A 142743-nucleotide genomic window follows, 5' to 3' on the forward strand; every position below is an offset into this window, starting at 1 on the left:
AATGTATCAGTACATCCAACGCCACCAAGTACCACCGCAGACTGTCCGGGAGCTCACTGATGCCCTGGTCCAGGTCTGGGAGGAGTTCCCCCAGGACACCATCTAGGAGTGCATACAGACACGCAGGTGCCACACACACTACTGAGTCACATTATGAGTTGCTGTGATAAAATTCACGCAAATTGGATCAGCCTGTGATTTCAATTTTTAACTTTTATTTTTGGTGCGATTTTGAATCCATTCCTCAGGGGATGGTTTTGGTTTCCACTGACTGTTCATTTTCTTTTAAACAATTTATACAGTGTACATCAGTAAAGATCCTCAACTTGAATAATTCGTTCATCAAGAACTGATGTGTGATGTAAGTGTTCCCTTAATTTTTTGAGTAGTGTATTGAAAACTGTACTTAAGTAGAGTACTTGAGGACTGGGCATTCATCACTATCTGACAGTTTAGACACCAAATGACTGAGCGATAATGACAATAATTATTAATGTGTTTAGCAATTGATCGCAGTCCATCAATCCTCAGCGCATATTTGGTTACACTGACACCTGTTTTTAGAGCTGCTGAAGTACCCACTAATGATAATGAGATTGTTGCAGTCTGATCAAATAAGAATGTTGTCAGTGTTTTAGCATTTATTGTTCTGAGAATAGTGGGCAAGAGGTCCTTTCCATTTGCATGTGACTTTAAGTGCTGATTCATGTGTTAAGATGAGTGTAGAGGTGAGTTTACAGACAAAAAATAAATCCCATATAATGACCATTTAGGGGTATCTAGTGATATGTCCCGTGTTAGTCATACACTAAAATCTACGTACACTTTTATAGCTCCAGCCCACTGTGGAGACCACAGACTGAGATAATGCATTTCAGTGCATTTGCAATGAATTAATTACCTTTACAACATTCAAGAACTATAAACCGTGCAGGGACAAGTGGTGCGTCCCATGATTCACTGCGAACTGAAGGACATTCCAGTCGGCGTTGGAGTTTCCGAGCCTTGGCATCACTTAAGTGGTTTGTTGTTTTTAGAGTCTGCCAGCTCCCTTTTGTCTGCAGCAGAGATGAGCAGCCGTGGTTTACCTCTCAGAGAGGTGTTGTGTTTTGTCTTTTAAGGTCGGCTGCAGACAGAGACCCTCGCTGCTGCTCCTCACTGTAAACATAAGTCACGCTGTAATGAATGTGCGATGGCTGGAGAGTCGGAGCAGGCTAAGTGCACTGACGTCCCATGTGTGTTCTCGATGTCCATCAGCCCTCTGTTGTTCCTCACAACCATTTACAGTCATTTCTGTTTGGGACAAAGCTGGAACACTTTTTTCCAACCGTATATTTATGTGCTTAATTAAATATTCTGGATCATTTCCACTGACACCAAACCTTTGGTCAGCTAAAAAAAGATTTCCCAGTTGTTGTAGCTAAATATTGTTTGTCAGATAGTTTCTAGTTCCCACTGTTAAAGACATGACCAAAAACCAACATCTGGAAACTCAAATGTCATCGGTAAAAAATGCACAAAAAAGTTCCTAGAAAGAGACCAACATTATGAGGACTGATGCAGATATGACTAAAACTCATTTGTTTTGCATTTATATGTGTTGATGTCTATTCATTACAGTGTGAGGGGTGTGAGTGCTCACATTGTTGCCACATTCCCTATTCCCCACATCTCACACACAGAATTAATTAGGAAATGCTACATAGGAAATCTGCCCCTGACTTTTCTGGTAAATTGCTCTGCCTCAGATGACGTGTTCTCCACAATCAAGGGCTGAGGTTTCAAACAGAGACAGAAAAAGCAGCACAAGAAAAGGAAACCCTCCAGAGAGTTCAAGACTTCAGTTCTTGATTTGATTTACTTCATCAGTTCATAAGCACATAGCTCAGTTTGATGGATGTGTTTGTTACAGTGGGCAGTTAGCTTGTCTCAGGTCTACTTTTGACAGCCTTGTTAAGTCTGTGATTTTGTTTGGATACAGTCAAGAGCTTGAAACAAATCAGTGATTTACTGGAAAGTTTGCAGCATTATTGGGTTTTGTGTATCACTGCTAATAATAATAGGTCACAAACTTTGTGAGTAACAGATGGAGTGCCCTCTAGCTCCTCTGGTAGATTGTGCACCCCATATAAGCTGTGTCCTGATTCGATACTGACCTGCGGACCCCTGCTCTCCTGTCTATCTTAGTTGTCTTGGTAATAAAGTCAAAAATTGTCCCAAAATGATCTTCAGTAAATAAAATTTGACTAACAACAGCAGAAACGCTGCAGAAGGAGGTAAAGATTAGTAAATATATTGTGAGTACATGACTACTTTAAGGCCTTTGAAAGCAGCAGTTCACACACTGAAGTGTGTTTGGGCAAAAAACAAGAACTCACTCCACCCTGTGTTCAAAATTTAAAAATGTGATGAAAAGACACACACAGAAAAATTCTAATGCATTTGTAATCATGACTTTAAAAACGTGGGTTTGATTTAAAATCTGGACTGGATCTGAAGCCTATTTACTGATTTTATGTAAATGTTTTATTCAACATTTTATTCACTCACATTTCAAAGGAAAATATTGCACATTTGTAGACCATTTGCAAAACCAGTTTCAGTGATAACCAACAGCATGTCACTGTTGATTGACTTGCAACAATGTAATGCAACATTTCAAACACAAAGTCTACCATGTGTTTAAACAGTACATGGATAAATTGCTAACATGTTTACGCAAATAATTGGTGGTTAACAAAAAATGTAGAACTTAAGCTGATCTAGAAAGCAATATCTTGTCCAGTGTGGCACATAAGTTCTCCTGCAGTTGAGATATGAAGATGATAATGATGAAAAATGACTGTTTGTTTATTTTACAAACAGAAATGTGTGTGTGAATACAAATCAGATTATAATTTCCTGTTTGAGATACACAGAAGACAGAAAAACAAGACCAGCAACATCTTAACAGCATGCTGGAAGAAGGCGATTAAAGGCTGAGTTCCCAAAAATATATTTTCTTTCACTGGTATTTAACCATGTAACTTTGTTTCTCTGCTCATCTTATTTTCAGCATTGAAAACAAATCATTAAACGAAAAGCATCTGTAAATAAAGCGTCTCCTCACTCTGAATAATGCACAGAATCCACTGTAACCAGTATCATTTCATAGGTATAAATTTGTTTTGATGACAACTGCTCAAAGCAGCTTTTGTGGATTCAAAGTAAGGGGGAAACTTTCTGGAGGGAGGTTGTTTTGAAAGTAATTTTTCAAAGCTCTAATGCAACTTGCATCATTCAGCACCACTTACAGCACTTTGAGATGATACCTGAGCAAATAAAACTTTGTGGCTAGAATTATAAATGTTTTTATTTCTCCATTTTTAATTTTGGTGAACCGGAGAATGAGCTGTTCAGACATAACAGGAGAAAAAACAGTTAAAAACTCCAAACTTTTTATCATTAGCATAATTTTGTGTCTATTTCACTTTATTATTTGTGATTTGATTGTTTCCCATCATTTCAAGAGTCACCGCCAAAGCTTCAAGTTCAGACTGTTGCACAGTTTCTGCATCCAAATATGACTCATGTCCATACTGGCTGAGAAAAGTCTTCTGGCTCTATACATCATCGCTTCTCTTTACTCACAGGTCAGTCAAGTTGCCCTCCTGTCGGGCTGCCACAGCCATTACGAAGGGCTGTGATGACGCAAACATCAGCAAATGAGACATGGAGTGGAGAAAGAAAAAAAAAACATGGGTCTTCATCTCTCAGGGCATGAGCCCATCCATCCATCCTGTCAGGCTGCTGGGTGTTCTACTGTTTTAGAGTCAGCCCGCCTCTCACTTCACAGCTGTGCGCATCATTTGGTTGACCGCATCTGGATTACTGATTACTGGAAAGCAGAGGGGATGGTACTACCAGAGAAAATACCCCTGCTGACTCCTCACTTTCTGCTGCAGGGGGTTAAAAGGGACACACTATCCCAAATCCCCAACAGACCAAAGGAAATATCAATAACAAACAGCAGCCTGTGGATGTATTTGGCGATGGAGAGCCCAAACTTTACGCACGTTGCTTCCATAAACGAGACGCTGGTTCAGCAGTCGAAAGTACCCAGGGTCGAGACAGCGATGGCTTTACCGATATTTATGTTTGCTGGAGGCGCCATTGGGAATTTAATTGCAATAATCGTCCTCTCAGTATCGAGACAGGAGAGGAAATCTTCAGCCTTCTACACGCTGGTGTGCGGTCTGGCGGTGACGGACCTGCTGGGCACCTGCCTGGCCAGTCCGCTCACCATAGCCAACTACCTGGACCAGAATGTGCTGAAGGACCATCACGTGTGCGAGTTTCACGCCTTTTTGTTGCTGTTTTTCGGGTTAACAGGACTGAGCATCATATGCGCAATGGCAGCGGAGCGGTACCTGGCTATATGCTGCCCGTACACCTACCAGCGCTGGGGGGTGGACCGACGCTTTGCGCAGAAGTTCCTTCTCTTCATTTACATCAGTCACATCTTCTTCTGCTGCCTCCCGATGATGGGCATGGCCAGGAGCGAGCTGCAGTCGTCCGGCACCTGGTGCTTCATCGACTGGAGGACACACGAGCCCGTGGCCAACGCGTACTCCGTCCTGTACGGCACCATCAGCCTGCTGCTCATCCTGGGCACCATCATGCTGAATCTGGCGGTGTGCGGCGCGCTGCTGCTGATGCGGCAGAGGACCGTGCAGCGGCCCGTCACCAGAGCCAGCGTCCGGGAGAGGTGGAGGGCTCTGTCCTCGGCTGCAGAGACGCAGATGATCGCGGTGCTGGTGATGACCTCCGCGGTGGTTCTGGCTTGTTCAGCCCCGTTGGTGGTGAGTCAGTGTGGGATTGGTGATTGATGTTGCACACAGTCGTCTTTGCATATGGAGCAGCAAAACCTGAAGAGAAGCTTTAGTTTTTCCTTCAAGAAATTAAACAACATGTAGATTATGTTATATACTGAGGTTTCTTAACATCATGATAAATTATTTAGTGATGGAGGAAGTATTCAGATCATTTTATCAGTAAAAGTAGCAGCACCTTCCTGTACAAATACTCAAATACAAGTAAAGCTCATGCATTCAAACACGTGGAAGAACAGCAAAATGTACTTTAAAATATAAAAGTATGACTGTAGGATTATTATTACTGATGCATTAAGCGGCATTTTAATGTTGTTGCTGGTCAAGATGGAGCTAATTTCATTTTTGTATCCAGGGTGCATCATATTATGTATAATGATTAAATGTTTTGCAAGCAAAATCATAATCTGCAGCATAACAGTATCTGTCAGATAAATGAGGTGGAACAGTAGTATGAACTGGCATTAAATGGAAAAACTCAAGTGCAGTAGAAGTAACTCAAAATTGTGACAAGCCTACAGTAAGTAAATGTGTATCCACTACTCATCTAATATGCTCTCACTGCTGTTATGATAAAGGCATTTGCTAAGACATTTATGTAGTCTGCTGGTTACAAAATTATTAACTGGATGGCAGATAATTAAAACATATTTTCCCCCACAAAACACTTTTTTATTTTATTTTTTCTCCAATAACTTATTTTTTTCACAGTAATATTTGATAGTTTTGTCCTTTCAGACATCAAAAAAGAAGAAAGAATGTAAATCTTTCAAGGGGAGCACCACCTTCATTTTCATTCTGTTTTCAGTTTTGAAACAAAAAGTGTACCCATATACCCAGAACATTTCCTGGGTTGCTCTCTCTAACATCTTTCCAAATTCATTGTCAGTGGAGCAGCTTCAGACTTTATACTAAGACATCACAAATTTGAGTTTTAGCACTCTAGTTTTTTGGATTTGAGAGATTTATGTTTGCCAGTATTTTTGGACCATATTACACCACAAGAATAACATGTATGAATTTTGAAATTGCCGTAGTTCCCCCTTTAAACCTCCAACAAGGGATCACCTATAGAAACTAGTTAGTCTTAAAGGGCACATTAGCCAAACAGGTTGGGAACCAGTGATGTGGACTACATTCTGTCCGTGTTAATAAAGTTCTTGTTCACTTTTCATATGAATTAAGGAATGATATTCTTAATTTGAGTTGGGAAACTGGAGAAAATAATGAAACATGTTCCGGTATATATCTGCAGACACTATTAACTCTTATTTACAGTATGAAGATCTGAGCCATGTCTTATTTTTCTCTTTAAGGTCCGTGTGTTTGCAAACAGGTTCATGCTGAATAATGACCGCAAAGCTGACCTGGCTGCTATCCGGATAGCATCTGTCAACCCCATCCTCGACCCCTGGATCTACATCCTCCTCAGGAGGTCTCTGTTTCGGCGGTTACTGAGTTTATCCAGGCGAGGCGGCAGCACTCGCAGTAACAGTAGTTCACCTCCTACACCACAAATGAATCTGTTTTATCCTGAACTCATGAGGGACAATCACGTGCTCACCCAGCTCATGTGCAACACAAACATCATGACTCAACTGCCTGCCACCATCAAATTTACTGCGTATGACACAGAGAGTGTCCTCCAGACTTAAAACAGACTGAAGACGAGTTTGGCGTCTATGAATGTTTGCTGCTCTCTGAAGCACCAAGCAGCTCAACGAAGGGAGATTGTCTCAGAGCTGTTGTCGGCAGGACTGTGAAGATTGTGCGGGCCCACAGCCGGACAATCACAGGAGGACCCTCTGAGCTCCTGCAGTATTATTTATTAAATAAAAGTGGACGGCTGCTCTGCATCTAGTATGTAGGAGTCTCCGGCAGAGAGACAGGACAGATGAGAAAAAAGAACTTGGGTGTTGTTGCCGAAATGCAACAATAAGAGACGGCAGAGCCTTTATTTTGTGTCTTTCACTGCTTCTTTACCATCACGCCCATATAAAGTTCCTCATCCTCTCCCTTCTCACATCACGTCACCCGCAGCTCCTCCCTCCACCAGTCAGTCCTCCAGTTCATGTGAAATAAGCTACAGCAATAGTACACAGCTCCTTCAGATAGCTCATTTCATCTTGGAAGATCCAGGGTCACAAGTAATTATTTCCTTTAACAGAAATAAAAGTGCCTGAACATCAGAAGAGTCGCTGGGCGAGGACGCATCACAACTATTTGTCTGAGATGTTTATTCGTGGTGTATACTGGTGGGTTTCAGGGCCCCCATCCTCCCTCTGTTACAGCCATGCCCATGGGAAACCTCTCAGAAGCACTGACTACTGATTCATGTTTGTATTAAAGATCCTAGTTTGAGTCTTGTTGTCCTTTGTGTTTTCTGTTTGGCTCTTTAAGTCTTGAATAAAACTTGAATACTGCTGGCGTCTCAGTTGGTGAAATGTTGACTTTGACCCCAGTCACGGCTTTAGAGATGTATTTCACGTTTAAGATCCAGGGTGTGAAAAGATTAATCTCTGAACCTTTTCCCTGGAGCACATGGAGTCAGCAACATTTAGTTGTTCAGGTCTGTTTCTGTTGACGAACATAAAAAAGCAGCGTGTAAGCAGTCAGTCACACACTCTCATTTAGTGTCCAATCATTAGACTTGATCCATGTCTTTTCTGAACTTACCTGTTCACATTATAAACAGGGAAGAGTCCGGCTCACAGAGTTTCAGCCATGCAGGGAGGAGACATGCAGGCATCATGAGCAGTGGAGAGGAGGCGACTGAACTCCATCTGGAGGACATTTTTTCCAGGATGTCCTCCCAGGACCTTCTGCAGATTACTTTATTACCCTGAACAGTGGAGCTTTATCACAGCAGACATTTTGACTTGTCATGGTAGGAAAAACACAGGTGAAACTGACATTAACAGTGGCTCGGTTTCATTAAGTGTCCCAGTGGGCTATTCCAGTGAGCCAGCATGCAGATATCAGGGCTCCCCTGAGTGGAATGCAACCATCATTAATATTATTAAATACACCTGTGCTTCTCTTCTATGACATGTCTGCCATGAAAAATGTCTGTTCAAGGCTGATGCAAAGCACCGACAGCTTGTTTATAAAGACTACAGTATAAAGGTGATACATGATTTCTTCAGGATTATGTGTAAAACAAACATAAACAAATATATATGAAATCTTTTATGACCCTCAAAAAAGCCACACTATCAAAGGAAGCTGAAATTGATGCTGCGTGAAATGATTTTTGGCCACCAGGGGGCTCTAAATACAAACAAAAAAGCAGTCTGGTTACCAAGAACAACATGAATATACCTTAAGGTTATAATTAACATGGCTTTTTAAATCTGGCTTTAAGATGCTTGACTACAAATGTTAATTAATTGAACTTATACTCCTGGTGAAGACATTTGCCTCCATGTCCTTTCGCGATTCAAGGGTTAATTAAAAGCATGAATACGTACACATTAATAAAGACATACAATTATGTTCAGTATCCCATAATGCATTTATTCTCCCACCCCCAAAATCCCCAACATTTAAAAATAGCATTTACTAAACATATAAGCAGACAAGACTGTGCACTGCAGCACATTTTTGTACCTTGACACCATAAATAAAAATCTATAAACATCATTTAAGTAAAAAGTCTGCCTCGAGATGCAAACGCACAAAAATAATGAGTTTTACAAATTAAGTCCCCCCTTTCTGTGTTCATTAACATTTACGTCCCAGTTAAAAGCGTCCAAATTAACAGTTTTGTCTCAGTTTGCTCACTGTGCAGAAACAAACAGCCAGCATGACACAGGAAAACAAAATCATGAGGGAAATTCCTAAACTACAACATGTTGTAGTTTAGGAATTTTTACATCTTGTCGTGTATCAGCATTAAAAAGATTACACTTATTGCAAACTGCTTTTGGCAACATGAGAAATCAAAGAGTCTAAAAATGTAGCTGTGGCAGTGGACAGTGAGACAGGAGGTTCAGATGTGACGTGATCTGTTATTTCTCTGCAGGCTGCATGTGAGTATTACATTCTTAAACTATCAAAAGGATTGTGTCGTTTCTTATCAAGTACTTTTGTTTTGTCGTCACTGCTGTTTAACATGTAAACACATTTCTCAGCTGTTGCTAAGTTTTGATTTCTAGAATATACTCACCCCTCACATGGACCGCGGATTTCCTGTTCTTTACATATCTAATCATGCAGGGGTGCAGGATATGTCACAATTCACCTGATTTATGGCACCAACCTGATATGCAGGTGAAGTGTCCATTTTATTTTAGCCATAAAATGTTATCTGTATTAAAATGTCAACAACAAGCCAATTTCGATTGTTTCTAAAAGCATTTGCGATGATTTAAGAGAGCAGGTTTTCACTTTGATATTTACATGAGACAACTATCAGCTTTCTAAGTTATCAAGGATCCACCTGCTGGAGACAAAAGTTCAAGAACAAAGCTGTTCTGTGCATATAAATGAATTACAGAGTCAAGTCATGATTGCTTAGTGTTTAGTAATCTATCGAGACAGGTGCTCATAAAGCAGTATATTTTGACATCTGCTCCTTCACATAGCAGTAGTAGAAACTAAAATCTTAAAGTGAAATAAACATCTTAATGTTTCTGGCCGCCTGACGAATAGTACCCACTCTTCTTTAAGCTCAATTTTGGTCTCCACCAACTTCTTTTAAATATCTGGTGTTTTAACTGTTAAATGCTTCACTTTGTTCTGCAGCCACTCTGTAAATTTGTCTGCCGATTGATGTTGGGAAGGTAACACGTGTGGTTTATCTCAGGCGCTTTAAACGGCTGCTTGCGGAGAGCTGATGAGAACATTAATATTTAACTATACAGGATCTGTGTGGTTGTAAACCCAGACAATCATAGAGCTGCAGAGATGGGTGTTAACTCTCTGCTGCTACGGCATCATGACTCTTTAATATTACAATGTAACTCAATTTTAATATAGGAAAAGTCGGTGAAGTTTTGAGGTTGACTGAAAACAAAACATAAAAGCTAACTTTATGAAATGTATAATTTTAATCAATGCTGACATTTAGAGGGTTTTGATTCCTTTATCCTTTTGAGGCGGCAGTTTGTGGCATCATTGTGCCCTTTGTTACATTTTAACAAGTTTCTGATATTTATGCTTATATTTCTTAATCTAACGCAGTCCGACACCACAAATTACAGCCTCAAAGTGTACAGCAGTAAACACACATACAACTACAGCAGCAGTAAAAAAAATAAAATAAAATAAAATAAAAAAAAAAAAAAAATCATCTTTATAAGGTAGTAATAATTCCCAGGCTGTTGAAATCCACTTCATGATATCAGGTGTTTTCTAGTCAATTACTGTAAAACAGGCGGAGGTGATTTCTCTCCCCGTTGGAGAAAAACAGAGCAGCTGCATGTTCCCAAGATCCTACAAACTATGTTGGCTACAATCTATCTCAGCGCGAAGAGCTAGTTCTCTCTATAAATAAAAATAGGACAATTATTGATATCAGTTTGTCTGGGAAGCCCGGAGCACACCAACCCCACAGAGCTCTTTGGGGGTTTTCCTCCAGACTAAATACTGTGACAGTGTTTTAAATTTGTCAAAGACGACAAACACGGCACACTAAAAAAAGCCATATTATAAGAATATAACCACATTATCCCCTTATCCACATCTACCGGGGACTACAGCTGAAAAAACAAGCTCACAGGCTACAACTGGCACTTTTACAAAAATTCAATGAACGTGCGTTGTTCCAACAAAATATATGAGCAGAAAGACAACGTTGATTTCAGATGCGGAGACATTTGCGTCGCTAAAAAACAAAAAGAACATAAAAACTTTATATTGCTGCAGTGAGAAAAGCAAGTGACTGATCTTTACTAAATCAAATCGTTCTTCAAGCAGTAGAAAAAGGCTTTTCATTAATAAATGATTAGTTGCAGACAGTGTAATCAATAATGCCAATCAAACCTCTCCCCCGCTAAAGTTACAGTTGAATCTTTAAATGCACAAACCAAACCTGTGATTTCATGCATGTCTCATTTTGAATCTGTCCAGTGACCGTCTGACAGCAATGCTGCAGAAACGCTTTACATTAAAACACCGGGACTTTAAAGTCACCTGACAGACAGTCACAATCTGCATGACACATATAGCTGTTTCATGATGTGCAAACTCGAACCGCGCCTCTGTTTGAAAAACAGAGACATGACAGAGCAGCTTTGGATCAGGCTGAAAAAAAACGCCTGACAGGAGAGAAGATCTCTCTCTGCTTGAGAAGCTTTGCAGATCAATAAATACAAACATCATCAATTGAGAAAAAACTAGGGATCGTTTTAAATCGATTCTTTAACTTCAAACTATGACAGCAAAATAATTTTAGCATCTCTATTACATTTAGCATGGTTAGACTCCCTAAGAACAATGAAACATGGGCATCCTTACAGTACGTATACTGACAGGATGCCTTGTTTTGGTAAATCTAATTTTTACTTTTTACGTTTACGCTCCATGATAAACAAACTTATTTGTTATCTTAGGGGAAAGGACAGATCTGACGGAGGTCACTGACTGTTCTGTGTGACAGAACTAGTCTCACTCTGAAAGTTTACCTTAGTTCAAAGACAAACAGGCTGTGTGTGTGTGTGTTTGTGTTGAAACGGCCTATGATAGTGGCAGTTCAAACACTTGCTGACAACAAGTGTGACTGAATTTTACTGACCTGTGTGTCCAACAAGTTTACAAGCATCACTTTGTTGCAGACACAATGAACTGACTTTTTTTAAAACTTTATTTTGAAATGAGGGCATTTTCTTCATCAGGCACTTGTAATTCTGAGTCACATTGTTCGTGAGTGCAGTCAGAACACTGTTACCATGCTAACATGCTGACGATCACCACTGTGTTGGTATAGCTAGTATGCTAACACTATAGCACTAAAAAAAGCACCAAACACAAGTAAAGCTAAGGCTGATGGGAATTAGATCTGCAGGAATTTAGTTATCAACCAAGATAGTGGACAAATGGAAATTCTGACCTAAGGATGGCGCTGGATATAACGTCAGATAACGTCAAATCTGATTATAGTTTATCCTCAAGGGGAAATGAATGATCCAAATTTCATGACAATCAATATAAAAGGTAAAATGAAAAGCCGTGAGACCACCAAACTTCCCAAAGTCTCATCCGCCTTCAGCTTTTGTAAAGTGGAATGCGTTTTAATTCACTGAAGAAAACAATTCAGATTGTTTCTCCTCACATCATTACAGGTGCCTCATGAAGAAAAATGTCATTCCTAAATATGATCTGCCTAAAACCAAAATGTTAAAGGTATACTGTGCAGGAAATGTCTGTTAATGTTTGGAAACACTGCCAGGGAAGTGGAAGCCAGCCCCAGATTCACTCTTATTTGGGAGCAAGCTTTGTCCGCTTGATGTTTCGTCTCGATCTATTTGTTTTTTTTTTTTAGGCGCTGTGTCCAGGATTTTCGCAGCTTCCTTTTTATTAAAGTCCAAACAAATACATGCAGAGGTCGGAGTCTCTCTACTGGGTCATAAGTGAGGACTGAGAGGGATTACTTCTGTACGAGTCTTGTTTTGTAGGATAATCCTGCATAGTATACCTTTAAGGCCTTCCACTGAGATGCGTTTGTTACAAAATGTAAGATGACTGCTGTTTCAGCGCAAGTTAGCGTTCATATTAAATAATTACAGCTGACATTCTTTCTGATGAAAGTGAACAAATATAATCCAAAACAAATTATGGCTGGTTGTGTAAAAAAAAAAAAAAAAAACCCAGACATTTCCAGATAGTAAGGTGCAATCATTCATGAACTACCTTTTACATATCCACCTGCTGTGCACATTTCTGTGTCTGGACAACATGGCTGAATCCGTCACCAAAATTTCTGACAACAGCTGATTTACGTTTCCTCTCAGACCATCCCATACAGTCGGTACCAAACAAATAAATAAATGAGATACAGCGAAGCCGTCAGAAAGTGAAGTTCAGACAGGGGGGAGCGTGGGAGAGGTCACGTCACTGGCCATCTCATTCTTCCTATCCAGAACAAACAGCACTTGCCTTCAGTCTCGTGTTTGGAGCAGGGCTGTGTCCTGCTGCTGGGGGGGGGTGGGGGTGGTGGCTACACACAGTTAATGTCTATGACAGCCACCCAGAGTGGAGACAGACTCCTCCTTTACACCACGTACTGGTGGTTGCTGTTGTAGTTCGTCGTGTAGGCCTGCCGGCTGTACTGGAAGTGGTCGGTCAGCACGTTGTTCCAGTTGTGCTGCTGCTCTGAGCCGTGGGAGAAAGGCACTGACCCATTGGCCTGGATCTTCTCCAGCGCCGGGTTGTCAAAGGACATCAGGTCCTGCTTGGTGCTTGGCAGCAGCTTCTTCTCCTTGTTAGCGTCATACTTGGCCTGTTGGCAGAGGAGAAGGGCAAATGGATTTTAAATGACTGGGTGTCTTTGGAGTTGGTTCCCTGGCACTGCACTGTGGCTGCCCACTGATCCTAAATAGTTTGGGTGGGTCAAATGTTTCCAAATGAGGATAAGTAAAGTGTAAAGTTTATTATTTACATTACATTACATATAGCCACAAGTTGGACGGAGAGAGGCAGAAATGGAAAGCTGCTTTTAGGCAGAGTACCAAGCAGTTTACTGTTTAGGAAAGAAAAACTAAATGGAGCAAAGTGCTGGTTCTGCATATATTGAGTACATTTATATAAAGGCACATACAAATGGAAAGAAAGCCGCATTAAAAAATGTAAACTGCAGGATGACTTAGTGTTTGGAAACATAAATTGGACCGATATTATCTGCTGACATTAGCTTCTCACATGAAATAATTCATCTTCTCCTCTCTCCTCTCCTCCGTCCACACAAGAGGTCAGGGTGACTTACCTTGTTGTAGAGGAAGACGCCAACTATGGCCGTCATCATACCCAGGACATTTGTAAGGGTGACTGGGTTGCGCAGCATTAGCAACGAGATGCTAATGACCATGATCCTCTTGGTGGCATTGGCAACGGCATAGCTGAGCGGGCTGACGAGGTTCAGCACGCTGAAGGCAATGACGTTCTGTGCGAAGTTGCAGAAGCCGCTGATGAGCAAGAGGATGAGGGTGCTCGTCCATCCTGAGATGTCCGACTGTGAAGAGAACAGTGTGGTTAGGCTGCGTTTGCTGATCATAAAACAAGACAGATGCTGCTTGACACTATCAACAATTAATTAGCTGTTAGTGCTACTCACCAGATCTCCATTGACAAGAAAAACAGACAGATCAACCAGAACCCAGGTGGGCAGCATGAAGATAACAGCATTAAAGCCCAGGATGTTGAGGAGCCTCAGGTGGTGGACCCTTGTGTCGCGCAATACCTTACAAAGGAAAGAAAAATCAGTTACAAAAAAGAAGAAGCCAAGGAGATAGTGATGTAAAATCTTTGGTCTTGTTACAATACTTTCTGTTGTCCACTGCACACTTACTGAACACAACCATATCAAATCAAAGAGAGAGCAATTTTGAAAGGACATCACATAATCTGATTCTACTTTGGCTGGTAAAGACATCTTTAAAACAACAAACCTTCCCTTTGAATCTTAAAAAAAAAAGCCTGTTAAGTGCAAGTAGAGTCCTTTTAAATGTTGGCATTATTTTCCTAATTTGTTGTCAACCCTGACGATTGTGTTCAAAACCTGATCACTGACTGTTGTAGAGTTGCCAGAAGCTGGGCTCATGCAAAATGACAAGGAACAAAGAAGAGAAACTCTCGGTGAAATTGTGGGTATGATTTGCACGAAACAGTGACAGTCAGAGATGGAAATATTTCAAGTTTTTTTCCCCCAAGTTTCGCTGTTTGATTGCAGGTTTCCAAAAGTGACAAATTTGAGCATACTTGAGATGTTATGCCTTTTTTTTTTTTTTTTTTTTAAAAAGTGAAATTTAGGGCTGGGCGATATGGCCTAAAAAAAATTTTTTCACAAAAAATCCAATTCACGATTTAAATCTATTTTTTCCCCTCCTAGTTAAAAAAATATATATATTTGCGGCCTGGTAGCACATACCTGGGGTCCAAAGCTTTCAGTATGTGAACAGCTTTTCCCCGGTAGCCTATATATGGGCACCATATCTCTTGCAATATACATGGCGACTGCATCTGTGATCACTTTCCACCGGACCCCTTTCTTATCATACGGCAGTGTTTCCCCTACCATTATATTGGATCACAACAGAAGTCATTTAAGGTTACCTTTCTTATAGAACAGGTCTATACCTTTTATTAAACAAACTAAATAGCCTTATGTTACAGGCTGAGCCTGATGTGTGTGGCTTGTGAGTGTGAGTGTGTCTGTGTGTGTGTGGAGCTGCGTATGTGTGTAGTTGTTGTAGGAGGTATGAGACGTTAGTGCGCCGGGTGTGGTGTGTGACGTCAGACGGATGAGTCCCAGGAAGAAAGTGAGGCATGTGCTCTGTTGTTTACATCGAGCAGCCACAGTGAAGAAGCCTCCGCAGTTCTGCATGCTGTTTTTGAGTTATTTCCCTCTATGTAAAAGTCAGACACTGATGAGAGAGGCTGTGCATCATCCCTGCAGTGCTGAAAATAAAGTGCCATTCTTCAACGCAGATGAAGTCCCGTTGTTTATGTGTTGTTGCCACAACGAGCTAACACAAGCTAAAGGAGCTAATGGTCTTCGGGGGGGGGGGGGGCTTTGGTGCGTATGATGGAAAGATTGAAAAATAAATGAATAAATAAATAAATGAATAAATAATAAAACATAACATGACGTAAATAACCTTATATAATTGATCGTAATGTTGACAGAGTACAATTCAGTATGATATATAAAGTAATATAGTATGATATTATATAATATGATATAAGAGCACAATACAATAACATATACACTTATAACATAACAATGCAACCATGTGGGGGGGTGGGGGTGGGGGGGTGGGGGGGGTGGGGGGGGCAGGCGCAGGATGAGGCCAGAAGGGCAGGGACCCCCACCACCGGTAGTAATGAGGAGAGCAGAGAGTGAATATACCTTTAATGTAGGAGGAATCAGCTTTGGAGGTACTGTATGAACGGCAATCAGGTGTTCTCATAGGATGTTTTATTTTTCAAAGCAGCGGTAAGTTTTTCTAGGTTTGAATGATCTGTAAGTAAGTTAAGCCAATGTGATATGGATAATTTGGATCTATCTTTCCAGTTCAGTAATATTGTTTTTTTGGCGATGGTTAATGCTATTAGAAGGAATAGAAGAAAACTATTCAATCATTATGAGTATAAATATGAAATGTAACTGCATCAACCTGTAAATACTGTAAATATTCTTTCTAAATCAATGAACAATGTAAATTATCGTTTCGAGAAACTATTGTCATTGAATCACTGAGTTTTAACAGAGTCATAAGTAACCTTCTTGTGGCTGGAGATGGTGTAGCAGTGAGCACCTAAAATCAGCATTTAGAGGTTCGATAATGCTTTCAGTCCTCCTTTCTCTCCCTTGTGTGTTCAACGACTTCTCCAATTATTCATAAAAGTAGCTTGTTATACTGTAAACAGCAGTAAAACTTTAGAGAACATTAAAGGAATCTAAACTACACTAATAAACCTTATTAAACATCCAAGTCTGTGTTCTAATAACCCACTACGTAATACTTGCATTCATGGTGATATTAGACATGCCATCGTGACGACCATGCTGCTTGTAGTATGTGTCTTGTGGTGTGATCCCCAGCTCCGCCTGTCCACATGTTGATGTATTCTTGAGCAATATACCGAACCTGAAGTTGCTCCTGCCACCAAGTGTGTATAAATAACATAACAACCACCTTTGTTTGTTAAGGTAGAGAGGCATTATATAAATGCAGTCCTTTTACCATGCAAGGAATTTACCACATTACTGCCAATTGAAATCTCCTGTCCGTCATATATATCTGAACTTTAAACTTGGATTTGTTCCTCAAATGAATATATTAGTGGCACCAATAAGACAAGTGGGATTTCTCGTTGCTCTACAACAGTGTCAACACAAGCTAAAAACATTAAGTGAAGCTAAAAACTCAATTTAAGCCAAAACAAACATGATAACAAAAACCCCACATACAACTACATCTGTATTTACATACAAGATAATGAATCATGATGGCAACAATCTGGCACACAAGGTCAAAGTTGAAAGGAAAAACACACTTCAGTGATTACAGTTAGTTGGGGCGATTTGTGAAATCCAGTTGCTCTTCCTGATTTTTTCAACACAGAACCACTTCTCTTTTCTGACCACATTTTTACAAACCCCCCCTCTCCCATCCTGCTCATCGTGTGGCTGCATGAGAATGAGTTACCTTTTTGGAGAAGATGTTCTGCAGAGAGAAGCAGAGCGTCGCAGCCAGAGCGCTGATTAGTCCTGAAACATCAAAGGACAGCTCAGTCACCGTGGCCAGCAGCACTCCTCCAATGATGGGGATGAGCGATATGTACACCTACAACGAGGACCACACAGAAGGCAGAGTCAGCAGGAACCATAACAAACAACGCTTTAGTGGTTTATATCCAGGACGGTACAGCTGCTGCTTCAGGGAGTGTTTCCCAGGTAATTTAAATCTCAGGGCTTTGGACTGGTGTCAAACAGAACAAGTGATATGAAGATGCCACTGCGGGCTTTAGGGAATTGTGGTGGGCCTTTTCCCTATTTATAGACCAAGCAATAAAGGAAATTATCACAGATTAATCGTTAGTTGCATCCCTGAGACGTAGGAATATGAATCATATCAATGATATCAAAACCAATGATAATCAGGTAATGCCTTGCTGTAACATCAACAAATCATTATTACATTAACTTTGACAGGCTACTAAAAGTGTAGAAAATGTTAAGTGATATTTCCAACATTCTTCAAAGCCTTAAATCCAGCGCACCCACAATTTAACCGCCTAACAAAACCCAAATAGCTTTACAAAACTTCCGCAGTTAACTTTGCAATACTGCACGAAGCACTAAAAATAACGAGGAAAAAATGTCACACCTTCAGAGGCTGCAGCTGGACATACTAACCCTTCTATCTGAGACCACACACTTGGGGACAACACCTCATGGGCTGAAACTATCCATTTATTTGCATGTTGAAAATGCTGGACCGTGAAAAATGATACAGACACACAGTTGTTATGAAACCCACTTGTGCACCCACTCAGTCACCCACTCTCCTCCCCTCAAACCAAACACACAGAGTGAAACTGAGAAAACACTGCACTGAGCATTTACTGTCCGATTCCAGTTCACCTGCCTTCGGTTTTATTGTACGTAAATAAGTAAGTAACACTGGCAACAAGAGTGAGTAACTCAAAGAAGAGTAGTCAGAGGAAGAGGCTGGCAAAGAAAAGCAACAAAAAAGGCAGGCTGGCAACTTTCAGCCAGAATTTGCTGCCAAAGCAGGTAGACAGTGTGAATATGACTGGCTCTGCACCCAAACTGTACACTGTGCCAATAAGCTGCCTGCATTAATGTGTTTGTGATGATTAAACATTTTCAACAGGATGCACCACGAGCGAGCAGAGCAGCTCCAGGCAACGACTTGTTCAACACAATCAGGATGAAAAGTTAACAAAATTATCTTCTGCTAACACACTGAACATGCTGATGCATCCAGTTAAGGGCTTTTAACACAAGTGCTCAATTGTAAAGTGGCTGGTATTCTTTTTTGTGTAACCCTGAATATTAAGCGAGGCCTCGTCTATTTTGGCAGAGCCCTAGATTTGTGTCCCATTTCAGGTTTCAGGATTTAATCTGGAAATTCATCCTGAAGGCTGTCTGCACTCAAAGGGAAAACTTCGAGACGATATGAGACTATACTGCTCGGTTATACGTACTTACTTCCTTACAAATCTACAGTGTCCACTTTATTAGGTACACTTGTGTAATCCAGTGCAATCCAATACAACTGTTCCACCATAAAGTGTTAATTAAGTGGCCACTGAGTATATTTTGTACAGTCCATTGTGTTTGAAATTCTGGACTTATTGTAATTTTTGAACAAAGCTGAGTCAAGTATAAATACTGAATTTGATCATTTTGACAAAGCACTTCTTCAGTACAGTTCAGTGTATCCTGCTGCTCCTCAAACAGGATCTCTACACACACACACACACTAACACGTCATCAACACCTACATTCCCCGTGGACCCAGCCTGTCTGACTACTGAACTGCCGACTGTAAAGGTAAACATGACGGGCTAATGTTAGACTCAGAGGTCTCCTTATTCATGTTCAGCAAACCGTGACCGTAAAATATCCCACAATCAGGATGGATTATGACGACATATTATTCCACAGAGATCATATGCTGTAAACTTCGCCCCAACCAAGCATTTTGGCCTTTAATCCTGATTCTTTGACACAGAGCAGAGGCAGATATTGAGGTTCTTTTTCTTTTTCTCTTCATTAAGATTTGGTTTGTCTTACAACACACAGCTGCACAGTGCAGACTACTAAGGTAGAACGACATTATAGCTTGTAAAGCCAATAAGATTTAACAGTTTGACAGCTGAGCACAGGAGCTGTGCGTGCAGAAAATACATCATATTTTCTGTTCAGTGGTTCCAGTATTTCATACAGTGCTTTATGGTGTTTTGTACAACACCTATGGAGGGAAGAGAGTCAAGCCTAACTTAAACTTTGTCACTGTCAATCGGCGTTTGGCCAAGATGAGCCGGGGTGTTTGTAGTCGGGTAGTAATTATAGAGCTTAAACAATTCATCTGTTAATTAGGGCTGTCTCCCTCTGGTTGGTTGGTCAATATGCTGTTTTCCAACTAAATTCTCATTGGTCAGACGATCGTAGGTGTTTCTTAAATAAGGCCGTGTGTCCACCAAAGCGTTTCTTTTCCCAGCTGACAACAACAGTTCTTGTTCAACACTTGTATATGTTGTTGATGGTTGGTCTTTGTGGTATTTGTCCGGCCCCTTCTCCGCTGTGATTAGACGGCTGGTAACAGTGATGAGTGCTAAGTTTCAACCAAAGTTAAACATTTTTCAATTCTTCTTTTTAATTGAAAATGGATAAATAATCACAGAAGACATTCGGTGTCAGAGTAATCATTAGGGATTTATTTTTACCAAGTATCAAAAAGGACACGCAGTTTAAGGCTGAATTAATATAAAGCTTCTGAGAGGGATATGATCACTATACTACGGAGACCTTGTTGGAATGGTAGGATGGCTTATATTAGCTTCTGGGCTAAAAAATAGCAAGTGGCGTTACAGAGAAATTTAACGTTAGTTACGTTATGTTGTATATGACATTGTCAACTAGTTAACTTCTATAGTGCCCAGTGTGTCTGATATTTCTCATCAGTCCTGTCCAACGTTTAGTGGTACGATGGCCATGCGCACGCAGCTCAGGTGGAAAAGCGTTACAGTGCACACTTTATTTTCTGATAATATTACACCGGAGATCGCCTTTATTTTTCACCTGAGGCATTCCACTTGCCTGACTGCAGAGTTAACTTGCCCTGGGCAAGTGTTAATGTCGAACTTTGTGACAGAAAAAAATGGTTTGGGTAGACAAACAGCGCTACTAAGTAAAGAGCATGATAATAACATGCAGATATTTTTCCCCATCGACCAAACGACTGCTTGAAAAGTAGGAAGAATTTCACTCAACCAAGATTTTATTTGGTTAGTGTTAATCAATTTGTTAATCGACTGAAAAGAAAATTAATTGGATGGATATTTTGATAATTTATTATTCATTTGAGTCAGTTTAAGCAAAAAAAAAGTCTCTTTTTTAAACCAACTGAATATTTTATTTTTTGGAACGACCTTGTAAATTAGACATTTGAAGATGTTACCTTGCATCCTGGGAAACTGTGATGGCCATTTTTCACTACTTTCTTATATTTCATGGACCAAACAATTGCTTAATAGTGGAAATAATTAACTTTAAGCGACGCTGTTTATAGCGATATGATCATGTTACCCTTTCACTAACTTCTGTGCTCCAAATTGTGATTAGCAACTAATTGAATGGCTTGTTTAGGGTTTTGTTGTATGTGTGAAAAAAAAATGAATAATATAATGCTGACAAACACTTGAAGTTAGATACGCTCCAGGATAAATGCAAATACATCAACTCAAGTTGATCTAACAGTCCGCTGAGTGTAAATAAATCCCTTAAGTGTTTTCCTATGCTAATGGACTGTAACAAACAAACAGGGTGTGCACTCAACAGGTGTTTTGTCCTCGAAGAACATTACGCCACTGAGCCAGAAAATTGGAGATCAGGCTTCTTTTAGTGCTAATATAACTCTACCCCCTGCTCTGGAAATATTCAACCACCTGAAGCCTTTCCACACCTGCACACCAAAATACTCTGCATGAATTCTAACAACCTTTGAAAGTCATGCATGAACACAAACCCAGCTGGGTCCTCGAATATGGAAAGTCGTGAGTGAATTTGGTGATTAACAGGTGAGTGTGGGTGGCTGGTGGAAATAAAAAGTTAGTTTTCCCTCCGTGACCTCCACCCCACCTCCCAAAGAACATCTGATTAACTTCAGGGACAAAAGCCCCTGCAGATGGCCGTAATATGAGATGCAGTACGGGCGCAGTACTGTGCCACATCACCACTGCTGAGTCTCAAACAGAGCGGGCCTTGTGCCATGTTTGCTGTGTCAAAACTTACTCACCTTTGTGGTTTGCTTCTCCCTCATGATAATTCTTGATAACAGCACAACCCATATTGGCATTGTAGCTTTGACTGTGAAAGAAAGAAACGATAAAGGGAACAATGTCAGCTTGTGGAGTGTAACAATCATTTCCTTGCTGTTTAACAGCAACAGGGAGAGAGCATAAGAGTTTGGACTATAAGGTGCTACTACGTCAGGAGCCAGAACACAGCCTCAGCCAAACACACCTCTATTGCAGTGCGTCACTGGCTGGTGTACCATTAGGTTTTTCCTGGTGTGTGTTACCAACAATAAGAGATAGTTTTACTCAAGAGCTGTGGCACCCTGACAATTTAAAACAGGTGCATTACTTATCAACAGGTATTTTCAGACTGTAAAATCATCAGCGCTAGATTCAGCACTGTTACAAAACTACTATCCACAAAAACAGAAGCTAAATGTGAAAGTAAAGCAACTTACAAGGACAGAGATTTTATTGACATGACAGCTGTTACACTAAAAGTGTGTCTAAGGACCCCCAAGGTTCTTTGAAATAGTTCATTTCATTTGACATTTAAGTTAGGACAAACAATTACAAGTTAAGAGGACTATTTAATTCATAGGTTTGACAATACACTCAGTTGCCTGTGTGTTCGGTACATCTAGCTCAAACTAATGCAGTAAACACGAGAGGTGTTGATTCACCTTTATGGTCATTGTAGAGGCTGCTGATAGCTCCTGGTGCTTTATTGCATTACACCGGGAGGCATCTCATATTTTCTCCACCCAATTTATATCAACGAGGGCACACTTCAAATGAGAAACATCCCTCACAAATACACTAATAACACAATACAGCTCAACGGCTCCACAAATTGCAGCTTCCAAGAGGATCATAAAGTTGAATCAGCTCCTCTCTAAAATAGTTTCTACTAAAACTGAACCTTCATGTAAGCAGGATGTATTGTAGGACTGTTGAATTAGACTGCCAACTGAGAGTACATTTTTGCAGTCAAAGCAACCTAGCTGTAAGTGGCTACACGAATGCTAGTGGAAACTGGGGGACGTTACCAACAGATTTTAGCTGCTAAAACCAGTTAAAAATGTTAATGGAAACTGTCATAGACAATGACAGAAGGATTTACATCTTATTACGATGGAAGCAATGGTTCCCAAATTAGGTGCAAAGTCCACAGGGGGTCTTGAAAATGGTGTAGAGGAGGTGCCATTTTAAGTTTACTCACCTGATTTTCACAGGTGTCACTTCACATTAAATTGCCAGTTTATTTCATCTAGAACAACCCTGTATTAAACCCTGCCCTGTGCAAACACCACAAGAAAACTAAATGGTTTAAAGGAAGTTGTAACCTGCAAAAAATCTTATATTTCAAATTTACTTCCTTATGTTTCAAGGTAAAAAGAGATTACTAGATGTCAGGAGGTCACATGTTTCAGTCAGATGTCACTTTAAAGGAGTTTAACAACAGCTATGCAAAAATATGTTCTGTCATGAATGCTGTTCAATTTTTCATAGTAATGTTAGGGTAATTTTGGATGCTACAAATCAAACAAACAAACCCCTTAAAATTATGACTTATGGATACACTAATTTTGTTTCTTGGGTGAAACGTAATTTTTTAAAGATTCAAATATATAATACAAATATGATTTATAAAGTATTTCGATCTGCTTTCATTTTTTAACTTCTCAACTTGCCCTGTGCCAGAAAATACCCTTGTCCCTGACAAGAATTCATAACTTTAAACAATTTTAAAAAAGTGTTAAAAATCTTCAAAATCTAAAACAAACAGTACGTACTGATAACATCAATTAAAAAAGGTACTACTATAATCATCTTTGTTTTATAAAATATTTTTGTGAAAATGTTGGCCCTTTAAAGATGTGTCCCAGATTTCTGTCACCTCTAACAGACTTCAACAAAAACATTATTAAATTGGTCATGAAAGGTGTCAGCTTTATCACAAGGACTCCTATCTCACTTCCTGGTTTCCAAAAAGGCAGGAATGCTACTCAAGTACTGGTATGCTTTCTATTCTTTGACGAATTCATGAAAAAATATTGCTATCGAATGTGTCTCAACGGTAACATGTCAACTCCAAAGCCTGTCTAAATCACAACTACATAAGATTTATGGTATAAACTGAGTATTTTAATCAGCATTAAGAGAAGTCTTAGCAACACTGAAAAAGACAATGGCTACTCAATATACAACTTTTTGTCATCTCTGTAAGAGGTCAACTCTGTCAGCTCTTACCTCTGATATACATTATGTATGCTAATCAAGAAAAAATTAAAACAATGGAAACAAATGTAAGGTTAGCCCCAATTTTAAAAGAATGAGTGCACTGATAGCTGTTTATTTTAACAAGTCTACCTTTACTGACGATGCCTAATGTGTAATGTAGTGTTGACAAAAGTTTAGAGACATCGAAAAACTCTCTTAACAGTTTCACACAAAATTGAAAGAATTAAAAGACTGTTTTAGCCATGGGCTGCACGGTTTTATCTAGGTGTACCTAATAAAGTGGCAACTGAGTGTAACTTATATAACACACATTCCACAGCTGGTAACCGTCTAATGTTCAAAACAGGGTTTCTTATGAGAAAACTCAATTACACGAGGGGCTGTGATGTGATTTTAACAGGCAGTGTGAGATCAAAGTTAGAGAAGCACACTGCAACACAGAGCAGGTTCAGTAATGGACCCTCCCCCCTGACGTAGGCTATCAGGGTTAATTAAGTTGGCTACCTAGCTAACAGCCGCCGGTTGGTTAGCGTTAAATGGAGTCTGAAGCTGACCAATTTGTAGTCAGCGGACTCTCTGTAACTTAAATAATTCATTAAACCCCGTGTGGTCACGACCTTCACAACGCCACACAAACCCGGGGCCCACAAGCCAGTTAAATGTCCGTGTCGCCGAGTTGTCCAGCGTTAGCCGCGGAGCTAACATCAGCTGACGGTACAGACACATCATCAAGTTACCCAGGTGGCCTCATGTTAGTACCCACATCAGCCCAAACCCGCTGTACTCACCGGTGTGCGCATATGAAACAGGTACTTTCCATATGCTGAAGTGCGCCGACACAGATGCAAAGTATTTTCCGAAAGCTAAAGGCAGAATGTACCACCGGTAGTACCTGCTCGGCAGTTCTGTTTTGGGGACTCCCCATGCCCGCAGCAACGGCGGGAGGAAGACGACGATAGAGATGATATGAAACAGAGAGACTGTGACCGGGTACGGGAATCCATTGAGGATGATTTTGTTGACGATGTTTCCCCCCGAGCTGACCGTGTACCAGCCCACACACAGAAAAACTATCCGGATCCCTTCCCTAACAGGGGGCCGGTCCGCCGCAGCCATCTTCCAGCGCGGAGTGACGAGTCACCGGCGGTGTGTGTGTCTGGCTCATCGGGGGGAGGGCAGCGCTACTCCACCGTCAGACTGCCGACAATGGAGGAAGTGCGCAGCTTCCGGTCACAGCTTTCAAAATAAAAGCTTTTATTATTAGAAAAAGCGTTTATAAAATGGAAGTGCTGTGAACTACATTTAAAATGGTTGATTTTAGAATTTGAGTATTAAACTCCACCATTATTAACACTAATTAAAGCAAATAAATACATTTCAAACGTAGAAAGAGTTTCCTTTCGTTAAAACAAACACTTAATTTTTTTTACACTGCACTGCAGCCTTTATTATTCAAATATTTTACATTGATTGTAACTGCACTGTAAGTCTTACACCTGTATTTTATACCTGTCTTAGTACATTTTAATTTTTTATTTTATATTCTCTAGTTCTTAAGTTAATTGCTTATACTGTTGTTTCTAACGTATTTCTTTGCACTTATATAGAGCACTTTGAATTGCTTTGTTGCTGAAATGTGGCGTATAAATAAACTGTCCTTGTCTTGCCTAGAAACACACCACAAACCACAGCAAGAGGTGCATGAAGAGCTGTGTCCCACATACAGACACCAAAGTGTTCAGAAATAAACAAATAGAATTACACTGTGAAATTACTAATATGAGAAATCAGACAAAATATATAACATCAAATTGTTGCATTTTCATTTAAGTTCCAGCATTTTTTATTTTATAATCTCCTTTTTCCTTAGTTTCATAATGATGAGGATTCAGAATGATTGACGTCTTTTAACCTCTTCAAATGTACCTTTTTTTTTTTATTAAAGAAAACCTTTTAATTAATTTTAAGATAGTTTTTTGTTATTGTTTTTATCTTACATTGTCACTGGGTACATTGTTCTTTTGATTTTGTATTATTTTAATTGTTTGACATCATTTGCCTCAGTTCATTCTTCGGGGCATTCAATTGCCGACAAAGGCTTATCTGTTCATGGTTGGCAGCCTATTTATCTTTCTTGTTGGGGTTCTCTTTTGTTTTTTCTTTTTCCATTGTTCTTTGCCTGATTTCATTTGCCCTTTCTTAAATTGCCTGATTTCATTTGCCTAAGTCCTGAAATGTTTTGAATTTTTGTTCAACCATGTAAAACACTTGGTAACTTAGTTTTTAAAAGTGCTTTATACATATGGTTTATTATTACTCTAGGCTACTTGTAGACAGTTATAGCCTCATGAGACCCAAACCTTTGTTTGGTTTGCATTCTCAATTTTTTTTTGGCTATTTGGGATTAGTAGGACCTGATAAGAATAAAATAACTAAACATTGTCAGTGATAATAAAGTCCCAATATCCTCAAATGAGACAACAACAAAGTTATTATGTCCTTCAAAGAGCTAATGAAAAATTCCCAATGTCTGCAAACGAGTACTTTCTAATTAACAGCATCTTAGCATGTTATTGTTGCTAAATATGGTCAAATATGTTGTCATATCAAACTACAAGCGTTATTAATCATAAACAAGTTTCAACCATAAAATGTGATCAGGTTTGTACCTTGTTCACTTACGTGTCAGGATCAGCTGCAGACTGACTTGGCAGAGATGGCTGCCATCTTGTTTCAAAAAATGGGGACTAGAGTCTAAGTTTAGCACAATGACATACAAGGTCCAGTAAACCCAAAATATAATGTCCTCATATGAGGACACAGGGTCTCTGGAGGATAAAAATTATTGTGCCCTTCCTATTTAACTCTGCACACATTTTGTTGCCAAGCCTCCAGTTGTTTTAACCAGTGAATGGTGATTTCTTATACTCTATTGAACTGTTGTTCAGAGGTGTCTTTGTCTCTTTCTGCCCTTTCAGTCAGTCTGGTTGAACCACTGTACAGCAGTTTGTTCTCCATGTAAAAAGAAAACTCTTCATACAAGAGGATGTTCTGCAACCTCAAAGTGTGAAATTAACACAAGAATATAGTGGTCCTCTCCCAGTTTAGCTTTTATGACAGGCAGTTCTAAACATTTAAACTTCCTCCTCTCATTCTTACATAAGTAACTACAAACATTAAAAGGAAATCCATTTAACAGCATGTATTTTAAATACCTAAACCCCCACAGTGAAGTGGATTAACATTGCAAATAAACATGAATTAGAAGAACTTTGGGAGCTGCATGCACCTTAAGTGACTGTCTTACTGTTTTATATGAGCTGTGTTTTTACATGATGCTTGACAGAAGACATCTCCTCTCATCACCCACAGTGCTGTATCATATGAATATGCCCTGAAGTTAAATGTTTGGCCAATAAAATGTCAGCAAATAGTATAAAAATTATGCCCAAAACAATTTAATTACAATGTAAAATTGCTCTATTTGTCTGATAAATGCTCCAAAATCCTGCAGACATTCAGTTTCTTGTCAAGTAAGTCTATTGATTGTATAAAGAAAAGCAGCAAATATTCATCACTGAGATGTGGGGACTGTGGAATGCTTGGCAAGCAGTATTTTTACTTGAAAAATAATCTCTCAAGACAGATTCTGCAATCTACATTGTAGATTAAAGGAAGAATTTTTTACTGATGGATTTCCAGATTGCTTGAAAAATAACCAGTCGAAATCAAAAGTTGCCATTAATTTTCTTTTAAACTACTTGATAAATGGAATCTATCTAACTGAATTTGGAAAGGAAACATTGCTTCAGAAACAGTTAAAATTTCTCACAAACAGGAAGTTCAGAGTATCCAGAAAATTAATCAAAATTCATCTGAAAGTGAAGAGCATGCAAAGCCAACGCAGATCCCGCACTGTGGGAATCAATTTGTCAGTTAATGTGAGTGATGGCAAGAACCTGTGATAAACACTTAATGAGAAGACAGTCACAGTTCCTTCATTTTTTTATTAACACATATCAACATGTCCACTTAAAGGACAAAGTAGCAAATATGTTCTCTTCTGCATTCGACTGAACACAAAAGGCTAATTTCTGTACATTCACTAAGGCTCCGTCTTTAGGGAAAACACAGGTTTCCATAAGGCAAACAATATCTAAAGGAATGATATTAAGTACTTTATCCAGCATGTCAATTTATATCTCAGGTCTTCCTGACAGTACAAAGATGCAAGCTAGAAGCATAATCTGCTCTGCCATTTTAATTCATATTTTACAGCCTAAATACACAGTAAAGGGAAAAGGCAAGTATAAAATAAAATTAGTTCACATTATCAAAATGTGTCATTTTGGAGGGTTTTCCTATAAAAGGTAGGCTGGTGTATCAGCAGGAGAAAGGTTGGACTGTTGCATCGCTGAACCAATTCTGAATAAAGAAATATAACAAATGATTTAGTGTGGTCTGAGCATGTATATAAGTCTTTAAACAAATATGTAAATGTAAATAAATATCATACATGACAGCCACATTTCTTTATAAGCGTGCATTGTTCAATCCCCACACGAGCCTTTTCTTCTCTCACCCCAAACTGCTCAGTCACATCTGGCAGTTTCATGTCACTTTATTAACAGCAGTCAAACCTCACAACACAAGAAAAATATTCAAATGTTTTAAAGCTGATTTGTCAGTTGTTATCTCTGCGAAAAGTACCTGCGTGAGACAGTTGAGAAATGAGGGGACAGCGGTTCTAAAGGTGCAATGACAAATCTTTTTTCACAACAGTTTAAAGTTGTTAATACAAACGGTAATGATGATAGTTATTTGAAAATGGCGTTAATTTAACAGCTTAACAGCCTTGTTCAAGATGATTCAAAAACTTTAGTGACAGATGCATCTGTTGGATATCTGCTCCATTTATGTAGCTCACTTCTGTCTACTGAAAGCTGACTGAATCACATTTTTAAAAACTAAACTTCAAATGAAAAAATACTGCACTGTGGACTAGATGTGAGTGGATGCATAAAAGTCACATTCCACAAGGCATGTGGATAACATAAGACGAATAAAACGTAGCCTTGCTGTGCAGTTTAATGTGGTGTTCTTTCCCACACAAAGAATGGCAGGTATTGAGAACTCATCTGTACAATTAATGAACACCAACAATTTCAGTTAATGCATAGCCTCTTTCCTTCGCGCTGTGTTCAAAAATTCATAAAAACACTGATTACACACCCTGTGTGCTCCACACACACACACCCAAGCAGGCAGCACATTGACTCCACTTTCATCAACGGTGCAAAACAGCAGCTTACACTTAAATAAAGTGCCTTCATATGCGCAGAGTTGCTCTGCTTTACAGTGAAGGCAGCTTTTAACTTCCAATTCAGAAGCCCAAAGTCAGTTTCAGTCCAGACAGACGTACGGCAGTATGTTTAACCTACTCTCGTCTCCATGCGGGTCTAAAGAGATGCAGTCAGTCCAGTCATACCAAGTACCCTTTGTGTCATAGCAGCCGTTAACCCCAGACCAGTGCTGTGTGTGTAATCTGTTCAGGTCTGCATCGATGACCTCTCTGCTAATCCCTGGTAAATCACTGGATGGGGGTTCTGGTGCCAACACGTGAGTTGTCTTGACATCTGTACCTCGGTGTTCCTCTTTTTTCAAGAACTCTGTCATGAAGAAGTGTGCACCAGGAGTGTGAGCGCCTGACGACGTCAGCACGTTGCTTTGCTGGCTAAGGTACGACTGGATGATTTCACTCCTAGACAGCTCTTTCCAGTCTGTCTGCTGGAAGGGACTGGGAGGAACTGGTGGGTTCTGCTTCGGCTGTTCAGACCGCTGAGATTCAGGTCTGTGGCTCAATCTGACCTCCGTCTCCTGGCATGGCTCCTTTTGAAAGGAGGATTTGATCTGTCCTGTTACGGGGTCAAATGTCAGTCTTCTGTCTTTTAACCTGACTGGTTTTGTGCCGTCTTCTACAGTCTGTCCATCTAAATTTATCACATGGTCCTTAGGCCTGTATTTCTGTCGTTTCCTTTTCTCTGTATTGCTTACAGCACCATCTTCCAAACTGACCACATCACTGCGGGAGGAGGCATATGAGTTGTAAAGAGATGTACTTGGAGGCCTGCTATGAGAATCCAAATCTGAAGTGTCTGTGTGCAAACCCTGAACACAACCATTGAAAGGCTGAGTGGAAGGCCCCAGGCCAGAGGTGTCCACAGGCCCAGGCCTCATCGAGGGGCTAGAAAGACCCTGTGCTTGTGATGTAGTTTGTTTGACACCAGCTTCCTGCTTTGGAGTTTGAGGACTGTGCAAGGAACAGCGTGGGCTTCTGGGTCGATTCTGCCCCCCACAGACAGCTTGCTCCTGTCTAGCTTGCTGCTGCAGAACTGACGCTTTTAGCAAAGACGAAGTGCTAAGAGGCTTGCTGTATCCTGGGGCACTTGGATGAGGTTTTACAGCATTGACTGGGATTTTATTCAGCCTGTCATTGTCCAAAGGCTCAGGAATCTCCTTGTCTAAAGGCTGATGTGCATGATTATCTGCAAAAATTTCAGAGCTACCACCAATTCCATTGGTTGGCAGCTGTTTGGAATTTTGTATTTTCTCATTAAGAGTCGTTTTGGATATCTTGGCTGTTAAGAGCTGTCCTTCCTTCTGGTCACCCTTACGTTTCCTGTTGCTCGGTTTCTCCACCTTCGGGGAGAAGCAGTTGTTGAAGTCATTTCTGTTCTTCAGCTCTGGACCTGTTTTACCTGATGGTGTGGTGGCAGCTGGAGCGGAGATACAAGGGTGAGCACCACCATTGGAAGACCATGATGCACCAGTGTGTCCTTTAGACAACACCTCACCCTTCCCTGGCTCAATTAGCTTCTGCCAGTTCCGCAGGAGCTTCTTGGCCCTTTTTGCAAGGTCCTCATTCTTAGTTTTCTTCCGGATATCATTGATGAGCTTGCCAAGGCGGGTTTCCTTTAAGGAGATAAGATATATGTTAAACAGCAGCTATGATTTTACTGGTTACAATTGCGTTTTATTGTAAATGCACATAATGTAGGTCTGAATGTCACCCACCTCCAGTGCCTCTTTGGTGATAGGATATTTCTCCAAAAAGGAGATCACCTCCATAACTACCACCATGTTGCATATCTGCTGAAAGACACACACGTTTATTACTCACAATCCTGACACATCATGATGTTGTCAGCATTGCAACAGAATCAAAGTACAGTTGCTGTATGTAGATGTTGCAATTTGTAATTCAGAACCTCACAGGCCTAATGTACACCAGTCCCTAGAGAGAAAGAATGGCTGTTATAAGGTCAGGACATAATTTGAATAGACTTTCAAATGTGCACCTGTGTGTCAAGACATGATGCACTCCAACTGGTTTCAGGCTCCATATGTCAAACTGAGAATGCATGCAAATGTACTATTCTATCCTACCCTACAAAAACTCAGATCTGCAAATGAGATAGAGTACTATCCATAGCGGCCTGTTCACTTTAATATGGACCTGCACCACCCTTGCTAAGGTTGGGTGATGTAGTGGTATTTATACCATGACAACATGATGTAGATTTGTCCACCAACAGCGATTCGCCTGTGGTAGCAACCACGTTAATACGTCTGGTGGGGAAGGACCAATGCATGCAATGTTGCTAATCAATGGGGACTGCTTTATGACAATACTGGACTTTTTTATTAGGGTTTCTGCATCAATGCCATGGAGTGCCTAGATTTGACAGGTGTTTAATTTGCTGGGTTAGTCGTTGAACACAGCAGTCCAGTATACATTATACTACAATTATACTTACATTTCTCCAAGTTAGTAAACAGCAGCTTAAGCTTGCTAAGGTTGGGTGATGTAGTGGTATTTATACCATGACAACATGATGTAGATTTGTCCACCAAGAGAGATTCGACTGTGTTAGTAACCCCTTTAATATCTATGGTGGGGAAGGACCAATGCAGGCAATGTTGCAAATCAATGGGGACTGCTTTATATACTGGACTACTGGACTTTCTTTATTAGGGTTTCTGTATCAGTGCAATGGAGTACCTTGATTTGACAGGTGTTACATTTGCTGGATTAGTCTCAAAAAGGGACATTTATATGAGGTTCTTGATAACTATCATAATAAAGGATTTCATACAAGACAACTATAACACTAGCTGAGAGTGCATGTATGACTTAAATTATACAAAGACTATCTAGAAGGAAACACATCAGCTCAGTAAGTTATGTGCTTAAATCTTTGAACACAGTGGTCCAGTAACACAAAAGGTCATACTTACATTTCTCCAAGTCAGTAATCAAAAGCTTTAGCTTGCTAAGGTTGGGTGATGTAGTGGTATTTATACCATGACAACATGATGTAGATTTGTCCTCCATTAGAGATTCGACTGTGGTAGCAACCACTTTAATACGTCTGGTGAGGAAGGACCAATGCACGCAATGTTGCAAATCAATGGGGACTGCTTTATGACAATACTGGACTTTGTTATTAGGATTTTTTCATCAATGCATGAAGTACCTAGTTTAGACAGGTGTTTAATTTGCTGGATTAGCCCCAAAAGCGACATTTGTATGGTGTATCAAATATCTGAGTGTCTGATTTAAATTAAACAAAGGATATCTAGAAGGAAACACATCAGCTCATTAAGTTATGTGCTTAAATCTTTGAACACAGTGGTCCAGTACACATTATACTGCAAAAGTTATACTTACATTTCTCCAAGTTAGCAAATAACAGCTGCAGCTAAGCTTATGAAATTTTAATGGTGTTTTTAAGTGCTTTTTAGTGACTGGCAATACCTGCATTCTGCCAAAATTTGTTAAACTTTTATCAGATGCAGTCCAGACTGTCTGTACCATGGATCTTGCCAGAAAAGCACTGTAATCTCATCAGCTTTATAAAGGTAAGCACAGAGGTGATAATTAAATCTATGTGAAGCCTTGATCTTACTGAAACCCTCATTAATCACCATCTCTGCCACTAAAGGACACTTACCTCCAGATTTACACTTCCTACCTGATAGCTCAGTTTAGCAAGTCTCCAGTCCAGAGACATTTTAGTGTTCACAAATAAGCTAACGTGGCTACATGAACATTAGCCAGCTGAAGTCAGTTAGCTAGGCGCAGGAATGCCTGGCATTAGTTACTTTAGCTAAGTAGAGATGTTAGCCAGCTAATTAGCAAGTAAATAATAACTCGCCATACATTGACTGCCCCCACTTTGTCAACCCGGAATCGGTTTGGCCTTGTTGTCTGCCTTTCTGCCTCCAGCTCGTCCTCTGGAAACTAGCGGTGATACTCACATTGCTCTGACCGTCGATGGCCTGTAGCAGCCGGTCTCTCATCACCTGCGGAGTGGCTGTAGCCGCTGTCATCGCCTGGCAGTGTCGCGGGTCAGGACGGACTCAGACAGCAGAATCCCCCGAAGAGGCGGCGGTTGGGAACCGGCCGACACTCACAGGCCCGACGGAAGCTCTTCTCTCGGACTGAGCACCATGTTTTATGATGCTTTTATTTTTGTTTTCATCCGCCGCCGCCACGACTCAATAATTCGGACGACGAGAGCAGAAAATCCTCTCCGGGAATCGGCTACCCCCCTCGGCTGGTAGCCTTCTCCTCCTCGGTCTTGTCATCGGGCTTTTTGTGAAGCGCTCGCGCAAGGCATGATGGGAAAATTTTACGTAACCAATTGTTCATATCCGCGATATTGTTCTCTGGAAGAAGTGGCCTTAAATCAGACAGTGATGTCTGCTCAGCACAGGCTCTTCATATTTTATTTTAGATGGATCCGTATATTTCACACCTTTATTCTGGACGTGCAGAGAGGCTTTGAAAATACTTAATTAATAAAGAAAATATTGTGCAGTTAAAAAAAAAAAGCAAAACCTTTGCTTTAAAGATATTTGGTTGCTATTCATATATCTATAAACATACTTCCCCCTTTTATGCAACTCCTATTATCGCAAAATTCCTCATCTACAAATGCAAAAATACAAACTGAAATAAAAGTGTCAATTATGGATGCAGCTTAGCACTATATTGCCACTGTCTCCCCCTCATTAAACAATAAAATCTGTCAAAACATTATTTGTAATATTTATTTATTTTACCCAGGATTACCCTGCTTCACACGTTTTTAAATACATTATTAAATCTATTTTTCTTTGTTCTATTTCTTGTCATGTAGGTAATCCGTCCTCTGTCAAGCATTTTCCTATCTATTGCTCTTTTCTTACATTGTCACTTGATGGCACTGTTGCCTTGTTGCAATGAAGCTGGAAGCAATAAGGTAGACTGTACAGTGTTTGTATCATACACAGCAATAAAAGACACGACTGTTAAAGAGCGAAAGGAGAAATAAATCTCCTCTGACTTCAAGCAGAGAAGCTTAATTTTCCACCTGGCAGTGGATTCAAACCCAGGACCCTTTCCTATCAAGAGACAATCAGTGGCATTCTTAGGTAGGAGTTTGATTGAAAACTGTTTTAATTTTAAAAATTAAAAATATATAAAGTGTGTTAATTGCTCATGTAATAACTGCAAAAAATTGTTATAGTGGAATGAGTGTACAGTGTCAATCTACAATGAGTATACAGTACGGATATAGTACAGCTGTAGGAAGTATTATTACAGGGAAGTATAAAGCCATTATCTCATGACTGAAAACAAAACAAAACAAAACAAAAAACTGTATTAAATGTGTATCAGTCATCTCATGGCGAATATGCATTTCACTGAATGAGTTCAGTATTGGATTGTGCATCCCTCGTGCCAACAGGCAGTCACAGCCATTCAGTTAAAAGACACTGCATAAGAAAACGGTGTATATTTATTGTTAAGACTAAGGACACATTTATATTATAGGACATACAGAGATTTTCTTATAGCACATGTACCCCAGAATAAAGGAAAATGGCATTTTTCTTTTTAAATCTGCATTAAAATATTCTGAAGTGACATACAATTTTGCGATGTTTGTACAGCGGGGACGTACAGTTCACTAAGTGACAGTTATCATTTTGACTTGTCTGTTGAATCCAGCTGGGCTATGATGACTGTGCAAGTAAAAGGGATAAAAGGACATCTCAGCAAGATGATCTTGGTTGGGGAAAAGGTCATTCACCAGCTTTGATCACTGCAGGAACCATAAATGATGAATCACAGGTAACATGTCCCAGAAAAACATTTCTATCCTATTGGTGAAGGCTGTCCATTTACAAAACAGTGTTTCTTTAATAAGAAAACTGACATGCTGAAGAAAAAAAAAATCATGTTCTATAATGAAGCACAGGGGTACAAGACAACACATATCCTGCACAGGCAAAGGTGCTGATGCATTTACAGCTTAAACAAAAAGGGGGAAAAATGTAACAACCTCTGTAAGACAAAATAAATACAGCGATTCATAAATTCCTGTACAGCCAGAAGCACATTTTGGAGTTGTAAAGAAAATGGAGCATAATTACAGTTAAAAGGGCCAAAGGAACAGCAAGCTCCCATAGAAGTTTGTAGCATCTACCCTGGGAAATCAGCATCCTGGTGGAAGTCCAGTCGCCACAAATAATGATCATGACCCAAACAATCTGTGAGGATTGAAGAAATTCAGCCAGTTAGAAAAGCAACAACTTCACAGCCCATTTCTAAGACTCTTTTTAACTTAGTTGTTGTTTATTGTAGGTCCCTTTTTGTTTGCATTTGGATTGTGGATACTCTAACCAAGGATAATTTAATGTGCTGCTGTGGTCTGAAATTGTGTCAAATGAAACTGTTAACACAATGTTCATTTCTGTACCATGGAAAATGTTTTCACTCAACTGTGACATAAAGTCAACACAAAGATTATTCCTTGAAGGATGAGGCTGATGTTTGGATTTTGATTTATACTGTCAACAAACCCCATAAGAATCAACACAGCATTGGTCCGTCTCTGAGTATTTTCTAATTCCCTACCCTGTCTGTGGCTCCTCAAGCCCACTGGTTCTCACTGAAGGCGCCAATATCCAGAGACAGGTCACAAATACATAGAGTCCTCTGTAAAACGGCTCAATAATTTCCTAAAACACCTAGGCACCGTTACTCAAACAGGACTAAACTGTGTATATGTTGGGGACTATTTTCAGATGTGGATTAATAAACATTTGGTGCTGCAGTAGTAAGTATTCAAAACAGCAAGACAGGGTAGAGGGAATAACACAAAATAAAACACAGTGTTCTTCGTAATGAATAAACATGTCAGCTAGTCAAAGCGACAGTGTGGCTTCTGACATGGATGTGTTCAGTTGTGTCATGTGCAACAATGGAGCTCTATGGCAAAAAGATTTATCTTTCTTTAGTAGTACATGTTTGGATGAATACTTGTTGATTTTGGTCTTTTAATGGGATTTGTTGAGAGTTAAGGGGATAAAAACACTGTCAGATTTATCCTTAGTTTAAAGTACCCTATTTTTACAATTTAAAGGTCCAGTGTGTAGGAATGAATGGTATTGAGTGGTGAGGTTACAAAACTAAAACTTCTCCCATGTGTCAGGCTTGTAGGAGAGCTACAGCAGGTGACTGGAAAACACAGAAACAGGAATGGCCCTGTGTAGAGCCAGTGATTGGTGTGTCCCTTCTGGGCTACTGTATAACAACATGGCAGACTCTGTGGAAGAGGACCTGCTCCATGTGTAGATTTAAACCGCTCGTTTTAAGGTAACGAAAGCACATCTACTCAATTAATTATAAACTAATATAAAAAAATATGCATACCGTATACCATTTTAGCTAAAGGATGCTCATAAATCCTACATACTGGACCTTCAAGTATTTCCTCACAGACTGTTCGCAATCAGGTCCAACATGTCTACAGCTACATGACCAGCGTCCATTTAAGTTGATTACTCACAGGATCATGCAGAACATCATGAAGATGTTCCACAGAGCGATGAAGATCCGAAAGTATCGCAGGCTGAGCAGAAACTCTCTGATGTTGTCGCCTGAAAGACAGATTATTTTAGCAGAGCTTTGACAACTGCACTGGCATGTCACACACACTTTTCCATGTTTTTTCCCCCCCAGCCTCTCTTTAACACACATACACACCTGTTGTGGGTGATCTGGACTCATCTCCAAACCCTTGGGACTCCTTTCTTTTGCTGCAAAACATCCACAGTTAATCTCCAACTGACTGATTTGCTCATTTTGTTAACAAACTTCATGGTTATTTTGTTTTGTAGCTCTGGTGTGAGGTGTTAAACAACTTAATACTCACAGCTTGAAGTTCAGCACAGCCCCTGCATTCACCAGTAAGGTCCTACAGAGCACAGAGAGACAAACTGTTTGTTGACAGTGACAGTGATATCTACCTGCCCAGCTGACGTTAGCTGGTGAGCTGGCATTAGCGCCGAGCTAGCTTGTTAGTTAGCTTCATAAACCACCATCTAACCAGCAACACAGTGCACAACAACACACATAAAGAACATTTGGATTAAATAAATTCGTATCCGTCTGTGAAATATGGCAGAAACCGGACAAATTACCCGAATATCAACAGATCTCCGATCATTTTGTTAACATCACATCCAATCTGACAGAGACGTTTAACTTCCGTGTGTTCGTTCACGCAATCAGGAATTTGACCAATGGCGTGTCAGAGTATTTTGAGGATCATATACCCTGGTGTTTGACTGTCAGGTTGTTCCTGCCAGGTGGGCCTTCGACATTCTCCGCCTGTTAAATTGTGACATGCGTTTTTGAGTTATAGCAGCAATAAATGCTAAAAGTCGCGGTTATAGGCATGGTTGAGGTGTGTGAAATGGCAGTTTTGCAGTAGCTGATATTCTTCGCCTGAAAGGACAAATTAGGGGGGAAAAAAACAAAATGTACTTTCTACCTGAGCAATGTGCGCCACCTGTAGACAAAAAACCATAATAGCAGCGTCAGGTTCAGACCTGTCAGAGGTAGATTTTTGTTTTGTAAACTGCTTTTTATTGTTACTCAGGATTAACCATCAGAGTACATTAGCTACTCCTAAATTCAGACAACATTGCGCCATATGTTATTCATATTTTATTTTATTTTTATGCGAAATATGCATTGTTTCAATTCACATTGTATGTTATCACCAGACAAAGATTTAACAACAGCAAGCAGATAATGACTTAAAATCTACCGTCTGTGAAATGTTGAACACGGTGATTTGAAATTTGAAATGTAAAGGTGTAAATATTATTTAAAAAAAAAAATCTGAATCAGAAATACTTAATATAATATTAATACTATAATATTAATCCCTGAGGAGGAATTGTGACTCCTTACAGTCGCTCCAATTTAAAGAATAGAGAATTGTAAGAAGTAAAAACAGAAGTATGAAATAGAAGTTTATAAATATAAGGCAATAATAATAATGTACATAATGAAAATGTACATTAAAAGTAAAAAAAATAGAGAGTGCATTAGGCTACAGTGTTTAACACCAGTAGTTAATATATAAAAAATATTAAAAAATAAAATATATATCATCACTATGCTGAGGCTGTGAGTGTGAATAAAATATATAGACCTATTTAAAAAGTCCCCAAAATTTCACAGTATATTCTAGAGAGGGTTGTGTAAGATGTAGCCTGTTGACCCAAGGGCAGCTGTTTGCAGTTGACTGACAGGACACACCCATTCTTTATGATAGCTACTGAAAAAAAAGAGCAGAATTCTCTTTGTGTAGCTTTTTATTTCAGATGGATGCCTTCTTATTCCTGCCAGTTTTTGGGATATTTACGCCTTTTAAATAATTTGTACAATTGGCCCTAGTCTCTTTTGGTTGAGACATTTCTCCAGCTCTTTTAGGCAACAAAATAATCTCAAAACTTTGGATAATAATGGAAAAGAGAAATATGAATTAGCCACATTTTGGCCTTGAACTTTAAATGATTTTGGTGTCAATACAAAGTATGAATTAAAAACCAAAGCAAAATAACTTGGCTTAACTGGGGCTAATTATTAAAACAAACTAATTATCAAAAAACAATATGAATTACATACATAGAGCTGCCAAAGATCTTAATTATATTTAGCAAAAGCTGTACACATTTTGGTGTCTATTAATCAAAACAAGGATTCAAAGGTGAGAGAGATCTTTCAGATGGAAAGCAAACACATTTTTTATCAAATAAATACTACAACAATAACGTTAATTTAATTTAATGTTTTTTTTAAATTGTATTTCATTTTATTTAGTTCCTGAAAAAGAAATGGACATTTTGGAGATTATTCAATTTTGTGTCTTGGCCTCCCCCTGGTGGTCGCGGAGGTCGTTGCTCTGATTATTATTCTCAAATATTTAAAGAAAAAATAATAATAATAATAATAATAGAAAAATAAATAAATAAAATCAATTTCAAAACACATAAATGGAGTCTCTGATTATTCCTTATTTTTACTGCGCCTTTATTCTCATCATGTCCGCATCATGTGGGAGAATGTAAACAGATGGTGATATCACATAATGCTGGCTGTGAGTCTGCAGCAGCCGCGGTGCAGGATCTGATCCGGATTGTGGGATGTTTGTGTTCGCGGGACTGAATGAGTCTTTGTATTAGGACGCTTGTCTCGGGCTGTGCTGTGTTTCCATGCTGTAACAGCGTCTCGTGTCTCAGTTAAACAACGATTATATCGATGATGAGCACCGGAGGACAAGCCTTTTGTTTTTAAAAGAAATGTCAAGCAGCTGACATGTAGACCTCCTGTCGTCTAAAAAGCGGAGCAGCTGGTAGGACCGCATATGATGATGATGATGATGATGATGATGCTGAGGCTGTGGAGATGAGTGGTATTAATAGGAGGGCTTGAGTGTCACAGGCTTTCACTGTCGAGACCGGGGGGTTTGGTGGAGAGTCGGTGGACCGGGTTTTGGGGGGGCTTCACGATCCAGACTGCGCAGTTGGACTAAAAACAAAACAAAAACAGGACTGACCGGCGATCAGACAGGCAACATGGAAGTGCTGGCGGCTCTTAATTTGGGCGAATTTGCCCAAGTTTTCTCCAAAATGGGAATGTTTCCCGTGTTTGATCTCGCTTACTACATCGTGTCCATCCTCTACCTCAAGTATGAGCCAGGTCAGTGTGTTTGCACTTTTCTCTTTGCTTTTATTTCTCTTAATAAGGGTTTATAATTTGATAAATATGATTATGTAAAAGCTTTTCTGCTTGTTTTGGCAGGTGCACATGCTCCACACTCACCAGACCTGTGCTTAAACATACATTTATGTACAACACACACAGTAAAATATATCCAAATAGCATGTTTAATAATGGCAATTTAATATTTAAACCCATAGGAGCTTGCAAGTATTTTCTAAGATGAAAACCTGACATTTTTAAGACAATTCTTAAGCAGATTTTCTGGCTATAACTACACAGTGTAATAGCACTAAAGGGACTTTCTGTGGCTGTTATCTGTAAAGTGCCCAGTCCTTATAAAGCATGACCTGTTACATAACTCCAGCATGAGCACTTACTGCTCTGCTTGCTCGGTGTAAGGGTGCAAGGGAATGTCTGTTGCTGCAGCAGCCTGACCTCATTTACACTGAGGAAATCACTGGAGTAGATTAAACCACTCGGCTTTGGGTAAAGCCTGATATTTTCCAAGATTTAACTCCTTTGAGCAACAGAGCCCGAGGAGGATTGAAACCTGAGAGAAAGGCCTGTGCATACCAGAGACTTAGGCAATAAATAGAAGATCCTGAAATAGACAGTGTCAGTGGGCCTCTGAAGCCCCTCTGCCGCACACTTTAAGGCTGCAGCTGAATGTGAAACGTGAAATAACATGTTGAGCTAGCAGCCCAGGATGACCTGAAGGATTCTGGGAGTGTGTACCTGATTTTCCTAAACCTGAAAAAAAGTTATCTCTGACACACAAGCTCAGTCACTGTTGGCTTGTTCTGATCTCAGTTGTACCTTCAGCCATGATGGCTGGAACACACACATCTCAAACTCAACAAAACATCATTTTTAGCTTCAATGAGACAAAAATGTCCACCTAATCCTTGATATATTTAATCTGCATTTAGTAGCCAAACAATTCCATTATCTCCCACATTTTCCTCAACAATGATCCTCCAGTCACTCTCGGTGGGGAAAATATTGGAGCTATACATGTTAGATCAACTTGTAGAGTCCCCACAATTAAAAACATTCATGCAACATAAGCCATCTGTAGAAAGGTAATTGACATTCAATTATTTGTCTTTGAACAGTATATGGTTCTGGCCTAGCTACAGTCATCTCTCTGCACTAGTTTGGTAGTTAGGGTTAGTTGTAACTATGAGGGTGGATTAAAATGAGCAGAAAATGAATGGATATTCTCTTTGAAATGAACTTTTCCAATAATCTGATCTAGTTTACAGTGTCACCCTCAAAGGGAAACTCAGTACTGCACTGTGTCTCCAGGGCGAGTCTGATGAACCGCCTCAAGCATAGGTGTAGTTTTCGGGGGGGATGCCGGGGACATATCCCTCTCAATCTCTAGAATATGTGCCACCCTCACAATAAAAACAAAAAAAAGTAGCAGAAGACTTTTATTTTGACATAATTTAATTTACACCGTACAATTATGCATCAAGGCACAGATTGGCGAGTGGGTGCTACTGCAGTTGGAGCAGCTATGTCACGCGCCCTCTTGCTACATGACTAATCCACCATACATACACGTCAGAACACGATCAGCCCCCTTCGCTTCTTGGGCTGGAAGTGGAAGTCCCAATGAAATTGCTGAGTTAGCAATGTGCTAGTTATGAAGTATTACTGTACGTTAAAAGAGAGGTGGTTACAATTACATCTCATCCCTTATGCTAATGCTAAGTTAGCAATTAGATAGCATTAGCTATGATATATGTTAAAAGAGAGGTGGTTACGGTTAAGATAAGAGGAACTGGAAGGGTTACATCTTGTTACTTATAAAGTGAATCACATCTTTGTGTATTAGGGATTATAAAGTGGATTATTGCTACATTTGGTCTCGTTTATTCACTACAGTGTACCATTGTAGCAGGGTTCAGATGGCCATCGAGCTGGTGGGTTTGTCTAGTACTAGTGGTTTGTAGGGGCGTGTCCTGTATGATATAAACGTCATGTGTCTGCAGCTACATGTCTCCAAATTGGTGCAGAAAAATTTATCAGAATGCAGGAAATTAATTGCTTGATGCTCAAAATTTCCTTGCAAATGACCCCCATATGTGCCTCCTCCAATGCTGAAACAAAACCAATTCCCTTGGCCTCAAGTGATGTCACTTGAGTCAGCATCAATTGGGTCTGAAGACTACAAGTTTGAAAATGAAAAAAGTCTGGTGGCATAGCGGTAGAAAGATGTGAGGTTACCACACCTCTGTAGCTCTCTCCACATCTCTGCTTGAGGCTACATCAGCCACTACTAGCATGAAACACCTGAATCTCAGACCAAACTTTAGGTAGTCAAGGTGCATTGTGGGTATTGTAGGCGCCAGGTTTTGTCAAGAACATTAGAATAAATAAGATCACATCAAACTGTCCATTGTGAGTGTGACTATGTTAAAGGAGTGGAGTCACAAGTGGAGGAAACACGTGCATACATGTAGTTTTTACTGTCCCTAATGTTTTAAGGGTGTCAAAAAGTGAATCTAACACCATGCTGGCACTCGCATTTCTCATATTAAAGTATTAAAGTACAGGGGATTCTCTCACTTTGCTTTCAACATAGGCTTGTTGTTGTATCTCCTATTGAATGAAAATAAAGAATCCATAATTTCATCAGACTCAGGCCAACTGTAACACATGGCTACCAAGGCTGACTTCATGTATGTAACTTCCTACCTTCGTCTTACTTCACCATTCCCTACATGTGTCTGAGTGGAGAATCCTCGTTCACACCACATGTCAGAAGAGCACATGAATGAGTTTTGGGGGTCAATATGAGCTGGGGGAGGAGAAACAAGTGTTTGTGTGTGTCGGAAAAGGAGGGGTCAAAGGTTAAGACAGGCCTAACAGTTGCAAGGAAGGAGAAGCAGTTGAGCAGAATATATTTATAGGGTGGCATTTCTCAGGATCAGATTGCCTTCAAACTGAGCGCCAGTCGCACCACGACACCCTCACCCACCTGTTGTTGGAGATTTGTGCGGCGAAGCAGCCGCGCTCTGATCACGTCTCCATTTACTGAACGTCTCTAACACTGTTGTGGCACTAGTGAAGTCTTTGCCCACATGGAATCATAGATAGAGTCTGAAAATCATATCTTACTTTGCATAGAACACAATAGGAGTTATAGGAGTGGAAATGTGTTGTTTTTGTGTATCAGGACACCTGATGGAAGTTACTTTTAAGTACATTTATTCAAGTTTGGCCCCAAAGTATATCTTTGGGGTGACCTTTACATCACTTAAGCATTTACATTTTACACTACGTACTTTATTCTTCTGTTCCACAACATTTCATTTTGCACTTTTTATTCATTACTACACTTATCTGACAGCTGTAGTTCCTTGTTTCAGATTAGATTCATCATAAGATTCATTATTATGTTTGCGTCTCCAGTGAGAGTTAATTGTAACGCAGCTCAAAGCATTAACACTTTTGCTTTAGTTAGCTGCAGTTTATCATACCTTGTATACTGATTTAGAAAGTGGTCAAATGGTTGACTGGAGTTATAATTAAAGTGTTATGGCATACAGTTATAAGCCAGACAATCAGGCACAAGCAATGTATATGTCTAGGTAAAGTCAGTTTTATTTATGTAGCCCAATTTCACTAACTACAATTTGCCCCGAGGGGCTTTACAGTGTGTACAGTATACAGCACTCTTTGTCCTTTTACCCTTGATCTGGATGAAGAAAACTTCCCAGAAATTAGACTTTAACAGGGGAAAAGTTGCAGAAACCTCAGGAAGAGCAGACATGCAATAGATATTGTGTGTAGAATAGATTAACATAGTAAATTATGGCAGATTTATAGACATGTTGTAAAAATATATGAAGAAAATGGATTCGGGCGGATGTGAAGCAGGTTCCAGGTGTTTTCAAACAGCTAGAACCTGAGCCACATGACCTCCTCACCGCCATGTAACCTGGAAAGAGAACAGGCTTCACAAAGACGCCAGGGGCAAAACTGAAGCACATGATTCACACAGATAGGAAAATGACAAACGCACAGTGGAGAGACACAAAGACAGCATGCAAATAAATGAGAGAGTGAGCTACACGCAGCGTGGATGCTAATGTGCTTGTGTGGCAGCAAATAAACAGAGGAGTTGTAGTGATGCAGTAGTTTCCAGAAAGTTTTAAGTGTTGTTGTTGTCAGGAGGGATAATGGTAACAGGTACACAACTTTGAGTAATCAAAGAACAAACAACTAACTGAAAGTTAAGGCAAAAAGATGAGATCTAGTTTTGGATTTAGAGGCCTCAACAGCAGTACCTTTTGCTACAGTGTCAGAAAGAAATCTAGGACTGTGTGTTGTTGCAGATTAAGTGAGAGAGATATGCTTTAGCAGTGCACAGAGCACGCTTGCAGACACACTCACACCATAAGAGGCAGAAAACTTCCAGTTTCGATTTATGACATTTGCATTCCAGTCTTCTGCAGGCCCCATAGGAGAACAAGTTCCTTCAGTAAACCAGTTTGTACACTTGTTTGACCGGTATAGTCACAGTATGGTATTGAGATAGTATAGATGCTTGACATATAGTGAGTCTCTGTCACCTTGCTCTGCTCAAGTCTGTACACTTGAAAGACTCAGTCATCTGTTGAGTTGGTAAACTGTCAGCTCGATGACTGTAGAAGTCCTGAGTCAATATTAGGTTATGATAAAAAGGCGGATTATCAGGGCGTGACCTGAAGTGGTCGACTGGGCGTTGACAAAGATACAGCTCGTAGACACACAAGGGATCTACTGATAATGGCTTTTAAAGGTCATCGTTAACTGTCCCGCGCTTTAGGAACTGACAGAAAGTTTTAATGAACGTTTATGATGCTTCTTATCTGACCCTTATGTCTTCCAAAAAATAACAGACATGACCACAGACTCTTACTTTAAGAAAAAACAAGATTTAGACCATCAAGATTTAGCAGGCCATTGATAAGGAGACAATTATCACAATTATTGTTTTTAATTGATACATTTATAAGTCATCGTGAAATTAAAGAACAATAATCTTGTAAAACTGTTTTAAAAATAACCACATTGTTAAAATTACTAATAAAAACTCTGTTATTGTTGAGATTTCTAAATCATCACACAGCATCATTTTACCAAGCAGTTTTCTCTTTCCTCTTCTTCTTTGTTTGAATCATGTACTTTATTTAATTAATCATTTCATACACAGTTTTTATAAATTGAGTAACTGGTGATGATCAGTGACTGAAAACCCCTCTTATTCTTCCAATGACACATTTAAACATACTTTAACAGGAAAAAAATGCACAAGAAAATTTCAGTTTCTCATGGAATTCATTATTAGTATTTCGCTATCTCAAACGGGCCATGTGTAATGACTGGGTGACACCTGCTATTCAAAAAGCATTTGAAGCTTCAGACACATAAAACACTGACTTCATAAAACTCCACCACCTCCACCTCCACCCCTGATCTAACACACACTGCAAATCCCTCTCTTCTGCATGCTGCGATATTTTCATTTCCACCCTGCGTGTTAGGAACGGTCACTGACAGCTCCTCCTCTGTGTTGCAGGCTCCGTGGAGGTTTCTCGCAGGAGTCCCGTGGCCTCCTGGCTCTGTGCCATGCTCTACTGCTTTGGTAGTTACATCCTGGCAGACATCATGCTTGGAAGCAGCCCCATCGACTATTTCCAACACAACAGCCACATCCTGCTGGCCTCAGCTGTCTGGTGAGAAAGTCCTCAGAACAACATTTCCCCAACTTGGGGAAGAGATGCGGCTTTAAAGGGACAGCTCACCCCCAAATACATACATGAAAATACATCAAAACACATATTTTTCCTCCTATCTGTAGTGTATTTATCAGTCCAGATTGTTTTGGTGTGAGTTGCTGAGTGTTGGAGATTTCGGTTGTAGAGATGTCTACACGTACCAGTGGTATCACCATGCAGGAGAAAGTACTCATCTACTCATGGATAGAGGCTTGTGCTCATGACGGCATCCTGCTTGGCTGAGCTCTAACGCTAGCTAGCTCAGTGGTGCTAGGTGAGGTAGCAGTAAATGCACGCTTCCTTCTGTACAGTGACACAGTTGGTGGGTGTAGTTTGGTTTAAAGACAATAGTTCCTTGATGAAACTGCTCACAGCAAGGTCTGTGGATTATCTTGAGTAACCGGGTCATGATGTCTGGAAAGAGACATTGCTGTTGGGTTATTAAAAATATATATATATATATATTTTTTTTTTTTGCACTTTGAGCACCACAAGCTGAGTGCCATCTAGTTCCATTATATTGGAGAGAAGGCATCTCAACAGCTGATATCTCCAACACTCAGTGACTCACACCAAAACAATCTGGACTGCAGATAACAGGAAAAATATGTGTTTTTGATTTTGGGGTGAACTGTCACATGTAAATAGGACCATCAAAACTCATTTTTTCATGCTTTTTATCTAACTTAAAAGACTATATATATGATCAAATGATGCCCTGCTAGCCACTGTTTGGAGGTCCATTATCTTCGTTCAGAGAACAAAATTTTTCTGCTTTTTATGGGTTAAGAAACTTTAAAGACATCTTTAAATGATCAGTTCAATCCAGCCAAACCTCAAAAATGAATTTCCCCCACCAGCTTTATCTATAGAACATTTTGTTGTCATGTTTTGAAGGTGTTAGATATCATAACAAACACATAGAATTTAATTTGCAGGACTCAAAGCAAAAATGACTTCTGAACAATGCAGCATATCTGCAACACTGTCCCAGTCCCACGTGGTAATCTCCAGACCTCAGTCACACCAGTTTTCATTGATTTGTTTGTTTGTAAAGCACCTTTTAATACACATACTACTTGATTTTTGCCTTCCCTACCCCTCGCTCTAATGTCTTCTTCTCCATCTCTCTCAGGTACCTCATCTTTTACTGCCCTCTGAACCTCTTCTATAAATGCGTGGCTTTCCTGCCTGTCAAGCTGGTTTTGGTCGCCCTGAAGGAAGTCGTCCGCACTCGTAAGATTGCTGCAGGTGTTCACCACGCCCACCACGCCTACCACCACGGCTTCTTCATCATGGTCATTACTGGATACGTCAAAGGTCAGTGTCTGGTGATTTTAAAGTGATTTGATAACATTCGTAAATGTGTTACCACTGAATAACTGGACAGCTGGTGTTACAAACTTGCTTTACATATATAGTTTGTGAGTGATGACAAACAGATTTATTATGACCATAAACAACATAGTTCCTGAGGGAGAGCGGTGGAGATTGTTTCTCTCTCTGATTTATGCAGTTATCAACTTTTTGGAGACGTTTAGTGACTATATTCTGAAAAAGGAGAAAGTAGGCCTAAGTAACTATTGATGACTAATAATCTGCTGAATATTTTCTTAATTAGTCGTTTAATTGTTTGGGCAAGATGATCGTATCATACATCTTCCTTCCAACCAACTCTCCAAAACCCAAAGGTATTCAGTTCACAGTCACATTAGACAAAGAAAACGAAATGGGGAATGTTTGGCATTTTTACATGAAAAATTACTTTAACACTAAATCTATTACCGAAATTGTTGCCTTCGATTATTTCTCTGTCTATCCCAGAAGAAATTATTTAATGGTACTTGGTAAGCCTGCAGTTTGCTGCTCACTCTGGCAGCAGCTCTCCATGCTGACAGCTGCACTCATGGAGTGACAGAGAGCAATTACACAGCCACCGCATTTCAACATTGGTGAACAGCACACGTGCATGCCAGCGTGCACATGTGATGTCCATTCACAGCTACTAAATACATGCACTGAAGTAACCTGATTATGCGAGTAATCAAACAATAACCTATCACTGAATTTTATTTTAGCGGCATTTGAAAATAATGAAAATACGAGGTATAAAGTCAGTTCAGCTTAGTTCCTTATGTGCAGACACATACTTGACCAGTAGACCTGATTCTACATCTGATCTGTTGAAATGAAGAAAGTGGAAAGAAAGAAAGTGTCACAAATGTCTACAAATAATGTTTAAACAATGTTAATGTTTAAACCCAGAACTTCTCTGAAATGATGAAGGAGCACATTGGTGAAAAGCTGTGTAGTCATGCTTTATCTGCATGTAGAATACTGTAAACTTTATAATTTACCCCTAAACCACATGTTTCGTCTACATTTCCACTGTGAAACTATCCAACAGTAGAGATAGATCCATAGAAAACTATATAAAGGGCTGTCCTGGTCTGGTCTCTGCTACAGTGAGGAGGCCCTGCAGGCGTCCATGTTGAAAATGGGGGAGGAAAGCTGAAGCAGTCACTTGAGACAGACGTGTTTGTCCTCATTTTTTTCCATTGTCTATTTTTATCTTTGCAGGGTCTGGAGTGGCTCTTATGTCCAATTTTGAGCAGCTGCTGCGCGGTGTGTGGAGGCCCGAGACCAACGAGATCCTCAACATGTCATTGTAAGTCTGAGTCTCCCACTGCTGCTGATGGAACATGAACTCATCACTGCCTCCTCGAGCACGCAGGTGTTTCTAACCAAACCTCAAAGGCAAAACTAGAACTCAAAAGTTACTGTGACTATAATGGGACACAAAACATGGCCAGCCTTGTTAAGAAACACAGCAGGTTTGTTGAAATCACCATTTGTAGAATTTGAAAATTTTGATTTTGGCACCCTCCAGTGGTAGATTCAAAGAAGGCAATTTGCCAGCATGTAATGCAGCCAACTTACTCAATGTCATTGTCACATGAAAATCTCTCAGCCCTAAAAGAAAAGCTGCCTGGATTTTGTCCTCATGCCAGTGTCTTACAAACTTCATTTGGGAGGTTTGATTAGCCTAAGAGAATGCATTCAACCTACAGAGGAACATTCAAGTTTCAATCCAGGTTCAACTAAGCCATTAAACATTTAATCTAAGGTCCATGGTATATAGGATTTAGGGGAAGAAATTGGCAGAAATGGAACATAGTAAAATAATAACATTTTTCTTTCGTGTATAATCACCTGAAAATAAGAATCCTTGTGTTTTTGTCACCTTAGAACGAGCTGTTTGTATCTACATAGGCAGCAGGTCCTTGTCCACAGACCCATCGCCATGTTTCACCGCCATGTTTCTGCAGTAGCCCAGAACAGACAAACCAGACACTGGCTGTAGATAGGGCCATTTGCGTTCTTGCATTGGCCACCATAGTTAACAGTCCCTTAGCGATGAGAGATTCGTAAAAACACTGATTTATTTATATGTGAGTGTTTAGTGTTTTTATGGGTTTAAATCACTGGGCCCATTTGAGACCTCAGCAGATAATTTGGTTTCAAAGCATCCTGAACTTCTGAATCAGAAGTTATCAGAGAAAAAAAGTGAGCACAGATTAGCAGGTGCTAGTAGGCGGCCTGTGTCTGACATGCCAAACAGCACTGGAAAAACACTGCTTTGTAACATGAAACTGCTTCATTCAGTGCTTTTACCGGTTTCAACTGGTCCATTTGTTTTGGAAATGGAGAGGCCTCTGTGGATAAAGGAAAAACCTCCTTAACATCTGCATCAGAAAATAGGTGTGCACACATTTGCAGGTGCTGGGCAAGCAGGCCATCTGCATTGTACCGAACAGGGTAGGAGAAACACATTGCTGCTTTATTTCGTCCATCTATCCATCCATTTTCATCCGCTTATCTGGGGCCAGCAGGCCGAGCAAAGCACCCCAGATGTCCCTCTTCCCAGCAATGCTTTCCAGCTCCTCCTTGAGGACCCCAAGGCATTCCCATGCCAGATGAGATATGTAATCTATCCAGCATATCCTGGGTCTACCTCGGGGCCTCCTACGAGTGGGACGTGCCTGGAACACCTTTAATGGGAGGCGCCAGGAGGCATCCATATCAGATGCCCAACCACCTCAACTGACCCCTTCTGACGCGAAGGAGCAGCGGCTCTACTCTGAGCTCCCTCCAGATGTCCGAGCTCCTTACCCTATCTCTAAGGCTGAGCCCAGCCACCCTTCTGAGGAAACTGATTTTGGCTGCTTGTATCCACGATCCCATTCTTACGGTCACTACCCAGAGTTCATGACCATACGTGAGGGTTGGGACATAGATGGACCAGTAAATCGGAAGCTTTGCCTTCCAGCTCAGCTACCTCTTCACTGGCACTGCAGACGCCGCACCAAACTGCACCAAACCAGTGTTTTTACCAATTTTCATCACCTGGTCCGATTGTTTTGGAGAGGAAGAGACCTGTGCGGATAATTCAGCTCCTGGTAAAACCTCCAGGAGAAGTTTCAGCGGTTGTAATTGGCAATCATTGCTAGATACCACTGAATCCCCACAGAGCTTACACCCTGGACCTTGAAATGAAAATGCCAAAATGATCAAATTGTTGGTTTTCACACTTTGTGTCATAAATAAGGATATATATTTAACGCTTTAATCTTCCTCTCTATCTCTAAAATATATAATCTAAACCCCATGTCATTGTTATTGTGATCCCTGCTGCAGTCAGATGTTACTGACAGATTCTCTTTTGTCTCCACAGCCCGACCAAAGCCAGTCTGTACGGAGCCATCCTCTTCACCCTGCAGGAGGCTCACTGGCTGCCAGTGGCCAAGAGCACCCTCATCCTCTTCTTCACCCTCTTCATGGCCACAAGCAAAGTAAGATCATGGCTGCTGTGTGAAGTGCAGTCGACACTGTTACTTTTCTGATTTATTTTAAGCCTGAATTTTTAAAATGTGTTGCTTAATAGAGGATGGCATTCCCCCAGTGTGACGAGAGCAGAACAATCAGAGCTTTGTAGGTGGGAATAAGAATGTCAGTGCCGTCTTTCTGCGTAGTAGATTATACCTCAGGCCCCCAGGAAGTGTGCTGGGCTTTGAAGCCAAGTCCATCATGCAATGCCACTGGGCCCAAAAAGACCTTTTTCCTTAGACTTACATTGTGAAAGGGACGTCTATAAATCAGTGGATAATCTTTTTCAAAGTAAGAGAATAACATGCTGAATCCCACAGTTCCCATAATGCAATAGTATCTATCATTAGACCCTCCCTGCCTGGTTAATGTCTACAAACTTCATGTTCCGAGTTTGTAACACAGACTTAACAAAGTTCCTGAAATATTTTTCCCAAGGATGAATGAAACTGATGAGATGTAAAATCAGTGAAGTGTCCCTTTATTCATCACAACATTATGCTGCTCTCTTCTAACTGACATCGTCTTCCCTCAGGTTGTGATGACCGCCCGACACTCTCACGGCTCCCCCTTCGCCCTCATTGAGTCCTGGATTTGCCATCTGCTGTTCGGCTCCCCTCTGGGAGGATCTGAGGAAGACCATCATCACGCTGCCGCCGCCGCCCCATCTTCACCTCTCAAAACCAAGGAGGAGCTGAGCGAAGGCGCCCGCAAGAGGAAGGCAAAGAAAGCCGAGTAGGACGTCGAGCTGAAAACTGCATCACAGCCTCCACACGAAGGGACCTCCCATTCCTTTCTAGGGAAAGGGGCAGTTTGATGTTCAACCAAATGAGACCCTTTCTATTAGAGCAAAATGGTGCTTTCTGCATTTTACACAGAACGAGGACTCTGTAAATACCACGGCAAACGTTTCACACTTCAGCCCAACCTGGACATTTGAAACCTATTTATTTATATGTGCTCGTGAACATCTGTGCTCAACACGGTGGGGTGATCCACGTTTAGGCCTCCGTTACATATCAGTAGCTGTGTTACCGAGTGTCAGTGATTTTCTCTGAGTCCAACAAACCTTATCTCAGTTCAGAAAGAAATAGAAAATGCAAATTAATCTGACTCTCAATCAGAAATTCAAATGTGAATAAAGCATTATGTGAAAGAACATTGCTGCTTTTTACATTTCGATGAAGACAACTTCATGTCTTTAAATAAAATCAAGTCAAACACTGTGTCTCAGAGGTTTTAATTTCCTTTTCTTATTATGTATGTCTATGTTGACTGTTCAGAAGTAATAAATGGGTTTCACGTCATCGTCACTTTAGTTTAGGTCCAGTTTTAGGTAAAGCAGTAAGTATTGGGATATTAAATATTATAACAACATATGAATCGCTTTTAAATGTTTGATCAAAGTATTGGCTCATTTATGCTTTATGTTGGATATGGACACAGATGGAGCCTTCTGTCTGTACTCTGTGTTCATTTTGTTTGGATATGTGCACATTTTCTTAAAGCTTATGGATACAGAGCAGTACCACAGCAGATTGTGCGGGCTCTGTAGTGTTGTTCAAGTTAGATACGACCATACCCTAGAAATTTTAAAGATAGTGGAACAGACAAATTGGTAATATTGTGAAAAGAATTCTCTATCCACATGTTGTGATGTATTCAATGGCACAGAGCGCTGCCGTCTACAACATTACCTCTTTTACAAGGTACATTTAGACCACCTCCACCGTCGCCATGTTTATTGTGGTCAGAAAATTTTGACTCTGCCCTCTAGTGCCATTGACTGAATGCATTGATGCCAACATAAAAGGCCCATGGAAGTATGTGGGCACTTACACCTCATTTCCATGTAGGTATGTGAGTGGTGTCTGTAGATCTGTAAATATACGGATGATGTCTCTAGTGTCCAACGCCAGGAAGTGCATTTCTTTAGAGAGGTTAATTTTGTCTGTTTTTCGCCATCCGGTAGTTTGGAATATGCGCTTGCAATGTTACTGGGACAAAAACAGGATCTGCCAGGTACGTGGCATGTTTTGTGAAATATTTAATTAAAAGAGACGTATGAACGGTTGAACGAGTCATAATGACAATCTGACTGTATAAAATGTATCACCATATTTTAGAAGAACAACATCAGATTCACATTATGTTAAAACTAGAAAAACAAGTTCTTCTGTCATATAGTCTCTCTTTAATCCACCGCAAAAGTTCAGTTATTTTAAATTCCACACCAAAATTCTACTGAGGGGAGGAGATTCGAAGGCACATTGGATATCACAGAGATACCCATAGGAATGAATGGACCTCGGGATGCCTCGTCTTCGTACACATACCTATGTGGAAATGAGGCATGAAGGCCACATTTGAAATGAGCTGATCTGTTTTTGTGTGTAAAGGGAGTATAAATGAGCCTTACCTGCAGAAAAAAAGTATGGGTTTTTTGAGGGGGTTTTCAGTGACTTCTACAAAGGATGCTCCAACACATTCTGACCTTCAGCTAGCTTCAGTGAAATGTTTAAGGGCTGGAATGTTTAAAATGTCTAATAAAATATTTGCACATGTTTCTCTTTTTCCCAAACGTAAGGCACAGGAGTGGACCTAAAACTGAAACATTAACTCTAAAAGTTAATACTAGGGGTGTGAATATAACTACTTTATACAGAGCTGGGGCTGTTTAATCTGTGAAAACCTCAATCTCATGAAAACATTTCTGTCTATAATTGAGTCCTATAAACCTTATTTTGCAGTGAAGACAAAATATTTTGACCAAATTTGTAATTTAAATCAACTTGCTTATTTTTTAATCTAGAAACGAGTGTCTATGTATTGAAACGGGAAAGAGTAAGTCTTGGCACTGCACTTAAATTGTATTTACATTGAAAAAAGGTTGAAATACTCTTACGCTGGCAGATATTTCTTCAGGTTTCAGGAGTGTATCTTGTTTTAGAAGTTTATCATATCTTTTGTGAAAATAATCTGCAAAATAACCAGTAACTACAGCTGTCAGATAAATGTAATGAAGTAAAAGTATAAAGTACTCACATTAAGTAACCCAAAACTTAATTATAGTACATGGGCAAATTTATGTATACTACGTCTTTCAAATTCACCAAATATCCGACTCAGACACTGAGTGACCTACTTGTTACGTAGTGTGAAGCTCTGTCTCTGTGCTGTGTTGCAGCCATCTGCTTGTGACTCCTCTTAACTGGGTCATATAACTCTCACGCGGGAGCTCTCTCAAATTATTCTGAAGCTGAAACCAGTTTCTAACACTTCGGAGTATCTACTGCAATGTACTTTTTCTGTTAAAATAATGCCACCATTTAAGATACGTTTAAGACCAATGCTGGTCCAGGAGTCATTTGGCAGTTTGTCTACATAAACTCTGTGTTATGTAACTCTGAGGCTGTTGGGAGGTGACAGGAAAGGGCTGAGGTCAACCCGAGGTCACGTCCTGAGAAACCTGGGCACCCCCTGCCTCGCTGACAAACCTCTTGTCGCACAAGCAATAAAGCATCACTAATGAACTTAGCAGGAGGTTGTTACACTCGACCTTTGACCTTAACATTCCTCACAGCAGCAGAGAAGATCAGAGGTACATGATCTGTACGCTGCATTTTTAGGTCATGTTTGTTGCACTGTTGGAGCTCACATACTTTGTCCTCTTTGGTTGACTGTGTTTGTGATTTTAAGTATTGATATGAAACTTTATTGATATTCACAATAAAACTGGATTATTTCTGTCAAAAAATGCAGAAGACAATAAATAATAAGTTTGCATCTCACGTTAAAAGATGCAGAAAAAAGGATGCAGTTACAAAAACTAGTTTGCATTATTCACTTTAGGTGTAATACACGCGGCAGCAACACAGCAAGGTGTTGTTTTAAACTGTTGCTCAACACGTAAAAGAGTACTCACTGGTTTAGCATTGCGCTCCTGTAACATTGTCAGATTCATGATGGATAATTAAAGTGTAGATGCAGCAGAACCAAAGATATCATGTTTTTTGTTCCACACATTTGTCTTCCTTGTCAAAACATGGTGCCTGCATCACCCACAATGCAACTTGGTTGGAGATCCAGGTATGTTATGCTAGTAGAGGCTAATGTAGCCTTGAGCCACTAGCCTCAAGCAGCAGTGTTGGAGCAGGGGGCGGCATCTAGGGCTCCAGCCCCAAATGTTTTCTTAAAAGCCACAAATCTTCTCGGTTTTTAAATCACCTTCAACTGTGTATCATTTCTCCTCCGTCTGTGTGACTAATCGGAAAATAAATTGAGCAAAACGTTAACAAGACTGGTATAGAGAGATGTGGATTCAAGTACACAACTCAGAAACAGTTAAGTTGAAAAATCAAAAGTCTTTAGTTTCACAAAAGGTTCAGTACACAGGCAGGCAAACAATGCAGGAAGGACTAGAGAAAACGCAAGGACAAAAACCATGAGTGAGGATCCAAATTACCAGGAATGCTAACACTAGGAAAATTGCTGGAGCACTTGACACAAAGTTACAAAGCCGAACTGGCACAGGGAGCAGGGCACCCAGACTAAATACACAAGGGAGGCAGAGGTAATTGGACATTGGCTGAGTACCAAAATAAAATAAGACATTGATCTAAATTATGAGAAACATGACCTAGGAGCTTAACAACACGACACAAGTTCTGCTGCTTCTCTGTAAGTAATTCTGTTTCTGACAAAATAGTAACATCAAACAGTTTTTGCCTCTTTTTAAATGACAGGAGTGAAAATTAATCACCCCCAACATTTGTTGTGTTATGGTTTCAGAATGATAAAGACAGCTGGAGAACATTCATTCATTTTCTCTAACTGTTTATCATGACAGGGGTCGCGGGGGGGCTGGAGCCTATCCCAGCTGACGTTGGGCGTGAGGCAGGGTACACCCTGGACAGGTCACCAGACTATCACAGGGCTGACACATAGAGACAGACAACCATTCACACTCACATTCACACCTATGTGCAATTTAGAGTCACCAATTAACCTGCATGTCTTTGGACTGTGGGAGGAAGCCGGAGTACCTGGAGAAAACCCACACCTACACGAGGATAACATGCAAACTCCACGCAGACTTTTTATTACTTAATTTTCAAACTTGTAGACTTCGACACCAGTCAATGCTGACTCAAGTGACATCATTTCAGTCAAAGCATCAGATTTTGCCTCCCTTTGGAGCCACAAAAGGCTTTATACAACTTTTTTCTCACATTATGCACCATTACTGCCTGAGACCTGACCAGACTTGGGTTAGCCAGTTCAAACTCAGTGCAGCCAAACATTGTTCAAATTAAAAGAATTTGATTGTAAATTCTAGCGGAGATCTCTAAGTGTCCAAAGATCCATGATATGTGGATTAAAATGATCCAAGAAAGAGAGAATATTTAATTTTGATTATGTATGATACTGTTTTACGGTTTGAAATAAGATTTTAACAACATCTAAACTATTTTGAAGGATTTCAATTCATTAATGTCTCATTTCATCTTTTGATAAAACACATTAAGATGAAACTAATTTACTGACTCTTCCTACAGATGTTCATTTCCTGCTGATAACAGTTTAAAGACCTGAGGAAAGATCTCAGAGGTGTCTATTTTCTTCCACTTCAGAGCAAAGAGTCCAGGTCTCCAGTATGATGACAGAAACGAGCTGCTGTGTTTGTTTTTCCAGCGGAGGCCCCCCAGACTGAGACTTCCCTGCTCCTTTGGGCAAGGCAGCGAGCGATGCAGGCAGGGACGCAGGGAGAGAGGAGGTGGTGAGAGCTTATCAAAGAGATCTGGACCCAAAACCTCAAAAAGCTTTACTGCGAGGAATGTTACCGGCATCTGCTGATCCCATCACTGACACACACACACACACACACACACAGAAAAATTCTAATGCATTTGTAATCATGAGCCTGTAAACACAGGTTTGTTGTAAAATGTGGACTGGATCTGAAGCCTGTTTACTGATTTTATGTAAAAACTGTTTCAGTGTCACTGCTGATTAAGTGTGTAATGCAACATGTCAGACACAAAGCTTATCACATGGTTACACAGTTCATGGATAAATCATATAATTGGTAACATACTAAAGCAAATAATGAGTGGTTAATTAAAAAAAATACAGCTTGAACTGGTCTAGAAAGCATTATCGTTTCCAGTGTGGCACATAAATTCTCCTGCAGGTGAGATATGAAGATGAAGATGAAAAAAATTTGTTTACTTTTACAGACAGAAAATCCATTAAAATCAGACATCAAGTGTCAAAATGCTACCATAAGTTGTAGTTTCATGTTTTAAATGATCAAATAACCAACAATCCAGGAGGCCAAAAAACAACTAATGGACTAAAAGAATGGAAACTCTATTTTGTCAGATATGAAGGTTTGTAATTTGAACGCCAACCAACGATCCAGCCAACAATTAAAGTAATAATTATAAACTTTATTCATATAGCAGCTTTCAAAACACAGTTCTGAAGTGCTTTACAAGAAAATGAAACACATTTAAAACAAAAGGAGAATGAAACAAACCAAAATGTCACCAAGAAAACGGCTAAAACTAAAACCAAGATAATAACCAAGAATTAAAATCCATAAAATCAGCATATACTAGCCAATAAAGTACATTTTTAGGAGAGACCTAAACAAACACTCTAACTCAGACAGCCTTATTTCCTCTACAAACCATAGTGTCTTTATGGTGTTTAGGGCCCATGCACAGTTTCCCCACTCTGATGCATGAACAGTATTACTACATGTGGGGGTGTAATGTGTTGTGCAATCAAACCCCTGTTCCCACTACTTGGACTCCCCCAAATCGTGGTTTACGGAGGAGTTTCAGGGGAAAGGTTGGGGATGTGAGCCTGGGAGGGGAGTTAGAGGGGGGGTATAAAAAACGACTGCTGGGACCCAGGTTTGCAGGAGAAGCACTGAGTCCGAAGGCAGAGGAGACAGAAGAAGCTGTACCTGAGCAGAAGCATCTGCGAACACAGATTAAACCATGCTGTGGTTTCTGGTGCTGAGCTGTGCGCTCTGCATGGGAGGACACGCTGCAGCAGGACAGAGAGGTGAGAAACACTGCTTGTATTTTGTGGTCATTATTTTTACTTTGGGCTGTGAAGGTCAGCAACAATAATCTAATTGATCCCTTGGGGAGCAAGCATTGATAAATTAGTGAGAGTTGCACACTGGCACTATTTACATGAATTTATATGAGCTATGAGAAATTGTAATTGCAGCTGTATGCATGCAAACTGACTACCATTATCCAAACCAGTGCAGAGAACTCATAAAAACAGAGAAACATCAAGCGCAAATTGTAAAGACTGGATGGTAAAATAATGTTACAGAGGTTTGAAACTTAAATTAGGATTTATTATTTTAATGTCCCTGCTTTTTTCTTCAGTATCTCACAATGTAAATAAGTATTAGACTTGTGGAGGATTCAGAAAAGCTCAGAGGAGTTTTCAATTTCCGTGCAAAGCTGTTCTGAGTACACAATGAGGAAAAACAATCACTGAGAGCTTTCAGCTGTAGAAAAACAAAACACTCTCATTTACCTTTCTATTAGCAGCGAGAAGTGATTTATCTCCAGTATCTTTTCTGTCTGCTGTGGAATCCATTCAGTAAACAGAGTTGCTGCTAATGGAAATACCACGTTTTCCTCTGCTTGATGCTCTGGAGGTCTCTGCCCTCGTACGACTCCTTTGGGGGAAGGAGTGGTGGGGGGTGTGGGGGTCTTTAGGTAAACACAAGCAACATTTTGCTTCAGGATCTCACCACACCTGAGCATGCCATCCTGCTATGAGAGAAACTGAATGAATCTGTCCAACAGAGAATCTGTGACTTTTACTTATCCTTGCAAATGAAGTGAAAAAGTGGGGTGTCGGTGGCTTAGTGGTAGAGCAGGCGCCTCATGTACAAGGCTGTTGCTGCAACAGCCCGGGCTCAAGTCCAGCCTGTGGCCCTTTGCTGCATGTCTCTTCCTCTCTCTCTCTCTCCCCCCTTCATGCTTCACTGTCCTGGCGATTAAAGGCAAAAAATGCCCTAAAAATTATATTTTAAAAAAAGAAGTGAAAAAGTTAGAGCACTTAATCAATGTATTAAAAAAAATGTGAAAACAGTGTGATGGTGAAAGGGGTCCCATGTACCTGCATAGATTTATCATCTGAATCTGCAGCTTGGACTGCATGGAGCTTTACAGTGAGTTTGAGCTCATTGTTCTGCTGTTTAACTTCACTCTCGCCAATCGCGTCGTTTTTAGAGATAAAGGTTTTTTTGTTTAAAAAAAACCCCTGCTGTACACCACCTGCCAGCCCCAAACAGCAGACAGACACAGTTAACAAATGGTGAACATATTGAGAAATTTAGGAGCTAAAGAGACAGATAGTTCCCTCAGGAGTTGTTTAAACAAAGGTCGGGACACTGTCTTTGACCCCAGGAGCTAAGGGGTAGCTATGACCAAGCATCCAAACTGGGGCTATAAAAAACATTAAGCCAACACAGAAGTGCCATAAACTGCAGTTCTTGAGGCTGACTCTAGGAGGCAGTCAATCCCCATAGACCCCATATGATAAAATACCCAACTTAGCAGACAAAAAACATTTTTACAGCCTGGCAGGCACACAAAATGGTTTTGGTCTCTATAGCTAGTTTCCATGACAACTGTACAGGCAGTGAATTTTTTTCAAACTCGCCTGTTCACATTTTATTAAACAGCGGGCCACTGCGAGTGACAGGCAGTCTGCCAATAGTGTACTCGGCTTCGCAGTCAGCTCCACCCCTCGTTCCTCCACAGCTCCAGCATCTCGCCCAAATATGGTCACTTCTGGCCAAAAAACAAAGATGGTGACTACCGAAAAAGCCAAACTTGAGGCTTCAAAACAGTTGTCCACAAACGTCGGTGAAGGTAGCTAAAATCATTATTTTCACAGTCTATGGGTATGACACGTGCAATGTAAGTGGAGTTACGATGTTGGAGGGTTACAACAGACAGCGCTACAAATAAAGAGATGGTGTCCGCTCAGGTGCTCTTAGGTACGCTCTTCCAAGCCTTCTTTGGTGCACGTTTTGGTTATGCTCAACCAGGCCGATATAAAATAGAACTTTTTAATACAGAAAACATTTGCTCATGGTCTTTGCAATAATTGCACAATTGTAATTCTTACCCATATCTTAATTTTTGTGTGTTGTTAGTGTGACAACAACTATTGAACCTTACCAGATTTCGTTGTGCATGTATTGCACTTCAATGATATGACGTGATATGACTGTGTCCCCTTTTTTTTTAACCTCCTCTGGAGTTGGCGCAGACCATGTGGTAATATGCCAATGAAGTGCTTGCAACTTCTTTTTGCTGCCCCCTGGTGGCAAAAAAAAAAAAAAAATCAGTTATTGCAGTTTTAAAGTCTTTATGCCAGCAAACACTCATATTATTTGAGTAAAATATTTTCAGTGTTGCTATTTGATGCCACTAGGATTCAAATGGAATAATTTTCTCCTGGATAAAAGACCCAAATGAAGAGTCAGGTAAACTACTCTTGATGCAAATGTGCCTTTAGTTCAGGGGTGTCGAACTCATTTTAGTTCAGGGGCCACATACAGCCCAGTTTCATCTCAAGTGGGCCAGACCAGTTAAACCATTAGATAATAACCTATAAATTTACCATTTACCAAACAGCCTGCAATATCCTCAAAAATCGTGTGTAAACTCATCAGTATGTCTCATTTTTTTCCACATTCAGTCAGTCTACTACTCACAGTCATTACATGTGTATTTTTAAAAATCATTTTCCACTAAAGTGAAGTTGTTGAAGAAGATGGTGAAGTCATCCCCTGTCTTACAAACAATCTGTTTACAATCTGAAGTTCTGTCAGTGCCTCAGCAGCAGGGTCCCACTTATATTGTTTTAAGATAAAAGTCTGACACAGATTCATCATTCATTAGATTCACATCAGGTGTGCAAAGTCTTTGGTGGGCCGAATCTGGCCCCTGGGCCATATGTTTGACACCCCTGCTTTAGGTCATTTAAAAAAAAAAAAAAAAAAGTTAGACAGTGTAATCGTCACAAGCTGCAGTTACAAGATAGACAACGCCACAAGCTGTGTCTGATGAACCACTTCCTTGTTCAGTGGCTACTCTGTATACACACACACATTCAGTTTCCTCTTTAGTGAGCAATAACTGGACATTTCAGACACTTATGAATCATCATCATCATCATCATCATCATCTTACAATTGTAGAGTTGCACAATGCTCATTTTCACATCTGTTAAATATAAGACATTGGTAGCAGAAAGTAGTGTCCTTGCACTACCTTTTTTATTCCACTGTGGGAATCATTGAGGCCGCTCTCAAGTGGAACGTCTCTTCATTTTCCGAGATTCTCTTTCATCAGTGGCTTTTTATACATTTAGAATAAAACTTTGAATTAGAGAAGACCAACTGACTCAACTTGGTAATATCAGCTACACAACAATTTAGTTAGCAAACATGAGCCTCCATAACCCAGAGGTCATACCTGACCAAGTGAGGCTGTAGTAGCAAAACCTCTGAATGTATTTTATCATTCAGGAGGAATGTTTTATTTCTTCTTTCAAACATTACATAGTCTTGTTTCATAGACAGTCTTTATAGCATTTTTGTGTCGTTGGACATTTGATAGATGTTTGAAAGAAGACAATCTGCGTCAAAAATCCAGATCAAAACTTACTCTGTTCCACTGTAGAAACACAGAGTCACCCGCAGAGTTTAGTTCCTGGTAGCACACAAAAATGTCTCTTCCAGAAAATCTTGTATCATTCCATATCTGGAAAATCAATTCTGCAGCTACCATCAAAACATCTCTGACTCCAGTGAATGCGTGGGAGGTGGATACAAACCGGGCCTGCGGTGGCTGAGGAACGTCAGGTATTACAGTAGACTCTGGTATTCGACAGGCAGTGGATCATGTCTTACAGGAGGACATGTGTAGTTCCCCCACACACACACATGTCCATATTTTCTGAGTGAGCCTCTGGTCTCACATGTTCAGCCAACAGGGAGACTGATGAGGTGATGTGTGAACACTATTTTAGTTTGTTTTGCCGTTTGATCGTTTGATGTGTTATCTTTGCAGGCATGCATCTGCACACACATCAGAGTCTGCACAATTTTGATATGATATTATCCTGAATGCACAGTGTAATGGCTATGGAGTAATGACACCATCAGCGTTTAGATTGGTTCCCAGTAAGCCTCACTTTCACTATACAATCTGTCTGCCACTGGGGTTTGATCTCCTGGGAAAATTAAGGCTTGATTTACAGAACAGGAAATGAGTCAATCATTGCTAGTGCTGTTTCCTGGTAGCTATTGGTAGCCATCCCCAGTTACCGAAGAATATCACTGTAAGTTTATTGCAGTTGCTATCCCCAGTAATGGAAATGACAGACAGTGGAAAACCAAAGTATGGAAATAAATACTGTATGTCCTCTATTGTTGGTAGTTGATGGACTCTGAAAACCACACTTGAGTAAAAGTGCAAATGTCTTACCAGAGAATGACTTTGGCAGAAGTTTAAGTCACCTTAGAATGATAGTAAATAAGCAGATGCACTACACACAAGGGGTCTGAATTGCTTCTTTTAATTTAGTCTTCATTTGAAATACTTATCACCTATTAGAATATTACTTAAGTTAAAGTCTTAAAGTATTTGCTATTTACTGTAGTTAAGTATCAAAAGTAGTTTCATGATATTAAATGTACTCATTATGATGGGCCATAGTGTGCCCTAGTTACTAGTCATGAAGCACACAGACGGAGTTTATATATATATATATATTTCACCAACAGTGTGTCTTACTGCCCTCTTTATATTCACCTTATATCCATTTGCAGATGTGCCCAGCTTGTCAGTCCTGAGAGATTTTGCTCTTAAACTAGTTGCTGAAAATCATATCGTCTCTTTACATTATTAAACAGAGACCTGATATCAGACAACATCAATACACATATTAACCAGCGTTCATCATTACATATCTGTATATGACAAAAACTACAAAAGAAAACAGGAAATTATTGATTTAACTAAAAAGTTTTGTGTATGTAGAATAACCATATAATTTTGAATGGCAAAGAAAAATAAAAGTAAGACTGACGTAATGTAATGGGTTTTAAAATTTTAAACTGTCTTAGAGTCTGTGGTTAAACATAGTGTGGACTGGTTCATTAGCTGGGTAAGTTAGCTGGTTATAATAGCTGCGGTTGTGTTATGCATCTCTTGAAATGGGAGTAATGATTTTATTTTTATTTTCAGATGGAGAAATTATCAGTCAGATTAAAATGACAAACCTTGCACTGGCTGAGATTAAAGAGCTTCTGAAACAGCAGGTAAACACACAGCAAGAATTAAGTCAATATGTATCTGTTCATAATGCTGATGATCCACATCTTGTGTAAGTGTCTGTGTTCACACTGACAGGGCTGCTAGTAAGCTGGTAAAGCAGCCGCCCATTAAGTAAAACTGGACAGTTGATTAGGTTCAGCTTGATGGGCTCCATGCTTCATACAAACATTTGATTGTATCTTCCAGATTAAAGAGATAGTATTCCTGAAGAACACAGTGATGGAGTGTGAAGCCTGTGGTGAGTTGACCAACTAGACAAAAACTCTTATGAGTACTTTACTTCACGATTGTGTACACAATACAAACATTCCTATTTTAAGATTCAGTGTTTTCCTAACAGCTACATTTTACAACTGAATTTTAAGTTTTGGTTGTTAAACAGGTGATTTTATATTAACAATGACAGCTATTGTTCTTACCTTTTCAACAGTGTTTTGAATTGTTGCAGAAAATTTCAAGAACTTTCAGACTTTCAGACCTGCATAGGAAATCCGTATAAAAGAATAATACAGAGAAACAATGAAACAATATTTCTATATGTTAATGAGATATTTCTATCATCATACAAAGCTGTTATACTACAGAATCCATCAGAACAAAGTGGATTAGATGATACAAACCTTCTCTCTTTTCAGGGATGGGAGGAATGCAGCCTCGTCCCTCCTGTGTGCCCAACCCCTGCCACCCAGGGGTGAAGTGTAAGGAGACGCCTCAGGGAATAAAGTGCGGACCCTGTCCAGAGGGCATGGAGGGTAACGGTACCCACTGTACTGATGTGGACGAGGTACACAGAGATATACGATACAGTAGATCACAACATAATATGATATGTTGATATGATGGTAAAATTATTTGTTTTCAGGTTGAGGGATTTTTAAAAAGTGTTTGCTTCTCTCTCTTCAGCTCTTCTCTGGCATCTGCTTTTAATGCTTTAAATTAAAATATAGCTATAATGGTCCACCTACACAGGGGTTATCACTTCAGGCCTGATTAGACTTCTAGGTTTGTTGCACCTGCTTAGTGACCTCACATAATTACCAGCATAGCTCCACCCAGCTTGAACCTGTGGTCTAATCAGCCTGAATAAGTGAAAACACCTGTGTGAATCTTTAATATCATTAGATTGTCATGAACGGCCCTGTCATATTGACCTAAACCTCAAAACACATTTGAATGTAAACATCTGACAAAACTCAGATTTGGATTCTTGATGAGCATCTTGTTTGTGTTTCTGTCTTTGTTGTCCGCAGTGTACTGTGATGCCGTGTCACATGGGAGTGCGCTGCATTAACACCTCCCCTGGTTTCCGCTGCGGTGCCTGTCCTGCTGGATACACCGGCCCCCAGGTCCAAGGCGTTGGCCTCGCCTATGCCGCTGCCAACAAACAGGTCAGCATCATCTGTAAATATACACACATAGAAATGTGCGCTGATTAGCTCCTTTAAAGTAGTACCTCCGTTAGTATCAATACTACAGCAAAAGAAGAAAACAAAAGGCTTCTGATGTACTTTGGAACACATATACTACCTGGGCATAACTCTGAGGTAGAGCGGGTAATCCACTAATCAGAAGACTGGCGGTTCAATCCCCAGCTCCTCCAGTCCGCATGTAGAAGTATCCTTGGGGAAGATACCAAACCCCAAATTGCTCCAGATGGCTGTTCCATCAGTGTGTGAGGCAAAAATCGTTGTCATTGCAGAATGTGTCAATATAAGAGGCTTTCACTGGCCCCTTTTCTCACATATTTTTGGTTTGCCCCTCCGTCCATGGCTATTACTAATATTGTATAACACATTTTAATAACAGTAACAACATTATTATATTGATATTTTAGTGCCATCCAAGATCAATTGATTTACCCTGAAGATTAATATAGATTACTTAATGTTCAGTTACCTACAGTGCTTGCTATGCAACATGTAATTAAATGTTAAAAAAACTAATCAAAGTATAAAGTATCAAGATGCTGAATTAATTTACGTACTATTATTTTATATATTGTTATATTTTTTGTTAAAACTTTCGGAAGGAGAAACTCTTCCCTCTGCACCTCCACATGTTTGTCTTTGCTTCTCAGCAGCACCTTTCTAACTTCATCATCAACACCTCCTCACTCTCTCCTGTACATACAGTGTGTCACACAGGGTGCACTGGTCTGTTTCAGCACCACCTTCGTCCTCAACACAGAGCTGTTTTCACTCTGCTGCACCTCATTTCTAATCCCTGCCTCTTATTCCAGCCTTGATGTGGAAACTTACTGCAGTTACTGGATTTTTTTTCTGTCTGTTTTTCCTGTCCAGGTGTGCAGAGATATCAATGAGTGTGAAGGCCTCAACAACGGAGGCTGTGTGGAGAACTCCATCTGTATGAACACCCCTGTGAGTATTCACACTATGAAATTACAATAAATCAACAAAAACACAATTTAAAGTAAGACCGTGTAACTTTTAAAACAAGGAATAACACAATAGTCCTCTTGTTGTGTTCGTAAGCAGATAAATGCACCATTACCACTTGTTACTACTTTCCTTGGTCTGATATGACCAGAATCTTATGCTGGCCAATACTACCAAACTTTAGATTTACAGTATATAACTGTATTTCTGAATAACTGACACTACTGATCCTGTGACTCTTCTGTACTTTGCTACTGTTATACCACATTTTAGCATTTACCATTGTCACTTCTGACCACAGTATTTTTATGGCTCCTTTAAGCTTTGCAGGTAACTTGCAGGTTAATTGCATGTCACACTGTGCGATGGGTAAAATAAAGTCTTGCACAATCAGTGTCAAATTCATCAATCAATTTTAAGGCAAAATATTGCAAGTAGGGTGTGCAAAGGTTTGAGGTGTTCATGGTACGATGATCATCTCAGAAAATATTTTGGTTTTGTGGTATTACAGAATTTATATTAATATCAGTTTCATGAAAATAGAACAGTTATTGTTGGTTGAACAAATGTTTTATAAAACTTAAAACCATTTTGTTAATAGAGGTATGTGTGTTGAGAATAACTAAAATAAAGGGGAGATTCAGTGTTGAGTTGCATTTTTTTCAATATCGTAGATAAGCAATTGTACATGGTATGATAACTGTCAGCTTATATATCATGCTGCCGGTATATCGCTGCAACCCTAATTGCAAGCAGACACACATCATGAACTCATATCATCCATCTATGCCGCGGTCAGGCTTTGCAATTGCAGCAAACAAAAACACACGTTTGAACCACAAATGCCTTTTTTTTGTTACACCTCCATCTTTTTGTTATAAGCTTTTTATACTGAACATTAAAGTTGGAGCTTGAATGTAAAATGAGTCACTGTATTCTGTGACACTTCAGAGTCAGTAAGTGACTCAAGTAAAATCCAATATGGTGCAAAGTTTCTGCAGTCTTTGGAAGTTCTATCACAACAATGCCAAATTGGTAACGTAGACTGATGCTCACTGTTACCACTGAAATAATGGGTCTGTTTCCTCTGTCCGTCATCAGGGCTCATTCAGGTGTGGTCCCTGTAAGACGGGCTACATTGGGGATCAGCGGCAAGGCTGTAAGCCAGAGAGAGCCTGTGGGAATGGCCAACCCAACCCCTGCCACCCTAGCGCTGGGTGCACTGTCCATCGAGATGGTGTCATCGAGTGTCAGGTGAATAAATCAAAGTTTCTGCTTCTTGTTCTGAGTTTATATCTGTCAGGAAAAATGGCAGATTCACATGGTAGCAGCCTCAAGTAAGAGTGAGTGACTTAAGCGTTTGACAATCGTCATTATCCACTTATGTAAGTTTTGATTCTTTAGTATCTCTGTGCTGAGTAAATCTCTCTTTAATGGGAAGTTGTGATGGTTTGTTTTTACGCATCATGGCCCCACTTTGTGATGTGCGTACTGCCACATAAAAACTTCAGCAAATTGGCTTTTAAACTTTATTCTCTATCATAATACATAATGTGAAAAAAATAGGAATATTTATCACGGCACTTTGGTCCCATTCCCTCTTAACCATCCACTACTTGTGTAAAATCTAGTAAAGTCTACTTCTTTTACTGCCCACATATTTCTAAGTTCCTCAAAGGGAGACAGTCAGGAAGAACTTTAAATATAGCATAAGCACAATTTGTACAAAGCTGCTAAACAGATTTGACCCAGCTCTTTGAAACATATAACTTTTAGTACTTGTGCCAGATTTTGTGCATCCAAAGGTCTGTTTGATCACTTAGGGTCATCTGGTGCTATATGCAGTACACAACATGCTGTACAGTACATAAAACATTATCCATCCTCACAGTGCGGAGTCGGGTGGGCTGGCAATGGCTACCTCTGCGGGCCGGACATTGACATTGATGGTTTCCCTGATGAGAAACTGGCCTGTCCTGAGAGGAACTGTAACAAGGTGAGCCTCCAAGAGTCTCTGTGAGAAGTCTTTAAAGATCAGTGACACAAAAACAACATAAATGATCACAATTAAGTCATCTGCAAAGAATAGAATATTTGCAGGTCATTTGTGGTAACATATATAGATTGTTGTGAGACCTGGTGAGAACTTGTACCTTTGTCTAGTATGTGAGGTTATGGCATGTTCTCCATGGTGTGAGACACTGATCCATGACACCGGAAACACTATTATTAACTTTAAAGCATCAGTCCACTAGGATACTATGTGTTTATTCTTTTCAGGATAATTGTCTCACTGTTCCCAACTCTGGTCAAGAAGATGCCGACGGCGACGGAATGGGAGATGCCTGTGATGACGATGCAGATGGGGATGGGATTCCCAACGTGCAGGTTCATGCATAACACACACTGAGAGAGGATGAAAAGGATTTAAAACACATGAGAATAAATGACAAGCCTGCGTACATCTGTGTTACAGGATAACTGCGTGTTGGTGCCTAACGTGGACCAGAGGAACATTGATGAGGACGACTTTGGCGATGCCTGTGACAACTGCCGCGCCGTCAAAAACAACGACCAAAAAGACACAGATGTGGACAAATTCGGTGATGAGTGTGATGAAGACATTGATGGGGATGGTTGGTGTTCTACACATTTGTTACACACTGTCACATCAGTACAGATTGATTTATATGTTAAGCATTTATGTTTAGAATGATTAAACTATGGAAGGCCATTTCTACCGATGAGATGAAAAAAGATCCTGTAAGTCATTATAATGAGAAACTTTATCAAAATAATGAGTTAGTAATATTTTAGATTATTTAAAGATTTCAAGTAAGTCATTTTGAGAAAGTATCTCATTATTTTGAGATATTAACTGATTATTTTAATTAGATTTCTAATTATTTTTAAGATACTAAGTCACTGTTTTGGAATACTTAGTCACTATTTTGAGATAGTAAGCCATTATTTAAAGATACGATGTCATTATTTTAGACACTAAGTCATTATTTGGAGACACTTAAGTCGCCATAAGTCATTATTTTGAAATACTGTCACTTTTTGAGATACATGAGACGGTAAGTCATTTTTTGAGAAACTAAGTCACTCTATAGATACTACGTAACTAATTTGAGGTATTTAAGTCATTTTAAAATACTAAGTCATTTTTTTCTGAGAAAGTATATCACTGTTTTGAGATTTTAAGTAACTTCTTTGAGACACCAAGTCACTATTTTGAGATACTAAGTTATTTTTTGAGTTACTAGAGTCAAAATTTTGAGACACTGAGACATTATTTTAAGATACTTAGTCCTTAATTTCAAAAATGATGTCACTGTTTTGAGATACTTAAGTAATTTATTGAATTAAAAAAGTCATTAGACACCAAGCCACTATTTTGAAATACTAAGCCATTGTTCGGAGATACCTAAGTAACTAATTGAGTTAATAAGTCACCATTTTGAAATACTGAGACAATTTGGAAATACTTTAGTAACTTTTAGATACTGAGTCATTTTTTGAGATAGTAAGTGATGATTTTGAGAAACTGTTTTGAAGTACTTAAGTAATTTATTGGAATACAAACGTTATTTTAATATACCAAGTCATCATTTCGAGATACTAAGTCATTCTGTGAGACACACAGTCATTATTTTGAGAAACTATGTCACTGTTTTGAGATATTAAGTCACTTTATTGAGATACTTAAGTCATTATTTTAAGACACCAGTCATTTTTTGAGATACTAACTCATTAATTTGAAGAATTAAAGAACTGTTTTGATATACCAGGTCACTATTTTGAGAAAGTTTCTCATTTTAGTGGCTCACAGGATCTTTTTTATTCTTCATCCCACTGGCAGAAATGGGCTTCCATAATGAACAGTAGATTCAAAGCTGCAAATTTTGATTCGTCATACCAATATATGCCAACACAAACATAGGACAAGCCTGTAATGCAAGTTATGATTGTAAAGTTCTTTGACACATGAAATACATACAGCTAAATTGAGGTTATACACCCCCCAAAAATTGAGCTTTACCAGAGTTACTAGGGGCATAATATAAGTTACTTCAACATTCACTGGTTTCCACTTTAATTCCAGGAATCCTAAATCACCTGGATAACTGCAAAAGGGTTCCCAACCGTGACCAGAAAGATCGTGATGGAGACAACGTGGGAGACGCCTGTGACAGCTGCCCTTATGTTCCAAACCCTGAGCAGGTCACATATGACACTTACAATGACATCTGCACAAAAAGCTTGACATTTTGTTTTGACTTTTATCAGTTTAATGCCACAATAACTCATTTAATCTTTCTCAGACTGATGTAGATAACGACTTGATTGGAGACCCTTGTGACACCAACAAGGACAGGTACTGTGTGACCTCATCAATCACATCACATATATATATTTTGAATTATCTCTGTGAGGAGTGTCCTACAGACCAAAATCCGAATGTGCCAGTAAAAATCTCTCTTGTCCAGTGATGGAGACGGTCACCAAGACTCACGGGACAACTGTCCAGCCGTCATCAACAGCTCTCAACTAGACACTGACAAGGACGGCTTGGGAGACGAGTGTGATGATGATGACGACAATGACGGCATCCCAGACCTGCTGCCACCTGGTCCAGATAACTGCCGTCTGATCCCCAACCCTCTGCAAGAGGACTCTAATGGTGTGTAATGCCTCCAGCTATGTCAAGTAAATAACAAATAAAGAGAAGGTTTTCTCTTAAGATGGTCATTAGAATTATCTTCTCAGGTGACGGTGTTGGTAACATCTGTGAAAAGGATTTCGACAATGACACCATCATCGACACCATCGACGTTTGCCCAGAAAACGCAGAGGTCACCCTCACCGACTTCAGGGAGTACCAGACTGTTGTTTTAGATCCAGAGGGAGATGCACAGATCGACCCCAACTGGGTGGTGCTGAACCAGGTCAGGTTTTTGGTCCTGTTGTTTTGTGTGTGCGTCCCAAAACGCTGAACATGTTTGGTTTTCACTTACATCTACTTGTCTGTTTGTGCAGGGAAGAGAGATTGTCCAGACTATGAACAGTGATCCTGGACTGGCTGTTGGTAAGATCATTATATCTGTTCTTGAAGGAATAGGTCGAGATTTAGGAGGAACTAGCAGCTTTTGCCAAGAGTTATACAAGATGATCGATACCACTTAGTTAGAGTAGTCATGTGCACACCCATAAACCCTCAGTGGGACATGTACAGGATACAGAGAAACTTCAGTTGCAATCTAAAGAATACTTGGATCACAGCTCCCTTTCATTGTATAAGCAATGTTTTAACCAACTGCAGGTCATCTGCAGGTGACACAATCTGCCAAAAAGCACCACCAGTTCTGAAAATGAACATGTTCGCTAGCTGTTTCCAGGCTTTATGCTAAGCTAACAGCTCTATTTCACTGTGCATATGACTGAAAGGATCTTATCTGTACTCTTCTCTTTTAAAGTTCATTTTATAATGATTATTTATGTTTTTATTTTGTATTGTGATTTTAATGCATTTTCTTGTTCTGTAAAGCACTTTGAATTGCTTTGTGTACGAATTGTGCTCTACAAATAAACTTGCCTTGCCTTGCCTTGCCTAAGCTAAGCTAACCAGCTGCTGTAAACATCAAACGATACGATGCTGGTATTGATCTTTTCATCTAACGTTCATTAACAAAGCAAATGTGTATTCCTGAAAATGTCTATTTACAACACCACCACCAGGCTACACAGCTTTCAGCGGCGTGGATTTTGAAGGGACGTTTCATGTAAACACGGTCACGGATGACGACTACGCGGGATTTATATTCGGATACCAGGACAGCTCCAGTTTCTACGTGGTGATGTGGAAGCAGGTGGAACAGATCTACTGGCAGGCGAACCCGTTCAGAGCTGTGGCAGAACCAGGCATCCAGCTGAAGGTAGCCTACTGTTCGGACACAGAGAAAGAAATACCTGAGCTACTTCCCGATAAATCGTCATTTTTAAATAAGCTGTAAGGGCTTAATTATGACTAATAAATTAGTAATTAATGATCTGATTATAGATAAGTTGTAAGCCATTACTAAGAACAACTTTTTGGGTTGCCAGGTTGTGAAAAATCCTCCCCTCTAAAAGACGGCTACCTTTTGGAGAAGTGCTGCAAAAGTTAGTCACCTGCAGCTATAACTGTTAATCAATCAGTAACAAAGGATTCCCTGTCAAGTCTGCAGCTGTAAATGTTAATAAGCTGTTTCTTAATTGATTTTGTCCAGAAGTTAAGTGGTTAAAAGTCCAGAGGGGAGTCTTACATGAATTAACTAGCTAAATAGAGAAGTTTTTTTTCACAACCTATAAACTCCAACTGATAGCATTATAACATTATTTATCAAACGTTAATAAATCTATTAATTACAGTTTATACATGCTGAGTACCATTATTTGCTGTACAGGAAGACATAATTCCTCTATTTGGGTTAAATCTCAGTGGCGCCTGTTAGCTAACGGCTCACTTATAATCTACTTCAGTGCAACTGTGTTTAACAGTGACAATATTCAGTTCTTCGTACAGCATTATGCTTAGTTTTATAGCACAAAGAGTTGCTACTGAGGACATGAGAGATTAGTTCAGAGGCTCAGACTGCTTGTCATTTGTGATTTTTAAAAAGGCCGTCAAGTCGGACACGGGTCCAGGTGAAAACCTGAGGAACGCCCTGTGGCACACCGGCGACACAAGCGACCAGGTCAAACTCCTGTGGAAAGATGCTCGCAATGTTGGCTGGAAGGACAAAACTTCTTACCGCTGGTTCCTTCAACACCGACCCGCCGACGGCTACATCAGGTACTGACTGAGTTTAAGGAATGCTATGCAGGAATTTCTGAAAACACAATATGTAGACTCATACAAAAGTAATCCCTCTCAATCATCACTTATGACCAACAAAAGGTGTGTGGAAAAATATTTATCTGCAGAGACTCTGGCTGGACTTTATTTTCTTTTTAATATGCTCTTATTTTGCCGGGATGTTCCTGAGCACAGCACGAAGGTGAGGTTGGAACTATCTAAAAAGGTAGCGACCAGGTGTCAGACTGTAGGCAGAATGCATTCAGGACGAAGCTAAGAAAACCACTCAACAATCATGCAGATATAGCATGCATATATTGCAAGCAAGAATGAATCTGGGGTTGGCTTTCACTTTCGCTGGCAGTTACCGACAGTTCCTGCATAGTAAACCTTTAAGGGAATACTTTTAGAGATGAGTTTCATGTCTTTGCATTCAGTTTGGTTCCTCACATTTTCAGCCCAAGACTGAGAGGTGCGAGAAACTGTGAAAAAATAAACCTTCCTGCTGCTTCTAAATTGTCTTTACAAACACATCTTTGAATTATGAATCCATCTGTTGCTGTGTGACGTCACCTGCTCTCTGTCGGTGTGCAGAGTTCGTTTCTACGAGGGTACTCAGATGGTGGCGGACACAGGCGTCATCATAGATGCCACCATGAGAGGAGGTCGACTGGGAGTCTTCTGCTTCTCCCAGGAGAACATCATCTGGGCCAACCTGCGTTACCGCTGCAACGGTGAGGGATGCTTCTGAAATTCTGAAATAAGTAGATCTTAACGAAGCATTAACTTTTTTTTTTTTTCCAATTCAATGAACTACACCATAAATTATTCCATGGCCACTCTGTTGTAAATAGCTTACAGTGATGTTAAGTTAGAAGAAGAAAACAAACCTGTAGATTTTACTCACCTGTGTTTCAGAAAAACAAAAGAGCATTTTGATCTATTTGATTACTTTGGGTGTGAAATCTTGTATGAGCTTGCTGTAAACAGCCAAAATAGAGATCTGACTGCAGCCACGAAATTAGTTCTCCTGCATCATGTTGAGTATTTTTCCTCGGCCTGCTCAAACTGTAAACCAAACAGTGATTTCACCTCATGCTGTTCCTCTCCGCAGACACTCTTCCTGAGGACTTTGACACCTACAGAGCCCAGCAGGTCCAGCTGGTGGCCTGATGATGACAGACAGGCCCAGGGAATTCTGGGAAACACCTTGCAAAGCACAACTGGGATCAGAAATAAAATCATTACGTTGCAAACATTTAAAAAAAGTCCACCAAATGTGTTTTAAAGTAAAAACTGATCGACTGTTTTTAACTCCTGACAGAAGAGAAAACTCCACAGGCGTAGAGACTCTTCAGAGGGGAGCAGAAATATAACATGACCTGTACAAATTGTTTGAATTGTTTAGCTGTTGTCAAACCATAAATAATTGTGTGACAAAATATTGTCTACTGTGATTTTGGTAAATCATGTGCAATATCTGGATGAATTTCAACTGTAACCATTTATTGTGGCTGCACAGCAGATTGTGGAGATTTGAAAATACCGATTCTAGTATAATAGAATATCAGCAATGGGAAATGTTTACTTTAAGAGGTTATTCAAATTGCAAACATGTCAAATGCATTAAGTGCAAAACAGTAATCTTCTAAACTTAATTGTTGATGAAGCAAATTAGGTTTAAAACGATCTATTTTTATCATGTAAAGCATCTTATACATCTAGAAAAGCATAAAACGTATTAATGGTGAAGCTCTGTCATATTATACCCTAGAACTTCAATTAAACCCTAGTCCCAATTAAACGCCCAGTCCCTTTTAGTAGCCTGGTACACACCGATCAGCCAAAACATTAAAACTACTGACAGATGAAGTACATAATATTAATCGTGTTGTTATGATGCAATGTTCCGCTGGGAAACCTTGGGTCCTGGCATTCATGGAGATGCCACTGACACACTCCACCCGACCAAATCCTATAGTAGACCAAGTACACACCATCATGGCAACGACACTCCCTGATGGCAGTGGCCCCCCCAGCAGAACAGCATGCCATTACACACAGCAAAATCTGCTCAGGAATGGCCCGAGGGAACGTGACAAACAGCTTAAGGTGTGACCCTGCTTCCAGATTCCCCAGATCCTAATCTGATCGAGCATCTGTGGGACGTGCAGTACCAGACTTCACAGGACCCAAAGGAGCCGCCATCAGTGCCCGGTGCCAGACTCCACAGGAAAACCCCAGAGGTCCTGTGTCCATGCCCCTACAGGTCAGAGTAAAGTCCAATCCAAGAAGGCCCCACTGTGGATCAGGGGTATCTATGAGGTTCCAGCATGTCCCACGAATGCTCGATCAGAGAACTGGTGGTACCTCTGAGGTAGGTACCCCTGATGCAACCTGCAACGGTGTTGGAATGGGTGGAGCATGTCAACTGACATCCACATGAATGCCAGGACCAAAGGTTTCCACCGCAGAACAATGCATTGTATCAAGATGATCAATGTTATTCACTTCACCTGGCAGTGGTTTTAATGTTTTGGCTGATAGGTGTAGCTACACATTTTGACAAATAAAGGCCTGTCACAATTAGAGGCCTGATCTGGTTGCCAAACAGTTCATTTTTTTCTTTGGATGTATAAAACCAGGTTGTTGACATCCCACTTGAGCTAATGTTAGTTAGCTGTTTAGATCGCACATACATACACAAATATAAATGTTTAAAATTTTGTCAGTATGGAGATACTACATATTGTTAGCTCCGTTAGATTCTAGGTAATTTAATCATTCAGTTCATTTTGCTGAAACCATGAGCGCCAGATTTACCGCCACGGTAAACAAGAGAGTTGAAAAAAAAGATGGTGACTCCCAACTTCTGAAGCTGTCACATGATATGTCCATTATACTAAAATAAGTAATTCGTAACAGACAGCCTAATTTGTATACAAGTAATATTCATACTGGTTTAAATACACAGTTTGATTGTATTTCCTGATCTTTACTGAGCAACAGTTTTGTGTGAAAGGAATTAAAGGCCTGTCCCAAATAATAGCCCAGGCTATTAATTTAAGTTTTACGGTAATAGCTATACTGCAAAAAAAAATAAAAAATAAACAAAATAAAATAAAACATTAGATTTTAAGTAACAGACGTGACTTTTTTTCAAACTCAACAGCTTTTAGTGGAAATCAACATTCTGAACATTTCACAAGCATGCACATATCCAAAATAATCTTTTAAATTTTGCATTTGGAAATACAGATTACAAAATAGAAACGATAGCAAAGACAATATACAACAGGATCGAAACACCATGCATGTCCACAGCAAACACGCTGCGATGTTGTAAAATGACATCGGACAGTTTTGTTTTTTTAATCGGCATATTCTGCAAATCAAGACTATGTGCAGAGAAAAATCTGTCTTCCACATTCAATTTAATTGACATTTTTCTTTCATCTTATAAACAAATGGTCACATAAGGAGAATCACATGGCAACAAATAAATAACTACAGATCTTTTTTACTACGACTTACAGGACAACAGTGATATTATGCTATTCTCACTATAAGCTTTAAGTGAAACTTAAACCGTGTTTTTCCAGAGAGAGTTGTAGAGTCATTTAGAAAACCCCATATTATTAAAGGGACATTTTTATTCAGACCTAAAACACTCTGGGAACAAGCAGTAAAGACCGAGCAGCAACTCTTTCCTTTTATCCTGGGATACACCTTTAAATACAGGACTCCTGTTTGAGCTTCACTCATCTGCTTCCTCAGTTTGGGACCAGATGTTAGCGTCACTGCTAGCATTACTCATCAGCTGTGTGAACAAGTGATGCTAGTTAGCAGTGTCGCAGACTAAAACAAGCAGATGAGTCAAACTAAATAGTTATATTCTGAGGTTTTTTGTTTAATTTGGAAAATGGACTTTTGTTTATTAGCCTGAAAAGTTTGCATTCTGTGTTTCAGTGTTTAGCCTCAAACGCAGCACATTTTTTGTGAAATTAGCGCAAAGTCTCAAAATGCAAATTCATGTTCAACAAGTGAGAAGGACATGTTATCCCAACAAGAAAGGATCACACAACTCTGCCAGACAAAGTTTAACTTTTTACCCTAATAACTGCCTTTTAAATTTCCTTTAACCAGACGTGTGTTAGCTGCCGAACTTGAAATCAAATTCTTAAGTATAAGGGTACAGCCACACATGAGCGAATGCTGGCAGGTGACCATCGCCTGCTGAAGCGATATTCGTGCTGAATCAACATATTCTTACTCCGACCTCGTCACATACTGACATTTGGTCACGGACTTTTAACGTCCACATACGACATGCAAGATACCCTGGTGTTTCGCCGCCTTAACTTTCGTCCTTGTCCTGCCTCTGGGCATATAACTATATCAGCAACCAGTCGCGCATCACGCTGACATTAAAGAATGCCTTCTTTTGTTGGTTTATGACGCCACAAGTCACTGCCCAAATACCAGATTTGGACTATTTCGGAGTGAGACCGGGCTTGCTGAATGTGGGCAGTGCCTGACATGGAAAAATAGCTTGCGACCGAATCTTAGCTACCTTGCTAATACCGTGAAATATTATGTTAGGGTACATTTCCCATGTTCTTACATTCCATGCCTGTCTCCTTAACCACGACCAGCCAGGCAGCATCTCTCATGTAGGCCCGTTTGTATGTTATATGTTGTTTGCATGGCCAATATCAGACAATATCAGCTAGTTAAACAGGGGAACAATTATTGTTTCCTGTACACATGCCTCTTTGCTATTGGTTGAGGCTGCCCAACCCAGGTCAAAGTTCACCAAAGTTGAACTCCACGCAAAGTGTAGATGCGAATTTGCTTTGTCACCAGAAGAGATTTCTTTATTTGCCCCTCTGCTTGCTTTGAATTTCGCTCCTGTGTGGCTGTACCCTTACAGCTGCTTTAAGCTAACCTTGTTAGCAGACCTGTGACAACTGAAAAAGGCTTCTAATACGTTCGTCAGACGATTTGTTAATTTTTGTGTGTGAATAGTGTGAGCCTGAATGAAAGTCCATCAAAATTAAAACATGTCTCATAACTCTTCTCCAGTACAACACACCTAAACCATAGATGTATTAAGAGACCTGGATACAGTGTTGAAGGCGGGACCCTGTTTATTCCTATGAAAGTTGCTCAGTGGTGCATGAAGCAAAGAAAAATCTGTTTCTGCAGTATGAAACTACTTCTGCATCATTGGGCCCAAAGAGCAAGTGCACTAGAGACTTCTGCTGGCTGAGCAGGCTACTTCTGGTTTAGTGCTCTACTAACTTAAATGGGAATAAAAATATTTAATCTTGTGTCTCTTTAAGACTTTCCAAATGTTATCAACCAAATGGATTATATTAGATATCAGATTATAAATCTGATATTGGAACAAATCATTTTGCAGGGGCTGTGATTTGACAAACAAAGTATCCACTGATTTACAGATGTCTCTTTCCCATTGTAAGTCAATGGGTCCAACTGCGTCATGTGAAAAACTCTGGAGCTGTAGTTCCACTGTTTGGCCACTATGACAACTGGCTTTAAATCCCAGCGCACTTCTTGGGGGCCTGGCTTCAACGACTAAATGTTTTTTTACAATCTCACCTGAAAGAAGAGTTGTCTGACATATTTAAATTTTGATGGAATCACATTCTTGTCCAAAACATGGAACCTGCATTTTTTAGAGTTGCAGCTAATTTCATGAAGTCAGACTGTACAGTACTCTTGGTAGTAGCAGTCAGTATAGTCAAGATGCAGACTGCTTCACTTGAGCAGGCCTACTATTGAGGTTGCAACTAAGTAGGCCTACTATCTAGTACTATCTCGCTCAAACTTGATGCGATATTTCATATGGGGGGAAAAATGACCGACAAAGAAATACATTCGGAGTGCCGTTCCTTTCCAACACGAGAGCACAAGCTGCACTGGAGTAAGCCCTTTCTAGTTTTGCATCCCCTAAAATCTTCACAGATAAAAAACAAGACAAGCCAAAATATAGTTTACAAAGGAAAATAGAGAATTCATCTTTTCTTTGACATGAAAATATCTCCAGACTATACATCTGGAGTGAAACAGTCAGCATTCACATCGGGCAGAACAGTCCCTGCTCAAAAGCCAGGAAGTCACAAATAAAGTGCAAAGCAACTAGTGGACTAAACATTGCACAAAAACACAAAGAAAGAAACAAAAAAACAAAACAAGAATTACACTTTACACAGTCCAAAACCTGACATGATAGGCAAAGACAACATAAAACAATCATATCTGATGTCTTTAAACACACTCAGCACAGCTAGATCAAACTCCTGTACATAACATGGGATAAGAATCAGCTCAATGTGTCTATCATGTCATGCAGTTGACTGCGTAATGCAGAAGCTTCAGAAGATTCAAGTCCACGTATGCATACGATCAGTGCACGTGCCAATCTGCAAACTCTGCGAGACAGAACCTGCGTCTGTTTTCTCAAGAAAGCCAAAAGGGTTGTGCTGATGGAGAGGAGGGGGCCGGGTCGACTGCGGGTTCTTTTTTTTTTTAAGTACGAGAATTGACTGTTTACACTTGTACACTGTGTAAATGTGTATGCTGTGAGATGCTACGGTAGGAAGAGAGAGACTGAGTGATTCCTCTGAGGAGAAGAAGGGGCGACTGAAGAGCAGAGAGTAGAAGAAGAGGTCCGACTGTGATGGGACCAATAACTCCAAACGTCATTTGGCAAACAGGCTAAAACTAGGACAGTGCCACAGAAAATACATTCTCTTATCATTCGTGAAGTAGCATTATACAGAGATGGAGGTGACAGAGTCACTTAACAGGAGTTAACTGTCGCACAGTTGGAGAAACCCATACATGCATCCCTTTAGACTCTGTGATAGCGTTATGTTACACAAATCAAACCTGCGCAGCTATAGAAGGCCTTCATTTAGAGGTTTTGACTGTCAGTTTTAGTCATGCATTTTGTTTCAGCTATAGCGTATGTACAAGGTCAGTGTGAAGGACTAGTATTCAGCAGGATGACAGGAAGGAAGTGACGGGGGGAGAAAAGCTCAAATCACTGGCATTACTTGAAATGCAACAGGGAAGTTTGGGCTCAAACACTTATTTTGTTTTGGAATAAAACCTTTGGAAACATGTTTTCTGTAGAGAAGGAGTTCTTTACATTTTGTTTCAGTGACTTAAAGGAAAAATCCAACAAATAGAAACAGCTTCTGGGAAAGTGTCGTGCATTTCTGGGCCTTTTTTAGCAGTTTATTTTTCTTCTCCTGTACATGACTGGCTTATTATACATTTAGATATTTTCAGAAACTGTGGTGAGACATTTCATTGACATTAACAGTAAATCAGGTTTGGCGTCAGGGTTACAGAGAATTGCAGCAGTTTTGAATTGATGTTTAACAGTCACACTAGAAGAGATGTGTTAAGGTGGAGAGGAAGTCTGGAAAGACGGAGGAAATTATTGACCAAGGTATGGCAGGGTGGGAAGTTTACAGTAACAGGAAGAAATGTCACGTCATGTCAAAGTAAAGCTGGATTTATGCTTCTTATTACTCTGGCGTGGACAAAAAAAATTCTGCATACGATTTCACTCGTTGATTGTCATAGCACCACTGCAACACTCAAACTCATCCAGGTTTCTTTTTTAGTCCCTTTTCTTAAATAAAATGACAATGTTGATCTTAATCTTAAATTACAAATTTGTCCACCGACTCAAAAGGAGACGATAACTGAGCTGGGCGTTCACTGTTGACAAGGTTGGGTAGTAACGTCATCAGAAGAAAATAATCAGTCCAGGTAGTATTTGTTACATTGTCAATAACAACTTTCCGTCTTTAAATTATGACAATTTTAAAATTGTTAAACCATTTCATGATGACCAATGGTCTATGTAGTTTTGAAGAGCACGTCTGACATGCTGGGTTTCTTAGTCAAGTGCTCTACTTTGTGGCGGTGATCAATAAGGGGATTTGATTTGAGAAATTGTAAATGCTAAATATGAAAAATACATTTTATTTGTATTGAAAATGTTTTTTCATGTTCAAAGAGAAAAAAAGAATATTTGTGGAACTCAAATTGGAATTTTGTGGCTGCAACCATCTTTTTTTTAAAGAATAAATTGAAATATTTTTTATTGTTTATTCTAGTTATTATTTAATTAAATTTATTATTTAATTTAATTATTATTTAATTTTCTGTATAATAATTTAAAATTAAAGTAATCCAAAAGTATACAGATTACTTTGTTTTGTAATCTAATTTATTGCCATTAATCACAAAAATTGCCATGCAAGTTGTATTCAGTATCTCTGACTAGATCTCTAAGTAATTTGCCTCAACCCTGATTATTTATATAAAGCTTTGTCATTTATTTTGGAAAAGAGTAATGCACCTGCAAAGCCCTGAAAGACAGATAATATTAGATTAGATAAAATAAAATAAAAAATATTATGATAATAACAATTAATTCTAATCTTTTGGTAATTCAGAGACTACTACTTTGTTTTCCACTACTGTAAAGGGCCTTGCTGGATCACAATATAATTTTTTTTAGTGTTATTGAAAAGGAGACGATCCTCTCTTTAAATTACTTAAAGCTGTCTTCATTAATCATCTCTACCAACATGAATAACATGTTGAAAACAACCGCCCAAAACTGACCATTCGCAGTTCTTTATCTCTGTAGCTCTGCTGTGTATATTTTCTTTTCTTTTTTTTAGCCACACCATTTTAGAAGCAGAAATCCAGCTCAACTCCTTGAACGTGTTGAAACAATAAAAAAAAAAAAAAATCAGAGGTGGATTTTTCCTTTAAGGGTTATTTTTTTTCTTGACTTATTTGCATAGGAATCACAGATCTGTTAAAGGCAAACAAAACCTTTGATGGAGGATTACAGCAGACGATAAACACTTCAACTGAAACAAATTGTACAACTGTGGAGGTGTGTAGTAACCAAACGTGATTCCTTTTCGGGGAGGGGGGAGGTTGGAAAATCTTCCCAACAGCGCTTTAGGTGAGTAAATGATTAGCACGTCTGTACATGAACATTACAATATACCAAACATGATCCCACAGACCTACACAGACCTCTCAGGGAAACTCTGACAAAAGGCCAAAGGCAGATTGAAATTTTTGACACAATGTGTTTGACACATTTTTTTGGCAGAGGACACTGCGTCGTAGATGTAGTCAGAGATGATATCAATATGTACATTTTTCAGATGAAACTTGTGTAAACATTTTTCGGTAAACAATTTTTTTTTTTTTAGAGTCTACTACATCCCTGATTGTTTGTGTGACTGTTTCAGTAGTTTTGTAACACTGAATGGAATGGGGCCGACCTCAGTGCTGTCGGAACAGTTGCATACGATACTAAATACATGTATAAATACACTCTTTCTTAAACAGACCCTTTATGTACTTCATCCAGTTTACTCCTCGGAGTAAACAGACGTTCTGCAATAAAAAATATCCTTATATTCATAATCTCTGAAATTGCAAGTTTGCCTCTTATGAAAACAACCATTCCATACTGTTAAATATCCAACAATAGACCATTAACATCTTTCAACCCTCTTCTTTGCATGGTACTTTTGTTATTGATGACCTCTGTGGCAGAGGCCATTAGCGTTTTTGTTAGAGCTTCCCTGCCAAGGAGCAAAAAGCCTCCCCATAATTGCACTCCTTCTCAAACACTTCGAACCCGTCCTTTGACTCTTTTTGTTTTTTTTTTGCCCCACTTTAAAAAACATCAACAATTTGGCTATAAACTGTACCGATACAAAATACAGTACATTGATTTGTCAAACCTTACACAACATAACCACAAATATCACTGACCAAAAGTTAAGTTCCTCTCAAATACAAGAAAATGTTACAATAAGTTACGAAAATACGTTGTCACATCAGACACTTAAGTAGAACAGTAGAATACTCATGTAAGGCAAAATCAGGTGATTTCACAGTGACGACTTAAAAAGATTTAAGATTTTAGTGTTTAAAAACAGACGGCTTCCTTCACCGAAAAGAAGTTCAGTCTGGATATATATCATATATATATGGATATATATATATATATTGGCTTTTCACTGGCAGAAAATTAATTTGGACGTGTTTTTCTTGCTTTCTAGTTAAATAGAAATACCTGATGATTTTCTCAGAAAAAGTTAATTCAAGTGGCGTAAAACCAACCCATTTCTGGAGCACGCAGCATTTTCTGGAGCTGTGCTAAAAAATACGATATTTAGATTTGACCGTTGGGCTGCAGCATGGCAACGTCTACCACGTCCTACATCAGAGAATGGCACATCGAACACCAAAGAGCAACTATGGGGAGGTTTTGCACTCCTTCATTAACCAAGTAGCTTAACAAACACATATATAAATATGTTAGTAATTAATAAATAGACACAAATTACATCAGTGCAATTGTACACTATGCCTACAGAGAGCATTTTGGCATCAAATTTAAATTATGAAATGGAATATAAAATCTTTAACTAAATAAATAAATAGAACATGTAAATACACAAAGCATCAAAACATACAGTACATGATGAAAATAACATTTGGTTCTCAAAAATAAAGCTTTGAGTGTGAAATAGAAAGCCGTTACGGCATGATGGGAAAACCGATTCATTTGATTGCACGGTACAAGCAAACCGGCTGTGGTGTTTTTCTGTTTGTTTTTTATACAGCCGTGAGAACGGGTACGGTTTAGCCCAATGTCCTAGCAGCTTCCTGCTACGAGCAAATATCAACAAAACAAATATTAAAGTGGATATGAAAAGAAAAAAAAACAAACATAGTCAAATGTGCGTTTTTGGAATATATGTGGCATGTAATGGTACACTGTAAACACAGCAGGCTAGCGAAAGCGCTGAGCGACGAATCTCATTCAAAACGACAGCGAGGCCATTCCCTGGCAAGCCACTGGATGTCTTTTTCCCTGTTGTCTTTTGGTGGCGCATCGTTTCAAAGGGCTTCACGGAGTCGAGGGCAAGGTCGGACAGCTGGACGGCCATGCAACGAGGGAGAGGGTTCATCCGGCCCTTTGTTTCTCTCCATCCACGAGTTAGTGTGTTTTTTTTCTTCTTGTTCTCAGCCAGCTTCTCCCGTTACAGCCTGTCCATCCTGAACGTGTCCTCGGTGGCGGGGTCGGCGAGCACCATGTCGGGGTCGTTGAGCATGTGCAGTCCATCCAGGGTGAGTGGGTCGATCTTCAGCTCATCCAGAGGGAACTGAGAGTCTGCGTCGAAGCTGACATCACCAACGCCCGCCAGAGAGTTGGTGAGCTCTTTGGAGAGGCTCGGCGGAGACTCCCCTGTGACTGAGATACGTGACATCAGAGAAAGAAGTGGGTGCTGACGTTTGAGAAAGACAAGGTGGGTTTGGCAAATATGGGGACATTTTTACACAGGTTCAAACTACATTTAAGAAGGTATTTTGGATTTCTTTAACTTGCAACTGTAACTTGAAACTGTGTCCTTGCATTATATACTGGTTATATTTGTAATTTTGAAAATACATTTAGATATTATCCATAAATATTTTCATTATTTTAAATCATGTACACTTTAGTGTTTATACTTCAGTTTTACATTTGTTAATCATCTTATGGTTAAATAATTTTTTTAATCTCTTACGTGTATTACACACTCTCATTTCTGTTTTTAAGGAAGTTTTTGGACACAGATGATGATTTGGGTTAAATTAAAAAAGATTTCTTCCAGAAGGGTCTCTCTGACAGAAAGCCCTGAGGGTTAACTTACTCCGTGTACTCTTTTTTGTGTGCGTTAGTGGAGTCAGCTTAAGTAAACTTTACTATACTTATTATCTATGTGCTGTTTATATCTTTTATGGCCAAAAGCAAAAAAAAAAAGGGTTGGCAGCTTCTTCTGTAACAGGAAGTGTTAGATGGGCACATAATATTGATCACAGGCGCCTGAATCACATCGAATCGAGATGGTATCCAGGTAGACGGTGCATTAAAATGAAAAGTTTGAGCTGCATTTTTACTGTTTGCCTCCTTTTTTCTTCCAAATTAATCTGACCAACCCAGGTATATGTTTTCAACCTCTAAGACTGTTTCATAAACTACAGACACAGAAGCTAAGCAATGTACTACTGTGAAGGGGGGGGGGCAGCAAAATGTATTTTAGCCTCCTAAAAAAAATCTAAATCAGTTTAATACTATATTTAGAATATTTTAGTAAGTAGTAGTAGTTTGTGTTATTGAGTAAATTTGATGCTTTAGGGAAAGTTCAGATCCACACACACACAATAACGCAAACTAACTATCTATCCATTTTTGTGACCGCTTATCCTCTTGAGGGTCGCAGGGGCTGGAGCTTATCCCACCTGGTGGGGTACACCCTGGACAAGTCACCGACTATCACAGGGCTGACACACAGAGACAATCATTCACACTCACATTCACACCTACGGACAATTTAGAGTCACCAATTAACCTGCATGTCTTTGGACTGTGGGAGGAAGCTGGAGTACCCAGAGAAAACCCACACTGACACGAGGAGAACATGCAAACTCCGCACAGAAGGGCTTGAACCAGGAACCCTCTTGCTGTAAGGCGACAGTGCTAACCACTACACCACTGTGCCGTCCACAGACTAACTAAAATATTATAAATATAACGCTTAACCTGAAGATGACTTTTTAGGTAGCTAAAATGTGTTTTGCTGCAGCCCCCGTCCACAGCAGTACGTTGCTTAGCTTCCATGTCGGTACTCCGTGTCGGCTGCTTCTCCAAACTGGAGGTGTGCCGACTGCCATCTACAAACAACCCCACATCAAAAATCCTAACTATTCCTTCAAGTCTTTGAACATAAAACCAACAACAGACAATGACAGGCAGCTTGTGCTTGAATAAGAGAGTAGAGGCTAATTTCATCCTGGGATGAAATTACTCAGATGTATAAACCCCAACAAAGTGTTTGACCCAGCAAAAGCAAAGACGTGTAATCTGGTAAAAGCATCTTAATTGCTTCAAACAAATCAGTGGAAACTACAGACAGCTGTGTGTGAATGAGCCCGTGTGATCGTGGTTTATCTGATGCACTCGTGGTGATGCTACCTGTTAGGATGATGTTGGGGATGTTGCCGTGGCTACTGTAGCCAAGCTGCTGCGAGTCCTGTAGGCTGCTCCCGGTGAGGCCCATCATGGCCGCCTGTGTGTAGTTGAGGGTGGAGCACTGGTTGTAAAGGCTGGTGGAGCTGATGGGGTTCTCGATCATGTTGAACTGCTCCAGCTAAAAAGCACAGAATTAAAATAGTCAGAGACGATATGAAGGAAACGTTTCTGTCATTTCTGCTTGCTGTTTGTGCGCTCCGTGTCACCTGATGAGAGAGTGCATTGGTCTGCCTCAAAGCCAACTGCTGATCATAGAAGGAGTCGCCAAATATACTGCCCACCACGGGAATGTGCTGGAGGGAGAGAGGTAAGCCACAAAATTCAGAACAAATGTCAAGGAAGCAGCTGTAACTAAAACACAGTGACAGAATTAGCCAGAGAGGCGAGTTATCTGGGCCCACAGACATTTCAGCGATGGGGTAACAGAAAACACAAGCAAAACACAAAGTCACACAACTGTCATACTGAGCAGTGACCAAAGCAAATGGTTTTCATGACCAGGGCTGTCGCGGTTCAGAGACAAAAAGAGGAGCCTAATGAAACACTAGAAAAATTAAAAAGTTATGGTTTGTATATTATTCGAATTAAACAAACACCTAATAGTTTTAAAATGAGAAAAACAAAAGCCAAAATCATGAAATGGAAATATGAACATGTGGTTGTGTGTCCCGTCCCTGTGGACGAGGCACACAACAGTGATGTGTTGACCGCGGCAGCTCTGTTCACTGTGACACCAACACAAATTAACTTGTTAAAGGGAAATTCTGGTATTTGTCCACCCGAGTGTTATTCTGATATTTTTGTCCTTTATCGGTCACAGTAACACTTAACACGCCACCTCTGCTGTGGAGAAGGCTTACTGCAGTAGTCTGAGGTACATGGTGTTGGAGCATACACCAAGTAGACACTGATTACTTGTCCACTGCCCACGCCATCGCTTTGCCTTTTTTAAATAGAAATAAAACTCATTTGTCATTTTTGCTTCTAAGTGCACACGTTTATCAAATAAAAAAACTTGAATTTGTTAAATACTAAGCCTGTTTTTAATACTTAGCAGGATGACAGGCGCTACAATTATAAACTCAAAGTGTCTGCAGCCCCAAAAGAAAAGCAGGCGCTGCCGCAGCTACACCTGTTACTGTTCTGTTTTGTTCATAGTAACAGGAAGCTCAAAAAATCTAACGTTACAGATCAAAGAAGGCACTCTACAGATATTCAGCGTCATCGACATGCATCTTTTCTTCGAAAATGTCTAGTGTAATCTGCTGTTGTCCTTAAGTTTATTCATCAATTGGAAAATTTCTTCCCCGTGGTATTTCTACAGTGGAGATTTGGTAAATATGGACTTCAGTCTTACAGAAATCCTCTCAAATACATGTTTCTGAGTAACTGCTGTACCAAACTGCACAGAGTATCCACAGTAGGTGGGTCAACCTGCAGCCCAACCCACATCCCTGCTGGTTTGGATCCACTCTGCTCTGCATTTCACGATTTATGAACCTGCCTCCTGTGTTAACTTTGAGTTCAAATACAAGGTGTTTGAGATTATTTCTCTCATGATGACTTTTTTTGGAAAATCAAAGAAGCTCAAACAGTCGGTGAGTCAGTGTTTCCTGTGTCTCAACAGCAGGAGTGGAGAGTAAAATGTTACTTTCCAGGTCGTTACAATTGAAAAAAAGTATGAGAACACTGTAAAGGCTGACACATACTGGAATTTCCCTTAAAAAGACTGCAATGAAAAAAGCACCAACACTGTGTGATTGGCTTTTTTTGTAGTGGAGTCCCAGTCTAACCATTTATAATATTAGCCTTTTAGTGACTGATTCACCAGAGGTGACTTGATCAGTGCACGAAAGCCCAGAATTTAGATGGGTTTATATTTGACCTGTACCTTTAAAAATGTACTTTCTCCCTTCTTTGTTTTCCTTCTTACATACCATAAACTTGGAGCGAGCTGGTTCTCACTTTAAAGGTTCCCTGTGCTGAGCCGTTGACCTCTACAGACCTGTTTCTCTATTAGTTTGGTCCTTGTTTTATTTACCTCCTGCATCAGGGCGAACATGCAGGGATCTGATGCCATGCACTTTGCTGCCAAAGGCTTCACAGTATTTGAATTATCTGAAGTTGGCAGTAACATGCCAAGATATGCAGCAAGGCACCAACAGAAGACAGTGAAGGAGAACACTGCTGGCTACACATGGAGGTCAGCAATGTTGGGATTAAAATACTTAGAAATCTACGTTGTAAATCTTTTATGAGGAGGGAAATGTATCCAACATGTTTGTCGGAGTGCACAGAAATACACAACATGTTTTTCTGAGTAGCACTGAGTGTAAAGACAACTTTTGTTAGTTTATAAGAAAACTCCGTAGAGCACATGTAACTACATATCCTCTTTAATAATCTAAAATATATTCTGATGTCAATTTTTATTTCAACACTGCCGCCGGTAACTTTCCACTTTTCTGCTTTTGACAAAGTAATTGCTTTTCTTGATGTGGCCTTTTGCCACGAAGTAGTCTTGCACCTTAAAAAAACCCCACTAAACACATAAAATGTATTAATAAAACACATGCACGCTGTCTTTGCCGTTCTGCCACATGTTTTACAGAAGTCGGGATAAAGCTCTGAGGACTTTCCCCCAGTGGAGAGAGTGATATGTTTTGTTTGTGTGTATCAAGCTGCAGATGTAAACTGAGTTTGGCTCTGTGCTCCAACTAGCAGCCAGAGAGTTTTAGACTCACAAAAGACAAACGGCTAATGTCACCATTAAGTCTGACTGATGATAATGAAGTCTCACAGTGACAAAGGAATATGGCAGTTAATGGGCAGGAGCTTATTACCAATCTGTCAAGAAAATGTGCTGCAGCACAGTTGAAAATGTAAACAATATACAGCTAGTACACTTCATAGTTTTGAGTGCTGTTGAAGGCCATTTAGAAATATTAATTTTCTCTCTCAGCGTAGCACAGACTTTATTATTGGTCTATATGTCTATTCGTAAGAAGAAACAAAACAGGCAAACAATCTCAGACCCCATATCATGACACTACTGCTCATCCATGTGAGAGAAGTATCTCAATCATGTGTGGTGGATACTAAAAAGACTTGATAACAACAGGTCAGGGCTTCCATCTATCAACTCTCGCCATGTTGTCATGCACACAGTGAACAGTGACAGTGGTGATGAAGGAATGAGTTATGCAGCTGTTGACACCATGAGTGGTTAACTGCTGATACAGAGGATGAAAAGCAGCCTAAACTCATCTACAATTAGCTTTCCCCCAGGCGCAAAGCCCTTCCCAAAACAGCAGCTAGCTCGGTGGGTGGGCCCTTACTTGAGGCGAGCCGCCGGGGGAGAAGCCTTGATTGGAGACTGGGGAGGTTGGAGACTGAGTGGCTGGTGAGCCAGTCTGATTGCGGTACTGTTGGAGGGAAGAGGGTTAGCTAGCACTAAGCGTCAACGCCTGTCACACACAAATCTCAAAGGACGGGATGTGAGAGGGCATCAGCTCATCATGTACAGTGTGTGTACAGGTGGGACATGTTACCAATCGCCACCAGATAAACCGTGAGACAACTCTGCGGCTGGCCAGTTTGTCTTCACTTCTGGAAAATGTGACTGTGGAATAGTAAGATTTGCTGGTCCTACTCTAGTTTAATGGTAAAGTGTATTTTTGTATTTTATCAGCCGATTTCTTGCAAATTCAATTAACAACATCCAAAAAAGCCTAACTCACAGAAAAGCTGAAAAAACGCCTTCTTTAGAAAAAACATGAATATAGCATGTGGTAGTCAGAATAAAGATGTTTCTCCTAAGAAGGTGAGCTATTTTGTAAAAAGCCCAGTAGCATAAAAAGGATGTGAAGATCACTAACCAACTGGGATGTACTCTGTGTAGGTGAAGAACTTCCAGAACAATAGGGTGGCAAAATGAACAGAAGCTTAAGAATAAGCAGAATGATCCCAGTCATGTCATCAAATTAATCGTTATCTCTGCTTCCACTTTGTGCCTGGACCTTCTGGTTTCTTACCGAGCCAATGCTGATGCTGGCGGTGGTCTGGCTCTGGCTGTCTGGGGAGGGGCTGCTGGCAGTGGCGGTGGTACCAGGGGAAGCCAGTGTTGGTAAGGTGATGAGCTGGATGCCCTGTGGCAGAGCCTGCTGCTGCTTCTGGAGGTCGCTGAGCAGCTGAGCCTGGGCCTGGGCCGTCAGCTGGTTGAACAGGGGGTACTGGGAGAGCTGCTGCTCCAGGGTCAGTGACTCTGTTGGCAAGGCCTGAGGAAAGATGCACAAAATGTGATATGTGCTGAATTAACTGGTTGTTGTGAGTGTACTTTCAGCTCCTCACTTTCCTGGTGTCAGGCTGCTTTAGTATGTAGTTTGCTCGTGTTACAGTGGAGTGCATCGAACACAAACAGTGCAAACCTTAAGACCACAACATTAACATAGCTAAGCCTTACCTGTGTGATGTTAACAGGTGAGGAGAGGGTGGGTGAAAGCTGCTGTGGGGACTGTTGAAGATGGAGGTCCGAGGTGAGGGTGAGCGGCACAACGGGGGGCTGCCGGCGCTGTGCTGTGACAGTCATGGTGGGCTGAGAGGAGGTGGGGATCCCTGGCAGAAAAAACAGAGTACACATTAGGTATTATTGTCACATATTTTTTTGAAGCCACCGGCATGAGACTTTGGCATTTGGCACCAAAGGTCATACTCTACTGGTGGATCAGGCAGCTGAGAAAAATGGCGACTGCGAGTGGTGGGGATAACGTTACAAGACTAGTAAAAAAAGAAAATGCCTCTGCGCCTGTTTTGGAGAGTCTTGATAATAAAGGTGAGCCAGCCAACCCAGACAAGCTGCATGCATTCCCACATCATCTCTGCTCATCCCACTGATGTAGTGGTATACCTGTATCAGTTTGTGTCAGTTCCGTGTCACTAAGTCCTCCATCAAAAATCTACGGAAGATGGTTGCTTATTTCAGATTCAATTATTATTCTACTGGCCATATGTATTTAAACCCAGCAAGACTAAGTAGGTTAACTGCATATTCAACATACACACAGCACTGTGGGCTAGACAATGTCATACATTTTTTACATAAATACCATCACATACCGTACACCCCAATGAAATATCAGGAAGGTAGCCTGGTACCAGTGTCACATAAACCACTTCTAGCTTTAGTATCTTACACTTGGTGGCTGTTTTGAATAAGGAACATGCATTATGTTAATCATAATAAAACCTATTTTAACTGCAAGTTAATTGGACATTATACAATGTTCTCAAACTGTCGTCATTACCATGGCTGGCAGCGCTGATGCCCAGGTGGGTGAGGTTGGTGGTCAGGCTGCCCGTGCTGTTGGATGCGCTGAGGGAGGGGAAGGCCACGGTGTCCTCGGGGTCCAGTGGAGTGGACAGTGGAGGAGGGAACTGGATGTTGGTCAGATCAGGCAGCGAACCACCAGTGTTGTGTGCAGCTGGGAGCACAGACGGGTTCAACTCCTGGTCTGGTGATGGGAATATACTAAAAAAAAAACACAGGTTCTATCAGACAGGAGAAAACCTTCTCTCTTATCACCCTACTTCTGACTACTACTCCCCAACACGTCTCTAACCGATCAGCACCCTTTGGGTTTTTCACTGGGATGTTTTCTTAATTGTGGTATTACAACATGACGACCCTTTCTATAAAACTTGAGGCAACATATTCAGTAAACTGAGCTGTCTATACAGTAGAAAGACACAAATACTTTAGAAATTAGTGCTACATAGCCAGAGAAAAAGGGCTGTGACATTTGCCTTTGCTCTATAGGTTAAAAATCTACGACTACCAGAATGCACTGCGCTGCACCAGACCAATAAACTCTCCTATTGGTGGGTGACATAATGCAAGCTTATGCGTTGTGAAACAAAAAACAATATGGCAGCCGGCTGGTGACAAAAGGACTGTCCTTAAAACATCTGTTTTAAGGACCCGTCTATGACGTTAAACATGACAACAAAACATACCCCCCCACCCCCAAGAAAAAACAACCTTCAAACAAAGGCATACTTGTCAGCTTACACAGCTCTGGTCTATTGGCAATGGAAAGGAGCCTATTGCCTATCTGTGTTTAAGAAACCTGTTACAAGCATTAATTTTGGTGGAAAAGAGGCATGAGTTTCTGAAGACATCTGAGGCGAGAAACAGGCAATACAGTGGCATAATTGAGGATGACATTTGATCAGCATTGTCTAGTTTTACAGCGTGACGGAAGTTTGGTCTGAGTTTGAGAGACAGAGACAGAGAGGGGGCGGGCCTCTCTCTTGATCTGCTTCTATACTCAAATGAAATGAACATACGAAAGTACAATGTGTAGTTCAAGCAATAGCCCTAAAGGCAGCAAAAAATCTGCTGGATGACGCATTTGAGCTGAGACATGAGCAGTGAGAGCTGGCCGCTGGTAAGATGGGAGGAAGTTTACAACAGCTAATTTACACATATAGCCAACAGTGTTATGATGCAAAGCTGGTTTAAAATCTGTGAAGTATCCCTTAAATTCCCAGCATGTTTCCAGCATACCTAGCTGTCTTGTATCAGTGCACTTACAGCATGACTTATTTATGGCTGTGTGACTGACAGGCAGCTCTGCCCCTGTGGTGCCTCACTGTAGAGAATAATAAAACAATAAACCACTCACTTGATTCCCGGGACATCACATGTGTTGGGCTTTGATGAATCATCCTGAGGAGAATACACAACAACGCGCTGTAAATCTGATGTGGTTTACATGTATCATACATGAGAAGTGTGCACCTTGTTAGTCATCCCCTCTCCCATCAATACCTTCTTGTCATCCCATAACTGTTTCTGCGCATCCTTGTCTGCATTCGACTCCGAGTTCTCCGTCCCAGGCACTGTTAGCAGCAGTACTAATTAGTGAAACAGCAAGACATAGTTGCTTTGCTATGACAAAATGAATAACAATACAAATCAGTGCAAGGAATGAGTCATCAATATTCGAGCCAGTCAAGCAGGAAATATAGTGCTGTGCACTAGATTCCCGAGTGTCTAAAAATAGCAAGGTGACCACCAGACAGACTGAGTGGATGCCAGCCAATCTTGGCTTCATTATACGAGAGCCTCACACATAAAAAGACATAATCCATGGATAATCAGTGAATTATTGATCCTCCTCTCTAGATAATCCTGACTCAGCTGCATTCGGAGGTGTTACTTCTCTACAGAGAACTGTCCCAGCATGCTGAGGCAGTTCTTTGCCCGGGATCAGTATCCATTTACTCCATATATACTCCATATATATTTCATTAAGAGTCTAGATCTACTTCTTTGTCACATCAACCCTTTTGTGTCATTTAAGGTTTGCTGCCCGACATTACTGCATCTGTGTTTCCTTGGTATTCATTTAGCAGTGGTGCGCCACCACAGCAAGGAATTTGCCACCACTGACAGGGAAATGTGAAATCAAAATGAAGACTTATTGTCTAAAAGCAAAACAAAAAAACCCCAAGTTCATTGTGTTTTAAAGTAACTGTTATATTACAACTAAAATCATTTAAGCACTAGAACCTTGAAGAACTTGAGTCATAACATAGACGGACAAAAGGCAAATGTAGAATGGTCACTCAAAATCACCGCAGCTGCACAAAAAAAAAAAAAAATACAGAGGAAACACTGTAGAGTACATTGCACATTAATAAATAAAAGCGGCTCCATGTCTTTGTAACTGGATCTTCCATTACCTCGTTTAGGCTGCAGCTCCTGTGATCCCCCTGCAAACACCTCCTGGGGCTTCGGATTCATGGCGCTCTGGTGTAAGGCAGAGTCCGAATTTGTCCTGGATGAGTTAGAAAGATGAGAGGTCAGCAAAATCACTGCCAAATCCCCAATGCTGGCAGAGAGACACATTCCACAGCAACATATTCATCAAGAACCACATTCTGTTACAGATCTTTATATGCCATCGTGCGGCCAAAGATGTGGCCTTCTTTGTGTTGGCTGAGTCTGTAAATGTTGCACCAACACAGCAGCAGAGGCATGTAAATGAATTTTTATAACTGAGCTGTTATGTGCCTTAGCTGTCATTTTGGCAAATGGACAAGGGGGAGGTGGCTTACCTTCTCCAGCTCGTGTCTGGCGGTGGGGAGAGGTAAACTGAGCTGTAAGGACAGCTGTCAATGTGAATTTAGTTAAGGCAAATAAAGTAGAGGGAATGAAAAGTGGATCTCAGCTAATCCATAGTTTCATGTCCGTTGGCTCATTCCACCTAATAGACCTGATACATAATGAATGCCCACACACACATAAGTGTTATTGGGATCCCATTACTTTGGAAAAGGCTTCAGTCACTGTCTTGTTGTCTAATATATTTCTAAGAATAATCTTGTCAACAGGAGTGTAACAATTCACTGTAATGAATATCAGGCTCTCAATCTATGTGGTGAATCTGGCGGCTTTTGTTATGTGTTATCCCTAAATATAACATTGAGAAACCACTGTATGTTAATCAGGCAAATCTGCACTGCATCACCCAGGTCAGGTCTCGATTGCTTGTTTTTTTTATTCATTCATTAAAACCTATTTGGGACATGACTTGTTTCGGTTTAAGGATGTATTTAGTGTAATACGTTATAATTACAGACTATGTTTTGATAGGTAAAAGTGTGTTTTTGTTACTGACTGCTAGCGTAAGCATGCTAGTCTTATAAGCCCAGCCTGTATATCACTGTATGGCAAACATAGATGAAAAACTAGAGATGAAGGAGCCTCCTATATAATTAAGATCCCCAAATATGACTTCAAGTTCATATGACAACTGTCGTTCTCAAGAAATGTCACTGTATATCTGGCAGTGACCACTTTGGGTTCCTAGTAAATTAAAGCAAAGCTAGAGAAGGAGCTGTAAATCAGATGAAAACTGCATTGACAGTGTTCAAACTTACTCAAAATGTTGTGTCTCTACACGTCAACTTAAATTACAACAGCCTGAAGGTGCCAGTCTTCAGAACGATGTTCAAGCAGCCGCTGAAGCCTCAAAGCAATAATGAACACAGTCAAAACATCCTCAACACCACATGCTTCCAAAACAAATCAACAAAAAGGATATCTGGCGTCCATGTTTGTCAACTGACAGCGGCCGGCGGTGAGGAGATGTGATGCGGTTCCGGTCACGGTAAACACGCTCCACCAGCCCGTGGTGCCTGGTTGTCCGGCTGGTATCCAGCACAGAGTTCTAGAGTGAACACAGTGAGTGAATGAGGCCAGCAAGACAGCCTATCACACAACAACACTACCTCTTAGGATCATGTTTTAGGATTAATGGTGCAAATGTGTTCATTTCAAAATGAGTCAAGCCATGGGCCCCCCATACTGATGCTCGAGTTGGCAAATGTATTTAAAGATGGAAAGCCATGACAAGCAATGGTATACTTTAAAATTTAGAAACCAAATTACACTGCAGGGTAGGACTGGTTTCTGGCTTCCTTTCGCCCCTGAACCGTGATAAAAACCTGGTCGGACTATGCAGCTCTGACCAGCAGCTTTACTGCCATCATAGCCTAGGCTGAGCCTGCAGACTTCTCTGTTTTGAGCCAATCTTTCACCAATACTACAGATAACTGCAACCTTTGTATGTCCAATATTATCGCCAACAGCTAAGAAAGGTACACTGATCGAGAACAAACCATTTACCAGCCGAGAGAGGCTAAGGGCTCACCTGAAAAGGCAGGTCAATGTTGCCATTTCCAATCTGATTGACATTGGGCAGTGAGCCTCCATAGTACTGTCCACGATTCTGCCCTAGTTGCAAATACTGGGTCTTCTGTAACTGCAACTGTGCAAAGTAAAATTGCATGAAAGCATGAGTGAATGATTGATCTGATTCACAAATAAAGTGATGCTAAAAATGAATGATGCCTGCCAGTCCACAGTGGTGAGATGAAATATTAATGAGTCCATTAATTGACAGATGAAACATGATGAGACAGGCAGATTGGCTGTTTCGTGAACAATCAAGAGGCAGACAACATCTTTCATAGCGAAGAAAAAAAGATCACATCAGCTGATGTGAATGACACCTGACTGACAGCTGGTGTGATCACAGTCTTTCCATGTAACACACCTGGTGATTACATTAGCCACGTGTCTTAACACAAAACCAGTCACAAAAGTCATGTATGTAATTACAAAAACACTGTGATGGACGTCCTCTTTTACCAGTAATGAAGTTGATAATGATCTGAACAAATGCAATGGATTGGTGTTGGAATGGAAACACAAAGAAATCTGGCAGAGACCACAAAACTGACTACTTAATTTCGTTTTTTTTTCCCTGTGGTAAATGACAGTACAGCTCAGGTTTACACTGATGCAGCATGTGGTAAATGGGCATCATTTCCAGCAATCAGGCCAAAAATTAGCCCAAATGTTTCCTGGCAATGAGACGTTCCCTCTCTTGTGGTTGAAGCAATTTGTTGGTTATTTGATTGCCAAAAAAAAATAATGGCCAACAATTCAGTTCTATGGATTAGTCGTCTCCGTCATTTTGTAAGTCAAAAAAATTCAAATCCAAATCCAAACACACTGATGTTCCAGCTTCTGAAACATTTGCTGCTTTGTTCAGTTTCATATGATTTTATAACTGAATGCTTCATTGTTGGAAGATATTCAATTAGGTCAAGTTTCGTTGACTGTCACGGACATTTTTGACTATTTTCTGATACTTTATAGAGTAAACTGAGGCGGCAATTATATTGTTTTCATCCTCAATCAATCTGCTTATTTTCCTGAGTCTATAAAATGTCAGAAAATTGTGACAATCATCACAGAGCCCACAGTGATGTCTTTAAATTGCTTGTGTTGTCCAACAAACACAAAGGAATTCAGTTTATTATTACATAAAACAGAAAAAGCAGAACATTTGAGAAGCAGCAACCAAAACATTTGGCATTATTGCTTAATAAATTGATGATTTAATAAAAATGAATCATTAGTTGCAACCCTTGTGGTTAAGGGATATATTTACTGTTAATGGGAGAAAGTTGTCACAGCTATCTTGACTTAACATTACAGTTATAAATTAAACTACGACAGCTGCATTTATTTTCCACGAGTCTGATATTTGCTTATTGTAATAATAACAATAGCTAGCTCATATAGTTCAAAGCTAAAGTACTGGGGTAACGTTAATGTGGAGCTAATAATATCAGGGGGTAAATCACAGCTGGCTCTAACACGGAAGGCTGGTTAACATCTGATTGGCTAGCAAATGCTAACTTAGCCCTCTTAGAGACACTGCTTTAATTTATCTTCCAGTAGCTGACTTCCCTAACATCATGTTCTGCAGTTATTTACATGTCAGACGATTTGTTTGCTAACGAAATGACAGCAGTGACTGTCCAAAGCAGCCACACAGCACAGGTGCACATTATTCACAGCTACAGCTAGCTAAGCTAAGCTAGTTAACGCTGCACGCGACTGTCCTGTTTTATCTAAATGACGCCGACATGGTTTCAAACACGCAGGGTGAAAGCCTAATTTGGTGGTGTTGAAGTGATGCAGCCGAGGACGTTTGTATTAACTTTAGCTACTTAGCATCCCAGCGCTCAAATTTATCTCCGCAGCGCTCGACAGCTGCCAAACAGCGATGCAACAAACTGTAAACAGCCGGGGTGTGCAGGTCTTACCCGCGCGGCTCTGGTGATGTTCAGGTCTTTCATCACTTCTTCAAACGCAGCGGTTTCCTCCGCCTGTTTCTGATTATGCAAAGCGATTTTTTCGCTAAATTTGCGAGGATTGTTAGAGGACGCCATCTTTCCCTCTTCTTCTCAATGGAATGTTACGTTACACACCACGCCGGGGCCTTCTGGTGTCGTCATCACGCACGGTCAGCGGCACGACTCTGGTGTGTTGATGTTCTGGACTTTTGCATCAGCTGGTGGCAGTGAGCCAGGGAGGGTGAGGAGGATAAGATGAGATTGCTTTTGACCCAAGATGCTTGAAGGATACAGTGGCATATACTCAACACGGTGCAAATATATTGTGCATATACACCAATCAGCCAAAATATTAAACCACTGACAGGTATGAACAATACTGACCATCTCGTTTCAATGTCATGCTCTGCTGGGAAAGTCCTGGCATTCATGTGTATGCCACATGAAGCACTTCATTCATCCAAACACCTGCCATCAAGGTGCATTGTTGACATGGGGGGGGGGGGGGGAGGAGGTACTAGGTCCACGGCAGTGTTTGGATGGGTGCTGCGTGTCAAGTGGTGTCCCAGCAGAACTTGAAGATGATCAATGTTATTCACTTCACCTGCCAGTGATTATAATGTTTGGGCTGATCGGTGTAGATTAAAATAAAGTACATGTGCATAACAATTAAATATCCTCCGGAAACTCAAACTGTTGTTTAGTTTGCATTTTTTTTATTTCTCCTCGCTGTTTGAGATTAGTAGGATCTGATAAGTATAAAAAACTAAACATTGTCAACAATAATAAAGTCCCAATGTCTTAAAACTAGTACTTTCTGATCAACAACGTCCTAGCTTGTTACTGTTGCTAAAATTGGTAAAGTTTGTATGGCATATCAAACTACAAATGTTTTTAATCATAAATAAACAAGTTTCAACCATTAAATTTAATCAGGTTTTGTACCTTGTCCACTTTCGTGTTGGGGCCCACTACAAACTGACTTGGCAGACATGGCTGCCATTTTGTTTTCACATGGATTAGTGTATTGTGGTTTTGCCTCCACTAGATGGCACAAAAAAGTGTCCACACACGAGGACAACAGGTCTAAAGGAAGCAGAACTAAGTATAAAGTCCAGTAAACATGAAATATAATGTCTTAAAATGAGGACACAGGGTCTCAGGAGGATATAAAAGAGCAAATGTTCGAAAAGGCTGTATTGAGTAATAAAAATGCAGAGTAACAATGTTTCAGTTTACAAGCAATGTATTGACACTGTAAAGGTGTATCTGTGTTGCTATGTTTCAAATGTTACAAACTACAGGGAAATAAAATAAAATAAAATAAAATAAAATAAAATAAAAACTAGAAATACTGCCTCGCTGTTTTATGCCACATACACACATACAGATTACTGTACATTCATGTCTGTGAAAACATATATGCTTCACATGTCTTCCTACATAAGCACAGAGGATCAATACAATCAGCACAGTTTCTAGACTAGTGTCACCAATTCAGTATCTGATCAAACGTTTCCCCTTCTGTTCTGGAGTTATGGCTTTGCATAGCGGAAAGAAAAGCGTTCTTGCAGAACATTATGATGTCACAGTGAAGTTGACCTTTGCATGTAAAATGTCATCACTTATCACTTCCTATTAGACATTTGTGTAAAATTTTTGTCAGAATCAGCCAATGAATCCTTGAGTTATGGCCAAAAAAACTTGTCACAAAGTCACAGTGACTTTTGACCCCTGAATCCTAATCAATTCACCCTTGACTCTATGTGGACGTTTGTGCCAAATATGAGGAAATTCCCTCGAGGCGTTCTTGACATATTGCCTTCACAAGATAAGACGGAAGCAAGGTAACAGCGACCATCAAAATCCAATTAGTTCAACGTCGAGTCCAAGTGGACATTTGTGCTGAATTTGACGAAATCCCCTTAACAAATTCTACAAACGGACAACCTGAAAACATAATGCCTCTGGCCACGGCTATCACTGCCGTGAGGTAAAAAAGAAAACAAAAGACAGAGGAGCTGTACAGACTAATGACCACAGGGGGGGAAGATACTCCGGTAGCGTTAAGCAGCGCAAATTGACGGTATTAGACTGTTGCTAAAGGTGCTCCTGTTTTCATCCAGCGAGGCATGAAAGGGGTGAGAGGTAATGCCCATGATGCTCAGTGGCTTGAGCATCATCTTTTCCACAACAGAATTAAATTCCACCTAAACAGGATACATCTAACTCCAATTATCTTTGAGAGTTTTTGTTGCATTCCCCAAAACTCACCTATAATTTAATTTGAAAACATCTAGTGTGTTTTGTAATGGGTTGGTTCTTTTACACGGTTTCTAAAACAGCAACAGCAGGTGTTTTTCTGTAGCTTTAATAATGCAACACTGGTTAAGAGAAAAGGACATATTTTATTTAGCAGAGATAAACTAGTAACACTGCAGATACCATATTACCACAAAATCCCAGCTCTGCTCTGTCATACCGCCCTCTCTCTAAACACTAAACCCCTGAGCTTGTCTTAGAAGGAATGAATGCACAAACCCGCTATTTTTAAATATCCCATGGAGAGAGACTCTCACTGCAGCCCATTTCATTTTGTTCTGAAAATGTCAGCGTGCAGCCTTGTTCTGTGGACAATAAAGGAGGTGCAGACTGATAAAGGAGGAAATACAGTGAGTGCTGGACAGAGCAGTGAGTGACAACAACCCCGTCCACATTTAAGAGTACCGTTTGTGGTGGAAACGCCAGGGTCCATGTCTATAGGGTTACTTTAGGTTCCAAAGGTACCATACCAAAAGTGTTTGGTGGAAACGGGGCTTAAGAAGGTGGGAGGCAAATGGGACAATAATCAATGTACTGTATATGAATATTCTTATGTATGCTGGAAGTAAACAAATGCTTATGCTTAGGGTTTGATGCCTTTCTGTTTTCTATCACTGCAAATTGAGTATCTTCCAGTTTTGGACTGTTGGTAGGACAAAACAAGACATTTTAACTTTGCTTTTGGGAATGTGTGCAGGCAGATTATAGGCCAAACAATTAATGGACTAATTAAGACAATAATCATTAGTTGCAGCACTAAAGTAAAGAAATACTTCTTATTGGGTCAAGTTGCACAGTAAATTTCCCTTTACGTGTCTATAGGAGTCTGTGGATTCAACCAGTACAACCCTTTATAATGCATGGCAGCGTTTCTGTTGACTTGTTGTGAAAATATACCATCCAATCAAAATAAGAAGAGACAAAGAAACCGTGGTGTGTTTTTAAAACATGATACACCTTTAATAAAGGATGCACATAAAGCTTCACAAACGTCTACATTCCCCTTTGACAACAGTGGTTTCCTCTATATTGCACTTCAAGGATATCATGTGCTTTTACTGGTACAGGTAACACAAGACAAATACACACTAAGGCAACAGGAGAGACAGATTTTAAAATGGACGCTCGTCACCATCATGTAGATGATCGCATTTAAAAGGGAAAACAAGGACTTTAAGCTTGCGTCTTCCTTACACACATAAAGTACATCGATAACTTCAACAGCAGAATCAGACGTCTGATAAATGCTGCTTTCAACAGTCAAAATACAAGCCAGTATCAAATATGGTAAATGGATAGTTTAAAGGGACAGCTCACCCCAAAATAAAAATACAGATTTTCCCTCTTATCTGCAGAGCTATTTATAGAATTACATTGTTCTGGTGTGAGTTGCTGAGTGTTGGAGATATCGGCCGTGGAGATATCTGCCTTTTCTCCAATATAATGGAACTAGATGGCACTCAGCTTGTGGTTTGAAAAGCTCATCAATGATGTCTCTTTCCAGAAATCAAGACCTGGTTACTCAAGATAATCCACAGACAGAACTACTTCCTTTCTACAGAACTGCATGTGCCAACTGTATCACTGTGCAGAAAGAAGCACATCTACTCATGGACAAGAGGCTGGTGCTCTTGACAACGCAAGATGCAAACATTAATGGCATCCATCTCGGCTGAGCTGTAACATTACGCAGGGTTTAAATCTTGCAGTCACATGCATGGCCCATAAGCAGACACACGATTTTCTCTGCACTGTGATACAGTTGGCGGGTGTAGTTCGGTAGAAAGAAAACAGTTCCTACATGAAACTGCTCACAACAACGTCAGTAGATTATCTTGAGTAACTCATGCTTTCTAGAAAGAGACATTTTTGCTGAGTTTTCCAATGTGTTTTTTGGCACTTTGAGCACCACAAGCCGGATGACATCTATCTGCAACACTCAGCAACTCACACCAAAACTATCTAGAATGACTAACAGCACTGCAGGTAAGAGGAAAATATGTATTTGGATTTTGGTATGAACTGTCCCTTTAACTCCTTTTCTGGGGAGATTTTTTGCAAATAGTTTCAACATTAAATCTGCATCACTTAACATCAACTGTGTCTCCCCTACTGTAGGTCAAGGGACAATAACGTGTGGCACACAGATGTAGCACTTGTTAAACATTAAAAGCAGCTCACACTGACATTACAACTGGCACACACACATGAATGATTTATGTAGCTGCCTTAAGAGGTCTAAACTGGTTTGTTATGTTGACTGAGAGAACAATTAGTGTGTCAGTGGGGGTATCAGCTCAGGACATAAACAACACAAAACAAACCAACACCCAAATGAAACAATTGATACCTAGTTGAACATAAACACTACTTGTGCTCATTTGTGCAATCTTTACTGTGCAGTGTTGTTTGGTGATTAGTTCATTTGTGGAGACATACAACAGTCAGTTGTTGTTAGTGTTTGAGTAATAAAACTGTAACAAAGCAAAATATTACAGGGTAAAAAGAAGCAAACAAATAATAAAACATTCAAGACTGTACAATCAAAATGTCTAATATTAGATGCAAAAAATAAATACAACTTGAGACTTTGATTCAAAATTGTGCTGTTTGTAACTTCAGCCCTTGATTGGTAAAACTATAACTTTTACAGACTGAATTACAAGTATTTTTCAGATAAGAGGTGTTATAAATTTAGGTAATGCGCAATTTAATTGGAGATAATATACCAATCTAATAATTACAAAATTACTCTGAAAATCAACTTGGGGCCTCCACCGTGGAACGCATCAAAATTGTCCTTTCAAATTGTCATTCAAAAGCCTAGATGGGTTTCATAAACGTGTCTCAACAATAGAGATTCTTCAGAGTTTTAACATAAAACAAATTTAAAATTAAAAAAACAGCTCTATAAGTGAAGGTTTGCCTGTTGATTAAACACATTTGGGCCAAAAAAAAGAGAGACATCGACAGAAAATGACACACAGATCCAAGTAATCCTGCTCAGTAGCTTTTCAGGTCATTACCTCAAATGAGAGAACACACACACACACACACACACACACACACATACACACACACATACCAGCAGCTTACATAATGTTCACACCTTGTGTTGACTCAATGGTCGGCAGAAAGAGCACATGGAATAAAATCTTCACAGTCACAGGTCAGATGGTTAGCGTTGTGTAGTATTTTGTGGAAGAATAATCGGTGTACAAGCGATGCCAGCAAAGGATTCTGGGAAGTGCAAATCTCTCTCCCACTCATCTGTCTCTGTGTTGTACACCTGCACGATGCTTGTGACATTGTTCAGATGCCAGTTGTAGCCCCCGACGATGTAGATCTTGTTGTCCAGTAAACAGCAGCCTGCCTCAGACTGCCCTGCTCTCATGGGACTGACGGTGGTCCACTGGTCATTCTCTGGAATGTAATACTCGACCGCAAGCACATCGAAACAGCGGTCCACGTGGTCCATTCGACCGCCCAGAGCATAAACCCGATCCTTGGTGCTGATCATGGCATGCAACACTCTGGGTTCATTCATGGGAGCTCTGAAGTCCCACTGGTCTGACGCTGGGTCGTAGCAGTGAAGAGTCTTCTTGTCGTCCAACGAGACGCCGTAACCCCCTGAGATGTACAGCTTCTCCCCACAGGGAGTCCCTGCATGACCCCAAATCCTGCGTTTTAATGGCTCCACATTAGTCCACTCGTTCTTCTTTGGGCAGTAACACTCTACAGATGACAGACTGCCAGATCGATTGCGCCCTCCAGTGGCGTACAGCTGTCCATGCAGCACATTGAGCTGAAACTGGATGCGAGCCTCCTGCAAAGCCTGAATGCGCAACCACTGGCTCAGATGCGGGTCGTAGCGGTAACAGCTGTCTACTGCCCCCTCGCCGCTGCGGTACTGTAAGTGCTGTCCACCAACGACGTACACAAAGTTATCAAGCACGGCAACACAAGCGTGGCTGCACCCCGTCTCCATCTCTGTCAGTTCTTTGAACTGGCGGGAAGCCGTGTCGGGGAGATGGTACACCTTGGTGCTCACTGTGCGGTCGTTGTCAGTGTAGGGTGTCCCACCAAAAGTGATGACTGAATAAACGTCAGACCGTATGATGGTCCGTGAAGACTGCATCTCGTGCTGTCGGAAAGGAAGAATCTGGTAATTGAAGGCCTCAAGGAGGTACTGGCGGCACAGTACGTCCTCCACCATGATGTCCACTGTCTGAACGCTGTCCACCAGCTCAGAGGAGCGCATGAGTGGGAAGCGCACATGGCAGAGGACGCTGCTGGCTTGAGCCCGGCGACACTCGTCATACTGGAGCCACCTGATGGCGGCGTGGAAGAGGTCGATTTCGCTACAGTTCTTCAGTTTGTTGCTCTGCAGGAAGAAGACGAGGCGCTCCATGGGAATGTGCAGGAAGTCCTCCTCCTCTGCGATCTGGAGGAAGTGGCGGAAGGTGAAGGCGTCCACCGACTCTTTGAGGGAAGACAGGCTGAAGGTGGTGGCCATCTGGCCGATGTGCAGGCAGGTCTCCACGCTCATTGCTGACTTGAGGAACTCCTCGCAGAGCTCCACGACCGGGACCATCTGGAGGAACACAGCTGCCCCGAGGACATCCTGAATACAGTCCAGGTCTAAAGTGACTTCTGCACTGTAGGCAAAGTCAATGATATGTTTGAGCCCACGGGCGGACAGACCCTTCAGCTCGATGGTGTCTTGATTTGACTCCCTCATGCCTCCGGTAAACATTGCTCTGTAACACAAGAACAAGTCAGTGAAGTGCATGACATATTTATAAATCTATCTCTTCTATAACTAAGTAAGAACACTTGTATGATGAGAAAAAGCTTTTCTTATTTCTGGATTACTGTTTGGTTTTGGTGTCCATGGCAGATGAACTAAAAACTATCTAATTAGAAAAGTACGCAATACAAGTGAAAGGTATATTTGGCAACATTCATTAATTTGTATTTTTATTTAATTTAGATTAATTAATTTATCATCATAAAATGTCCTTACTTTCCATTTCTGTAATACATCTTCCTACAATTTCTATAATCAGCAGAAACTAAATATAAATCCAGTGAAGCATAATTACTCAGATTAAAGACAAGTACAAGTAAGTGCATCATTTTGCTGTGAGTTTCATCTTTCTCCCTCTCCTTACTTTACATTCCTCTCCCAAACTGAACTGCTTTTAATATAGTTGACCTGTGAACTGCAGCTTACTCTAACAGTGCACTCAGCGTATATTGCTCTGGATAAGAGCATCAGCTAAGTGCTTCCAATTTAAAAATGTAAATGGGCGGTGAGAAGTCTTGTGACTCAGACTAACCTGAAGTAATCACTACAGGCGGCCAGCACAGCTTTGTGGACCTGGAAGCGCTCCTCATTGATGGCCAGCACAACGTCAAGTAGTTGGCCTTGAGCCCGCAAGATGGACAAGCCCTGGAGGAGAGTGGCACTGTGGCTTGGGGCGGAGAATGTACAGCGGAGGGTGCTATTCTTGTTAGCCATACTGGAAAGAAAAAAAGGGCCCTTTTACAATCAATAAATCAACGGATGCTGCCTAATAAAACTCCTTTTTATTTTCCAGTGCTTATTCTTAACTGAACTTGGAGACTTTGTTAATTTTTCACAGCTATGGACTGCAATATTCTTGCCAAGCAGACTGTAGCTCAAGAATATTAAATTGTGATCTGTATGTAGATATCTAATATCAAGGCATAGATGCACACAGCAATACTGTGATGGAAATTTAATTTAATCTGCCACAGTCGGCCAGGGGGAAATGCAATCTGTGGTGTACAGCATCTTTGTATTAGTGAGAGCGAGTCTGCACACAGGAGAGAAACAACATTGCTATCAATAGAAATGTCATTGCTCTGTTTAAACACTTCATTGCTGCACATGGAAGACTGAAATAAATCCTCCAGTAAGACGCATGATCACAGTAGGTGGAAACATGACTAGCTCGGGTAACAAAATCTCAGTGCGCTGAAACAACATGCAGTGGTAGAAAAACCACATTAAACTGTGTGAAAGTGACATCACAGAGACAGAAGATAAAAAACTTCAATAATACTAAAGATAGAAACTTAACCTGAAATAGTATTACGTTTCCCGACATCCCTTCAAGAAGAAATATTTCCTCAACTAAACACAGGTAGAGATGACAGCAGATAGCTGTACTGTGACAGCTGCCACCTCAGTTTTTGTTGGCGCTTCCTCTGCCGCCCTGCTTTGTTAAATGAGACCCAAAAATGGCATCCAATCACAATAGAAGGCAGATTACAGACGACAAAAAAGCATCTCAACACCACATTTCAGTATAAAAGAATGATCCTATTTTTTATTTTTTAGATCACAATGTACTACCGGGCAAAAAATTAGGTCATGAAATATTAAATTAAAATGGACTAAAGCACTGAAGGCTTTAGGCCTGTGAGTACATGCATCAAATAATAAAATATCCAACACACTCACAATTCTGTTTAACTTTTCTGTACTTTCCACACCCACTCTGTATATGCTCATCTTGTGTATAAAGTCACCTCGGCCACCTCCATCCCTATTTCTTTCTCTTTATCTAACCCTGCACTCATGTGGTGTCGGATTAATCGGAAAAAAATTTCTTGTCTGAAAATTCAAATGAACGTCTCCTCAAATCGAAGAACAACTTGGACAGTATGCGAAAATTTCTGCACACAGGTTGTCATCATGTAGAAACATGGCGGACGAAAAGTAGATGTTAGGTTGATGGTAATAAACTTTTTATTAATTCACATATTAAATGCCAAGTTTTTGCTCATATGTAATTTGTAATATGGTATTCAGTCATAATCGTTGGTTGCTGTCCACATAGAGAGACCTAGATTAGTTATAAAAATTATTTATCAGCATTAGTCAGGTAAATTCTAGTAGTTTTAGGGGATTAAATGGTGCAGCAACAAGTCTGGGACAAAATCACTTTGTACTGAGAAATAAAAAACAACACATCTGTTTTGTAGCGTCCATGTTGTTTATGCATTACAAGTTAAAGTTAATGAACACACCGAATTTAGAAGAACGGCTTTACAACTTGGGAAATGGGACCATCTGAGGAGCACATGAATGCAGCATTAAGATTTAATTTTGTTGCAACTTTTAGAAGTGTTTCATTGGCTGAATTCAAAAAGGACTCTTTTAAGCTTACTTTAGCTGATCAGAGTACGTATTACAGCCAGAATGAAAATACTGCAGGCTGGTGTTTGAAGAGGAAGACAATATCTTGACTATACTTTACGGACAGGCAAGACTGGAACCTGAATTGATAAACTGACGGGCCTTGTCTAACCTACAATATCAACTTATCACAGACACATTAGTATCCATACATACAGTATGTTATTGTGCACGTGACAACTGCAGATGTTCTATTAAAACAAAGCGAGCACTGGTCCCTACACTGTTGCATTAAAAGAGTGTTGTATTATGTCCTTTTTGTAGCGTTATTGTTGCTAAGCTTGTGAATTTCTTTATAGCAGGTCTTAAAAAAAAGGGAAATAAAAAGGTTTAGGGAACAAAAATAACCCGTATGAGTGTTCTGATGACTCTTGTAATGTTTTGCTCAGTCTGCAAAGTGACAAAAACAGCTGTCAGAAAAAGGGGGGTCATCTTTTATACAGGTCAAGGCCATAGTTTGCCCATGGAAAAGCCATACAAATGTATTTTTCCAACTCTACAGTGTCTGCTCTGTATATATCTTGGTCATTTTGGAATTTTGACTTGCCATTGTAAGGAAAGCACAGGTGTTACTAATAACATTAGTGATGGGTCTGTTCTATTAGTTTCTCAGGGTGATCCAGCCATCATTCATTTTATTATTTACACCTGTGAGGGTGTAAGGGTCAACTGAAAAATTGCTATTTGAAATTTAAACTCAAATATCAATATAACTTTGTTTAGCAAACTGTTGCCAGTTAACGTTAGGCCTATTAATGTTACATGGTTAAATGCACCTAACTTCAAAATATATTTCGTTGCTTTGCTGTTAACTAATCATGGCTGAAATTAACTAGGTTAGCGCTTTTAACATTGCCAAAAAAGTATTTAAGTATTACCTTAGACATTAAACTATAAGAAAAATAGTTACCATAGAGTCAACAGATTTGTTGAAGTTCACCTGCTACAACACAGCAGGCTCTGTTAGGTGTGTTTGTTCCTCTAAATGGACAATGGTAACATCCTTACTTTATTTCCACTACTGGTTGGACATAACGAGCAGGCAGTGTAGATGCCTGGAGGCCTGGACAGCTCCTCGGTGTTTCCTAGAGTCAAGCCGCGACGCCGCGACGCCGAGACGCTCCGGCGTGGCTCGAACAGGCTTGCAGTCCCGGAGCCGTGGAGGCTTGGCACAAGTCAACACCGAGAGAGCAGTCCAACACCGTGGACACAGCACATCCCCACCCCGCTTCACTCACCTGTTCTGTGGATGTTTCGAAGCAAAATCCCCGCCATCCGACTCCGCCATCTTCTAGCACAGAGTAACACGCATTGAGCATTTTCAGAAATGTTACCAGAAGGTCAGCGGCACGAGTGGCCTGTTCATGGTGCTTTAAAAAGTGTGGAGACAGCCTGGTTGTCAGGCACAGACGGGAAACGGCCGTCTGTCTCAAGTCCTGTGGAGAACACGGTGATGATGACCTCTTCTACCGGCTGTCTGCTGCACGTCCTTGCTCTGTACTGACAGGCTCTAGCCTCTGGGAGGCGCCACTGTTACATGTGTACAGGTGTTCTGGTCCATAGAGGTTAACCCTGGGTCCCCACCATAGACTGTATGGTCCCCAACCAGTGGTGGAAGAATATTCAGATCCTTTACTTGAGTAAAAAATAGTGCTAGACTAAAATTAATGAGGAGTGTTTTATTATTATATTATTTGATGATTATCAGTCCATCCATCTATTTTCATTTGCTCATCTGTAATCCCTCCAGTGTGTTCTGGGTCTGTCTTAAGGCCTTCTACCAGTGGGACACCCAGGACGCATCCTGAGCAGATGCCCGAACCACCCCGACTGACCCCTTTCGACGCAAAGCAGCAGCAACTGTACTCAGAGTTCCCTATATTAATTTGTGTAGTCTGTGATCGATTGGCGACCTGCCATTAATAGCCAACATACTGAATAGAAATTAAATTGAAACATCACTGGTTTTATTGTCCTTAAAGGTGGTTATGTCTTTTATCTATTGTATCCCACATAACTTTTTAGAATACTGTTAGGCACGTCGTATACAATGACGTTACCTCATAACAGAGCAATTGTATGAGATAATGTGAAGGTAAACTGCCTCATGTTGTTGTTGTATTGACACAGTGGTGCCACCCAATGCACTGTCATCCCAGCAAACGTGGCAGCTTTGTCAGTGGACCTAAAGGTCAAAATACGGCTGAATCCAACTATGCGTTCTAATACCCATACTACCATATATGTAGTATGTTAGAAAAATATGTGGTAAAGCGCTTTGGGTCCTCGGATGACTAGAAAGGCGCTATACAAATGCAGGTCCATTTACCATTAACACAGCAAAATTAAATAAAGGGCAACTCAAATAGCATTTGGCCTGTGCTGTATAAGACAAAAGAAAAACATTTGAACAGGGAAGTTATAAAGAAATTTTTTTTCGTTTCACTTTCAATACCTCTCACCAGTGAGAGGTACCAAATCTGTGCATCCACTCCTCCTCTCTCTCCTCCTCTTGTACAGGAGTAACCTTTTTGAGATACAACTGCAAGAGACTTGGTGTGAAACTGTAACTCTGCGTAAATGGGAACTGGGGAAAAGAATGAGGATGTAAGATGAGGAGGAGATGCGGGAAAATGATCATCGCCAGGACCACAACACGAACCGGAAAGATAGTTTAAAAATAATTGAACAAGTTTCATATCCTGCAAGCACCTCTATCCAAACAGATTAAAAACACTCAGATGTACACATACTTTTAGATTTTAGGAAAGATGGGAAATCTCCTCTATCCACTACACTTCTCTTTCCAGACATACAGTATGTTCATTTCAGCATAGAGACATGAACTACACTGAACAAAATTATATAAACGCAACACTTTTGTTTTTGCTCCCATTTTTCATGAGCTGAACTCAAAGATCTAAAACATTTTCTATATACATAAAAGACCATTTCTCACAAATATGGTTCACAAATCTGTCTAAATCTGAGTTAGTGAGCACTTCTCCTTTGCCGAGATAATCCATCCCACCTCACAGGTGTGGCATATCAAGATGCTGATTAGACAGCATGAATATTGCACAGGTGTGCCTTAGGCTGGCCACAATGAAAGGCCACTCTGAAATGTGTAGTTTTGCTTTATTGGGGGGGGGTCAGAAAACCAGTCAGTATCTGGTCTGACCACCATTTGCCTCACGCAGTGCAACACATCTCCTTCGCATAGAGTTGATCAGGTTGTTGATTGTGGCCTGTGGAATGTTGGCCCACTCCTCTTCAATGGCTGTGTGAAGTTGCTGGATATTGGCAGGAACTGGAACACGCTGTCATATACGCCAATCCAAAGCATCCCAAACATGCTCAGTGGGTGACATGTCTGGTGAGTATGCTGGCCATGCAAGAACTGGGATGTTTTCAGCTTCCAGGAATTGTGTACAGATCCTTGCAACATGGGGCTGTGTATTATCATGCTGCAACATGAGGTGATGGTCGTGGATGAATGGCACAACAATGGGCCTCAGGATCTCGTCATGGTATCTCTGTGCATTCAAAATGCCATCAATAAAGTGCACCTGTGTTTGTTGTCCATAACATACGCCTGCCCATACCATAACCCAACCACCACCATGGGCCACTCGATCCACAACGCTGACATTAGCAAACCCCTCACCCACACGACGCCACACATGCTGTCTGCCATCTGCCCTGAACGGTGAAAACCGGGATTCATCCGTGAAGAGAACACCTCTCCAACGTGCCAGACGCCATCGAATGTGAGCATTTGCCCGCTCAAGTCAGTTACGATGACGGACTGCAGTCAGGTCGAGACCCCGATGAGGACGACGAGCATGCAGATGAGCTTCCCTGAGACGGTTTCTGACAGTTTGTGCAGAAATTCTTTGGTTATGCAAACCAATTGTTGCAGCAGCTGTCCGGGTGGCTGGTCTCAGACAATCTTGGAGGTGAACATGCTGGATGTGGAGGTCCTGGGCTGGTGTGGTTAGCGGCTGGTGTGGTCTGTGGTTGTGAGGCCGGTTGGATGTACTGCCAAATTGTCTGAAACGCCTTTGGAGACGGCTTATGGTAGAGAAATGAACATTCAATTCACGGGCAACAGCTCTGGTAGACATTCCTGCAGTTAGCATGCCAATTGCACGCTCCCTCAAAACTTACGACATCTGTGGCATTGTGCTGTGTGATAAAACTGAACATTTTAAATTGGCCTTTTATTGTGGCCAGCCCAAGGGACACCTGTGCAATAATCATGCTGTCTGATCAGCATCTTGATATGCCACACCTGTGAGGTGGGATGGATTATCTCGGCAAAGGAGAAGTGCTCACTAACACAGATTTAGACAGATTTGTGAACCATATTTGTGAGAAATGGTCTTCTGTGTATAAAGAAAATGTTTTAGATCTTTGAGTTCAGCTCATGAAATATGGGAGCAAAAACAAAACTATTGCGTTTATATATTTTTGTTCAGTGTATTTGTGCGTATTTGGTCCTTAGACCTTCAGCTCAGCTGAGGCAAGCCAGTCCTGAGTTTCATCGTCCAGGTCAATTAGACCACGATCGCTATTCAGTGGCCAGTGTTTGGGACAGCTGGTTATTATGTGTTCCAAGTTTTGTAATGGATCCCCACATTCGCAGTGGGCACTGTCCACGAGATCGATTTTTGCATTGCTGCCTCCAAGTGTCCTACGCCTGTCCTCAGGCGGTTGAGGGTTGTCCAGTTCTTTCCGAGCAGGTGCTGGCCAGGAACATCTGTGGGGTCTTCAATGTAGTGATGGAGCCTTGATGGTTCTGCTGACTTCCACTGGTCCCTCCATCTTGCCTTGACCCAGGAAGCCTTGGAGGTATCAGATACTGTTGTACAGAGCAGTTCTTGGGCATGTCTGTCAAAGGGGTGCCAGGATTTGAGACGCAAGCACTGTGGTGTCTCCGTAGCTATCTTGTGGAGGAAGTGGGATTCACAAGTCTGTGCCTTTCGAGCGAGGGCCAACATGACTGTTTCCTCCTCTGACCTCTGCTGGAACGATACCAGCGATGACAGGCAGTTGGTTTGTTGGGGTGGCTCGAAGACATCCGCAGACAGTCTGTAGGGTGGTATGGAGTGCGGTATCTAGCTTCTTGGCATGGGGCTATGGCACCAGACTGAAGCACTCAGTCGCTTAAAAAATGCCAAGGCCTTAGCAGAAATGTACAGTGTCTTTGTCGTGGCTCCCCATGTAATACCAGCTAAACGGCTTATCAGCGTGGCATGGGCAGTTGTCTTTGCCTTTGCTGTCTTTGATAGTAAAGGAATAATTGACCCACAAAATTACCATTAGTATATCAGTCATGCTGTGTTACCTTGAATTCACTAAGAAAACTATTTTTCTTGCATTCCTTCATGGAAAATGGCAAACATATCTAAAACTTCACAACACAATCAACACGTTTAAAAACTCTTAGACAAGTCACATAGTATAATCCAAGTCTCATTTATCCAGTCGTATTCTCAGCACCTCCCAAACACATGGATTTTCTCGAAAAGACCTCAAGCCTGGCTTTGGAGAGAGCATAGGTAAGCTTCACTTTCAGTTCAGTTTTAAATGGTAAGGTTTCAGTTACATGCATGTGTCTGGGAAGGACTGACCATGAGGATGAATAAGTGAGACTTGGATTATACTTAGAAGTCATGTGAGAGTTTGTAAATGGATGTTGTGATATAGTTCTGCTGTTGTTAAACTTTGTCCCCAATCAATAAATCAATATGTTTGCTGTTTTCTGTGGAGGCATACAGGAAAAATCTTTTCTTCAAATTCAAAGTTACACGTCATGACTATCTGATATACAAGTGGCGTCCAGAAACACCAGACAGACGCAAATGTCTGAGCTCTCTCTATTGCTGTAGTTTCCAGAGTCCCTTCCAGTTTGCCTTTGACAGGGAGCCTGACGACAACAAAAACAGTTGTAGGCAAATGAACTTTAAAAGAAAAGAAAGAAATCAACAAAATGACTTCAAAGAGTCATTACTTTCACAATGGCTGTTGTGTCTGCCTGCCAGTGCAGAACACAAACCTCCCCCCACCCCTGACACTTGTGGTTTTTGCTGCAGCTCATATAACCTGACTGACATGAAACTTGTCTGACATTTCTGAGAAAGGCAACTGAGTTACGTGAAGGCAGGTTGAATACATGGACTCTCACATGCTGAAGAATGAGCCTTCGAGACTTTCCACTATACCTCATGGAAACTTTGAAATGCTGGAGTTCACTACATGAATACATTGTTTTGTTTATGTTCCTTACAGCGGTCAGCAAAGGTAAATAAATACCCTTATTTTTTTCTTTTCTTACCTCACTTTAATTGACCACATGATAGCCTTTACTGTTAATCTCTATCTGATCTTATCAAAACAGTGTAGAATACTAATCACACATGTGAACGTGACAAGTCTTCGGCAGTAAAAGTTAGACATCAGCCACAAAATGTCGGTCAGCTTATCAGTATCATGTGGTTTCCATTCAAGAGATTGCATCTGCACTGAGCTGCTTCGTGCAGCGTACAGAAGTACCAGCCTTCATAGTTTTGTCTAAACTGAAATTTCACATATTGGTGGGTTATTTTGTTAAAAAAAAACAGGATGTCTTTTTCTCAGTATTGAGCTTGAATTTGCATGTACAAAGGGACTGAAGTGTTTGGATTGATGGATTAAACACCAAACTCTAACCTTGTCTGTATAATGTGTGACAAAGTGCTTCACAGTAGAGCTAAAAAAAAAAAAAAGGTAACTTCAAAAGTGGATTGATAATATAAAAGGTTAAATGAAATAAGAAAATGGCAGCTGCAGACTTTTATATTTCTGCTCTGGGTTTGTTGCTGTAGAAAATGTCTGTTTATGTCTGGACTCAGTAAAATTAATAAATTCGATCATTTTTGAAATTTTTGAAATGTGTTGCTTCTCAGGGTCAGCATGTGAAGCTCCCTCCAGTCCCGAGTGCTTCAGGAGAACTGCTGACGAGTCCATTTACAGGTGCGAATGGAGCATGAATACGACTGACAGCGATGTGACATATGACATTTATTTTGAGTGAGTATTTTTCTGTCTGAGCTGCAATATTTAAAAAAAAATGACATCTACTCAGCTAATAATTTGTTCATGAGGATTTCTTCTTGTTGTTTTTTTGGTGAGGATTTTGAAAATGTGTACGGCTGTACTTAGAAAAAGGGAAAAAGCACCAGTCCTCTCAGTGTGCAAATGAATAGGTTGTTCTACACACTACTGCTCCTTAAAAGGCAGTAGTGTGCCTTTGGGTCAGTCATTATCAACTTGTGGCAACTGTCCAAACTTTAACACCAGAAAGATCAGATTAATAGCAAATAAGCAGATACACTGCACACAAAAGGGCTGAATTGCTTCTTCCTTTAATTCAATGTTATAACCAATGCGTTTCGCCCATGGCTTCATCAGGTTTGTTCTATAATACAATGCACAGGTGCTTTTAACAAGGCTGCAGCTGCACTGAATCCAGTCAGCAACAGGATGAGCAGACTCCATATATGGTTCTATACACATAGGCCTACCCACCATCCGTGAACACCCCATATACCCCCATGCATAATATGGGTTGTTCTGCAGCCTTATTAAAAGCACCTGTGCCTTATACATATGTATATACATACATATATATAGATAGATATATATAGATATAGATATAGATATATATATATATATATATAGATATATATATATATATATATATATATATATATATATATATATATAGATAGATAGATAGATAGATAGAGATATATATAGATATATATATATATATATATAGATGCAGCCTGAAAGTATGTGTGGAATACGGGGATTTTCAAGGAAAAGTTTTGATAGTTGATACCACTCGTGTGTGCAAGTCATTCCCAACTTGTCAAATACTGACACTTGACTAGCGGCATCAGACACTAATGCACTGCGGCACCCTTTTGCGACGGTGTGGGACGCACCAAATAGTGGCATTCTGGGCAACTGCTGTAGCATAAAGAGCAAGAAAGTCTACATGGGGTGCAAACTCAGGACTTTCACCCTGGACTGCTGTTTGTGTCCCACATGAAACCATGTGTCAGTCAAGTTATTTTGATAACAACGTAGTGTGTTAGTACATGTAGCATATTATGCGACTAACGGCTATGTCACATGGTGTATCTGATGTATGTCACATGACATTGGTAATGAATGTGGTTCTGAACTAAACCTAAAATCCAAGTTTTTCAATTAGGTTCTAAGTTGATTTTGAAAAGAGACTGTGTGCACTGAATGAGCAGGGGTCCGTTTCACAAAGCAGGTTTAGTGAAAACTCAGAGTCTGTTAACCCTGAAATGAGGGAAACTCTGAGTTTTCCGTTTCAAAAAGGGAGGTAACTCAAACCAGAGAAAGAGGGGTAACTCTAGCCTGTTTCAGAGAGAGAGGTAACTTAAGCTCTCGGTCAGTTACCGTAGTAACAGAGTCTATGAACCTAACCTGGTCGGGACCAGGTTTTTGTCAATGAACCTCGAGTTTCTCTCTGACTCCGCCCTCTTTCAGAGCCACACACTCCATTTGATTTCCTCATTCATTCAGTCAGCAGGCGAGTTTTGCCGTAGCGTAGTTCTGCCGTCTGTCATTTAAAAAATCATTAAGAAAATCAGAGTCAGTAGGCTATATTAGAAGTCCATCAGGCACAGTATGTGGCGACTTTTTTCACTAACATGGCATGTCCTTCTGATAACGATCCCGTGGATGAAGGAGCAGCATTACTGCGCAGAGAATTAAATATTCGTCGAGAGATGGTTATCAGACCGCGCATAGATGTTCTAGCATTTCCAGACAATTATATTTTTGAGCTGTACCGTTTCACGTCACAGTCCATCATCTACATACACAACCTAATCCGTCCTTACATTTGCAACATTACCAATCGTAGTCATGCTCTCACATCCCAGCAGATATTGTGTGTTGCGCTGCGTTTCTTTGCAAATGGAAGTTTTTTGTACAATGTCGGAGATGCTGAGCACTTATTGAGTAAGGCAACTGTATGCGGGGCGGTCAGAAAAGTGTGCTCGTTTTACGGGCATCTGCCTTCTTTCTGCTGGCTGAGTAGAAGTCTGTGTTAGTTTAAATAGGCTTAATTATTTAACAGAACATGATATAGATGAGAACACATTTATGTGTATGAAAACAGTATTATGTTGGGGATAAAACAACTGCACAGTCAAACAGCCACTTAATATTTACTTTACAATGTAAAACATGATCAAAATGAGGCACCCCCATGAGATTATGCCGAGGTCTTACCTGTTTGAACAATGTTTTTATATTTCATCCTGAACTGCTGCCAAATACGCTTCTCCCCCGCGGGATTGCATCTAAATGAAATAAATTAATAGGCTACCATTCAAGCAGTTTTCCCCTGTAATATTAGTGTGGTTGCAAAGGACTACATGTAAACTTACGCATTGACCCGAGCAGCAATGTTCTCCCACGCCGTCTCCCTCTCTTTTGCAGCTGCAGCGGTGTTGCACTTCTTTTTGAAAACGTGTGCAAACTCGCCGTATGAGCGCATTATGATTTTTAATTCTAGTGGGGTGAAAAACGCAGCGCTCCTCTTCCCCGTTGCCATGGTGACTCGTCAAATCGGGGCTCCATTGATGCTGGCTTTTTATAGTCGTGGTGCACGCGCTTAACTCCAGGTGAAACTACTCCGAGTTGATTAAACTGATTCACATCAGCTGTTCTGGAACCGGAAACTCAGAGTTTCCTATCTCAGAGTAGATCAACTCAGAGTTCAGGATTAGACTCAGAGTTTGTTGAACCTGCTTTGTGAAACGGACCCCAGAAGACACGATGCATGTAATGAGCGTAAATTTACACACTGTCCTATAACATCCAAAACCAATGCTGGAGGGGTAGGTCTACATGAAGCATCATAGTTTGATGTGTAGATCCACTGACCAGACCAAGTGTCAGTATTTGATGATTTGGGAGTGAGAATGTGTTGATGTGAACAGTAAAATATGCAACAGCCCGGAGACGCTTATCTTATCTTAGCTTAGCTTAGCTTAGCTTAGCTTAGATTGGTTTAGTTTTGCTAAACTTAACTGAGTTTAGCATAGCCGAAATCATGGAAACAGGGTGAAACAGTTAGCCTGGCTCTGTCTCAGGTTAACTTAGGGTAATTTAATACAGATTTTTCAACATTTTAAATAGCAGGCTTTAGAGGTGCTGCTGTGTTGTCAGCCTTTGACAGAACCAAGCTAGCTGTTTTTAACAATCTTAAAGCATCTTAAGGTAAGCCAAATGGAAAACTCGATGTAAAAGGTTTCATAAACACCTTTCATGATGTGTCTCTGTCATTATCAATGCACTCAAAGCTCTACATGTTTGCCTGCAGTAAACTCAAATTCAGGAACATTAGGGAGAACTGGTCTAATTTCAACGAGGAACGGCTTATCAAGTATCGTCCTGTTAACATTTGGGTGGCGGCTCACGTAGGAAACTCAAGCTGCACGTCCACCAGGAGGACTGTTATTCTCGGGCACACAGGTACTGGATGCTCCTCTCATTTAACCCAACAGCCTGTGAGATTAAAATACACTGCTGTCCTTTTTAAGTGACAAGTTAACAGAAAATTTTAACACTGATCTGTCACTAAAGTTCATATATATCCTCAACAGTTAAGTATGAATCACCGAAAAATATCAACATGTCCTGGTTTAAAAACAACCTCAGTTTAAGCTGGACAGCTGCTGAGAAGCATCCGGCTTTAGCTGAGGTCCTGTTCAGACGAGACGAACACCCCACAGAATCATGGGAAAAAGTAAGGCATATTTTGTTTGCAAATCGAATGTATCTGAAGCTGTCCTCTACTTCTGCTAACATGTTTAACCTTTTATCCATTTTGCTATTACAGAGAATAATTAATACCTCCAGTGACACTTCTATGTGTGAGTAGTCTCTTGTATCTTGTATCTTGTACCCTCAAGTCTTTTGAATAAAAAGTTCATTCAGCCTGATATATACTTGTTCTCGGGGATCTGTCTCATTCCAGTGATTTTTTATGTTTTAGCCCAGTAATTTAAATTCTCATATTTACATTACTGCTATTTTTCAAAGAAGATAATCCGTTTTTAGACCTGTTTTCTGACTAAGTTGCTGCAAGTTATAATACCGACTAAAGCAAACAGTGCATTAGTACAAATCTCAATACTCTATCACTTATCTCACCTGCCTGTGTCTCTCAGCCCATTCATTCCTTCTGAAGACGTAAATGTTTAAAAGCCAATCACAGGCATAAAATGTTGTTTTTTTAAAGGCTCATGAAAACTGTAGTTTTTTTTTTTTTTACAAACCTTGCTCAAACTGGACAAAATAGTGCATTTTCTGGGGCTCAGTATGTGCAAGTGAATATTTACAGCAGCAGGCCAGTGAATGTAGGATTGACTTAAAATTGACTCGCTGTAAAAAGCACTATGTCAGAGTGCAACAGTGAGGCTTACTGATATGTTTTTAATAGTTTTTGGACAACAATGGACACCGAGTAATAACATATATCAGGCTTTGGAAGTAGCTGTTAATAGGTTTAAATCATTCTCTGGTCTTTACATGTGATTTGCTGTCAATGGGAAAAAAAATGGAAAAAGGAAATTATTTTGTGTCACCTTAATGAAATGCCTTTGTTTTTCTTTTTCATCTGAACAGACAAGGTAATTGTCGTGAATCTGTTGAAGGATTCAGCTTACCAGGTTCAAATCAGACATCGGTCCACTCAGGCTCGTAACCCACTGTGGAGCAACTGGTCATCAGTTGTGACTGTTCCTGCAGGTGAAGTTCTAGATTTCATGGTGTATTTGTTAGTGCTGAGGACTTTGAATCCAGTGTCACAGCAATTGAGAAGACTGACTCACTCTGTAACTGAGTCTCCCCTCTTTACACTGTGGTGTGTCGGGTATGATTTCTGATCTGTGTACACTGGATATAATGAATCCAAACTCAAATATGAAATATAGGTCTTAGAAATATGAGTCTGCACCGCTGCTGTGCAAATATCTTACATTATTTTACATGTCTGAGGTTTCAATTGCTCAAAATGTTTAAAGGTCACACTTTCCTGCTTTTGGAGATGGTAAACTTGTGAAGAGAAAACACAAACTATACTCAACTCGACTGCTCAGTAACATTTTGTGTTCATATTGCAGAACTTGAACAAGAACCTGACGTCACCATGACAATAAGACATTTAAATGGTACTCGTAAGGTGATGCTAACATGGAAGGTAAGCCAGTGACAGGAAAACGACACCAATACATTAACATTTGTGGGTTTAGATTAGAGCACAGTTTCTCAAAGTGCCCCATGGGCCAATGACGGCCCTCAGGAATGCTTTGTGCAGCCCCTGAACGTGACAGAAAACAAATGCATTACATTTCAATCATCTGAGGTCCATTTCAATACTTTCACTTTCAATAGCTTAAATTTAATATGCTACTCAGCAACTGCATTAAACTGTGTGTCCCTCTCAAGCCTCTGTCCAGTTAGGAATGACAACTTGTAGAAAGCTACTGTTCGCATGGCAGCTCATGGCACCACGCAAGTGTCGTGGGAATCATGATCTGTCATCAATACTACTGTAGTGTTGTTAGCTAAATTTAGGCAAGTTGGTGGACAACTTGGCAGTTTAATGCAGAAGTGAGATGAAAAAGAACTCAGCGGCGGCAGAGCCACGGGAGTGGATGAGATTCACCCTGGATATCTCAAGGCTCTGGATGTTGTAGGGCTGTCCTGGTTGACATGCCTCTGCAACATTGCATGGACATCGGGGGCAGTGCCTCTGGAGTGGCAGACAGGGTTGGTGGTCTCCATCTTCAAGAAAGGGGACCAGAGGGTGTGTTCCAACTACAGGGGGATCACACTCCTCAGCCAACCCGGTAAGGTCTACCCCAGGGTGCTAGAGAAGAGGGTCCGGTCGATAGTTGAACCTCAGATTGAGGAGGAGTAATGTGGTTTTCGTCCTGGACGCGGAACCGTGGACCAGCTCTTTACCCTCGCCAGGGTGCTGGAGGGGGCATGGGAGTTCGCCCAACCAGTCCACATGTGTTTTGTGGATTTGGAGAAGGCTTATGACTGTGTCCCCAGGGGCATCCTATGGGGGATGCTACAGGAGTAGGGGGTTGGTGGTCCCTTGCTAAGGGCCATCCAGTCCCTGTACTGAAGGAGCACAAGTCTGGTTTGCGTGGCCGGCAGTAAGTCGGACCTGTTCCTGGTGAGAGTTGGACTCTGCCAGGGCTGCCCTTTGTCACCGGTTCTGTTCATAACTTTTATGGACAGAATTTCTAGGCGCAGCCGAATGGTGGAGGGTGTCAGGTTTGGTGACAGGAGGATCTCGTCTCTGCTTTTGGCTGATGACATGGTCCTCCTAGCTCCATCGAACAGTGACCTCCAGCTCTTGCTGGGACGGTTCGCAGCCAAATGTGAAGCAGCTGGGATGAGAATCAGCACCTGAGGCCATGGTCCTCAGCCGGAAAAGGGTGGTGAAAAGGGTGGTGGATTGCCCACTCCAGGTTAGGGGGGAGGTCCTGCCTCAGGTGGAGGAGTTTAAGTATCTCAGGATCCTGTTCACGAGTGAGAGTAGGATGGAGTGGGAGATTGACAGGCGGATTGGGGCGGTGTTGCAGGTGCTTAACCGGTCCGTTGTGGTGAAGAGGGAGCTTAGCCAGAAAGTGAAGCTCTTGATTTACCGGTCAGTCTACGTTCCAACCTTCACCTATGGTCACGAGCTCTGGGTAGTGACCAAAAGAACGAGATTGCGAGTACAAGCGGCCGAAATGAGTTTCCTCCGCAGGGTGGCTGGGCTCAGCCTTAGAGATAGGGTGAGGAGCTTGGACATCCCGGAGGGACTCGGAGTAGAGCCGCTGCTCCTCCACATCGAGAGGAGCCAGTTGAGGTGGTTCGGGCATCTAGTAAGAATACCTTCCGGACGCCTCCCTTGGAAGGTGTGTCGGGCATGTCCAACTGGGAGGAGACCTCGGGGCCGCCCCAGGACACACTGCAGGGATTACATCGCCTGGCTGGCCTGGGAACACCTCGGGGTCCCCTCAGAAGAGCTGACAGAAGTGGCTGAGGAGAGGACTGTCTGGGCTTCTTTGCTGAGGCTACTGCCCCCGCGACCCGGACCCGGATAAGTGGAGGACAACGAATACGAGTACGAATACGAGATGAAAAAGATATTTTGTTTTATGTGTACACTTTTCCTGGGTGGCCCTTGATCATATGCTGGCTCCTGAAATTGACATTTAGTCATCAAAACTTTGAGAACCCCTGCATTAGAGCACCTTTTGGAACCCAGATCTAGAAAACAATGACTGTTTATATGATTTTTGCTCACAGCCAATCACTGCCAGCATTCTTTGATTTATTTCGATATGTTTTTGGCCCAATACTGCAGCAGCCAAGATCCATACAGTCTGAGGCGTGCTGAAGTCAAGCATGATGTATTTGAGAGAGTTACCGCCTAAAAGTATGGCTATAATACATGCGTGTGGCATCTGGTGGTATTTAACACAAATGAATTCAGCTGCATTCCCATGATTGTATCGAATGAAACAAAAAAAAAAACTGTGTTGGTATGAGCACCCACCATCTTTTAAACGATACTCAGCCCTTCTAATTATAATACCAGGGATACTGTTGGGTACGAAACTTGACCTTTAACATTTCGGCATTTAACGTCCACTTTGTATTAAGAATTTTAGATTCAGTTTTTCGTGACATTTGATTTTGTTTTTGAAGTGTTTTTTTTCTCGAGCAGGAACTTTGGCATTAAGAGGAAAAAATGACTTTTGACAAGTTGAAAGAAAAACACAATCCCACAATCTGACACATATTCATATGAACAGCTTTTAAACTGAATTTTATGATTAGTGCTTTGAACAGAGTGGAAACGAGGTCAGAGGTGTGTGATCCGTTTCTGAGTTTCACTGTGTTTTAACGGTTTTTTCAGTGAGCTACTTTATATCATTCTGTATAAAGGCCTCATTTTGTGTCATTGTTTTGCATCGCTTTGTCATTAATGTATCTTTTCGTCATTTTGTGTCACTTTGTAATATTTTTTTTTGTCTATTTTGGTCATTTTGTGTCTCTTTGTGGTTGTTTTGCCTCTTTTTGTAGTTATTTTGTGTCTCTTTGCAGCTACTTTAAATCTTTTTTGTGGTCATTTTTAATCTCCTCTTGGTCAGTAGGTGTTAATTTGAGGGACATTTTGCAGGTGAGGGCCAGTGGGCCCCCTTCCACTTTGCGCCCCGAGCTTCTTACTAGAACCTGTACTAATTCTACCACCACCACCACCAACAACAACAACAACAATAATGAGGATAAGAAAACATTACAATTGAAGATCATGCTACTAAAATATTGTCTTACCAATGTGTTAAATCTTGTAGTGCATCGTGAAATCTGTCTTAATTTTTTTTTTTTTAAATCACCAAAACCTACCAATGGAGTTTGAATAATACATAACATGTCTTATAACAGTGGTACCCAACTGGTGGGTTGTGGTCCAAAAGTGGGTCATGGGTCCATTCTAGAGCGCTAGCGTATCAACTTTGTAAAATACGCTCTTCATTTTTTAGTACAGTGAATTTCCAGCACAGAGCTTTTATTTTGAAGTGTCGATTCCTGCTTTAGAGTGAGTGAATGACGAACAGCTTCTTAACAGAGAAAGCAAACTAGTTTGAAACACAGCCAAACGCAAGAATGACGCTGATTATATTAAACTCTGGGGACCTTGTACTAATGACTAAGGAGAAATCTGGACCCCGTGGCTGGACCAGTTGGGAACCATTGTCTCATAAAATCAGTAAGACCATTTTGCACTTTAATTCAGATAATTTTATGGTCATGTGGTTTAGTTTGCTGTGTATATCTCCTCTGCTTTTCAGCCAATGCCTCATGCAGCAGCAGTCAGAGGAGTGACGTACAGCCTGAGCGACACACAGTCTTCTCAAGGATGTCCTTGTAAGAAAACGAGACATCCCATCAGCACGAATCGATACACTACTTATGTCTCGCTCTCTGCCGTCAACATCTCTGTTCTCGCCAGTAACACAGCTGGGTATTCTCCTCCAGCAGTCATAGAAGTACCAGCCAAACCTCCTGCAGATTATAAAAGTAAGCTGAAGCGTGTGTGTTGCTTGAGGGTGTCACATATCATGTGGTCTATAAGTAGATCTTAAACACTGTTATGACTTCTCCCCCTTGCAGTTTGTGACAAAACGTTACTGGATGAAAAATCAAATAAGCAAACTTGCCTTGAGTTTTATGAGTTTCAAGATGAAGATCTGAGGCCAGCTCATGTGATCACTCTTCTGGGAAGAGAGAAGAAAAAAGAGAGTAAGCACAAAAGACAGAGTAAGTTGTATTTAAAGTGCTTTTAACCACACAGCTTCATCACCTGAAAATGAGACAGGGCAGTAACTTTGTCAGAGCCTATACATAAATGCCTTTACACCTTTATGGAATGGGTTCTGCTCTGGTTTGCACACCTGATTTTGAGCCGTTCAGAGAATATGGATCAAAATGAATTGGCCAGGACCCCAAAAAGTTGGTGCAGCTGTTCTCGTTTCTTGACCCAAAGTGCAAACAATGATGACATCAATTGCCGTGTTGAGAAGAAAGGATGCATGTCTTCTACATCTTCTTATCATTAATAGTTGGTCCATGTTTGTTTTCTGGACAGATTTGGTGGAAAAGGGTTAACAGCAGATTTGTCAATTATTTGTGTTAATTACTCTTACCTTGTTTATCTAATGTTGTGACACACTTTCTGTGCAAGGCAAACTATAAATCGTTTCTGTTACAGACATAATGGACTTCGTTCGCTACCTTTACTTTGAACACAGATGTGATGATGGCAAACCCCAGACAGTTAAAACGTGCCTCTTTTATCAAAATGAGAGCGGTAAGTGTCTTTAAATTAGATTTAACTACACTAAAATGCACAGGTTCACCATAATGTGGCACTCATTTTAGTCTTCTAACTGAAAGTGCTGCAATAACTCCTCCATATTAAACAAAGTACTTTATTTGTTGTTGCCCTCCAGGAAGACACATAGAAGTGTTTTCTGACATATCTGTCGTAGAGCTTTGATTGATTTTAGGCACACATATTAAACACTGTGTCAAAGTGATGTTTTTCTGACCTATCCAACCACCTGCTCCTCCTCCTTCAGTGGACTTTTTGGCTCCATAATGATGCTGCATTAGTCCTTCCTTTCTTCCCAACAAGACAAGTAATCACTTTGGCTGCTGAAGAGCTTTCTCACTTGAACGTAAACATATGAAGGTTTTCTTGGAGGATAGAAAAACTCTATGTGTCTTTGGTTTTTTAACGTATGTATTTTTTGGTTTTTGCCTGCCTGCTGTCCAGTAAAAGAACAATTGGATAGCCATGAACTGTTGCACAGACATTCTTGGTCCACAGAGGATGAATACTCAGGACTTTCTGGGTGACCTGACTTTTCCTCTTTTTTTTAATTGAAAAGTCTCTACAGCTAGTATCAATGTCCCCCTTGGGTTGAATTCTTATAACTTTGGTGATCTCCTATCATTTCATACAGCTCTGTCATCAGGTCAAAATTTCAATTTGTCCAATACTTTGATTGAATATTTGCAGATGTAATGACATTCCCATCAGCTGTACTTTGTGTTTAGTGCTGAATAGAAAATGTTAGCATGCTAACATGCTAAACTAAGATGGTGAACATTGTAAATATTATACCTGCTAAACATCAACATGTTAGCATTGTCATTGTGCAGTGGCGCCCCTGGAGATTTTTCATAGGGGTGGCCAGACGGGGCCACTTAAACTGTCGGGGTGGCACATCAAAGCCAAAAGTTGTAACTGAATTTCAAGGATTCTATTATGCTGTTGAAGTATAAAGGCTAGTTGAAACAATGTCCCTTTGGAGACTTAAGAAATCGCATACTGATATAGTTTGATTTCTCATCTTACAGATAATGTTCCTAATTATCTGATGTGCTCAGACTCATAACAGTATAGATAACATTTTGAGTTCCACAGTAATCCTGTTTTAATGTGCAATATACTGTATCTGTGCACACGTTAGGCTATTCATGTTCTTCAGTTAGGCTGGTCATCCTTTCCCTTAAAAAGAGACAACTGTACCTCTTGAATTTGAAATACATTGACAACCCGGTCTCACTCCAAAGTCGTTGAAATCCGGCGCTTGGGCAGTGGCCTGCGGCATCAGATACTGACCAATAAGGCGTACTTCAACACTGGCATGATACACAGCCAGTTGCCATTATAGTTTAATGGTGCTTGGCGGCATCAGGGGGAAACGCAGTGGGACAAGAACTTTCACCCGGGAGAGTGGTGTTCATGCAAGATTATAAAGCCAAACCCTGTTCTTTCTTCCAAAACCTAATCATGTGTTTTTGTTGCTGGATGAAAGCAAAAATCAATTTGCATTGTTGTACCAATGTAGTGCATTTCTTTTGAAAGACACTCTATGTAAACATTAAATTTCCTGTGAAAACGGAAGTGTATTTTGAAAGAAGACAATGCATGTAACAGGCATAACAGGGTGTACTAAAACGTCAACAACAAACGCACCCAGGGTACCTTGCACGTCGTATGTGGACGTGGAATGTCCATGATCAAACACTGATATGTGATGGGGTTGGACTGAGAATGTGTTGACGTTGATTATGATGAACAAAACATTTACTGTTCTACAGTTCTACAAACCCCTTTGAAAATGGCCATGCCAGCTATTACCTCGCCCAAAATTTTGCCTAAGGATGGCAGTTGCTCAGTCCATAGGGACTTCGGTTGGGATCCGCACAGTTCAAGTCCCTGTCCAAACCAAATATGGTGCATGGACTGGTAGCTGGAGAGGTGCTAGTTCACCTCCTGGGCACTGCTGAGGTGCCCTTGAGCAAGGCACCGAACCCCCAAGTGCTCGGGGTGCCTGTCCAAGGGCAACCCCCCTCAATCTATGTCAATGCAATTGGCCTTAGGTTATCTTGTTTCACAAGATACCTAGCTTTTTTTTAGCTTAAAAAAATGAACACGCCACAGCCACTTAAAGGTCCAGTGTGTCAGATTTAGGGGAATATACTGGCAAAAATGGAATATAATATAATGAGTATGTTTTCTTTAGTTTAAAATCACCTTAATTATAAGAATCTCCTTGGTAGCCCCACTGTTATTGTGAGCCTGTTAGCATGCTGATGTTAGCGTAGCCTCATGAAGCTGCTCACACATTCTCACTCTGACCTCGTCACATATTGATGATTGGTCGTGGACTTTCTACGTCCACATTCAACGTGCAAAGTACCCTGGGTGTGCTGGCTGCTGACGTTCTGGGACACTGTGTCAAGTTCTGCCTGTTCCATGCATTGTCTTCCTTCAAGATACACTTCTGTTTTCACGGAATATGTAACGTTTTTTTCCCTTCAAAAACAAACACACATGGTTGGGTTTAGGCAACAAAAACACATGGTTAGGTTTAGAAAAAAAGAACAGAGTTTGGCTTTAGAATCTTTCCGGAAGCGAAACACCACCACCACCATCCACCACCCCTCCCACCCGCCCAAGTTGGACTTTCGCCGCCTTAACTTTCATCCTTGTCCTGCTGCGTTTCCCCTGATGCTACCAGGTGCCGTTAAACTATAACTGCAACCAGCCGCATATCATGTTGACGTTAAAAGATGCCTTTTTTCTTTGGTTCCTGACGCCGAAAGTCACTGCCCTATGCACCGGATTTCAACAACTTCAGAGTGAGACTGGGCTCAGCTGCTAGCATGGCTGTATATTTGTTCTGCTCAGCTGTGCAGTAAAGCAAAAATCATACTAAGTGTATGAATATATACTGTGTGAGACACACCAATCCCACTGTTTATCAGGTTTTGGCCAATAATGAACTCCTCTTTCTTTATTTCCAATTTAAAATCTGAATCTCACTCTGCAGACCTGATTGAGACAGTTCTTCTATATGTATGTCTATGTCTACGTTACATGACTCTGACCACTCTGTTGCCATTACCCAGCATATTTACCCAGCATTGCCATTACCCAGCATATTCAATGACATGAATTATGGTGCTGACACTGATGTGTGCTAAGTTTGTCCTCACATGCTGGTATCATAGGTCGTAGAAGGAAAAAAGTTAACCCACATTTTTATTTTTCTCTTCAGTTCCACGCATCGAACCTCAGAACTTAAGAGCTTTTGGTGAAACACAAAGTTCTGCCAGCTTTTCTTGGACAGCTATCCCCACTGCGGACCAGCGAGGTTTCCTTACACATTACATCCTCTGCAGTGAGAAAATCAGCTCACAGGATGAGCAGAAAGGTGTGAGGTCACCTTTTTTTGATACCTGTAGCTTTTTGTAATACTTAAGGTTTCTCAGAGCTAATGGAAAGAGAACTATTATACATTATTATATTTTCTGTAGTTGTATAATTACTTATTTTATTGCAAACACACAGGACTGGCGAACTAACTTTCACTTACAGGATGTGAGAAAATGAAACTTATCAATAACACAGCCACACTGTTTAACTCTCATGACTGTAGCGTGTGACTTTCATTTATTTTTTCCACATCTCATTTCATTAGAGTGCCATAATGTATCAGCCTCACTAACGGAGCACCGTCTGGAAAACTTGACGCCAGGAACGAAATACAACATCAGCCTGGTTGGAGTGACACGAGTGGGAGAAGGACCTAAAGCCACAGTAACTATCAACATACTGCCGGAGAAGCCAGTGAATGGTATCTTCCAACAGCTCTTTAGTTTTTGTTTTGTGTTTTGGAAAGCTAGATACAAGTCAGTGAGGCAGTTTTTCCACATGTGCCTGCTAACAAGTTTTTCCGTTTTTCCCCAAATTAGTGTTGTGGAGTATCAGCTTGCTGTTTATTTTCTTTTTCCTCACAACAATATGCACCTGTGTCTTGAAGAGGTAGGTGACCCCTGCTGTAAATAATCTGTGGTGGCAGTTTAGAAATGACTTCACAAAGACTGAACTTGGCTTTGGGAGAGAGTTTTATTGCAATATTCACGATTGATTATCCAGGGCCCCAATGGGAGGGGCCCTGGATAATCAAAATGTGGAATGAAAAGTTTGGTTTTGTTTGCAATGTCTTTTTATTTCCAAGTAATATGGCCATAACCAGTGTTGAGTTTGTCACTCTAAAAACTTATTACTCCCTGCAAACAATAATTTGTTTCACTACTCGTTATATTACTTTTCCGTGACACCCCATAAAATTGGTAATTCTTTGTAGCTGCAGCTGCCCACGAGTAAAATCTAGTTTTAGTTGTTTAATCAGTGCAAGGCTACAGCCAATTGCTGCGGCAGGCACACCTTTGGTGGGGTGTACTTCCTGGAGCATTACTTTGTTCTGTTGTTGGCTGTAGTAGCTGAGGTGTTTCACACCAGAGGTTTGAGGAACAGTGCAGCAGCAGCAGTGTTCTTGTCATCTTTCCTCCCGATAAAATCAAAGTAATCTGAATATTTCTAGCCGCTAAGGTTAGCATTGCCAACTAGCTTGCTGCTTTGTGACGTGCTTGCTCAGTGCAATGATTACTAAAATGAGTCCGCTGATGTGATGTTGCATTTCAAGTCAGTGGTGATGTGGTAACAAAAGTAACATTGTAACGAGTTGTTTGGTTTTGGAGGAAGTTATCAAGCCCGATATCACAAATCACAATTTGCCTCAGAGGGCTTTACGGCATACGTCATCCCTCTGTCCTTGGACCCTTACAGCAGATAAGGAAAAACTCCCCAAAAAAAACCCTTCAGTGGGGAAACAAATTTCAGTAATATTATTACTGAAATTTTATTAGTCATTAGTTACAGTAGTCGTTACTGGAAAAAGCAATATTATTATTGTATTGGCCAACACTGTCCATAACTATATTAAGATTGCCTGAATAAATTGGTTGAAAGACTGAACTTTGCATAAAAAAATGGTAAAGTGACTCAGAGAGCTCTGAGGCCCCTCTCACCCTTAAAGGCGCAAAATGGTTTTTCCACCCCTGCACTAGGATTCTTCTTTGAATGCAACTAAAGCCAAGTGATTGACAGCTCATGATGCTGGAGCACGAACACACACTGTCACATCTTGCCCCAATAAAGGGAAATCAAAAAATTTAAAAAAAAAAAAAAAAAAGGAAAGAAAAAGAAAGCAAACTGACTTTGTGCCTGCTCAGTTGCACAGACGGGAATTTAATTTGTCTGAGTTTCTGTTTTAGTCTTCTAATCAGCAGTTCAACCTGGAGTGCTGTTTTTGTTAACAGTTTCTTCCCTGTTCTAACACTTAGAATCAAAAACAAGATCTTCCCCCCTGTGCCAAAACCTGTTATTCCAGAGTTCATCCCTTATCAAGCAACGTGTCAGGTAAGCGACTCTTTTCGTTACCAGGTATTTGCAGCTTTCTAGCATGTGTTGAGCTTTTGCTCTTTCTGAAACCCTGACAGCTGAAATCTGTAGTCATTTATAAACACAAGTACAAGTTCACTGCAGTGTCACAACTGCTTGGGGGAAAGTTTGGGGATTTAACCTTTTTGGATATGACTTGCACTCGTCATAGCACACGTCATAGCATCTTTGTTCACAATGAAGGGATTTTATTTCTTTGACTTTATTGGACAATAAAACATAAAACATCATAAATATCACGAAACACCAAAAATATTAAGTGGAATCTCAAAATGAAAAAAAAAAAAAAAAGTAAAAAAAAAAAAAAAATAATGACACAATGGGCCCCTGGGCCTGGATGCATAAAAGGCTCCCCTGCAGCCATCTTCAAAAACCTCTTGGTTACGGTTAGAAAAATATCCTGTCTTGTACCCAAACACCCAGTTTGGGTGGCAGAAACACAGCTGGAAATACCCGCTTTTATTGTTTATTGGTCTTGAACAATGGTCTTCTGCTGCCTGCTGGTCAGCAGCTGTCTTGCCAAGGTGTCTCACCATGCATCTTCCCCTGCAAATCCTAATGAAAAAGTCCCCTCATACACATGTAATCAGAACTATGTCTTTAGAAACATTGATATGATGCATATGAAGCATACAAATGTAATGTATCTGTGGTTTTCAGAAATGTACAATGGCAACATTTTCTCCTGGTGACTGGGCGGCCCAGGTTCAATATTCTAGATACTAAATTTGCAAAACATCTTGTGTGCCAAAGTTATCTGGAGCCATCCAGAGGTAAATCATCTTATTGAACCAATCATAACACTGCAAACAAACAGGAGTGTGTCTAGAGGTTGTGTTTAAGTTCCATAAACTCTTGTTTGCTTGGAAAGGTTAGCCATTTTTTTACTTTTTTTTTTCACCAAAAAAGGATGAATCAGCAACCTGGTTGCTCAAAGCTGTAAACTGTGTAAAAGCCGACAAGAGGTAGTGCAAAAATACTGATTTTTTACACAATGACCATGACTAACTTTAGTTGTTATTTTCCTTCTGTTCTGTTTTTGTTTTATTTAGCGCATATAATACTTGTGGTGTACCTCAAGGATCAATTCTGGGCCCTATTGATTTGTATTTATTATTGTTGCTGTTGTTGATGATGTGGCCCCCCTTTGTATTATGTTTTTTATGTAAACTTTTGCTGCACAACAAATTTCCCTCGTTAAGGGGTTTCATAGTTTATCAGTTTAAACATTGAAGAATTTGTCTTTCTATGAATATAGGTTGATAAGTAAGTTGCAAATCATTGCATTCTGTTCTAATTTATGTTTACAGTGTCACAACTTTTTTCGTATGGGGTTGTACTATACATGGCAAACAAAGACAACAGCAAGCTAAGGGTTTTACAGAACAGTGTTATTTGTTTTTTGTTCATATGATAATTAAGTCTGACATCTTGAATCTTACTGTCCTCTGCAAATTTGACCCAAAACAGGAGATTCTGGAGAGAAAAGAGGAGACAGTGTATGAGCTAACGCTGCTCCAGCTACATCCAGAGGGCAAGTCAGTCCCTGAGGACACAGAGGAGACCACCATCCTCACAAGAGAGTGGGATGACGACACCGATAATGACTTGGAGGGCGAGAGGGGTGATTCAAGGATGTCAGGAGGAATCAGTGATGAGTGTTTGAGTCCTGGCTTGACGGATGAGGCTCTGAAGAGCTCCAGAGAAGGAGAAATATCAGAACTTGAACAGCTAGACAACGAGATTGCAATGCTGATATACAGGAATGGTTTGGTCTTTGATGTGAAGACGGACTCGCCTTGAAATGGATTTGACTGATTTTGCTGTCCACAGCACAAAATTGCATGAACATATTAAGGGTCAACATATTTGTTGACTTGTACTACAGACTGGACAAATACTTTTCTTCTCATTTTGAGCTTAAGTTTTCAACTTGATGAAAAAGGATCTGCACAATTATCTTGTTATGAGCTTGACATGAGAAATGTTTGTTTAATTTTCATGTATGTTAAATTTTGCCAGTTACATTGCTACCTCAGCATGCCAGTAAACAAAGAGGAGGGTTTATCACTCTCAGGCTTTGCCAGTGGAAGTTGTCAATAAACTTTTGTTTGTGGTTAGCAAATTCTGGTTCAGACCATTATGATTTCTGCAAGATTTAGGTGTTTCCAGGCAAAAAAAATCGCATCAACTATTGATTAGATTACCATGAAATTTCACTCAGACACTGATGGTCCCCACAGGATAAATCCTAATGACTTCAATGATCCTCTGACTTTTCCTTTTGCACCACCAGCAGGTCATAGTTTTACAAATTGTGGAATACTTTAATATCTAATGGATGAAGTTGCACAGCGTTTTGGAAAGACATTCATGGTCCTCAGATGATGAACCCTAATGACTCTGGTGACCCTGTGACATTTATTAATGTAGTGCTAGTGTGCGGTCTGTGTGGAGTATGCATTTTCTCCCTGTGTCAGCATAGGTTTTCTCCGGGTACTCTGGTTTCCTGCTACAGTCTAAGGACATGCAGGTTAGATTAATTGTCGACTCTAAATTGGCCGTAGGTGTGAATGTGAGTGTGAATGGTTGTTTGTTTATCATACCATAAAAATGAATACTGCACATTTACAGTCACTGTTATTTTAATTTAATTTAATTTTGTTTTATATTTTGCAAAATAAAGCAATGTGCAAATGTCAGTTTTCCTTCAAAGCGTCTGGTCCATGTTGGTCAGTGTAAAATGAAACTTATGACTGTAAAAACAAAGAACTGGTGCATGTGTGTGATGGCGGAGCAGTTTAACTGTGAGCGTGTCAAGAGTTGAACACATGACAGGAAGTGGTCACAAAAACAACCCAGTGCCCTTAAAAAAAGGTAGCTCATGCAAGGTGAAACAGATTACTCATTACCAAAGAGACTTCTGTGGTGTTTCGATCTACCTTGTTCAAACTAGAACATGTTGTGTTGATTTGTAAGAAGTGATGACTGACTAAAAGCATTTTCTGCCACACTGCACTTTAATTTCTCTGCAGAGAAAAAGGTTTTTTTTACTTTGTTCTTGTACTGTTTGGTTGTGACCTTCTTGAGGAGAATGTCACTGTGTTGCAAAGCAAAAGATATGGCAACAAGTTTAATACAAATCTCTCTCTCAAAAAAAAAACCAAACTAACATTATCAACAGAATGTGAGGGAGTTTTGATGCTGCAGAGATATCTATTGAAATGAGCATATTAATCAGCAAGCTCCCACCTATCCTGTCTTATGAAACCCACTTGTACCTTGGGGGGCAACAGTGACCTCACTCGATTATGAGAGATTGAAGAGAGGCCTCAAAGTTGTACTTTAATACAATGATTTTTTCACACATGAACTACTGTTAGACCAGCTGATCTCAGACTGTACAAACAGACATGAAAAACATTAGATAAAAAGTCAAATTCATATCATCCATGTAAAATTTTAACAAAATATGATTTTTTAAATTGGGAAAATATGATCGAATTTGATAGCTTTTTATTTATATATGAAATTCTTCATGGCCTGGCACCCCCTCCACTCAATTAAGTCATTAAACAAAATCAGGCCTCATCTACCAGATCTACCTTCAGGGGGGACTGTAAAATGCCACACAGAAACAGCAGCTTTGGACAGACAGCCTTTTCCAATCGAGCCTGGTCTCACTCTGAAGTCGTCAAAATCCGCCGCTTTGGCAGTGACTTGTGGCCTCAGAGACCAACAAAAAAAGCTGTCCTTTATCGTTGGCATGATACATGGCAGGTTGCCTTTATAGTTAAACAGCACTTGGCAGCATCAGGGGGAAATGCGGCAAGGTAAGGACGAAAGCTAAGGTGGCGAAAGTCTGACTGGGGCAGGCGGGAGTGGGGGCGGATAGGTCAAACAAACACGGACTTTCACCCATGAAAGCGGTGTTTGCGTCCCATAAGATTCTAAAGCCAAACCCTGTTCTTTGTTCCTAAACCTAAGCATGTGTTTTTGTTGCCTAAACCCAACCATGTGTGTTTTTTGTTGAAGGAAAAAAAAACATCAATTTGCGCTGTTTTACTGACATAGTGCATTTATTTTGAAAGAGACTATATGTACACATTAAATTTCCTGTGAAAACAGAAGTGTATTTTGAAAGAAGACGATGCATGTAAGAGGCAGAACTTGACACGGTGTCCCAGAACGTCAACAACCAACACACCCAGGGTACCTTTCACATCGTATGTGGACACGGGAAGTCCATGACCAAATGTCGATATGTGACGAGGTCAGAGTGAGAATGTGTTGTCCAATTGAGCAGCACACACCTGGAACACTGTACCCATAGAACTCAGGAACATCACATGTCTGAAGTCATTCTCCAAATCAATAAAATGCTGGTTACTGGACAATCAAAGATGATCTGAATTAGTGGTTACGTCCTTGTTTTTTTGCTGTATGTTCGGGCTTATGTGCTTTCATATTGTACGTTTTCCTTAAAGTGCTTTGGTTTTATGGTGATGTCACGGTCTTGCTAATTGTGCTAGTGTGCTGTTGTCCTCGCATATGTGCTTTTGTGTGTTTGTTTGTGGCTGTGTGTTTTGGCCTATGGTGTGTTTTATGTTGTACTTTTGTATAATATGTTCTTAATTTTTTTTGGTGACATGGTTATGTCATTGTTTTATTAATAGTGCTTATGTCTTGTTGTTTTTGCTTATGTGCCTTGCTATGTGCCTTTGTCTATGGTTATATGCTTGCTCTTTGCTTATGTACCCTTCTATGGACATGCCATCAATCCGCTTTTATCTGTGCTTATGTGCTTTTGTATGTTATTTTAATGTCTTTTTCTTGTATACACATATACCATCAACCTGCCAGGGACTATGGCTAAATCTGGCACATTTACGTGACTTAAGTGATCATGTTAATTAATGTGCACTGTCACTTTCTAAATAAAATAAACATAAACATAAGAATAGGTTTTGGAGGGTGGCTGAGTACATCGCAAGTCGTTTTTTTGTTTGGTTTCTGGTTTTGGTTTGATTTTTTCATTTTACATAGCTAATTTACACTAATAGTTCATTTAAACTTAGTTGATTCAAAATAAATCTGACTCTGAAGAATGAGTGAGAGCCATAGCCCTTACACAGTGGGCAGAGAGAGACAGCAGGGAAAAACAGCATCTAGAGCCAGCATTTTTCACATCAAACATTTTTTTTTTAACCACACCTGAGTTTTTGACTGCTGGAAAAGAGGAAAGACTAACTAAGAGTTTTAGTTAGTTTGTTTTGTTTTGTGTCTCTCAAGTCTCTTTGTCACGGTGTTTGATGAGAAGATGTCACACATTAAATTGTCAGTGTTGCCTAAAGGCTCTAATGCACGTTATACTTATAAAGGTAAATACATTAAACATAGCTTCTTGTCCCCTTTTTAGCTGGTGTCCTCCATGAATACAGTGGAACTAGTCCATACCCATTAAGTGCACAGTTGCCCACTTACAGTTTCACATGGTGTATGTTTGGGATACAGGTCATAGGAAATTGCAGATTGAATAGTCAACTGAACCTATTAAGAAGAGCAATGTATTCAGACAGTTTTTTTGTGAATTTGATAGTACGATTGCTTTATTGAAAGTACAGTAGTGCCATTGCCAATAGTGGGATAGTTAGTGGGCTAAAACTGTACATTAGTAGTTGAGGTAGCATGTTGAAAGGCAGATAGTTAAAGTCATTGCCTTATAGAAGCTCAGTTTTAGTAAGTTCAAAAAAAAAAAAAAAAATTCAAAATGGCAGAAAATCTATATAACTGGAAGTTATGGGTTCTAGAGGCAAATTTGTTCCTCATGAGGAGAGGCATCTCTGTGCAAAGTTTCATGTCTCTACGACATACGGGGCATGAGATATGCCCATTCAAAGTTTGCAATTTCAATCGGTTGCTATAGCACCCCCCTTTGGCCAATTGATGTAATATTGCTTCATTCGCATCCTCCCATGACCCTCTACCACTGTGCCAAAGTCAGTGAGGAGAAAAACGTGGAACAGACACACCCAAACACACACACACACAGACAGTTTTCCTCACTATATAGTAAGATTCTTAAATGGTTGTTACATGTTGTAACTCAGGTTGTCCAGCAGATGGCAGGATATTATGACTGCTGATTTTTTTTGTTTTCCTAAATGATCCTATCATAGTTTTTGTCTTGAATTTTCCTTTTTAATTAGGAAAGTAAGTGTAAGAATGTTTCCTTTCTTGACATTTTGTGAGTTTATTGTGTATATTTATCAGACAGAAAAAAAGGCTTGTTGTTGGCTTGGAGGTGAAATTCTGCCCTCCTTTAGTTTGAAGCATGTGGCCAGGTATCACACATTGCACCTTTAAAAGGAATACTTAACCCACAAAATGACCATTTGTTTACCAATTACTCACCCTGCGTTACCTTAAGTCTGTAAGGAAAACTTTGTTTTGACTGTTTTTATTGCATGACCCCACAGTGAACAGAGAATCCAAAAAACTGTGAACATTCTTCATAAATTGAAATAACTGTGGACTGCGTTTAACAGCAGCAAAACTACATAAAATCATTCAGTGCGTGCCAAACACATGCATTTTATCTGATATACAAATGTTTAAGATGTCAGTGAAGACTCTCAGTCGTCCAAGTCATGGTAATCTTAAGTGTTAAATCATAGGCAACTGGACTTGTTTGAGTTTCTTGAAGACGTTTCACCTCTCATCCAGAAGGCTTCTTTAGCCTCTTGGATGAGAGGTGAAATGTAAAGAAGACATGTTTTTACAGCATCAAAAAGCATAATGTCCAAATTTCTCCCAAGTTTTTGTTTGGGTTCAAATGTAAAATATTATAATCTCTATCTTCCTACGATATAGCACTTAAGAATATTCTTTCAAGACTTTAAAGCCACAGTGTGTAGGAATTTCTCCCATCTAACGCTGAAATCATATATTGCATTCAAACAGATGGCGCACTCTAGCGCCTCACTGTTTCAAACACGTATTGCAACAACTGTAGCCGCTGTGTACCAAAAAGCTATGATAACACTGATGAAACCATGTCATCCGATACTACATGGAGTATTCATTCAGGCTCCTACACAGACACACGCGACGCAAGTTGACAAACCCCCTCCTCACCATGCTGGCTGTGTTTACAACGTAGGACTGTTGGGGCGGATGTAAATCGAAACAAAACAATCATGTCTTGTCCTTTGACAACTGACAAGTGGCTCAACCTCACACACCTCATCCCTCTCCTCGCATTACTGCACCGCTAACAGCCGCATAACAAAGTCCCACTCTTTGAGCATAATGCAGGATCATGTATGATGCAGCATCACGGGAGACGGAATCCTCGTCGCCAAGAAAGTGCAAAAGGGAATCAAAAAGGCAGAGTGAGCGGCGAATTAAAAAAACAAGGGTCAGCATTGGGGTTGCCTTTCCCAGGTAGAGAGAGCTGCTGAAGGAGAAAGGTAATACAAGAAGAGGAGAGGAGAAAGGTAATCCTCTCCTTCGGCTCCTCAGTCACGCAGTGCTGGCCTGGCTCTCAACGAAAACACCAAAGGCGGTGCTGTATGTCCCTTGCTGGCGGGTGTATTCTCAAGATGGCGAAACGTAATGGAACCCCACAGACGACTTACCTGCACAATGTACAAACAAATCCGAAATTCTCCTTTTAAGAAGTCAGATTATTGGTGGAGGTAATAGTACACCAGTGATGACATATTTATGAATGCAGACATCAATTTTTGCCAATAAACAACTGAAAATGTTACACAATGTCCCTTTAATGTCCCCACAGTGTTGCATGGCAGGGGAGAATACTAGAAAACAGTATTCTCTAGTGCATTAGAAATAGCTTTGCTAAGCTATTTCTAATGCACTTGACTACATTTACCTTGCTGAGCAGTGCCTCCTTTGGCAAGTATCACAGCTTCTAGAAGCTTTCTGTACCCAGCTGAGAGTTTTTCAGGTCTTGTTTGGGGGATTTTTGCCCATTATTTATTGCACAAGGCTTCAAATTCTGTGAGATTCTTGGGCCGTCTTGCACGCATCTCTTTTGAGGTCTATTCACTGATTTTTTTAATGATGTTCAGGTCGGGGGACTGTGAGGGCCATGGCAAAACCTTCAGCTTGCACCTCTTGAGGTAGTCAAGTGTGGATTTCGAGATGTGTTTAGGATCATTGTCCTGTTGTAGAAGTCATCCTCTCTTCAACGTCAGCTTTGTTTTTCTACAGATGCTGTGATGTTTGCTTCCAGATTTTGCTGGAAATTACCTGAATCCATTCCCCCGTCTACCTATGGAATGTTCCCCGTTCCACTGACCACCACAGTTTCTGTTAACTGCCATTTCTTAATTACATTATGAACTGAGGAAACAGCTACCTGAAAACGCTTTGCTATCTTCTTATAGCCTTTTCCTGCTGTGCTGGGCATCAGTTATTTTAGTTTTCAAAGTGCTAGGCAGTTGTTCAGAGGAGCCCATGGCTGCTGATTGTTGGGACAAGGTTTCAGGAGTCAGAGTATTTATAAAGCTTTAAAATTTGCATCATCTGGCCTTTCCTAATGCTGATCGTGAACAAACCATAGCTTTAACAAGCCAGTTATGTCCCCGCTGATCACTGCCTTAACTGCATAATTCATTACATTTTATACATACATTTCTACAGATTTCTAATTCTTCAAAAACAAGTAAATATATGTTTCAAATGGTCCTACTGGTAGCTTGCCTCTAATTTTCTCTTATACAAAGTAACACACAGCTTGTGCCTGTCTTGTGGTTTCCAAGTGAAAATGTGGCTATATCTGCAGCAAATCTACAGCCTTTCAGGTGAATTCAATCTGTGGTTTCCCATCTGCACCATGACTCTTTGCCACCAGAGGGCAGTGTCAGCTACAACGTTGACCTGTGAGTTGAGCAGTAAATTTCACCACCATTACAAAATCACCGCTTAAAGAATATATATATTCAGGAAAACAGTCTTAATATTTGAGTCTTGGCTTGACACTGACATGACATGCAAACATATCTAAAACTGTGTTTGGGATGCTTTTGTTTCCCATAAGAAAAGTTAGAGCAATGGCCTCAAGAGTGGGTACCATGCATAAGGAGAAATGTGCTTAACTAATCCTCTGCAGATATTTTACAGACTGCTTTATATTGTTTCAAGTTGAACTCAGAAACTTGTGGGTCATCACTCCAGCTGGGTCTCTCACGGTCTAAAGGATCATAAGCTGACAGAAAGTTTCTGGGCACGCTAGGATGCTTTTGATTCACAATAAAAGCTGTAGAGAACTGGAGGGAGTTATTATTGGTGTGTGAGCCTCCAGTTGACCGGCCTCCAACACAACCAAGCAGAGAGAGGAAAGCATCTGGGAAGGATGATAGAAATAGAGAGCTGCAGCACTAAGAATAGTAGTATCATCTTGCTTAATTGTGGTTACACAAAATGATGGAGCATTTGGCCTCTTGCGGGAATGAAAGCAATATGAACCCCTGGACTGTTTGAGACTGTGGTAAGAAAAGGTTAGCCGGATTATCAGACTGAATCACTATTATGTTTTCACTTCATTCATTCGGTTTTAATTGATCAAACCCTGTGTGCCTGTCACCTGGACTAACAAGTACCTTTAGAGACACCTGCATTGGTTTTTGGTCTGAAAAACAGATGAATCCCCGGAGCTCAGCTCTTATTGGCATGTATTAGCTCTAGATTAGCATAGTTACCCAAGTAATGTTGGAGAGATCAAAGGGACCTTAAAGGGAAATTTCAGTTTATTTCAACCTGTCTCCTATCGTCCTAAATTTGTTTCAGGTGACTAGTGACATAAAAATAATAGTTAGCATGTTAGCCGTTAGCCTAGATACAGCCGGGGCGCATAGTCGCGTCAGACCTGTTAAAACATAAGTTAATGGGCAACTTTCAAGTGCAAAGTTAGTCCACTAAACAAGCTTTTTTTCCACAAAGACCGCCTCATATTGTTAGGATAAATGTCAGAGAACACATAGAAAACGACATGTAAACGTGTTGTCTTACCTTACCGGTGTTACACCGAAATCTGTGACCGTCGGAATCTGTGACCGCAGGGGGCGATATTGCACATTGTCTGCGTGTGTCTGGCCATCAACAATGGCAATGGAAAGTAGATAACCTTAAGGTAGATGTTGTAAATTACTTTTATTATAACAACGTTTTGTGTGATAATGTATGCACAGTTTTATAAATGAGTAAACATCGACACAGGTGCTCTGTTATTGCCTCAATATTTGGACAGATGTATTTTCATTTCAAAGTTCAACTGTAAAGAGCTAGATGCACAGCCATCAGAATATGTGACCTCACTGAATCTGCATAATAATGAGTTTAAACCTCAAAATAACTGTTTTCAATCCTTCTGTCATCCTCTCACATTAATATGGACACATATATTTGTATTTGGGATCATCACAGAGATAGAAACACAGAGGTCACATATTCTGATGGCTGTACAGCGGTCACAGATTCCGACGGTCACAGATTTTGGTGTAACACCGGTGTGCTGCCACTTTTGTTTACCATTTAGCTCTGCTTTCCAAAGCACAGCCGAAATATATCTTGCGAGCTCTAGATAAAGTCCAGCTGGATACTACTCCAGGTGGAGGTGTCTCGTCCTTGGTCACATCCAGACCTTGAAAATAAGGCTGCAACTGGTCCCATTCCTTGCAAGAGAGGCACTCCTCTTCTGCGGGCACTGGGGTACAGCATTCACAGGTACACCACCAATCTCCAGAGCTACGCAGCCTTGCAGCAGCCATTCCTCCTCTCTGGTCCTCTACCTGTTGCGCCTCTCTCTCTCTCCTCCTCCGTTCTTCAATTTCATGAAGCTCTTCGTCAGTGTATTCTGGCTCAAATAAATAAGGGCGGCCATCAAACTCTGCAAAATCAAATTCCTCCTCAACAAAGTCAAAGTCTGGGAAAAAGTCAGCCATTATTCTATAAATCTTTCATAAAATAAATGAGTGAACTTTTCAGGCTACTGTCCAGTTCTGCCTTCCAGCTGTTGCTGCTTGTTCTCGCGAGATTTCGGCCGCGCTTTGGAAAGCAGAGCTAAATGGTAAACAAACATGGCAGCACACCGGTAAGGTAAGACAACACGTTTACATGTCGTTTTCTATATGTTCTCTGACATTAATCCTAACGATCTGAGGCGGTCTTTGTGGAGAAAAAGCTTGTTTAGTGGACTAACTTTGCACTTGAAAGTTGCCCATTAACTTATGTTTTAACAGGTCTGATGCTACTATGCGCCCCGGCTGTATCTAGGCTAACGGCTAACATGCTAACTATCATTTTTATGTCACTAGTCACTTGAAACAAATTTAGGAGACAAGTTGAAATAAACTGAAATTTCCCTTTAACAGATTTAATGATGCATGCCCAGGCTTTGTCATGTCCATGCTGAATATCTTGTTTGCCATATGTTCTTTACCGCACCTGGATTCGTAAGCAACAACATTTCGTTCACTGTATGTTGCTGTATATAGAGAATGGCAATAAAATCAAATTGAATTCATCGAATTGAGGGTATTGTTTTGGCTGTATGTGCTCTGTCCCTTTTCTCTCCATTGCAGATCTGCCCAGGTGGGCTGCATTACTTAACGAGGTGTATTGCACCTGGCATGGCTCCCCTCTGCTGGTCTTTGTCTCTCAGCCTGGGAGTTTTTGTTGTTTCCTTGTTTTAGTGGTTCATAAATCCCATGGATTTGAGTGTTTTAAGGTGTCTTAGGTGGTTATTTTGGGTCAGTGGTGGAGTTTTGTTCTTCCCATAGGGCCGCCAAAGGGTGGGGCCAAACAACTATGCAGGAGTGTTGGTTACTGTTTGGATTCACACTCGCCAGCGAAAATGAAAGGAAAAGCCAACCCCAAATACACTTTTGTTTGATGTATCGCCTCGTTATATATGCGTTTTTGGCACTGCCTTGTTATAAAGCCCCAACCTCATCCAAGCACTGTACTGCAGAAACATCCAGAGCACAAAAATTAAGAATAAGAAAATACAGATAGAGGGCAGAGTCTCTGCAAAAAATGACACCGCCATACACTTATAGTGGGTCAAAAGTGATGACTGAGAGGGATCACTTCTGTTCGAGTCTTATCCTGCATAGTATATTTTTAATGTTTGACACAAGCATATGCTACTACCAGGATCAACCAAGAACCTTATGGTGTGCTGGCCCTGCTGTAGACCCAGGTCAAGCAGGGTAGGTGGACTCTATATTGAGTTTGAAAAACATCTTGCTTGCCAGAGGCCTGCATGCGTAAGCGGGAAGGTTCACCCGAGGACTGTGAACTGCAATGGGTTCCATTTTAGGGACAACTGGTCAGACAAGGCATCTCAGTTTTGCTGCTGGCTCAGAGGGAACGTGGAGGGAAAGTCCTTAGACGCCCTCCGCACAGGCCCTTCTGGCAAACCTGCAGACTGATCGGTCAGTGAGAACATGGGACGATAAAGTTATAAAAGTTCTCTGATGTAAGGCCAACAAGATTCACAGGACAGAGAAGAAAATAAAAACATAATTAACTTAACTATGAAGAAGTTTTGCTTTTGAGTTGATGGTTGAGCTCTTGAGGGTGTAAAAATAATACTGCTTCAATAAAATTCTTGGCTCCCTCTGTAAGGTCCTACAGCCATACAGGGGCATTGCATAAAAGAAAATTTTTGATTTTTTTTTTTTTTTTAAAAAGTGGCTCTGGTCCTGGAAATACGACACTCATCAATCACTCATACTTTCATACCCGAGGTACATATGAGCTGTCTCTGAAGGTCAAACAAAAATATTAAGGGATAATGAGAGGAAAATTGACACGAATTTCCGTTGCTGACATCTGAAACCTTCCCATTTTTAGATTCGGAGCAGAGTTTGCTGCTCTTTCTGTTGATGTCAAGTGGAAAACAGGATCTTTGTTAACCACACACCTACAGCTGGCACTGCAGCATGCCACTAATAAAGGTTACACACAAATTCAAGATGTGTGGTTTGTTTAAATTTTAACCTAACGATTTAATATCAGCATATCAGCCATCGGCAGCTAATAAGCAAGCATTCAACAATCTCTTTATTTTGTTATTTAATAATACGAATTACTGTGTATTGTACCACAGTTAGCTTAAAATAGTTTGCATCTGCAGTTTGTTGTCAGGTCACAATAAAAACACAGAGACAGAACAGTCACTAAACAAACAGATCAGGACACCTAACACAGAATTAAACACAGTAGCACATTACCCGCAAAGTCAGCTGCATGAGTGTTAGAAATTAGCACAAGGATATTTGCATATAAGCAAAACCAATAAAATACAGAGTCAGTGGTTAAAGAGTGGAGAGTCTTATAGTACAATTTTCAATTTGGCTTTGAAGCCAAATGAAAAAGACAACAGAAAAGCTGCAACTCTTTATGTTGTCTGGAAACTACTTTTGGCAATTTGAGTTAATAACAATAATAATTACAACAATAATTATGAAGGAAAATACTAAATTAGACTCTATATGTGAAAAATAGACAATGAATCTGTGTGAAACAGT

The 142743-nt window shown here is 40.4% G+C and overlaps 9 protein-coding genes across 17 annotated transcripts; 4 read left to right on the forward strand and 5 right to left on the reverse strand.

Moving 5' to 3' along the window:
• Positions 1–2625: 2625 nt before the first annotated feature.
• On the forward strand, positions 2626–7221 carry LOC125896365 (prostaglandin E2 receptor EP4 subtype-like). Its single transcript, XM_049588874.1, has 2 exons — positions 2626–4841; positions 6188–7221. The coding sequence occupies exons 1-2, from the start codon at positions 3705–3707 to the stop codon at positions 6524–6526; spliced, it is 1476 nt and encodes a 491-aa protein (XP_049444831.1). The 5' UTR covers positions 2626–3704; the 3' UTR covers positions 6527–7221.
• A 2637-nt stretch (positions 7222–9858) lies between these two features.
• Positions 9859–25008, reverse strand: slc35e1 (solute carrier family 35 member E1). The gene is made up of 6 exons (XM_049587556.1): positions 24614–25008; positions 21581–21651; positions 17240–17377; positions 14143–14268; positions 13795–14040; positions 9859–13311 (listed from the first exon to the last, which is right to left on the reverse strand). Exons 1-6 carry the CDS (start codon positions 24939–24941, stop codon positions 13084–13086), a joined length of 1137 nt encoding a protein of 378 aa, XP_049443513.1. The 5' UTR covers positions 24942–25008; the 3' UTR covers positions 9859–13083.
• Positions 25009–27819: 2811 nt separating this feature from the next.
• On the reverse strand, positions 27820–33489 carry LOC125896238 (mediator of RNA polymerase II transcription subunit 26-like). 2 transcript variants are annotated; one of them, XM_049588646.1, is made up of 3 exons: positions 33147–33489; positions 30900–30974; positions 27820–30797 (listed from the first exon to the last, which is right to left on the reverse strand). In XM_049588646.1, exons 1-3 carry the CDS (start codon positions 33216–33218, stop codon positions 29229–29231), a joined length of 1716 nt encoding a protein of 571 aa, XP_049444603.1. In that variant the 5' UTR covers positions 33219–33489; the 3' UTR covers positions 27820–29228. The 2 variants fall into 2 exon arrangements, with proteins under 2 accessions (XP_049444603.1, XP_049444601.1); XM_049588644.1 differs by having other exon boundaries at positions 30900–30977.
• A 1165-nt stretch (positions 33490–34654) lies between these two features.
• smim7 (small integral membrane protein 7) lies at positions 34655–37439 on the reverse strand. Its single transcript, XM_049587637.1, has 5 exons — positions 37362–37439; positions 37094–37135; positions 36925–36977; positions 36728–36818; positions 34655–35426 (listed from the first exon to the last, which is right to left on the reverse strand). Exons 1-5 carry the CDS (start codon positions 37385–37387, stop codon positions 35411–35413), a joined length of 228 nt encoding a protein of 75 aa, XP_049443594.1. The 5' UTR covers positions 37388–37439; the 3' UTR covers positions 34655–35410.
• Positions 37440–39673: 2234 nt separating this feature from the next.
• On the forward strand, positions 39674–51846 carry tmem38a (transmembrane protein 38A). Its single transcript, XM_049588672.1, has 6 exons — positions 39674–39933; positions 45533–45689; positions 46867–47051; positions 48312–48399; positions 50467–50584; positions 51154–51846. Exons 1-6 carry the CDS (start codon positions 39810–39812, stop codon positions 51355–51357), a joined length of 876 nt encoding a protein of 291 aa, XP_049444629.1. The 5' UTR covers positions 39674–39809; the 3' UTR covers positions 51358–51846.
• Positions 51847–57390: 5544 nt separating this feature from the next.
• LOC125896257 (cartilage oligomeric matrix protein) lies at positions 57391–73704 on the forward strand. The gene is made up of 19 exons (XM_049588673.1): positions 57391–57695; positions 62927–63000; positions 63203–63254; positions 63652–63800; positions 64267–64404; positions 65317–65394; positions 66514–66666; positions 67304–67408; positions 67693–67800; positions 67889–68048; positions 69521–69639; positions 69741–69793; positions 69906–70099; positions 70186–70364; positions 70456–70504; positions 71155–71351; positions 72078–72250; positions 72848–72987; positions 73368–73704. The coding sequence occupies exons 1-19, from the start codon at positions 57629–57631 to the stop codon at positions 73424–73426; spliced, it is 2247 nt and encodes a 748-aa protein (XP_049444630.1). The 5' UTR covers positions 57391–57628; the 3' UTR covers positions 73427–73704.
• A 4563-nt stretch (positions 73705–78267) lies between these two features.
• Positions 78268–97255, reverse strand: crtc1b (CREB regulated transcription coactivator 1b). Of its 4 annotated transcripts, none has more exons than XM_049587644.1 (14): positions 97107–97255; positions 95138–95254; positions 94527–94654; positions 93540–93599; positions 93165–93259; positions 92248–92318; positions 92102–92145; positions 90722–90945; positions 89881–90032; positions 89453–89695; positions 88757–88843; positions 85625–85711; positions 85362–85536; positions 78268–83597 (listed from the first exon to the last, which is right to left on the reverse strand). In XM_049587644.1, exons 1-14 carry the CDS (start codon positions 97230–97232, stop codon positions 83386–83388), a joined length of 1821 nt encoding a protein of 606 aa, XP_049443601.1. In that variant the 5' UTR covers positions 97233–97255; the 3' UTR covers positions 78268–83385. The 4 variants fall into 4 exon arrangements, with proteins under 4 accessions (XP_049443601.1, XP_049443600.1, XP_049443603.1 ...); XM_049587643.1 differs by having other exon boundaries at positions 92248–92333; XM_049587646.1 differs by lacking the exon at positions 95138–95254 and having other exon boundaries at positions 92248–92333.
• A 3160-nt stretch (positions 97256–100415) lies between these two features.
• On the reverse strand, positions 100416–108179 carry klhl26 (kelch-like family member 26). 2 transcript variants are annotated; one of them, XM_049588662.1, is made up of 3 exons: positions 107928–108179; positions 104801–104983; positions 100416–104218 (listed from the first exon to the last, which is right to left on the reverse strand). In XM_049588662.1, exons 1-3 carry the CDS (start codon positions 107975–107977, stop codon positions 102637–102639), a joined length of 1815 nt encoding a protein of 604 aa, XP_049444619.1. In that variant the 5' UTR covers positions 107978–108179; the 3' UTR covers positions 100416–102636. The 2 variants fall into 2 exon arrangements, with proteins under 2 accessions (XP_049444619.1, XP_049444620.1); XM_049588663.1 differs by lacking the exon at positions 104801–104983.
• Positions 108180–112839: 4660 nt separating this feature from the next.
• il12rb1 (interleukin 12 receptor subunit beta 1) lies at positions 112840–131775 on the forward strand. Of its 4 annotated transcripts, none has more exons than XM_049588812.1 (15): positions 112840–112995; positions 113640–113763; positions 117107–117258; positions 117390–117532; positions 117626–117659; positions 118414–118536; positions 118911–118987; positions 122649–122877; positions 122971–123117; positions 123569–123667; positions 126933–127088; positions 127356–127511; positions 127630–127699; positions 129064–129139; positions 130652–131775. In XM_049588812.1, exons 1-15 carry the CDS (start codon positions 112890–112892, stop codon positions 130982–130984), a joined length of 2025 nt encoding a protein of 674 aa, XP_049444769.1. In that variant the 5' UTR covers positions 112840–112889; the 3' UTR covers positions 130985–131775. The 4 variants fall into 4 exon arrangements, with proteins under 4 accessions (XP_049444769.1, XP_049444770.1, XP_049444771.1 ...); XM_049588813.1 differs by having other exon boundaries at positions 122971–123099; XM_049588814.1 differs by lacking the exons at positions 112840–112995; positions 113640–113763 and adding an exon at positions 116355–116621.
• The last annotated feature ends 10968 nt before the right edge of the window (positions 131776–142743 follow it).

Source organism: Epinephelus fuscoguttatus, linkage group LG10 (assembly GCF_011397635.1).
Source record: "Epinephelus fuscoguttatus linkage group LG10, E.fuscoguttatus.final_Chr_v1".
Lineage (NCBI taxonomy): Eukaryota > Metazoa > Chordata > Actinopteri > Perciformes > Serranidae > Epinephelus > Epinephelus fuscoguttatus.

Excerpts from the sequence above, each read along its gene's own strand:
- LOC125896365 (XM_049588874.1), top strand. The coding sequence starts at position 3,705 with ATGAGACATGGAGTGGAGAAAGAAAAAAAAAACATGGGTCTTCATCTC. Across the intron at positions 4,842-6,187 it reads CTTGTTCAGCCCCGTTGGTG|GTCCGTGTGTTTGCAAACAG; the intron begins GTGAGTCAGTGT and ends TTTCTCTTTAAG.
- klhl26 (XM_049588662.1), bottom strand. The coding sequence starts at position 107,977 with ATGGCGGAGTCGGATGGCGGGGATTTTGCTTCGAAACATCCACAGAAC. Across the intron at positions 104,984-107,927 it reads TCGAAACATCCACAGAACAG|TATGGCTAACAAGAATAGCA; the intron begins GTGAGTGAAGCG and ends TTTTCTTTCCAG. Across the intron at positions 104,219-104,800 it reads GCCTGTAGTGATTACTTCAG|AGCAATGTTTACCGGAGGCA; the intron begins GTTAGTCTGAGT and ends CTTGTGTTACAG.
- il12rb1 (XM_049588812.1), top strand. The coding sequence starts at position 112,890 with ATGAGCCTTCGAGACTTTCCACTATACCTCATGGAAACTTTGAAATGC. Across the intron at positions 118,537-118,910 it reads AGTTGTGACTGTTCCTGCAG|AACTTGAACAAGAACCTGAC; the intron begins GTGAAGTTCTAG and ends TTCATATTGCAG. Across the intron at positions 127,700-129,063 it reads TGCACCTGTGTCTTGAAGAG|AATCAAAAACAAGATCTTCC; the intron begins GTAGGTGACCCC and ends TCTAACACTTAG.
- tmem38a (XM_049588672.1), top strand. The coding sequence starts at position 39,810 with ATGGAAGTGCTGGCGGCTCTTAATTTGGGCGAATTTGCCCAAGTTTTC. Across the intron at positions 47,052-48,311 it reads CATTACTGGATACGTCAAAG|GGTCTGGAGTGGCTCTTATG; the intron begins GTCAGTGTCTGG and ends TTATCTTTGCAG. Across the intron at positions 50,585-51,153 it reads TCTTCATGGCCACAAGCAAA|GTTGTGATGACCGCCCGACA; the intron begins GTAAGATCATGG and ends GTCTTCCCTCAG.
- crtc1b (XM_049587643.1), bottom strand. The coding sequence starts at position 97,232 with ATGGCGTCCTCTAACAATCCTCGCAAATTTAGCGAAAAAATCGCTTTG. Across the intron at positions 93,600-94,526 it reads GACAAACATGGACGCCAGAT|TGACAGCTGTCCTTACAGCT; the intron begins ATCCTTTTTGTT and ends CTAAATTCACAT. Across the intron at positions 88,844-89,452 it reads CCAGCATCAGCATTGGCTCG|TACCGCAATCAGACTGGCTC; the intron begins GTAAGAAACCAG and ends TCCCTCCAACAG.
- LOC125896257 (XM_049588673.1), top strand. The coding sequence starts at position 57,629 with ATGCTGTGGTTTCTGGTGCTGAGCTGTGCGCTCTGCATGGGAGGACAC. Across the intron at positions 57,696-62,926 it reads CGCTGCAGCAGGACAGAGAG|ATGGAGAAATTATCAGTCAG; the intron begins GTGAGAAACACT and ends TTTTATTTTCAG. Across the intron at positions 69,640-69,740 it reads ATGTTCCAAACCCTGAGCAG|ACTGATGTAGATAACGACTT; the intron begins GTCACATATGAC and ends AATCTTTCTCAG.
- slc35e1 (XM_049587556.1), bottom strand. The coding sequence starts at position 24,941 with ATGGCTGCGGCGGACCGGCCCCCTGTTAGGGAAGGGATCCGGATAGTT. Across the intron at positions 21,652-24,613 it reads TGTTTCATATGCGCACACCG|TCAAAGCTACAATGCCAATA; the intron begins GTGAGTACAGCG and ends TTTCTTTCACAG. Across the intron at positions 17,378-21,580 it reads GGGAGAAGCAAACCACAAAG|GTGTACATATCGCTCATCCC; the intron begins GTGAGTAAGTTT and ends TCCTCGTTGTAG.
- LOC125896238 (XM_049588644.1), bottom strand. The coding sequence starts at position 33,218 with ATGACAGCGGCTACAGCCACTCCGCAGGTGATGAGAGACCGGCTGCTA. Across the intron at positions 30,978-33,146 it reads CCATCGACGGTCAGAGCAAT|CAGATATGCAACATGGTGGT; the intron begins GTGAGTATCACC and ends TGTGTCTTTCAG. Across the intron at positions 30,798-30,899 it reads TCACCAAAGAGGCACTGGAG|GAAACCCGCCTTGGCAAGCT; the intron begins GTGGGTGACATT and ends ATCTCCTTAAAG.
- smim7 (XM_049587637.1), bottom strand. The coding sequence starts at position 37,387 with ATGATCGGAGATCTGTTGATATTCGG. Across the intron at positions 37,136-37,361 it reads GGAGATCTGTTGATATTCGG|GACCTTACTGGTGAATGCAG; the intron begins GTAATTTGTCCG and ends TGTGCTCTGTAG. Across the intron at positions 36,978-37,093 it reads GCTGTGCTGAACTTCAAGCT|CAAAAGAAAGGAGTCCCAAG; the intron begins GTGAGTATTAAG and ends GATGTTTTGCAG.